Source organism: Staurois parvus, unplaced genomic scaffold, assembly GCF_062004578.1.
Source record: "Staurois parvus isolate SC_StPar_1 unplaced genomic scaffold, SC_StPar_1.0 ptg000439l, whole genome shotgun sequence".
In the NCBI taxonomy this organism is placed as follows: domain Eukaryota; kingdom Metazoa; phylum Chordata; class Amphibia; order Anura; family Ranidae; genus Staurois; species Staurois parvus.
The window spans coordinates 7,865,787-8,009,965 of NW_028318235.1; the positions used below are offsets into that span (position 1 = coordinate 7,865,787).

The 144,179-nt window shown below is 42.5% G+C and overlaps 2 protein-coding genes across 3 annotated transcripts; both read left to right on the top strand.

Moving 5' to 3' along the window:
• The first annotated feature begins 19,260 nt into the window (after positions 1-19,260).
• On the top strand, positions 19,261-29,052 carry UBA52 (ubiquitin A-52 residue ribosomal protein fusion product 1). The gene is made up of 5 exons (XM_089687914.1): positions 19,261-19,364; positions 23,609-23,731; positions 24,685-24,771; positions 24,849-24,951; positions 28,905-29,052. Exons 2-5 carry the CDS (start codon positions 23,629-23,631, stop codon positions 28,996-28,998), a joined length of 387 nt encoding a protein of 128 aa, XP_089544040.1. The 5' UTR covers positions 19,261-19,364; positions 23,609-23,628; the 3' UTR covers positions 28,999-29,052.
• A 16,980-nt stretch (positions 29,053-46,032) lies between these two features.
• On the top strand, positions 46,033-98,512 carry REX1BD (required for excision 1-B domain containing). Of its 2 annotated transcripts, none has more exons than XM_089687915.1 (5): positions 46,033-46,125; positions 59,260-59,342; positions 86,362-86,566; positions 86,681-86,769; positions 98,198-98,512. In XM_089687915.1, exons 1-5 carry the CDS (start codon positions 46,123-46,125, stop codon positions 98,268-98,270), a joined length of 453 nt encoding a protein of 150 aa, XP_089544041.1. In that variant the 5' UTR covers positions 46,033-46,122; the 3' UTR covers positions 98,271-98,512. The 2 variants fall into 2 exon arrangements, with proteins under 2 accessions (XP_089544041.1, XP_089544042.1); XM_089687916.1 differs by lacking the exon at positions 46,033-46,125 and adding an exon at positions 83,334-83,436.
• Positions 98,513-144,179: the final 45,667 nt, after the last annotated feature.

The following is a 144,179-nucleotide window of genomic DNA, read 5'->3' on the forward strand; positions in this document are numbered from 1 at the left end:
AAGAGAAGAGGTGATTTCTCTTCACAGGAAGGGCAATGGCTATAAGAAGATTGCAAAGATGTTAAACATACCAAGAGACACCTTAGGAAGCATCATTCGCAAATTCAAGGCAAAGGGCACTGTTGAAACGCTACCTGGTCGTGGCAGAAAGAAGATGCTGACTTCGACTGCTGTGCGCTACCTGAAGCGTAGAGTGGAGAGAAGTCCCCGTGTGACTGCTGAGGAACTGAGAAAAGATTTGTCAGATGTGGGTACAGAAGTTTCAGCCCAGACAATAAGACGCACACTGCGTAATGAAGGCCTCCGTGCCAGAACTCCCAGGCGTACCCCCTTGCTGTCTCCAAAGAATAAGAAGAGTCGACTGCAGTATGCCAAAAGCCATGTGGACAAACCACAAAAGTTGTGGGATAGTGTTCTGTGGACTGATGAAACAAAATTAGAACTGTTTGGGCCCATGGATCAACGCTATGTTTGGAGGAGGAAGAACAAGGCCTATGATGAAAAGAACACCTTGCCTACTGTGAAGCATGGTGGAGGGTCAATCATGCTTTGGGGCTGTTTTGCTTCTGCAGGTACAGGGAAGCTTCAGCGTGTGCAAGGTACCATGAATTCTCTTCAGTACCAGGAGATATTGGATGGAAACGTGATGCAGTCCGTCACACACCTGAGGCTTGGGAGACGTTGGACCTTTCAACAGGACAATGATCCCAAGCATACCTCCAAGTCCACTAGAGCATGGTTGCAGAGGAAAGGCTGGAACATTTTGGAGTGGCCATCGCAGTCACCAGACTTAAATCCGATTGAGAACCTCTGGTGGGACTTAAAGAAAGCAGTTGCAGTGCGCAAGCCTAAGAATGTGACTGAACTGGAGGCCTTTGCCCATGAAGAATGGGCGAAGATACCCGTAGATCGCTGCAAGACACTTGTGTCAAGCTATGCTTCACGTTTAAAAGCTGTTATAACTGTAAAAGGATGCTGTACTAAGTACTAAGATTGAATGTCACTTGGGGGTTGAATAAAACTGATAATGCTGTGAGCACAGAAAAGACATTTGTGGTTATTTCATTATAACTGTTATGTTATATTTGTCTGACCTACAAGTGCCTCTTTAATGTAAATGTAAGCAAGATGACTGAATGATCAAAAGCAATGTCAAACTGGCCAAAACACTCAATTTCAGTGGGGGTTGAATAATTTTGGACACAACTGTAACTTTCATGCATACCAATCAATATACACTTATTGGGACTTTTTTTTATTACCAAAGACGTAGTAGAATAAATTTTTTTTAATGGGATATGTTTTATGGAAGAAAGTTAAATATATTGTTTTTTTTGTTTTTTTCAAAATTCTCAGTCTTTCCTTGTTTATATAGTACATAAAATAGAAAAAGCCAGTGGTGATCAAATACCACCAAAACAAAGCTCTTTTTGTATAAACAAAAAAATGATATAAATTTAGTTTGGGTACAGCATTGCATGACTGCAAAATAACCAGTTAAAGTAGTGTAGTGATTCCCAGCCATGTGATGTTTGTCATCATACTGATTTGTACCGTGCATATGTTCAATTAAGAGCACTCCTGGTTAAGAAAGAAAAAAATTAAGTAAAAAAAGTAGCTTGGTGCAAAATAGCAAAAGATGGCCTAGTAATGAAGGGGGAAAAACCTTACAGAGCTAAAGTGGTTAAAAGTTGGCAGCTACAGTATTTTGTAGCTGCTGACTTTTAGATGTCTTTTTACAGGGTGAAAATACTCTTTAAAGAATGTTTTAAAAAAGCACTTAAAAATTGTGTTTGATGTTACCATTCATTTTTGAAATGCATTTCATTTCCCAAACAAAAACCACATTCACTATTTGAAATTCATTAGTTCAATAAAAATTTACCATCCTACTCCTTTCAGTTTTCTCATCACTGCGGTCAAAAACGAACATTGATTTGACCCCAGCAATGATTATAAAATGGAATGAACATTCTTGAAACAGAAATTTTCAAATAAATTTCTACTAGTGTTTGGCCAGCTTTAAAGCAGAACTTCACCTAAAGTCGGAAGTTCCATTTTATGTCCTCCTCTTTCCACTTTTGGAACAAATTTTCTTTGGGGGGGGGGGAAGGGGGGGATTAGGTGTTTAGTTTTGTCAGCTATCCAATCCCACTTCCACTGGAATCGCTTACCACCTGTGACATGTCACAGGTCTCAGAAGGCTGTGGATCCATTTACAAATTGCAGCACGACTCATACATATGCAGTGGGGGGCTGGCTGTGAAGCCACAAGGAGTCACAGTCGCTTCCCACAATAACCACGTCAGCCCTGGACTCAAAGACAGGCAAAAAATCGGCTTGGGTGAAGACGATGCTGGATCCCTAGACAGGTGAGTGTCCTTTTATTAAAAGTTCACAGCTACGGTATTTTCTAGATGCTGATTTTTGTATTTCAATGGTTTTTATTAATTTTAAACAGTATAAAACAGAGGCAACAAAACACACCCACACAGGGTCTATCAATTGCACCAATAAAAAAGGCATAATAGAGCAGACAACGCTCTAATTCCAATAAGGCAAAACGTATGCCCACGCAGGGGCTATCAATGAGACATAGGTTACAATAACATCAGTGAGACTCTGACTATCGCAACTAAAGACAGCTGTCCACTGTCACATCAAAACAAACAGAAAAGGAGAGAAGAAGAAGAGCAGAGAAGAAAGGGAAAAAAAAAAAAAAAAACACACCAAAGAGCAGGGGTCCACGAGCGCCAATACCAAACTCCATCACCTCCCCACACTGGCCGGGGGGAGCGTGGGAAAGGCGTATTGCAACCACGGCTCCCATATTTTTAAAAATTTATGTTGAGAGTCGTTGCATATACTCGACATCTGTTCGTTGAGCATCATAGTAGTCATACGATCCCACACCCCCTGGAAAAGTACAAACGGACTCTTCCAGGCCTGAGCAATTGTCCTAGTGGCCGATAAAAACAAATAGGAAGCCAACCGCTGCTGACGAGCCAAGAGGCCCGGTATGGGGCAATGAAGCAAAGCATACCGAGCATCCCGGCGTATGGAGAGATGGAACAAAGTGAAAAGGAGGCCAAACACACGAGACCAAAACGAACCAACCTCGGGCATGACCACCAGATATGCAGTACATCGCCACGATGGCCACAACCCCGAAAACATCGATCACTACAGGCAGGGTTAGCCTGGGCCAGACGAGCCGGAACCCAGTACCAACGGAACAATACCTTGTAGGCTGCTTCCAGCGTGGTCGTATTAAATGAACATTTAGCTATGAGTGACCAGGCTTTATTCCAGTCCTCCAGATCCACAGCCACTCCCAGGTCGCGTTCCCACTGAACAACATATGAAAGAGAAGTGTGCGACGAGCGTCTGTTCTAGATGCTGATTTTTAATTGTTTTGAAATTACTGAAAAACCTCTTTCAGTATACACCTGTGGAAGGGGAGAGTGGGATTTTTAGGTTGGGGCAAATGGGTATTTTGTCTGAAAGTCCACTTATTCTGTAAAGCAAAGTGTGTTAAAATTGTTGGTCAGACCCTTATGCTGAATGTACAAGGCAGTCCATACTGTCCATTATAAATAGCCTGCCGAAGCACTGCAATTAAAAAAATGCACCTGTTTTTTTTTTTTAGGACCCTAAGGGTCACAAAAACCTCTTTGTTTCAGGGCACTGCATAGATGCACACCAGAAAGGTCTAGGAGACAGACATGCACCATTTTTAGCAATGCAATGCACCACAATGTGCAGTAGTGCTTTGTTGTAGTGCACTGCAATGCAACACTAGATATGCTGAGGTGCCACTGAAAATAATGTCACTGAAGTGTACGTGTGCACATGTGCTATCAACTGACATCTGTGAACAATGCACCAAAGCAGGCAAATAGGAATTTAGAAATGCAGTAGTTTTTTGTTGGAAAAAAGACCCACTTTTATTGACCATAGATTTAAGAGATTTAATTTTAAGCTCCTTATTTAAAAATGAACCTTTGAAATTAACAAATGATTAGGATTTTTGGTTTGCCTGTAAAATCATTTGCTTGTAGTTATTAGTTACGTTATGTTGCCACCTTCAGGTGAATGGATACTGGCCAAAAAAGTCAGGAATCATCTCTCAGGCATAACTTCTCCCAGGTCCACTAAGCCTTAGGCAAGTAAATAAAAAAATTCTAATTTCTTAAGTGCACATCACTGGACACAAAGGAGTTAATATTCATGACTACTTAGCATGTCCCAAGCACTAAGCATGAAGGGTGGTGTCAGGGCTCCCGGGTATGACCAGAGGTGTGTGACTGATGCAGGGAAACGCAGACTTCAGATAAGTTATAAACAATTTATTAACACTAACAATACAAACATAAATGCAGTGCAATACTAAAACATAACACAGTGCAAACAAACCAAACCAAACCACCCACAGATAACAGTACATACAGTGCCAGCGTCGTCAGGCAGGCCGGGTCAATATCAATCGGGCAGGTAGGTACAGGGGGAGCAAGCAGAGAATAGTCAGGTCACGAGCAGGGTACAGCAACTAACAGGCAGGTAGGTACAGGGGGTCAGGCAGAGAATGGTCGGGGTCACAAGCCAGGGATCAGAACAGGAGAAGTCAGCAGAGGTCAGAATCAAGCCGGGTCAGCAACAAGACAGGAACAGGAGCAGGATGCAGGAACAAGATACAGGGCCCAGGAAAAACACAACACCAAGGCAGAGTCTGCAGGTCTGAATGTCCCTTAAATACACCAGTAGAATTAGTTCCAGGTGTTTGACTGGCTGCAAGGTTGAGTCTCTGATTGCTGGGAGCACCCGCTGGCCAGCCCTGGTACTGCAGCTCAAAAGGCAGGTGAGTCCCACTATTGCTGGCCAGTCCATTCCTGACAGTACCCCCCCCTCAAGGAGCGGCCTCAGGACGCTCCAAACAGTCCTAGCTGGGCAAAAAGTTCCACCGCCCGGGTCTGGTAACTGGCGGGATATCAAAGACTGGCACACCGGGCAGGACTCCGGGCAGGGGCACACCGGGCAGAGGCACACCGGGCAGAGGCACATCGGGCTGGACTCCGGGCAGAGGCACATCGGGCTGGACTCCGGGCAGAGGCACATCGGGCTGGACTCCGGGCAGAGGCACATCGGGCTGGACTCCGGGCAGAGGCACATCGGGCTGGACTCCGGGCAGAGGCACATCGGGCTGGACTCCGGGCAGAGGCACATCGGGAGATTACCAGGTGAAGCAGCACCGGGCCCCCAGGCGGGGCGACAGGCATCGGGCCCCCAAGCGGAGCGGCGGGCCCCCAGGAGGGGCGACAGGCATCGGGCCCCCAGGCGGGGCGACAGGCATCGGGCCCCCAAGCGGAGGGGCGACAGGCATCGGGCCCCCAAGCGGAGGGGCGACAGGCATCGGGCCCCCAAGCGGAGGGGCGACAGGCATCGGGCCCCCAAGCGGAGGGGCGACAGGCATCGGGCCCCCAGGCGGGGCGACAGGCAACGGGTCCCCAGGAGGGGCGACAGGCATCGGGCCCCCAGGCAGAGCGGCGGGCCCCCAGGCGGAGCGGCGGGCGCCGGGCCCCCAGGCGGAGCGGCGGGCGCCGGACCCCCAGGCGGAGCGACAGGTCTCGGGCCCCCAGGCGGAGCGGCGGGCGCCGGGCCCCCAGGCGGAGCGGCGGGCGCCGGACCCCCAGGCGGAGCGACAGGTCTCGGGCCCCCAGGCGGAGCGGCGGGCGCCGGACCCCCAGGCGGAGCGACAGGTCTCGAGCCCCCAGGCGGAGCGGCGGGCGCCGGACCCCCAGGCGGAGCGGCGGGCACCGAGTCACCAGGCACGACAGTGGGCTCCGAGTCAACTGGCAAGACTGCGGGCACCGAGCCAACTGGCGGAGCAGCGGGCTTCGAGTCGTCTGGCAAGACTGCGGGCACCGAGTCGTCTGGCAAGACTGCGGGCATCGAGTCGTCTGGCAAGACTGCGGGCACCGAGTCAACTGGCGGAACAGCGGGCATCGAGTCAACTGGCGGAACAGCGGGCACCGAGTCGTCTGGCAAGACTGCGGGCACCGAGTCGTCTGGCAAGACTGCGGGCACCGAGTCAACTGGCGGAACAGCGGGCATCGAGTCAACTGGCGGAACAGCGGGCACCGAGTCGTCTGGCAAGACTGCGGGCACCGAGTCGTCTGGCAAGACTACGGGCACCGAGTCAACGGGCGGAACTGCGGGCACCGAGTCGTCTGGCAAGACTGCGGGCACCGAGTCGTCTGGCAAGACTGCGGGCACCGAGTCGTCTGGCAAGACTGCGGGCACCGAGTCGTCTGGCAAGACTGCGGGCACCGAGTCAACTGGCGGAACAGCGGGCACCGAGTCGTCTGGCAAGACTGCGGGCACCGAGTCGTCTGGCAAGACTGCGGGCACCGAGTCGTCTGGCGGAACAGCGGGCATCGAGTCAACTGGCGGAACAGCGGGCACCGAGTCGTCTGGCAAGACTGCGGGCACCGAGTCGTCTGGCAAGACTGCGGGCACCGAGTCGTCTGGCGGAACAGCGGGCATCGAGTCAACTGGCGGAACAGCGGGCACCGAGCAGTCTGGCAAGACTGCGGGCACCCAGTCGTCTGGCAAGGCTGCGGGCACCGTGTCGTCTGGCAAGACTGCGGGCACCGAGTCGTCTGGCAAGACTGCGGGCACCGAGTCGTCTGGCAAGACTGCGGGCACCGAGTCGTCTGGCGGAACAGCGGGCATCGAGTCAACTGGCGGAACAGCGGGCACCGAGTCGTCTGGCAAGACTGCGGGCACCGAGTCGTCTGGCAAGACTGCGGGCACCGAGTCGTCTGGCGGAACAGCGGGCATCGAGTCAACTGGCGGAACAGCGGGCACCGAGTCGTCTGGCAAGACTGCGGGCACCGAGTCGTCTGGCAAGACTGCGGGCACCGAGTCGTCTGGCGGAACAGCGGGCATCGAGTCAACTGGCGGAACAGCGGGCACCGAGCAGTCTGGCAAGACTGCGGGCACCCAGTCGTCTGGCAAGGCTGCGGGCACCGTGTCGTCTGGCAAGACTGCGGGCACCGAGTCGTCTGGCAAGACTGCGGGCACCGAGTCGTCTGGCGGAACAGCGGGCATCGAGTCAACTGGCGGAACAGCGGGCATCGAGTCAACTGGCGGAACAGCGGGCATAGAGTCAACTGGCGGAACAGCGGGCACCGAGTCATCTGGCATTGGATTGTCTGGCTCGACAGCGGGCATCGGGCCACCAGGTATGACAGCGGGCACTGGGTCACCAGGCATCAGGTTATTTGGCTCGCCAGCGGGCACCGCGTCATCTGGCAAGGCAGTGGGCACCGAGTCACCAGGTACGACAGCGGGCTCTGAGTCAATTGGCACGACAGCGGGCACCGGATCAGGTACCGGATCATCTGGATCAACAGCGGGCATCGAGTCAACTGGCCTAATAGGATCATCAGGCTGGATCAGTTCATTATGCTGGGTAGAAGCATCCGGCTGAGTAGAGGCTTCAGGCTGAGTAGAGGCTTCAGGCTGAAGAGAGGCATCAGGCTGAAGAGAGGCATCCGGCTGAAGAGAGGCATCCGGCTGAAGAGAGGCTTCCGGCTGAGTAGAGGCTTCCGGCTGAGTAGAGGCTTCCGGCTGAGTAGAGGCTTCCGGCTGAGTAGAGGCTTCAGGCTGAGTAGAGGCTTCAGGCTGAGTACAGGCATCAGGCTGAGTAGAGGCATCAGGCTGAAGAGAGGCATCAGGCTGAACCACGGAAGGCAGGTTTTCAGACGGTAGGCTCACCGGTTTGGATACTGGCAGGATGGTACTGGTTGGAAAGAATTTTCGCTTTTTTCTGGTTTTAACTACTGGGGCACTGCAAGTAAACGCAGGTCTGCAAATGAATGGAGCAGCTGGAGACAGAGAAGAGCTGGAGGATGGAACAGGGGAGGGAACAGTTGCTACAGAGAGCTTCTTTACAGGGTTAAAGGCAGGATAGGTGCAGCGAGTGGGAACAGGGTACTGACATGCGGTAGATAGCCAAGTATACTGGGCTGTAACTGGAGGTGCTGTTGGGAATACAGGAGTAGAGCTTTGAGGAAATAGATTAGAAGCAGGACTGGGTTTTTGTAAGCTGACTGAGGCTGGGTGTAACAAATCTGTCCATGTCTGCAGTATGGGTTGAACAAAGCTGAGCTTACACAAAGCCTGTCTGACCAAAGACTGCACTGCGTTTATACAATCTCTTAGTGTCTGTGGTGAACATGTGGAATAACGCTCCAGAAAGTAACCCACATCATCCTCTAATAACCATACCAGGGACTCTACCTGGTCGGCACTAAATGGCGGCAAAAATTCATCCCTGCATTCGGGGGTACCAGATGAAACCAACTCAGCACAAACCTCAATCAATGGGTGCACCTCAGAGAACTCTGTGCCCTGATCTACTAGAACATGAGCGAGCCGTATACATTCTAGCAGTTCATCCCGGGTATACTCCTTCAGAGTTTGATAAGCATACTCCCTGTCATCAAACACTAGCAGATATAAATACGCAACCTCATCCAGATCCATCCTTCCCATCAACAAACCAAGATGGCTTCCCTGTGCAGCCACTTCTGGTCAGGATTGGCCTTGGTGTAATGTCAGGGCTCCCGGGTATGACCAGAGGTGTGTGACTGACGCAGGGAAACGCAGACTTCAGATAAGTTATAAACAATTTATTAACACTAACAATACAAACATAAACGCAGTGCAATACTAAAACATAACACAGTGCAAACAAACCAAACCACCCACAGATAACAGTACATACAGTGCAAGCGTCGTCAGGCAGGCCGGGTCAATATCAATCGGGCAGGTAGGTACAGGGGGAGCAAGCAGAGAATAGTCAGGTCACGAGCAGGGTACAGCAACTAACAGGCAGGTAGGTACAGGGGGTCAGGCAGAGAATGGTCGGGGTCACAAGCCAGGGATCAGAACAGGAGAAGTCAGCAGAGGTCAGAATGAAGCCGGGTCAGCAACAAGACAGGAACAGGAGCAGGATGCAGGAACAAGATACAGGGCCCAGGAAAAACACAACACCAAGGCAGAGTCTGCAGGTCTGAATGTCCCTTAAATACACCAGTAGAATTAGTTCCAGGTGTTTGACTGGCTGCAAGGTTGAGTCTCTGATTGCTGGGAGCACCCGCTGGCCAGCCCTGGTACTGCAGCTCAAAAGGCAGGTGAGTCCCACTATTGCTGGCCAGTCCATTCCTGACAGGTGGGCAACAAGGTCAGCATGCCCAAAACCCAAAACGAGGCGTTTTGAGACCCTGTGAACTGAGGTATTGGCAACCCATAAGACCTCCTTGCATGTAAGGAGTGACAAGGGAACAAAGAGGGGGCTGCATCTGCAGAACAATCCTTGTGACACTTTGAAAAAAAGGCTTTGAATGAAATGCCATAGGTATCTGGAAAAGAACTGCCATGGCTGATATCTGTCCTTAATGATACCTAAAGCCAGAGACATATCCACACTAGACTGAACAAAGGCCAAAATGTGCCCCATGACATACTGTTGGGAATTAAACTTACCAGGCAATGTAACCTATCCATGTATGATGGTACACCTTTCTGGCAGTTGACTTCCTAGTCTCGAGGAGGGTAGGAATCACAGAATCAGAAAAAAAACCCTGTCTCTCAGGACATGGGCTTCAAGAGCTATGCGGTTATCGCAAGCGAACATACAATAGCCATATACCACACTCTTTTTGGTCAGATGCAATTAAAATCATGAACATGCCCTCCACCTTTATCCTGCTCAACAGGCAAGAAAACAGATCCCAAAGAGTCATCAGGGCATCTACCACAAAGTTTCAGTCCAAGTGTGTCTGAATATGTCAAAAGGTCCATATTTGGTGTCCCCCATCTCAGACAAATTTCTGCAAACAGAGAAAAGCCCATGCTTCTAGACTCAGCTGCTGATGGCTGAGAAAATCAGCTTGCAAATTTTCCATGCTGGAAATGTGCATGATGGATAGGGCATGAAACGTCTTTTCCTGCTTAAGTGATTGGTTTATTGATTTTCCCAGAAGTTTGTACTTAGATATACAGTGCTCAGCATAAATGAGTACACCCCAACAGATTTGTCAGAAAACCTTTACTTTCCTTTCAGAATCAACATTTTCTATGGGACACTATACTACAAAATACTCCCACAAATGTGGGCCATTGACTGCAAACAAGATTTGTTAATTTGAACACACAAAAAAGTATTTTTCCTAACAAATTCATTCAAGACCATGTTGCAAAAATGACTACACCCCAATGGAAGTCTTAGGAGCAAAGCCAAAATTTTAGACAAAAAAATCCTAATAAACAAGAATTCTACTACAGGTGAGTCTAATTATTCATTAAACAGGTGTCCAGCAGACAGTTGATTATAAAAGGGCGTTACTTAGCAAAGAAAACCCCTTCCCATTTCATGCTGTCAGCAATGACACATGACCAAGACCTGTGAAAAAAAATAATTTATTTACACAAGAAAGATGAAGGCTACAAGAAGATCAGCAAAGCTTTACTTATCAGGCAGAATACTGTAGCAAAAGTGATGCAAAAACTTAACAAAGATGGAACTGCAACCATCTCACAGAGATGTCCAAGCTGTCCACGGAAGTTAACACATCGACAAAAGCGTCTTCTGATGAGAAGGGTTGAAGAAAATTGCCATGCAAATTCACTGCAGTTAGCTAAAGAAGTAGCCAAACTGGGGTGGTTGTTTCCTGTGACACTATATGACATACACTGCAGAGGAATGGCATGCACGCGTGTCATCCACGAAGGAAGCCTATCCACGCACAAAAAAATCCCACCTAGAATTTGCCAGGACCCATGCTGAAAAAGAAGACTACTGGGACTCTGTAATCTGGAGTGATGAGACCAAGACAAAAATGTTTGGAACTGATGGCTTCAAAACTGTATGGCTTCACAAAGGTGAGAAGTACAAAGAAACATGCATGGTGCCTACAGTGAAACATGGTGGTGGCAGTGTCCTTCTGTGGGACTGCATGAGTGCTGCTGGAGTCGAAGAGCTGCATTTCATTGATGGTATCATGAATTCACAGATGCAATGCTCTATATTGAAAGAGAAGATGTTACCATCACTCTGTGCCCTTGGTCGTCGTGCACTTTCCAACATGACAATGATCCATAACCAGGGGCGGACTGACCATTTGGAAACTCGGGCACTGCCTGAGGGTCTGGGGTCAGTAGGGGGCCCTATGAGATGCCCCTGGTACCTTTTTCATAGGCTTTTTTGAGTTTGGGCAAGGACACAAGGGCCCCATGATACCCTATTGCCCGGGGACCCCATGAGTTGTCAGTCCGCCCCTGCACAACACACATCTAAGGCCACTGTTGCATTTCTGAAGAACAGGGCGAAAGTGATTCAGTGGCCAAGTATGTCTCCTGATCTGAACCCAATTGAAAACCTATGGGGAATTCTGAAGAAACAAGTTGAGAATCACTCTTCAACCAGCATCCAGGCTCTAAAAGAGGTCGTTCTTGAAGAATGGAAAAAGGTAGATGTTGCAATATGTCTCCAACTTGTTCATTCCATGCCTAGAAGACTTGGTGCTGTCCTTAAAAATTATGGAGTTCATACAAAATACTAGATGTAGTTTTTGTTGTGTGGTGTATTCATGTTTGCATCAACTAATTTGAGTAAAACTGAAGATTTTGTAATTTAAGTTATATTATTAACCTTACTTTCATGTAATGAGCTAAACAAATGTTCTATAAAACTCAGTTTTGTCAAAAGTTTGGAAATTGTCCTTGTGTTCATTGAGATATTGTTCAAAATCTTACTTTTCAAAAGGGGTGTACTCATTGATGCTGAGCACTATAAGTGACCTAGGCCAGTGGTGGGCAACCTTTTTTTTCAACTGAGCCAAATCTCGCCAAAACCACGATTGAAATTTATTTTGAGAGCCACATTTTTAAAACTGAAAATACATCCCCCATATAGTAATTCATCCCCCATAGTAATTCATCCCCCATATAATAATTCATCCCCCATAGTAATTCATCCCCCATATAGTAATTCATCCCCCATATAGTAATTCATCCCCCATAGTAATTCATCCCCCATAGTAATTCATCCCCCATATAGTAATTCATCCCCCGTATAGTAATTCATCCCCCGTATAGTAATTCATCCCCCATAGTAATTCATCCCCCATATAGTAATTCATCCCCCATAGTAATTCATCCCCCATATAGTAATTCATCCCCCATATAGTAATTCATCCCCCATAGTAATTCATCCCCCATATAGTAATTCATCCCCCATATAGTAATTCATCCCCCATAGTAATTCATCCCCCCTATAGTAATTCATTCCCCATATTGTGTCAATTCACTTACCTTTGCTCCGCGCGTTCTTCTCGCCGTGTTCCCGCGCTGTTCTGGTCTTCAGGGCGGACTGCGAGAGGAGTTCGTCACGCTGCCCCGCCTACATCCTGGCTGCCCCGCCTACATCCTGACAGCTGCAGAGTCCTGACTTTTGGGGCGGCCGCCCGAGAGGAGGGAGGGGAGCGGGCGCCCGGCACACAGAAGAGCCGCATTTAAGTTTGTAAAGAGCCGCATGTGGCTCGCGAGCCGCGGCTTGCCGACCACTGACCTAGGCGATCCACGCAGAAGTGGGAGTGCTCACCTGTGAAATACCACGTACCTGCTCCCCCACTCCCACGAAAAGTGTGTCCAAAGGAGGGGGGAAGAGGTGTAAAAGCTGAATTTCCCCTCTTAGGTGAAGTTCAACTTTAAAGTGAAACTATCCTTTACAGCTAAGTGAGCTGCCTGTTTAGCCTCTCTTTGGTTTGCAGTTGCCATGGTGCGATATATGTTATCAGTTATGACACCAGCCATTTGATGGCTTGACAGTTTGATTGAAAGTGCAAGAAACTGTAACAGTTAGTAATAACAACATGCCTGGAATGTAACTGGGAAACCGTTAAATCAATGGGTTTAATTTCGCTTTGAATTCACAGAAACACTAGAATTCATATCCTTATTTTCAAAAAATTGACAGTTACTTTCAGTTGAGTCCAATGAAATGTATAAAACTACAGTAACATGACTGAAAATAGACCCTAGAATTAATCAAGAATGTTGTAGAATTGTAGACACTCTTTAGATTTCTTTTGTGCCTCCACATGACAAATATTGGTACTTGCAACAGATTAATTTGAATTTGTTTTCAGAGCCATGGTGGGGACTGGTGTTTATGATGGACTCTTGGTCCTTGGTGCAGCTCAGTAACTCTGGCTCAGCATTGCTCCTTGTCCACCTGTCACATAGGTAGGCACAGCTGCAAGGAGTTGAGCTATTGGGTGGACAGAGCCTGATGGGTATTCTAAAAAAATGATTTCCCGATCAGGTCCACTCCCTTGTGAGTGACAGTGAACAGCAGTGGGGGGAGTCCATAACTGCTAGTGGACTGTGTAGTGATTATGGAATCTGCCTACTGCTGCTATGAATCACAAGGGAGACAAAACCAGATGATGAACTAGTCTCTCATAATCCCCATCTGGCTCCACCACCTGTCAGCTACTACATACTACAATAATGTAGTATAGGGCTCATGCACATAAGCGTTTGCAGGTGGAAATGCAATCTAGGTTGAAATGCGCAAAATTTTTTCACGCTCAGGGTGAAGTAGGTAGCTCATACAGCCAGCCATAGAAGTAAATGATTGGAGGTAGGCAGGGCTTTTTTTTCTCATAAAATAGGTGCAGGTACTCCCCCTTTCCAAGTCTCCCCTTGTCTCTGTCCCCTACCCACCACTGAGCTTGTCCCTTGGTTCTATCCCCTACCTACCTCCCAGTACCGCCCCTTTTAGAAACACATATCAATTTGTGGTGGTATTTTATTTATTCATTTATTACAGGTACTTATATAGCGCTGTCAACTTTATATATCTATAAATGTTGAGCTCCTATTATCCAGCTATATAAAATGTGTGAAATATACTATTATATATACAAACTGACAAAAAATTTTCAATATATCATTAAAGTGATCATAATAAAAAACAAAAATAAATCTGTTTATCCAAAAAAAGTCCAAATTTGTGATAAAGTGATTAAAACATAATACAGTGACTTTCTGTGAAACCTTCAGTGAAATTAAATGTGCGCTCACCTCCTTCTAAGCCTATTATACAGGCTTAATAAACGTTTGGTTCACATATCCTGGAACCTACTAGAATTGCTTCAGTATATGATGGATGTTGGGAACTTCTTGCAAACACCTTTCCCCTTTAAACTCTGTATATCCCTGCAGGGATTTCTCCCTCCTTCAGCAAGTTGATGAGTTTGGGAGCAATTACAAAATACAGGTGTGTGTAACTTGCAAGCCAAACAAAAAAACCTTAGGGATCACTAACAATTAACACATACTCCAACTGTGCAATTTAAACCATATATCTATAAATGTTGCGCTCCTATTATCCAACTATATAAAGTGTGAGAAATATACTATTATATATACAAACTGACAAAAAATTTTCAATATTTCAATAAAGTGATCATAATAAAAAACAAAAAAATAAATCCATTATCCAAAAAAAGGTCCAAATTTGTGATAAAGTGATTAAAACATAATACAGTGACTTTCCGTGAATCCTTCAGTGAAAATAGATGTGCGCTCACCTCCTTCTAAGCCTATTATAGAGCCTTAATAAGCTTTTGGTTCACATATCCTGGAACCTACTAGGATTGCTGCAGTATATGATGGATGTTGGGTACTTCTTGCAAACACCTTTCCCCTTTAAAAGCTGTATATCTCTGCAATGATTTCTCCCTCCTTCAGCTGCTTTGAATCACTAGCACAATCCTCCTTATACGTTCCTCAGTGTGAAAAGAGACAATAGGAACATAGTGCTTTATCCTTAAAACAGACTTTATTTTATTCCACAAATCTTAATAAATGCACTCACATTGTTAAAATCAAAAAAACGCTTTCAGTGATAAATGCCTGTATCAGCCGTTGGCATATGTACTTGACGCTTGTTCTCTCTGAAACCGAGTGACTTCATAGCCCCACCCCTACGCGTTACGCCATAGGACACATGGCTTCATCAGGGGGTTATGATGGTTATGGTAACATGCAGACTGCAGGCAGGCAGTGCCATGGTTGGGATGTGAACCAATGACCCTGGTGCTGCCAGGTACAAATGCTAACCACTAATTCCCCCAGCAGCAATAGGCTCCTTGCAAAAAAATACCCACCCTCAGCCACAGCAGATCCACTCCTGCACTCAACATCAACTCCAAGATCCCTCCCAGCAAAAATAGATCCCCCACCAGGAAAAATAGACCTTTCCAGCAACAAGAGTTTTGCAAGAGTACAGATATCAGCAGGGAGGAGAGAGCAGGGAGGAGGTGTGGGCTTTGCTCTCTCCTTTTTCTCTTTATGCCAGAGTTAACACAGGATTGCTCTCAGATCCAAATGTACAGGGGTTGATTACTGCGCCCTCTTTCTTCCCCACACTGCTCCTGTCCTGGCAGCAGACATTGTGGGTGGGGGTAATCAAACCCTGTACAATCTGATCTGAGAGTAATAGGGTTTCGCTAGGAGTGGGGACACAGAAGGAAGGGAAGAGGTTGTACTATGAGGGGGGATGGGGAGGATGTTGTGCTAGTGGGGGGGGGGGATTTTGGAGTGAAGGGTTGTGTTAGGAAGGGGGGATTTGGGGGGGGGGGGTTTGTGCTAGGAGGGAGGACTTGAGCTAAGAGTGGTGATGGGGTTGTACTAGAAGGGGGTATTTGCGGGGGAGGGGATTTACAATCTGCAGACCCCTTAAAGTTTTACTAAACCCACAACAGTTAAATCAGTCTGTAAATGCAGTAATGCATGCTTGTTATACTCACCGTGGAACCTAAGGGGTTAATTCTCTGCATTGTGTAAAAAGGCTGTTTGATCCTGTCTTCTGACTTCTTCTACTGTCCCTGGTCCATCTGCTGGTAGTACAAAGCCCTAGGTGGCACTCTGCACATGCTCCGTTTAGTTTGTATTGCTAGAGAATTTTTATTTTCTTTGGGAGGGTGCATGAGATTGACACAGGGCCAATCAGCGCTGTCCAGTTAGAGGGTCAGGGGTTATGCAGCCTCATAGGACAGTAAGAGGAGAATGAAAACTCCTCCTACAAGCTTTAACCAGTGCTCTGCTGGACACTGATAGAAGTCACAAGACTGCTCTAACTGCTGATGAGAAAAGGTATTTAGCAGTTTATATTTACTAAAATAATTGCATTTTTATGTTCTGTGTATTGTGGGAGACCAGATATAGTGAATGCAGGGTCCTGGGTTTAGTAACACTTTAACTCTGCACAGACTACATTTCAGGGCTTGTTCACACAAGATGCAGTGTGGTAACATGAAAAAAATTGCATGAATAGACTCCCTCAAGAGTTGGTTCTGGCCAGCTCAGTGGATTGCCTTAAAAAAAAGGCCTGGATTCTTTCCTAGCCACTTTACCACTGCCCTATAGCAGGAATACTGCTACAGGGAGGCAGGGGTGCGCAAAAGCACATGTATATATATGTGAGTTTGCACGTTCGGGTAGGGGGAGCGTGAGAGCCATACAAAGCAGTGTGCTTACAGTGAAATAGACCCACAGCAGACATAGTAAAACAACACACAGTTAACCCTTTGATCTGCCCTAATGTTTACCTCTTCCTGCCCAGTACCATTAGTACAGTGTCAGTGCTTTTTATTAGCACTGATCACTGTATTGGTGTCACTGGGGATGTCAGTGACACCAAGTCAGTTCCCCCCAGTGTCAGAATGCCTGCTGCAGTCCAGCAATAAATTGCTGATCGCCACCATTACAAGTAGAAAAAAAAATTCCAGTATCTATAAATGTAAACATTAACTTTCACGTAAACCAGGATGACTGTGCAATTGCCAGTTAAAGTAACGCAGCACTGTAACGCAAAAAATGGCCTGGTTAGAAAGGGGGGTAAATCTTCTGGAGGGCAAGTGGCTAGATACACAGAATATAACTGGATACTAACATTTATAGGTAAAGTTGATCCAGGGAATATCCAGTTGCCTCTTGGGGGATCAGGAAGGAATTTTTTTCCCCAGCAGGAGCAAATTGGATCATACTTTGCTGGGGGTTTTTTGCCTTCCTCTGGGTCAACTCTGGGTATAGGATTATAACTTTTTTTTTTACGGTTGAAACTGGATGGACTTTTGTCTTTTTCAGCCAGACTATGTAACAAATGTGCTACCCTTTGCAGAGGTCAGTTCCTAATGGCATCCCTACACATCTAGCATATGTGTTTTGGTGCTGTATAATTGTATAAATCATTCTGGCACCTTTTATATATATAGAAAGCATTATAAAATGCCCGTGCCCAGAGGATGCACCTCCTGGTGTGAACAAGCCCTCAGACTAGCGTACCCCAAAATTGTACACAATTCTAAATGGTGCCTTTACTGATAAAAGTTGAGAAACACTGCTCTAGATCAGGGGTCTCCAAACTTTCTAAACAAAGGGCTAGTTTACTGTCATTCAGACTTCAGGAGGGCCGAACTGTAGTCTTTGGGAGTAGAAAATGTCCTGACGTCAGTGAGAATAGACAATGCCCCATCTTTGGTGTCAGTGGGAGGGATAGTGACCCATTTTTGGTCTCAGTGGGAAGAATTGTGACCCATTGTTTTCGTCAGTGGGAGGAACTGTGCCCCATCCTTGGTGCTATGGGGAGGAATTGTGCCCACTGGTTGATACTATGGAGAGGAATTGAGTCCTGTCGTTGGTGCTATGGAAAGGAATTGTGCCCCATCGTTAGTGCTATGGAGAGGAATTGTGCCCCGTCGTTGGTGCTATGGAGAGGAATTGTGCCCCGTCGTTGGTGCTATGCAGAGGAATTGTGCCCCGTCGTTGGTGCCACGGAGAGGAATTGTGCCCCGTCGTTGGTGCTACGGAGAGGAATTGTGCCCCGTCGGTGCCACGGAGAGGAATTGTGCCCCGTCGTCGGTGCTACGGAGAGGAATTGTGCCCCGTCGTTGGTGCTACGGAGAGGAATTGTGCCCCGTCGTTGGTGCTATGCAGAGGAATTGTCCCCCGTCGTTGATGCTACGGAGAGGAATTGTGCCCCTTTGTTGGTGCTACGGAGAGGAATTGTGCCCCGTCGCTGGTGCTACGGAGAGGAATTGAGCCCCGTCGTCGGTGCTACGGAGAGGAATTGTGCCCCGCCGTCGGTGCTACGGAGAGGAATTGTGCCCCGCCGTCGGTGCTACGGAGAGGAATTGTGCCCCGTCGTCGGTGCTACGGAGAGGAATTGTGCCCCGCCGTCGGTGCTACGGAGAGGAATTGTGCCCCGTCGTCAGTGCTACGGAGAGGAATTGAGCCCCGTCGTCGGTGCTACGGAAAGGAATTGAGCCCCGTCGTCGGTGCTACGGAAAGGAATTGAGCCCTGTCGTCGGTGCTACGGAAAGGAATTGAGCCCCGTCGTAGGTGCTACGGAGAGGAATTGAGCCCCGTCGTCGGTGCTACGGAGAGGAATTGTGCCCCGTCGTCGGTGCTACGGAGAGGAATTGTGCCCCGTCGTCGGTGCTACGGGGAGGAATTGAGCCCCGTCGTCGGTGCTACGGAGAGGAATTGAGCCCCGTCGTCTGTGCTACGGAGAGGAATTGTGCCCCGTCGTCGGTGCTACGGAGAGGAATTGAGCCCCGTCGTCGGTGCTACGGAGAGGAATTGAGCCCCGTCGTCGGTGCTACGGAGAGGAATTGTGCGTCGTTGGTGCTACGGAGAAGAATTGTGCGTCGTTGGTGCTATGGAGAAGAATTGTGCCCCACTGGTGCTATGGAGGGGAATTGTGCACCATCGTTGGTGTCATTGGAAGGAATTGTGCACCGTCTTTGGTGTCATTGGGAGGAATTGTGCCCCGGAGTTGGTGTCATTGGAATTGTGCCCTTTAGTTGGTGTCAGTGGGGGGAATTATGCTTCATTGTTAGTATCAGTGGAAGAAATAGTGCCCTGAAGGCAGGTAATAAGCAACGGACCGCAGTTTGGACACCACTGCTCTCGAAGGGCTGGTGCTATAGCTGTCTGAATTGAGCCTTTTCTATACAGGTGTACTTCACCCTTATAGAGTCCCTCTGGGAAAAACAGGGTTATTGCATTAGTCAGGACGATACAGAAAGTGATATAGGGACAAATATCAGAAGAGACCGCTAGTTGAAAGTGATGGCTACAGTCCCTTTTGCCCATATCAAACATGGCCGATGAGGAGTTGGCGTCACAGCTCTCACTCCAATGACCCGCCCTAAGAAGCTGGTGTGATAACGTCAGCGCACTTCCGCTCCGTCCTTTCCTCTTTTACTCCGGCTGCCGTGCGGGTAGGTGTGAGGAGAGCGGGTGTCGGAGCGGGGATCGCGGGCTCTGAGCTCCCTGTGCTGAGTGGGTTGACCGGCTTGGCTGCTTATTAGAGTCCGGGGGAGGTGAGAGCTCCGGAGAGGAGGCCGGTCTACTTCCAGCACTGGGGGCACCCAGGGCCTCATCCCCGCACATGGCGCCGGCCTTCTTCCCAGTCATTGACGGACACAGGGATCACTATATATAGATACTACACTGGTCTTTACTATACGGGCCATTACAATCAGGGTGACTAGTACCATTCCAACTGTGCTAGGACTGTATTATATCTGATGGCACTGATCCTCCTTGCTGACACAGATGGCAGCACATGGATCTGTTATTACCACTTTGCTTTCCCTGTTTTGTCAGTGTTGAAAAGTGATTGTGCAGAATGGGGGTTTGTGAGCTTTACTTTGTCATGGCTGACCGTTATTAACCCCTTGCTCTCCAGAGGATTTACCCGTCTTCCTGACCAGGCCATTTGTTTGCGTTACATTAACTGACAATTGCGCGGTCATTTAACGCTGCACCCAAGTGAAATCCCGTGACTAGAGCTTTCTTTCAGTGGTATTTTATCACCTGTGCGGTTTTTAATTTTTTGCATTATTAAAAAAAAAAAACTGACCATTTTGAGAAAATAAATTATTTTTAAATTTTTGCTATTAAACATGTCCAGTAAAAAAAATCAAAATTTCATCATAAATTTACACAAATGTATTCCTCTACATGGCTTTGCTAAAAAAAAATCCCAATACGTGTAAATTAATTTGTTTGCGTGAAACTTAGTGTTTACAAATGGTGTATATACTGGAATTTTTTAGTGTCACTGACATCCCCAGTGACACCAATACAGTGATTATTATAATACAGGATTTATATAGCGCCAACAGTTTGCTCAGCGCTTTACAATATAACGGGAGACAATACAGCAACAATACAGTTCAATTCAAGAGGGATAGGAGGGCTCTGCTCCTTGGAGCTTATCAGTGCTAATAAAAAAAAAAAAAAGCACTGACCTTGTAATGGCACTGGGCAGGAAGGGGTTAACATGAGGGGCAATCAAAGGGTTAACTGTGTGCAGGGAGTGTTTTACTAGGGGACCGTGTCACTGTAAGCAGACTGCATTGGATAGCCATCCAGAGCAGTGTGCCTGAGCTGATAGGGAGGAGAACTGTTAGTAAACAAAACAGTCCTCTTCTCCGTCGGAGATGCTCGGTAATCACCGGGCGCCAGCGGGTAATCCCAACCCGGGACCCCGTGATTGACAGCCTGCGGCCACGAATGGTGGCACAGGTAGGGCGCGCCCCCTACTTGGAAATGCAAAATCACATATACATACATGATTTTGCGCACCCGTGCTGCCCTGTAGCAGTATTTCTGCTATAGGGCAGGCCGGAAGTGGTTAATATTCAATAGTGAATATTGATGACCAGCTGGACAGTGCACATGTAGAACAAAGAATGGAGGTGACGAGGGGGCACTGCCTGTCAGACTTGTTCACACCAGTCTAAGGGACCATGCCACCACCTCCAGACTAAAGCTTGGCTCATGCCTGCAGTGTGATCTGTTCAGAACAAGACATTTCAGGAGGTAGTAATAGTATCATTGTGGGTTGCTTTTCAGAGACTGCCTCCTCTGAACCAGGCTGCAATATATTTGTTGGTGCTAAGAAGCTGTATGGATGCAAAGAATAAGTAATAAAATACATTACAGCAATACAACAAAAAGTGTGTGTGTATATATAACGCACATAGCTTGATCAGCCATAACATGACCACCAACCTAACATTGAGTAGGCCTCTCTTCTGTCACTAAAACAGCCCTGACCCATCACGGCATGCACACCACTAGACCTCTGAAGGTACGCTGTAATATCTGGCACCAAGCCATCAGTAGCAGATCTTTTAAAGCTAGGTTCACCCCTATGCAGTTTGCGTTGGATCTATTTCTGCATTGAGTTTTGTGGTACGTTCTGCATTTTTGCACATGCATTTTTAATGCGTTTTGCATTTTTTTTGTTTTCTTATTGCTAGGCAGATTTAAAATGCACTACATGCTTTCTGCAACATTTCTATTGGGGTGTATAGAACCAAAAACGCAACTTTTGCATTCAAAAAGGTCCCTGACACCTTCCAAAAAATGCACCGGGTGAAAATGCGGAGACGTGAGCGGGTCACTTAGGAAAAACACTGGAGAAAACACTTAGGTGTGAACCTAGGCTAAGTCCCGTGAGTTGTGAGGGTTTGGTTTTTGCAGAACATCCTACGGATGCTCAGTTGTATTAAAGTGTTACTAAACCCAGGACCCTGCATTCACTATATCTGATCTCCCACAGTACACAGAACATGGAAATACAATTATTTTAGTAAATGTAAACTGCTAAATACCTTTTCTCATCAGCAGTTAGAACAGTCTTGTGACTTCTATCAGTGTCCAGCAGAGCACTGGTTAAAGCTTGTAAGAGTTTTCATTCTCCTTACTGTCCTATGAGGCTGCATAACCTCTGACCTTTGTCTGGACAGTGCTGATTGGCCCTGTGCTGATCATACACCTTCCCAAAGACGAAAAAAAACTCTAGCAATACACACTAAACTGAGCATGTGCAGAGTGACTCCTAGGGCTCTACTATTAGCAGATGGATGGACAGTAGAAGGGGAGGATCAGGGAAGCCAGGATTAAACAGCCTTTTTACACAATGCAGAAGATTACCCCTTAGGTTCCATAATCAGCATAGCAAGCATGCTTGACTGCATATACAGACTAATTTTACTGTTGTGGGTTTAGTAACACTTTAAGATATGGGGATTTTGATGGCCAAGTCAACATGTTAAAACCACCTTCGGGTTGGTACATGGTCTAGTTCTGATACAAGCCCATTGCAGGTGCTTTTGGCTGTCGACACAGTTCAGAATGGGCACCCAGCCTCATACACAACAAACTGCGATGCACTGTGTGTTCTGGCACCTTTATGGTGGAACCAGCAAGGACTTTTTCAGCAATTTGAGCTGCAGTAGCTCACCTATTGGAGCGGGTCTACACAGTTCAAGTCCATTTTTTTCTGCTTTCATCACATCAACTTTAGAGACGACAGGTTTACTTTCTGACAGACACACACTTTTTTCTATGTTAGGCAGCCCATTCAATTGACCAGGTTGCCTTAATACAATGCAGAGCAGTGCAGGCTGTGTGCAGAAGGGAAGCTGCTCGGGACAGGAATTGGAAAATTGCAGCTATTATGCTAGTAACTCCAGCTACTACTTTGATGTTTTCTTCCGCAGCTGCCCCTCGGTTATAAAATATGCATACTTGCATTGATCCAAGCCAGACCCGTGTAAGTGTGCAATTGAAACGGAACATAGGCGCAGTTCACACTAGTGTGGGTGAAAGCTGCTGCCAGACCTGCACTGCGTCCCGCAGCTGCAACCACCCGCACACAAAATGCGGGACCCATTAATCTTAATGGCACGCTGCCTGCACTGGGAACTGTAATGCAGATGCCACTGCTGGCTGCGATTTCTGGAAAGGTGCAGGGAGCTTTTTCCTGCGTTTGCGAGGCACAGCAGCCCATTCAAGTGAATGCGCTGCTGTGCTGTGTCCAACAAAACTGCACTAGGGTGAACTGAGCGCGCACTCGCTCAAACTTTATATATATATATATATATATATATATATATATATATATATATATATATATATATAAAATCTCCTGTCCCCATTTTTACTTACAGAAAAGCATTTTTTTTTTTTTTATGCCATTTTGTATCTATGCTGCAAAACACTTTAGGGATTTTGACCTTGGTTGGACCCCACTTCCTCCTTGGACAGCAGTGTCACAGCTGTCCCAGGTAGCAGTGTGTTACTAAACTGCAACTGTCTGGTTTTGGTGCGCATGCAGAAGGAACGCAGCTGGGAGGTATGCTGGCAGCCTGCCAGAAGTTGACAGTGTATGTGTGCTCATGTGCATATGCCTTGCTGGTCTCTGCCAGGTCCTAGATACCAGAGGCACATATGTGCCCATGCTGGAATTTTAAAGATGATGGGGCATAAAGGGGGCTGGGAGAAGGCAGTTTGTCAAGCAGTTTTATTTCTACTTTTAAGATCATGCCTGAAATTCAGCTTTAATATGAAGGAAAACTTTTTACAATTATAGCCCAATATTGCAATGCAGTTTAAGTGGTCCTGAGTCGTCAATGTGCCATATTTTTTATTTTTTTTTTTTAAACAGGAAAGCAAGAAGGCGCCAACATGCAGATATTTGTGAAAACCCTTACTGGGAAAACAATCACACTAGAGGTTGAACCCAGCGATACTATTGAAAATGTTAAGGCCAAAATCCAGGACAAGGAAGGTAAGCAGCATGACTGAAATACTAACTTATGTTCATAGTTGTAGTTTTAGTCTTTAATGTTCTTTAACAGTACTTTGAACTGCTAAGTGGGATGAGAACGCTTGCTCTTGGCTTGTTTACACTTGCATTGCCCCCTGAAAAGTGGTCCATGATGGATCACTTTTCAGAAAGCATTTGCGATGGGTGTTTTAACCCTGTGAAATTACCACCACCATGCCACATCAAGTGCATTTACTTGAATGGGTTACGTTCAGCAGCAGTACTGCCAGCCGAATGTGGCAGGACATATAATTTTGCCACAAAGCATCAGAATGGCATGTGTACAATTCCCTCCAGCTTAAGTGTTAGATTAAGGGGGGGGGGGGCAGTATTATGCCCCTAGGCTTAGACATTTATTTTATAATTGGTTAACTCTCCATTGATCCAAGAACAATAGTTTTTCCTCCCCATGATCATCTTCCACTCTGCTTTCTCTGTCTTGTCCACTGTTTGCTCATGGATTTTCCTCCTTTTTGTTCCCACCCAGCATCCCAATCTATGATTGCCATCTGCTTTTTTTTTTTTTCCCAATAGTATACAGTTCCACTGTTTTATTCTCCCTGTAGTACATTATCCATTTCGCCTTCGCTTCTTCCTCCATTGTCCGTAATCACTTTCAGTCTTTAAGTTAGGTTCAGTGGCCAGCTGCCTGTTCTCCCTCTCATTCACCTGCACCTATATATTCTCAGTTTTATTAGCTCCCCCCTACCCATGCCTCGCTTCCCCATGATCCATCCACGCATCTTCAATTCCAATTTTCAACATTAGTTAAGCAGGTCTGATATTTGGGCATGTGTGTGTGGAAACCCATTTCTGCATGGCCACTAAACTTAAGATCATTACATGTTCCTTTTTAGATGCCCCGCTGTTTGAAAGTAAGGAAGAAATAAATTGAAATCTGGTTTATTTTTCAGGTATTCCTCCTGACCAGCAGCGTCTGATCTTTGCTGGCAAACAGCTTGAAGATGGACGTACACTGTCGGACTACAACATCCAGAAGGGTGAGAATGAGATTTACACTGACCTATATTTAGGTTTATCACAACATATTGCTGATCTATATGTGTTAACATTTTAGAGTCCACCTTGCATTTGGTGTTGCGTCTTCGTGGTGGTATCATTGAGCCTTCCCTCAGACAACTTGCCCAGAAGTACAACTGTGACAAGATGATTTGCCGCAAGTAAGTGCTTTTCTATACCTATTCAGGTTAATGTAGATTAAACTGCACTGTTGAAGGAGGCGTGTTTATGGAACAAAAAAAGTTGAAATGTGTATGACTTCTGTTAATAAAATGGTTTGTCCAATAAATGACCTTTTAATATGTAGAATTGTCAGGAGGATTATTTTAGTTTTGAATGTGATCAGTACAGCTGTTGCTTTATTAGATGTGGCTATTTGAAATTTTGGCAGTAAAATTCAGGCACCCGAAAAAGAAAAGTCCTTTTCTATCCCCACATGCATGCACGGGTTAAATGCTAATTAAGTCTTAAGGGTTTCAGACCAAACCGGCTAAGGGTTCAGAGAAGGGTTGTCTGCAGCAGACAGTAGCCAAGAAGTCTGAACAAACAAAATGTACCAAAAAGTCAGCGTGGAGAAACTGTACCCTAAAGGCCTACTTGAGTCCTTATGCAATAAAAATTGGTAGTGATAATATTCACAATGACTAGATCACAGTCCTATACAAATCATCAGATAAGATCTGTCAGAGGTAGACTGCAGCCAATCTGACTTTGGGATCTGCAGCCAATCTGACTTTGGGATCTGCAGCCAATCTGACTTTGGGATCTGCAGCCAATCTGACTTTGGGATCTGCAGCCAATCTGACTTTGGGATCTGCAGCCAATCTGACTTTGGGATCTGCAGCCAATCTGACTTTGGGATCTGCAGCCAATCTGACTTTGGGATCTGCAGCCAATCTGACTTTGGGATCTGCAGCCAATCTGACTTTGGGATCTGCAGCCAATCTGACTTTGGGATCTGCAGCCAATCTGACTTTGGGATCTGCAGCCAATCTGACTTTGGGATCTGCAGCCAATCTGACTTTGGGATCTGCAGCCAATCTGACTTTGGGATCTGCAGCCAATCTGACTTTGGGATCTGCAGCCAATCTGACTTTGGGATCTGCAGCCAATCTGACTTTGGGATCTGCAGCCAATCTGACTTTGGGATCTGCAGCCAATCTGACTTTGGGATCTGCAGCCAATCTGACTTTGGGATCTGCAGCCAATCTGACTTTGGGATGAGTGTAATCCCTAGTCTGTATAACAGCTATGCCTCAGCTTGCTGGATATCAATGACAGGTAAGGTAAAGGAAATGAAAGTAACTTTATTTGGAAAACAGTGTATCCTCTTCAAAAACAAACACAATGTATCCATGTCCAGATAAAGCAAACAACCAACCAGTCATCTAAAAAAAAATTAGGGAGTCCTGGATGGATAGGTCACACAACCACCTCTTGGCTAGGGAGGAGGAAGGGAGCTGGGACTGTCAGGCAAGAGAAGGAACCAGCTCAATGGAAGCAACTGATAATAATTCCCAATGACAGATGGACAAGGTGGTGTGGGTGGCTTTTTCGGCTTCCCCTTGTGTCTTTTACAGTTTGCTGGCATGTCAGTCTAATGCTGTGAGGAGGGAATGGGGGATTCAACCAAGCCCACACGTGTACCCCCATAGCAGGCAGCTTGCTATGGCGGCAGACAGTTGAAGCCAAAATCGCCGACGAAGGACCCCCAAAGAAGGTTTAGGGCACCTCTCTGCATTAGTACAGAGCAGGTAAGTATAGTATGTTTATTTTAATAAAAAAAAATGTGCCCTATAGAAATGCTGAAGCAGAACGCAGTGGTTATCAATTTTAAACTACATTTTATTACCCTTTTACCTCTAGAAACTTTAAAATATCTGGTACATACCTTGGTATTGGAGCGCATGTAACCTCCTATTCTTTCTATATTGCAGTGCTTCTGGGGAAGATCATTAGCATTAACCTGTACTAAAAAAATTACTAGCTGTGGCAATTAACCTGTGTGAAAATTTTAGCAGTGTAGATGATTCTTGCCTCAGTAATTTGACTCATTTTCCTGCACTAAAGTAGGCAATGAAAATAGAAGTGTTGTTGATCAGTGCAGATCAATGGACCACAAAGCAAGTGTCGGAACGGCCTGGCAGTGTGCTTAACCATTAGCCGCCCGGCCAATGGCCGTTTGGCGGCTTCAGATGTGCTCCTCCATTCCGGGTGCATGCCATTTGGCGTGCTCCTGCACATGCGCCGTTTGCGCTAGTGCAGAGCGGCGCAGCAGTGCGATCTGTCGGCGGCCGTGCACCTCGGACATGGCCGATGACAGATCCGAGTACCGGCTCCCGTTGCTGGTACCATGTGACCTGCTGTGACCAATCACAGCAGGTCACATGACAGTTCTATACATGGATGGCTTCATTCATGATGCCATCCATTGTATACTAGTGCCTAGCTGTGAATGGTCACAGCTAATCACATGCATATGTCATGTGATTAGCTGTGACCAAATCACAGCTAAGCACAAAAAAAAAAAAAAAAAGCTGAATGAATCGATTTCATTCAGGTAAATGCTTGCTTATAGCAAAGTAATTCTTTGCTATAAGCAAATTGTGTAAAAAAAAAAAAAAAAAAAAAAAAAAAAAAATACTGATCACTTCCCCAAAGTAGTACAATGTTACTATGGTAACATTGTACTATTTTGGTCATAGTAAAATATGAAAAAAAATCTTAAAAAAAATAAATGTAATAAAAAATTAAATATAATAAAAAAAATATATATATATATATATTTTTTTTTTTCATACTGTCACCAGTCAGTGTCCCTGTTCACCGCCATGCCAGTTATATGATGACGCTGTACTGCACTGGTGACAGTATGTAAAAAAAAAAAAATAGTGAAAATAATTTTTTTCATTTTTCATTTTCGGAAAAATTATGACAAAAAAATACAATTTCAAAAAACTCGCCATGCCTCTTATGAAGTACGTCGGACTGTCTACTCTGCAAAAAGGGGTCATTTGGGGATATCTGTACTATTCTGACATTCTTGGACCTCATGAAATTAGATTGGCTGTCAATACTTCAGGATTGATCAATATTCAGATCTATACCATAGTTTGTGAACTCTATAACTTTCCTACAAACTAAAAAATACATCCTAATTTGGGTTATTTTCACCAAAGACATGTAGCAGAATACATCTCGGCCTAAATTTATGAAGAACAATTATTTATTTGTAAACTTTTATAACAGAAACAAAGAAAAACGTGTTTTTTTCAAAATTTTTGGTCTTTTTTTGTTAATTTAGCAAAAAATAAAAACCCCAGCGGTGATTAAATACCACCAAAAGAAAGCTCTAGTTGTGTGAAGAAAATGATAAAATTTTAGTTTGGGTACAGTGTTGTATGACTGCGCAATTGTCATTCAAAGTGTGAGAGCGCTGAAACCTGAAAAATGGCCTGGGCAGGAAGGTGTAAAATTGCACGGTATTGAAACAGTTAAACCACCTTCTCATGTACACTGCACTTTGCCTTTTTTTCATCACATTGGAATCTTTTTATCACATTGAAATAAATCTGTATCTGAATGACTGAACAGTGGGTTGGTGCTTCAATTTCAGATTCTTTTAGGTGAGCATGACAGGCATTTTCTGAAGTCCACAATGGCAGCATATTTCGGTGCAGTTGTCACATTACATTTGTTTCTGCATTTGCCTGCTATAAAGCATAAAAGCAGGCTAACAAATAGCCCCCTTTTTTTGTTTTTTCTGTTACGGTTATTTGATTTATGAAGTCTTGGTAGGTTTCAGTATGCTATTAGAAAGTCATAATTGCATCACGCACTGACCCTGCCGCATGCAGTATTACATAAATCATTCAGCTGCTCCTAGAGTACACAGTAATATAATCTATTGGAGACAGGTGGTCCCTTGTGTACAAGCTGGCATTGGTGAGCACCCTGGTGGCTCCTAGTAGTGGTGGTAGTAGTAATTATGCACTAATCTTTAATGTTTGTATTTTTTATTTTCATTTGCATATTTATAACATTTGCTTCTGTGTTTTGATCTGATGTACATTTTATTTGATGGTATGTTTTGGTTTTTTTTGTTTTTTTTTAGATGCTATGCTAGGCTCCATCCTCGTGCTGTAAACTGTCGCAAGAAGAAGTGTGGACACACAAACAACCTGCGTCCCAAGAAGAAGCTCAAATAAACAAATGATCAACTAGTATTGATTTTTTGAGAAATAAAAATATTAACTTTGAAAGGCTCTAGTTGTGTTCAGTAAAATGAAGACTGTGCAAACATCTAACATAATGCAGTTCAGGAGGTTAGAGTGACAAAAAAAAAGCCAGTTAGGAATGGGCCTTTGTAACAATTTGAATCTACTCTTTTAACAGTCAAGGCTTGCAGCTTGAAGATAGATGTGTGAAGTTCTATGAGGTGTGGAATTCTTCAGGGGAAAAAATGAGTGCAAAAATGTATATCAAATGTTTAGAAGGCATTCCCAGCATGATGTTGACATATATGGGATCAAAAAATCCTGGACATCGATTTATTAAATCTGGAGAGTGCAACATCTGATGCAGCTGTGCATTGTAGCCAATCCGCTTCTAACTTTAGCTTGTTAAATTCAACTTTGACAAAAAACTTGGAAGCTGGTTGGTTTCTAGGCAGAGCTCTCCAGTATTGGTAAATCACCTCCATGTACTCTTTTTGGGCATACACCCAACTGCAGAGCTCAATCTAAGTTCCCTGATGACTGAGGTTGAGCTCTGCAGTCACTTTTGCAGCAGTTGTTTTCTTATTCCATGTCACTGTCCTGCACAATGTCCTTTTTGTCTTTTTCGGTCAGTTGACCATGTTGACCGTGCTTATGCTTATTTGTTTTCCAGGAAACTGTATATGTCATCATAACCTTTAATGCTGTACCTTGTGACATGGCAAATAAATTTGCAATTGGGTTCAATTAGCTCTGACATGACTCCGTTTTGCTAGCAGTGAATGACGGAATGACCTCTTAGCTAGGTGTTACATTACCTCCGCTTTCAACATGAAACGTCGTCACTTTTCATACCTGCATTGAAGTGTTTCCTTTTTTTTTTTTTTTTTTTGTCCAACCTCTGTATTAGCTTTCTTGCCCTTATCTCCGTACAGCCCGCCGTCCCTTAGAAAGCTGTCAATGAACTATAAGGGTGCTGATCTGATGACAAATTCCTGAGAATGAATGACTTGGTGATTTGGAAATGTGACAGTGAGTACAGGGATAGGGACCACTACTGTCACAGGTAAAGGGGGCGTGTGTGGGGGGGTTGTCGTAACAAAATGTGTGGGGACAGGAACTGGAGCATGTTACCCTAAATATGGGTGTAATGTGTAAACTGCTCAAAAAAGTGAAGTTCACCTTTTAGGTACAAGCTAAAGTAAGTCTTATTTTTTTTTTTTTGTCTGTGTAAGCGCATGTTTTTGATCCCATAAACGTTAATAGAAATGCCTGTAAACGCATGGTACACAAGTTTTCATGTCTGTAGAAATCCCTCCTTGCCCAGCCCAGGAAACGGGTCTGAAGCATAACTTCTGTCCATGTAAAATGCCTTTTAATATGCCTGAAAAATGCTTTAAAATCACGCAGAGCATGAAGGCAGGCTAAGGTATTTGTGCCATCTTATGTACCAAATGTTACATAAATATTCCTTTCTCTCAGTCATTCCTTGGAAGACCCACCTTTTGGCTGCAGGTTACCACCCATTTTTTACTTACAGACTGTTTAATGTATGGTCAGCCTACAGCTCACTATACATGTTACAATCTGACTACAATTTCTGTATAGTTCCTTCTGATCTACCAAACTATGTAATACGAGGACCTAGCTAAACTATACAATTCATTTGTATCCAATCAGGCTTGCGTATTGGTACATCCAAAGGGTCACCACACACCAAGGGTGCTCAGTCTGTGGCCCGCAGAACCCTCTGATGTGGCCCTTCACCTCTAACTGAATGCTGGAGGTTTTGGTGCACTTTCAAAAAGTGTACCACACCCACAAGATGTAACAGAAGTCTATGGCAAAGAGCAGCTAACCTACAGGAAAGCCACAGGTGCACTGCGCAGCACATCTTATATGGGGGCTCAGAACAGTAAGGACTTGTTTACATTTGCTGTTTGGGTGGTTGTAAATACCCATAGGTTTTTGTTTTTTTTTTAACGACCCTCCCAAAACCGTTTGTGTAGCGTCAGGGGTCACATTGGCGACCCCTCCTCATGCTCCAGGGGGCCCACGCAGTCTCCCTGTCACATTCTGTTTTTCACTTGGACAAGAAGGGTGACATACACAGGAACTAAACCTCTTTGTTTTCCTCCTGCGACCGCTGAAAGCCAGCCTCTCTCCCTCCAATCAACATTCAGGGACTGCAGTCGGAAAATGTGTTTTCTGTTCAAATGAAACAAATTTAAATCCGGAACCACTTAATTTCATTGTGGCCCATAACTGGTTACAAAATCATTAAAGTGGCCCTGGCTCTTCAAAAGGTTGAGCACCAAGGTCATACACGTTACAACCTGACCATACAATTAACTTTAGATTTGCTAAAACGATGTAATATGAACATCTACCTAAACTACCCAATCCATTTTATATGTAATCAGACAGGCCCTTGCACTACATAGTTTGTAAATCTAAATGAGATTGTACAGGTTGTAATGTGTGTAATGGGCTTTAGGGAGATTGTACAATCAGAATGTATGGTGTATGGCCAGCTTTACTTTCTACCTGTACAGTATGGTTAGCTCTAAAACTTAAGAGTTGTATATAGAGTACAGAGATCAGAGCACATAACGTGCCTTATCTCAAGTGTTGATACGACAAAGTCACTCAAAATGTATAATCAATGTCCAATCTCCAACAAATCATGCACTGTGTAATGATGCATTGAAGTGAATACTCAATCTTCCAAAAAAAAAAAAAATCTCCAAAAGTACATCTTTGTGCAGTGCTCAACGAAAAACTCTGTTACTTCACTGAGCAGAAAGTGCAAAAGACAGCACCTTCACCATCCTCCCCCTTTGTGGGTACACTATCTCATTTTGTAAAACTGTCTACACTACTAGGGGTCAAACTTCACTTGGGGGGGAAGCATGGTGTCCAAACACGGCCCAGCCAGTACCATCAACAATCAAAGACGAATTGATCTTGTGCAGCCCATTAGCTGTTTGTCTAGTCGCTATCTGACAAGTGGACATCTCTAAATAAACCTGATGTTTGCTCTTTTGTTGTGCTATAACCAAAACCATGTGAAAGTTCAATGCGTTTTTGAGCATTGAACTTTCACACCACTAAACCATTGCTGAATCTTGACTAATCAAGAGGGGAAGCTGTTTGGGAGTGCAGAGTCTGGTCCACCTGGGTTGATCTGGATGATATTTATCAAAGCACAGTTTGATCTCTACTATGGGGGTTAGATTTACAAGGTGAGAGTATGCCCAAAAGGAGAGGTTGGTGGGTGTGTCGTATTTTACACTAGTCACTGAAGTAACAGTATTTTTTGTGGAGTGCTTTTAATTTTTGAGATGTTTATTTGGAGGATTCCTGGAGTATTCAAGTATATGAAAACCCTCACCTTGTAAAATAACCCCTTCAGTTTAAAATAGACATGAAAGGGAACATATCTGTGTATAGATATGTAAAATATAAACACCCCCCCCCCTTTTGTTTGTGGTTTTTTTTTTTTAAGTGATCACAGCTGTATAAGAGCTGGGGTAGGAGAAAAAGCAGCACACTGATCTTCAGTGAATGGCTCTGCAAGGGGTGTCAGAAAAGTCTGATCATTGGAAGAGAACACACTCAGTTCTCAGCACAGCTAGAGAACTAACCATGCTTTACTCTCATGCATAGTGTGGTCAGTTTTTAATAGGTACTGGCAGGAACACCAGGGATTTCACACAAAGGAAGCAATACCTGTACAAAGACATGTACACTCTCCAGCCACCTTATTAGGTACACCTGTTCAATTGCTTGGTACCACAAATTGCTAATCAGCCAATCACATGGCAGCAACTGAATGCATTTAGGCATCTAGATGTGGTAAAGACAACTTAATGACGTTCAAAACCGAGTATCAGAATGGGGAAGAAAGGGGATTTAGGTGATTTCAAACGTGGTATGGTTGTTAGTGCCAGATGGGCTGTTCTCAGTATTTAAAAAAACTGCTGATCTACTGGGATTTTCATGCACAACCATTTCTAAGGTTTACAGAGAATGGTCCGAAAAAGAGAAAAGATCCAGTGAGCTGCAGTTGTGTGGATGAAAATACCTTGTTGAGGTCAGAGGAGAATGGGCAGACAGATTCGAGATGATAGAAAGGCAACAGTAACTCAAATAACTACTTGTTACAACCAAGGTATGCAGAATACCATCACCAAAATTGGACAATAGAAAGTTGGGAAAACATTGCCTAGTCTGATGAGTCTCGATTTTCTTAGAGATGATTGTGTAAGAAAATGCCAGTAGATAGCAGTTTTTTTAAATACTCAGACCAGCCCGTCTGGCACCAGCAACCATGCTATGTTCAAAGTCACTTAAAGCCCCTTTCTTCCCCATTCTGATGCTTGGTTTGAACTTCAGCAAGTTGTCTTCACCACGTCTAAATGCATTGAGTTGCTGCCATGTGATTGGCCAGTGAGTGTATATGGTACAGCAGGCACATCAGGAATATGAAAGGGTGGGTTTACATACTCTCACTTTGATGCATCATCACTCTGCATGTTTTGTTGGAGATTGGACCTTGATACATTTTGAGACTTTGTTGGTGTATAAATAATTGGGATAAGTCATAGGTCACATAGTTTTGTTTTAGTTTATTCTGCTAACAGCTTAACCACTTCAATACCGGGCACTCTTACCCCCTTCCTGCCCAGGCCAATTTTCAGAGCTGTTGCACTTTGAATGACAATCGTGTGGTCATGCAACACTGTACCCATATGACATTTTTATCATTTTTTCACACAAATAGAGCTTTCTTTTGGTGGTATTTAATCAACACTGTGTTTTTTTTTATTTGTTGCTAAATAAAATTAAATTAAAAAAACCTGAAACTTTTGAGAAATAATGCATTTTCTTAGTTTTTGTTTTAAAATTTTTTAAATAAATAACATTTCTTCATAAATTTAGGTCAAAATGTATTCTGCTACATTTCTTTAGTGAAAATACCCAAAAATAGTGTATATTATTTAGTCTGTAGGAAAGTTATCCACTTAAGGACTGCCATATAGCAGATATACTGCTACAGGGCGGCACCTGAGTGCAAAATCACGTATATATATTTGCGGTCGGTAATTACCTGCCAGCACCCAGTGATTACTGAGCATCTCCGACGTGGAGGAAGATTGTTTTGTTTTTGTTTTGTTTGTCAGTTTGAGCACACTGCTTGGGATGTCTCCCAGCACGCAGTTAACCTTTTGATCACTCCTCAGAATAATCCCTTCATGCCCAGTGCCATTAGTACAGTCAGTGCTTTTTTTTTTTTTTTTTAGCACTGATCACTGTATTGGTGTCACTGGAGATGTCAGTGACACCAAGTTAGTTCCCCCACAGTGTCAGAATGTCCGCCGCAGTCCCGCTAAAAGTCGCTGATTGCTGCCATTACTAGTAGAAAAAAAATAATCCCATTATACCGCCATTTATAAACACTATAACTTAAATTCACATCAACCAATTAATTTACACGTATTGGGATTTTTTTTTATCAAAGACATGTAGCAGAATATATTTTGGCCTAAGTTTATGACAAAATTGGATTTTTAACATTTTTTTACTGGACATGTTTAATAGCAAAAAGTCTAAAATATTTTTTTTTTGTCTTTTTTTGCTTATAGTGCAAAAAATAAAAAACGCACAGGCGATCAAATACCCCCAAAAGAAAGCTCAATTCATGGGAAAAAAGGAAGCAAATTTCATTTCGGTGCAGCATTGCATGACCGTGCCGTAACGCAAAAAATGGCTTGGTCATGAAGGGGGTAAATCCTCAGGAGAGCAAGTGGTTAACCCTTTGAGGACCGTAAGATTTTGGAACGCCAAAAGAATCAATTTTTTTGTTTTTAAAGTTCGTACACTTCAGTTGCTGTAACTAAGCCATTTCATGAAATAATTGACAAAAAGCTAGATCCATTTGTTTGTTGATAAGAACTAATATTTTGACTCAAACCAAAAAAAAAAAAAGAGTTTTAAGTTCTTAATCAGATGATACATGCAATTAAAAACATGGGACAAATACGTCCCTTGGTCCTCAAAGGGTTAAAGAGTCCAAAAAACAAGGTATATATATTTGACAATTGATCAATCCTAATGTACTGACGACCCATCTAATTTCTTGAAGCCCGAAAACGCCAGGATAGTACAAATACCCCCCAAATCACCCATTTTGGGAAAATAGACAGTTCATGGTATTTAGTAAGAGGCATGGTGAGTTTTTTGGAGGTTGTTATTTTTTGTTAAAATGTTTCCGAAAATGTAGAAGTTGATAAAAAATAATCACTTTTTCAACATATTGTCACCAGTCCAGTACAGTGTTCTTATATATCTGGTGTGGTGGTGATCAGAGAAACTGACTGGTGACCGTATGTAATATAAAAAAAAAATTCATTTTTATTTAAAAAAATTTTATTATTGTTTTTATTTTTTATTACATTTTTTCTTTTTTTTACTATTTTTTTTTCAACACACTATTACCAAAGCAATACAATGTTACCATGGTAACATTGAACTACTCTGTGATCAGGATTTTATTTTAACACACTATGATTGCTAAGATCAATGTATTTCATTGATAATTGCAATCGTTACTGAATGAAACTGATTCCTTCAGTCTTTTGTTGTGATTAGTTGTGATTGGGAAAAGCTCATCACATGATACAGATGGGCTGTGATTGGCCCTGTCTGTATCATGTGACTTCTTTGACCAGTCACAGCTAACAACATAATTGTATGCAATAGATGGCATGACAGAAAGCAATTGGCATGTGATCTGCTGTGATTGGTCACAGTAGTCACATGACACTGGCAATGGACGGTGCCACTGACGGTGGAACGGTGTAGTGATATATCATCGGCTCTGTCTCGTCCGATCGTACTGCTAAGCGGCTCCTTTTGACAGTACGTCATATGACGCCCAGTCACAAGGAGGAATGTCCCACCCGGCCATCAGTTTGCTATAGGCCAGGTGGGAAGATGTTAAAGCAGGACTTGACCCATAACAACTTGATAAAAAAATAATATTCTTTAGCAAGGAACATACATTCCACAATTAATTATGCAACCAAAATTAGTGCTGTAAATTGCCTCCATCATTGCTCCTGTTTCTTCTTGCTGGAGGCTGCCATTTTGCTGAAGGCCAGAGCCCCTGAGCAGCAGTAAATCTTTACGCTGTCAGAAAATCGTCATTTAGATTTTTGGCCATGCCAAAAAAATAGAGAGCAACTGAGGATGTGCTGGGCACAGGGAGTCAGTGTCGGTTCACATTTATGCGGATTTCAGTGTATTTTCCAGTTTCCAGAAATGCACTACGGTCCATTTAACATGATATCCTATGGATCAGGGTGAGGGACTTTTTTTTTCCCACAGCAGATTGCGCTTTGCATGTTATAAACTTTAATGGAACTGCATCAAAAACCCATGCAAAATGCATGTACATGTGTTTTTGGTGCATTTCCTGCATGACAACAGACAACTCCTCCTAGCAACATTAAACACATCCCAAAAAAAAGTAAAACACATTAAAAAGATGTCACAATCGCATGAAAAAAATGCAAAACACATTGGGAAAACCCATCAATTTAACGATTTCAGAAAACAGTTACATTCTGGGCACGCTGGGAATGTAACTGTCCCAATTGCTTGTGCTCTCATCCAACCTGTAAAACCACCAAATGTCTGGTGTCATAACTGATCACATGTGCAGCACCATGGCCAGTGCCAGATTTATAAGGGGGCAAAAGGGGCAACTGACCTGGGCCCCCCTCTGTACAAAAGTTAAATAAAACAATATAAAAAATGACATAAAATAATAAACAATAAATATATATAAAGTACATGATAAAAAATTACTTTATTTTATTAAATGTACACTATATTTCCAAAAGTTTTGGGACGCCAGCCTTTATACACACATGAATGGCATCCCAGTCTTAGTCCATAGGGTTCAATATTGAGTTAGCCCACCCTTTGCAGCTATAACAGCTTTAACTCTTCTGGGAAGGCTGTCCACAAGGTTTAGGAGTGTGTCTATGGGAATTTTTGACCATTCTTCCAGAAGCGCATTTGTGAGGCCAGGCACGGATGTCAGATGAGAAGGCCTGGATCACAGTCTCCACTCTAATTCATCCCAAAGGTGTTCTGTTGGGTTGAGGTCAAGACTCAAGTTCAATCACCCCAAACTCGGTTATCCATGTCTTTATGGACTTTGCTTTATGCACTGGTGCGCAGTCATGTTGGAACAGGAAGGGGCCATCCCCAAACTGTTCCCACAAAGTTGGCAGCATGAAATTGTCCAAAATGTCTTAGTATGCTGATGCCTTAAGAGTTCCCTTCACTGGAACTAAGGGACCAAGCCCAACCCCTGAAAAAGAACCCCGCAACATAATCCCCCCTCCACCAAACTTTACACTTGGCACAATGCAGTCAGGCAAGTATCGTTCTACTGGCATCTGCCAAACCAAGACACGTCCACCAGATTGCCAGACAGAGAAGCGTGATTCATCAATCTAGAGAACATGTCTCCACTGCTCTAGAGTCCAGTGGCAGCGTGCTTTACACCACTGCATCCGATGCTTTGCATTGCACTTGGTGAAGTAAGACTTAGATACAGCTGCTTGGCTATGGAAACCCATTCCATGAAGCTCTCTATGCACTGTTGTTGTGCTAATCTTAAGGCCACATGAAGTTTGGAGGTCTTTAGCTATTGAAGACAGTTGGTGACTCCTGCGTGCTTCAGCATGTGCTGACCCTGCTCTGTGGCTGAGTTGCTGTTGTTCCCAGTGGCGTCCACTTTGTTATGATACCACTAACAGTTGACCGTGGAATATTTAGTAGCAAGGAAATTTCATGGATGGACTTATTACACAGGTGACAACCTATCACGGTACCATGCTTGAATTCTCTGAGCTCCTGAGAGTGACCCATTCTTTCACAAATGTTTGTAGAAGCAGTCTGCATTTCTAGGTGCTTGATTTTATAGCAGGATTTGGAGGGGTGTCCCAATACGTTTGGCAATATAGTGTATCTTGGTAGGTAATATTTTGTTGGTCATCATCTGTAAACATTTTTACTCTGGACTGGTATATTGTATCTGGCATATTTTTAAAAAGAACTTTTGGTGGCTCAAGCGAACCACATACAGTATATGACTGTGTTTGAGTGTGCATGTATGACCTCAGAATGATGTTGTGTCAGGGGCGGACTGACAACTCATGGGGCCCCCGGGCAATAGGGGATCATGGGGCCAATGTGTCCTTGCCCAAACTCAAAAAGCCTATGAAAAAGGTACCAGGGGCATCTCATGGGGCCTCCTACTGACCCCGGGCCCTCGGGCAGTGCCCAAGTTTCCAAATGGTCAGTCCGCCCCTGTGTTGTGTCATGCATTTTAAAAATGTGTGACTGATGCCTGCCTGCCGCCCCATCTGTGCTGTCATTCGCTATAAATCGGTCATCAGGTCCTGGCCAATGATTTATGGTCAGGACCTGCTGATCAGCTTAGCGAATGGCAGTTCAGAGTTCTGTGTTTAGTAAGAAAATAGGTTTCTGTACACAGGAGCTGCAATGTATCTGTTTTTTTCCCTGCAAAGTAGGGAGAAAAAACAAACACATTTAGTTGTAAAAGCAGCACATATTACACAGTTACAAATAGGCATGCAGTTAACCCTTTGATTGCCCCTGGATGTTAACCCCTTCCCAGTCAGTGTCATTAGTACAGCAAAAGTGTATAGTATTAGCATTGATCAATATATTAGTGTCACTGGTAATGTCAGTGCAGTTAGTTCCCACTCAGTGTCAGTTGATGTCAGATTGCCTGCCGCACTATTAGTGTGCCACTATACGTCGCTGATCACCGTCATTACTAGTAATAAATAAAACTTCCAGTATATACAGTATACCATCATTTGTAGGTGGTATAACTTTTACACAAACCAATCAATATACACTTGTTGAGTTTTTTTTTTTTTTTTACCAAAAATGTAGCAGAATATATTTTAGCTGAAATTTATGAAGAAATTTGATGTGTTTTTTTATTGGATATATTTTATAGCAGAAAGTAAAAAATATTGTTTTTTTTTTCAAAATGTTTGTTTATATAATAAAAAAAACTGTGGTGATCAAATACCACCAAAAGAAAGCTCTATCTGTGTGTGAAAAAAATTATATAAAATTAATTTGCATACATTGTTGCACAATCGCATAATTGCCAGTTAAAGTAAAGCAGTGCTGAATAGCAAAATAATGCCCTGGTCATGAAGTGGGTAATATCTTCCAGAGCTTAAAGTGGAACTTCATTTTCTCAGTCAAGATTGACTATTTTTAATGCCTACTCTGCTATCATTAATAATTACAGTATATAGCAATGTATATCATTTTTACTTGTTTTAAACTATTGTTTTACATTTCTCCAGTAACTTCCTGGCTTCTTGCCTAGTCAAATGATGTCATACACTTCAAAACTCTTCAGGAAGTGAAAAGGGGTTTTCTTAGCTAAGTACACCCCCCTGCTTGTATGCTTGAACTAAAGGCAGTTGGATTCCAAGAAGTCAATGCTACATGAATCATCTGCTCTTACTCAAGATGGCAACGGCCATAAATGTTTTTCAAAATGATTTCTCAGCAAAACAAAGTATGGAGACATGGATGGATGGGGGAGTTTGCTTTGAATATTAAAAATGAATGAACAAGTGTTTTTTCTTTCTGGTGCTCAGATGCAGTGTAGTGCTCTTTTAAGTAGTATAGTTTTTACCTGCGTTTAATGAAGGCTTTCTCACGGAGACTGGAGCGCAGGTGGCTCTGTTCTGGCCTGTCTGTTCATTATCAGATTTGGAAGGACCATTTGTGTGTCTATAAGGGTCAAATTGAGACTGCTAGAGCAAACTATTTCTCCTATGCCATTGAAAAAAACCTTAGCAACCCTAGACAGCTCTTCTGCACCATTGACAGATTATTAAAACCTCACTGTCCCTCCACAGTGCCAGCTTCAACACAGCTCTGTAACACATTCTTAGATTTTTTTCTCCTCAAAAACTGACAAAATAAGGCATACAATTCTTACTAGATCACATGTTTCTTCCACATCACTTCCTGACCCTCCCAGTTTTGGTGGTTCTTCTGTCTCCTACTTCTCTCTACTTGAATGTGCATCTCTGATTAAATTGGTCTCTAATATGAAATGTTCCACCTGCATACTTGATCCTATTCCCACCCATTATTTTTAAATCCTGCTTTAGTTCTCTGTGCCCCATTATTCCCAATATCATAAAGGACTCCTTTAGCACCGGTCTTGTACCAACAATCCTCAAAACTGCTGCCATCACCTTGGTGCCTATAAAACCCAACATGACTCTGGACAACTTAAACAACTTTTGCCCCATATCTAACTTACCTTTCCTTGCCAAGATCCTTAAGTGGGCTGTGATATCTTAGTTACATAATCACCTGACTTTAAATACCCTTTTTGAACCCCTCCAATCTGTTTTTTGGCAACTGCACAGCTCAGAAACCACCTTGGACAAAATCACGAACAACCTTCTGTTAGCTTCTGATTCCCGCTCACTGACTATTCTTATTCTACTGGATCTTAGTTCTGCTTTTGATATTGTAGACCACAATCTTTTACTCTCTCATCTTGAAACCATATTTGGAGTCTCAGAATTGGCTCTGAAATAGATTGTCCTATCTTACTGATTGCTGTCACTTTGTTTCTATTGGTGGATTCCAGTCTGAAGTCGGTCCAGTCAAGTTTATAGTTCCTCATTCTTGGGTCCCTTACTTTTTAGCATTTACATGTTTCCACCTGGCCAACTGTTTAGATCACATGGGTTCAATGATCCCTTCTATGCTGACGACACTCAGATTTACATTCACACTAAACGGGGTTCTACTTTGCCTGTTTCTTTCCTATTTAACTGTATTTGTGATATAAAAGCGTGGATGGCCCGCAATTTTCAAATAAACTGTGACAAGACTAAAGTCATGCTTATTGGCAATCCCCCATTAATTATGTAAGGCAAATCCTGATAGTCTATCTATCAATGGCACTGTACTTCAGCTCCACTCTAAATTGAAAAATCTAGGGGTGATATTTGATGCTAGTTTAACCTTTGATCCACATGTACAAAATATTGTTTTTCCACATTACTCAGATGCTATCATACACTGTAGCTGAAAATCAGATCCATACATTTGTGTTCTTCCGACTTTACTACTGCAATGCTCTACATGCTGGTGTACCTAAATCCACAATCAATCGACTTCAATATGTACACAATTCTGCATACAGAATCCTGACAATATTACCCCTATCCTGGAGTCCTGGCTACCCATCAGATTTCGCATATACTTTAAAATCCTCTTGCCCACCTATAAGGCTCTTCATGGCTTGGCACCAGGGCCAGATCTAGACAGTCTGATGTAGGGGTGCAGTAAAAAATCTCAGGGGGGGCAGAGGATGTGAGGTCAGTAGGGCAGTGTACAGGGGGCCAGCAGGGTAGAGGATAGGGTCAGCAGTTGATAGGGCAGTCTACAGAGGTCATTAGTTTGTAGGACAGTGTACAGAGGGTTATCAGAGCAGAGGACAGTGTGCAGGGGGTCAGCAGGGAAGTGTACAAGAGGCAGTGTACAGAGGATCAGCAGAACAGAGGACAAGGGTCAGAAGGGTGGAGAAAAGGGGTTCTCAGGTCAGCAGTGCAGAGGACAGGAGTCAGCAGGGCATAAGACATTGGTCAGCAGAGAAGAGGACAGGGTCACTGCTGGCAGAGCACTTAGCTGGTCTCCTCCTCCCTTCCCCACACTGCAAACAGCCTGGGTACTCAGATCTCCTCCACCCCACACAGCACAAAGCCGAGATCAGATTCCCTTACAGACACAGCATCCATCTGCACGGTGTGTAGCTGGCTACAGATTGAGGCTGTGTCTGTAAGGTAATCAGATCTCAGCTATGTGATGTGAGAAGAGGGGATATATTGAGTGCCCTCATTTCATGTCTCAGCATAAATCTCTCCTTCAAAAAAACAAAAACAAAACAGCAGTGATCAGAACACTCACGCCCCAAAGCATAAATTCCGTCTGCAAGCCAACAACACAATTGAATAATTCCCTCTTCTCTGAGTCCAAATCCCTCCTCTCAACAGAAATCTTTACCACTTAATCCCACCTCCCAGCTCAAATCTTCAATTCCCCTGCAAAAATCTCCCCTACCCAAAAATATCCCCCCTCTAGCACACATCTTCTTTTCCTCAAATTTCTCATCATAGCATCCCATCCTATTACCCTTCCCAGCACAAATCCTTCCTTCTCACCCAAACCCCCCAAATTCCCCTTCCTATCACAAATCTTCCCCAGCCCTCTCCTCTTAACCTAAATTCCCCCCTCTCATCCTAGCACAACACCCTCCCCAATCCCCCTCTCAGCCCAAATCCCCCACCCCCTCTCAGCAAAAACTCCTACCCTCAATCCCCCCTCCTAGCACATATTCCCCCAATCCCCTCTCCTTGCACATACCCCCCCCAATCTCCCCTCCTAGCACACATTCCCCAATCCCCCTCCTAGCACATATTCCCTCAATCCCCCCTTCTAGCAAATATTCCCCCAAACCCCCCTCCTAGCACATATCTCCCCCAATCCCCTCTCCTTGCACATACCCCACTCCTAGCACATATTCCCCAATCCCCTCTCATAGCAAATAACCCCCTCTTTTCACCTCCTAACACATATCCTTCCACTTCCCATCCTAACACATATCCTCCCCAATTCCCCCTTCATAGCACATACCGCTCAATTCCACCTTAAAGCACATTCCCCCCCCAATCCCCCTCCTAGCGCATACCTGTATTCCCCCAAATCCCTCCTCCTTGCACATATCCCCCCCAATCCTTCCTCCGTGCACATATCCTCCCTTATCCTTCCTCCTTGTACATATCCCCCCTAATCCTTTCTCCTTGTACATATCCCTCCTCCTTGCACATATCCCCCCAATCCCTTCTCCTCGCACATAACCCCCCAATCCCTCCTCCTCACACATATTCCCCCCAGTCCCTCCTCCCCGCAAATATCCCCCCCTTATCCTTCCTCCTTGCACATACCCCCCCCATCCCTACTCCTTGTACATATCCCCCCCCTAATTCCTCCTCTTTGTACATATCCCCCCTAATTCCTCCTCCTCGCACATATCCCTCCTAATTCCTCCTCTTTACACAACCCCCCCCAACCCCCCTCCTAAGACATATCCCCCTCCTAGCAGATATTCCCCTCCAATCCCCCCTCCTAGCAAATATCCCTCCCTAGTGCAAATAGTCGCTAATCCCTCTACCTCTAATCTCAAACACAAATTATTTACACCCCCTCCCTCCACACACACACATAGGATCGCTAGTTCGGACTGCACACAGGTTAATTACCTGCACCCTGCACACATTACCTCCTGCAGGGACTTGGTGGAGGCAGGGTGCAGGTAATTAAACTGTGCATTCCAAACTAGCGATCCTGTATGTTGGTGTAGGAGAGCTCCACTAGGGTACAGCACAACCTCTCCCCTGTCAATCGCGGCCACTGTCTGCCCTTAGCTGAACACAGATTACTGCACCAGTCTGCGCACTCTTGTCCTGGTCCGGCCTTGGCGAAGGCGCTATATAAAATAACGTTTATTATTGTTTTTATTATGATTTAGTGTGCAACTGTTGTGCACAATTATTTAACTACTTCCCCTCAGGTGCACAAAATCATGTATATATACGTGATTTTGCAATTCCAGGTAGTGGCTGCGCCCTTCTGGCACCCCCATTCACAGCCTCAGCTGTCAATCACCGGGTCCAGGCCGGTGATTACTGAGTATCTCCGATGGGGGAGAGACCTGTATGTAAACAATACAGATCACTCCCCTGTCAGTTCCTGCACACTGTTTTGTATGGCCCTGCATAGCAGTCATACAGAGCAGTGTGCTTACAGTGAAGCACACACACAGCCCCCATAGTGAAACAGCACACAGTTAATGCTTTGATCACCCAAGATGTTAACCCCTTCCTGCCCAGTGCCATTAGTACAGTGTCAGTGCTTTTTATTAGCACTGATCACTGTATTGGTGTCACTGGGGATGTCAGTGACACCAAATCAGTCCCCCCCAGTGTCAGAATGCCTACCGCAGTCCCGCAGTCACGCTATAAGTCGCTGATTAGGAAACAATATCTAAAAGAATGTGGTGCTACTCATGAATCCCCAAAACACTATAATAAAATAAAGTAAAAATAAAAAGTGCCACTCTAAATAAACCTTGATAAAAAGTAATTAATATATACAATAGGCCACGTGAATCAATAATATATATAATAATCAAGTGGTCATGGTGATCAAAATAAAACTAATACATATATACCATGACATAAAATAGTGCATAAACTCAGTGTATTGACAATTTTATATTATACCAAAAAAATGTGAATACTTCTCAACGATATAACCAACACATGAATACGGTTTAAAATAAATGGTAATAATGATGAAAAACTGTGGTAACACGTGCAAATACAGTGCAAATACCACACTAAAAAACAACTAAATAAATATAATGTGTAAAAAATGTCCGATAAGTGGGTGACACCACTACTGCAATTCCAAACACGCGTGACCATACAGTGAAGTGACTCCAGGTGCAGAAACTCCAACAAACGGCTAGATTAGCCTCTCACCTCCAGGCTTTGACCCGTAAGTGTCAAAGCGTATAGTGGGATCAAACCCTCAGATCCTTTCAGCATATACTGGTGTCCACTGGTCCGCTCTCCCCATACACTGATCTCTTTCTCTAGGAGACCGCTGATCGCTCAGATGTTCATCACTCTTTTTTAGTGTGGTATTTGCACTGTATTTGCACGTGTTACCACAGTTTTTCATCATTATTACCATTTATTTTAAACCGTATTCATGTGTTGGTTATATCGTTGAGAAGTATTCACATTTTTTTGGTATAATATAAAATTGTCAATACACTGAGTTTATGCACTATTTTATGTCATGGTATATATGTATTAGTTTTATTTTGATCACCATGACCACTTGATTATTATATATATTATTGATTCACGTGGCCTATTGTATATATTATTTACTTTTTATCAAGGTTTATTTAGAGTGGCACTTTTTATTTTTACTTTATTTTATTATAGTGTTTTGGGGATTTATGAGTAGCGCCACATTCTTTTAGATATTGTTTCCTATTCAGATCATGGGTATATGATTTAATGTTGGCAGCTTCTCTCTTTAGTTTATTTAATATATTTTTTGGTGTATAGTAGAGTGAGAGGTTCACACCATCTTGGTTAGTTTCTATTTTAGTTTATTATTTTTTGTTGTATAGTAGCGCGGGAGGTTCACACCATCCTTATAAGTCGCTGATTGCTGCCATTATTAGTAAAAAAAATTCCAATATATATACCGCCATTTTTAAACGCTATAACTTTCATGAAAACCAATTAATTTACACATATTGGTAGGATTTTTTTTAGCAAACATAGCAGAATACATTTTGCCCTAAATTTATGACGAAATTTGATTTTGACATTTTTTTTACTGGATATGTTTAATAGCAAAAGTCAAGAATTTTGTTTTAATTCTCAAAATTGTCTTTTTCAGTTTATAGCACAATAAATAAACCAACAGGCAATCAAACCGAAAGAAAAAAGGCGATAAATTTAATTTGGGTGCAACGTTGCATGACCACACAATTGTCAGTTAAAGTATCACAAAAATGGCCTGGTCAGGAAAGAGAGGTAAATCCTCTGGAGGTCAAGTGGTTAATAATTATTTTAATATTCGAATATTTAGAAATATTTAAATGTGATCTGTTGATTTTAATTAATTTCTTTAGGTATGAAACATTTTGGGTATGAAGCATCATGATGGTTTCAATCTCCGGGGGAAGGTTTTGTACAGAATGTCGTTAGAGGTTTATTTCGTGTGTAAGCTGTTTGGTTGATACAAGTCCTCCGAGACAGTAGGGGGAGCTGGTGAGCCATAGCAGAGTATGAGGAAGGTTTCCTTGTCTTGGTCCGTTGTGTAGTGAGGGCGGAAGCAGCGCTGGCTGCAGATGTGTAGCTTAGAATGGTGAGTGTTATGTGTGTGCTGTCATTACACAGCCTCCCCCGGCAGGACCTGCACTGTGTTTGCCTGCCCATAGATTACACGAAGCTGTTATCTGTATAATAAGGAGCGGGATTTCTTGTGCTAACACTGAATAGCAGCCTCTTGGAACAGCCAACTAGAGAAGTATATGGCTGTATACATGTAGAGAAGTGCTGATAATAAAACAATGGCCAGGGTTAGTACACTAAACCTCTATTGTTCTAGGAAAGAGCAAGGATGGAATCAGCAGATTGGCTGTAAAGCAAACGTTTACATTTTCTACACACATAAAAATCTGCATATTTGGCTGTAAAATTACTTAAACCCCCCAGACCGTGATATATTTTCTGAAAGCAGAAGCCCTGTAGAATAAAAAAAAGATGAGAGTTGCACATTTGTATGTCACGTGATATCTGCGCAACTGTTTTTGTTAACCACTTGCCCTCCTGAGGATTTACCCCCCCCCCTTCCTTACCAGGCCATTTTTTCGTTGCGTTACATTAACTGACAATTGTGCGGTCATGCAATGCTGCACCCAAATGAAATTTACATCCTTTTTTCTCCCCCACAAATTGAGCTTTCTTTCGGTGGTATTTGATCGCCTGTGCGTTTTTTATTTTTTGCGCTATAATAAAAAAATAAAACCTACAATTTTGAGAAAAAAAACAATATTTTTGACTTTTGCTATTAAACATGTCCAATAAAAATGTTAAAAAATCAAATTTCTTAATAAATTTACACCAAAAAGTATTCTGCAACATGTCTTTGCTAAAAAAAAAAATCCCAATACGTGTAAATTAATTGGTTTACGTGAAAGTTATAGCGTTTAGAAATGGCGGTATATATACTGGGATTGGTAAAACATTTTTACTAGTAATGGCGGTGATCAGCGACTTATAGCGGGACTGCGGTGGGCATTCTGACACTGGGGGGAGCTGTATATAAACTATTATTCCTGCGCCAACAGATTCCCACAGGTTCTATACTGCTGCTGTGCACTGTGCAAAAAAACACAAACCACAATAAATAATAAACCAGCGCAAACATAGACCTCTACACACCATCAATACATAAAGTGCATCATAATAATTAAAATTAATAGTGAAAGTCCACAGAAAACACCCAAAAGGATTTTTTTGTCCTTGATATATATATATCAAGTGAAACAATTAGAAAAAAAATGTTTTTTTTTTTTGTAAAAATTTTTTTTAGTGAAAAAATGATTAATATTAATCAAGTGAAATTCTTCTTTCCCAAAGAATCTTCAAATACACCAAAAGAACTTCCACCTTCCACTGGGGGGAACTGACTTGGTGTCACTGACATCCCCAGTGACACCAATATAGTGATCAGTACTAAAAAATGTACTGACACTGTACTAATGGCACTGGGTAGGAAGTGGGGGCAATCAAAGGGTTAACTGTGTTTAAGGACTGTTTTACTAATGGGCTGTGTCTGTGTGCTTCACTGTAATCACACTGCTCTGGATGGCTGTGCTGTGCACAGCCATCCTGATCTGTGTTTCCGAGCTGACAGGGAGGAGAACTGTTAGTAAACAAAACAGTCCTCCCTGTCGGAGATCTTCGGAAGTCACCGGGCGCCGGCAAGTAATTACCGCCCTCGACCCAGTGATTGACAGTCACGAATGGCGGCGTGGGTAGCTACCCGTAAATGCAAAATCATGTATATATATATGTGTAAATATATCGTAAAGTTGATTCATGGAATATCAGATTGCCTCTCGGGGGATCAGGAAGGAATTTTTTCCCCTGCAGGAGAAAATTGGATCATGCTTTGCTGGGTTTTTTTTTACCTTCCTCTGGATCAACTGTGGTTATAGAATTGTTTTTTTTTTTTTTTTTAATGGTTGAACTGGATGGACTTTTGTCTTTTTTCAGCCAGACTAACTATGTAACTATATACGTGATTTTGCGCACCCGTGCTGCCCTGTAGCAGTATGTCTGCTATAGGGCGGATGAGAAGCAGTTAAGCACTGTTTTTCTGGAAAAAATATAATAAACGCACAATATACTACCTGTTTTTTTTTATAAAAGATGAGGTTGCATCACATAAATAGATACTAAACATGCCAAGTTTTAAAATTGCATGCGCCCTTGATATCACGTAAAAAAAATACAGCACCCAAAAATCTCCATAGGTGACGTTTTAAAAGCTGTTACAGTTAATCAGTTTAGAGTTAAAGGGGAGTTCCACCCAAAAGTGGAAGCTCTGCTTATCTGCCTCCCCCCAATCCGCTGCCACATTTGGCATGTTTTGGAGGGGAGTGGGTACCTGGTTTTCATAGGTACCCTCTCCCACTTCCAGCTCAGTTTGCCGCTGCGAAGTGAGCTGGAAGTTTAGCTCCCCTCCTTCCTCCCGCAGTTCTCTGGGTCCCAGAAGACTGCAGCCCATTCACGCGTGCTTCGCACATGTGCAGTAGGAAACCGGCTGTTAAGCCGCAATGCTTCAAGATGGCGGCACCAGCACCTGATAGCCAATTGAAGAATTGGGTCGGGGTGAGGACAGCACTGGATCCCTGGACAGGTAAGCACCATAATATTAAAAGTCAGTAGCTAGAGTATTTGTAGCTGCTGACTTTTAATTTCTTTTTTTTTGGGGTAGGTTGGTCGCGGAACTCTGCTATAAGGACCAGTTCACACCACAAAAACACACTCTGGATACGTTTTTGCTTACATTTCACACCACACTCTGTTTCAGTGCATTTGTTATGTGTTTTGCTATGTTCCAGTACAGTTCTGTGCGGAAAAAAATGCAGCATGTTTTTCTTTTCTGCACCAGAAACTGACTGCACTGGTGTGAACTACGCCCATTGGAATACATGGAAAACATTGTGCATGTATTTTTGATGCAAAAAAAAATACTGGATTGCATCTGGTGTGAACAAGCCCTCAAGTATTACTAAAGGCAAAACTTTTTTTTTTTTGTTTACCGTTGGATAGCGTGGAGAGAAATTTTATTGCTGTCTGTGTCTCCATTAAGGAGATTCACCCTCTCTGTTTGTCCTGTTTACCATTATCATGAAAGTAATCGAAAATCCCAAATTCTGGGTTGTCCCCAGAAAAGTAATAGAGGGGAAATCTCCTGATGGGGACACTGGGGGACCCAAAGAAATTTCCCTAATTTGCAGGGAATTCCTCTCACTTCCTGTGTGGCTATGAGACAGGAAGTGAAGGAAAATCTCTGCAATGGGACACAGATACCGAGAAAAAAAAATCTGAGAGGGGCTCTAACCATCCCTTACTTTATCCAATATGAAAAAGTTTTTCCCATAGTTCTACTTTAAGCAGGAGCTCATGTGCTAGAATTATTGCTCTCACTGTGACGTCATGTGACACGTGGTGCAACCACAGTTTACATATGTGTGTGCACCCTGGGCAAATTTTTTTTTGTATACATTTTACTATAATTTAAAAAAAATATTATTTTATTATTTTTTACTTGATTGCTATCATAAGGGATTAATAAACACCAATGTGATAGCATTGGGCAGATACTCTTTTTGGAGACATTGGCTGTCTAATAAACTGCAATGTCTTTTCTGTCCATCTAACTGAGCACAGATCAGCTCAGTTAGACGTGTCCCCTGGCTGTACCAGCCAGGAAATGGTGAATCTGAAACCAGAAGTGACATTGCTTCCGGTTTCTTTGTTTACATATGAGCTGGAGGCATGGATATGCATCACTCTCACAATGCCAGTGGTTGTGGTCCCGGTAAGAGCAGAAGAACCTGAGGGGGAGGCTGGGGGGGTTCACTGCAGAGCCCGCTTTATGAAAATGATCAGTGGCTATAGAGCCACCACATCATTTTCAGTGTAAAGCTGGGAGCCAGCTGAACAAACAAGCTGATGGCTTGTGTTTAACAGTTCACTCTTTGGACATATGTAGTAATCCCAAAGAGCTGAACTAGTTAAGGCGGCACTAAAGGCAAAACATTTTTTTTTTAATTTTGGATAGGGCAGGGCTTTTTTTTTTCTTAATTTAAACGTGTGGTTGGGGGGTAAAAAAACATGTAGCTTTGATTTTATCGCCCCCCCCCCTTTCCTAACATCTCCTCAGGGGTGCACACATGTTGAACCTGCAAAGGTTATCCACTCCATCGTGCTTGGCGGGCAGTACTGCCCTCCAAATGTGACCCATTCACTTGAATGCGGCTGCACCACAAACACCTGCAGTGCACAAGGATGCTGCGTGGTGATATGGGTTTTTGAAGGTTAAAACAGGAGGTGGCATGAATACCTCCTCATTGCCTGTCAAATACCCTCTGAAGAAAAATTGACCATGGATTACTTTTCAACAGGGCTTACGCTCGTGTAGTTAAGTCCTAAGGGAGGGATATGACCCCTGTCAGGTTTTTATGCCCTCAGAGTTCCCATTGGGTAGATTTCACTTCCTGTCCCATAGCACCCAACAGGAAGTGAGAGGAAATCCTTCCAAAGTGAGGGAATCCCTAGTTGTCACCAGAACTAGTGTCCTCATTGAAAGATTTCCCCCTCTATTCTTGTTCTGGTGATCACTTAAAATGTGATATTCTTCAACTTTCTTCGATAACAGGACTCAAGTGAATCTCTCTAACGGTGGCACAGACAGTGCAGTTACCTGTGTTTTTCAGCACTGGATTATTACTAGGACATATCCCTTGTTCACATTGCAATGCAGCCGGGAAGTGTGGTGAGCTGCGGTAAAACACAGCCATGTACCATTCTACCACAGCATATTGAAGACGCCGCGTGTCATCGCAGCTCACCATGGTTTACACAGCGTAGACAAGAATGGAGTGTTTTTTTGTCCCTATTCAAATAAACTTAAAAACAATTAAACACAGTTTAGTGATCTGAAACATGCATCATGCTGCTCTCCCACCACAGCGCACCACAAGGAAAATCTGCCCGATGCCTGAGTGCTAAAGTGGGGCAGGTAGTGTAAGATTAAATCCACACAAAAATAATAAATGCACTCTTATTGGTGAAATAAAAACGTGTTTTATTAAAGAATATGTCACCTGAACATTTCATATTCCTGATATGTGCCTGCTGTACCATGTTCTTCTATTTAAAAGTATCCTGTTCTCTTTGTATCACTTCCTTTGTGTGAAATTCCTAGTGTTCCCATCAGTGTGCTCTTCTTCAATGACGCCCCCCCCCTTTCTGCACAGTCATTCACTGGGAAGGTCAGTTTAGTATATAACCAGAAGACATAAGGTTGTTTTTCAGACCACAGATCTCATAGAACCTCTGTATCTTGTCAAGCTTCAATCCCTTGGGTGAGACTCCAAATTTTAACACATTCTATAATTGAGCAGAGGTGGATGAAGACAATAGGACATTCATTAGATATATTATTTTAAAACCCTACAGCCTCAATGAGTTAACTAGAGGTTGTAATACATGTTGTTTCTGTAGACTATTTTAAAATATATGTGAACCCTCAGCTTGTAAAACAACCCATTCAGTTTAAAATAGAAATGAAAGGCAAATCATTTGTGTATAGATATAAAAAACATTATAAATACCTTTTGTTCCTTTTTTATAAGTGATCACATACCCTCTGTTCTAAGCTGCATAAGGAGCTCAGAGAGGTGAGGGAGGAGAAACAGAAGCAAACAGATCTTCCCAGTGAATGTATGTGAAGTGGGGAAGTGTCAGCAGAAGCCTGATCATTGGAGGAGAGCGGGCTGAATTGTCAGCACAGCTAGAGAACTGACCACGCTGTGCACTCCTTCCTAGTGTGGTCACTTTTTAATAAGAGATGAGGGGGGCTGGCAGGAACACCAGGGATTCTAAACACCTAAAGGAGGAAAGTGATGCAAAGAGATCAGGACACTTTTTCATACAAATACATGGTACAGCAGTCATACAGTGGGGCAAAAATGTATTTAGTCAGCCATCAATTGTGCAAGTTATCCCACTTAAGAAGATGAGAGAGGCCTGTAATTGGCATCATAGGTAGACCTCAACTATGAGAGACAAAATGAGAAAAAAAATCCAGACAATCACATTGGCTGACTTGAAAAGAATTTATTTGCAAATTATGGTGGAAAATAAGTATTTGGTCAATATCAAAAGTTCATCTCAATACTTTGTTATATATCCTTTGTTGGCAATGACAGAGGTCAAACGTTTCCTATAAGTTTTCACAAGGTTGGCACACACTGTTGCTGGTATGTTGGCCCATTCCTCCATGCAGATCTCCTCTAGAGCAGTGATGTTTTGGGGCTGTCGCTGGGCAACACAGACTTTCAACTCCCTCCAAAGGTTTTCTATGGGGTTGAGATCTGGAGACTGGCTAGGCCACTCCAGTACCTTGAAATGCTTCTTACGAAGCCACTCCTTCGTTGCCCAGGCGGTTTGTTTGGGATCATTGTCATGTTGGAAGACCCAGCCACGTTTCATCTTCAATGCCCTTGCTGATGGAAGGAGGTTTGCACTCAAAATCTCACGATACATGGCCCCATTCATTCTGTCCTGTACATGGATCAGTCGTCCTGGTCCCTTTGCGGAGAAACAGCCCCAAAGCATGATGTTGCCACCCCCATGCTTCACAGTAGGTATGGTGTTCTTTGGATGCAACTCAGCATTCTCTCTCCTCCAAACATGACGAGTTGTGTTTCTACCAAACAGTTCTATTTTGGTTTCATCTGACCATATGACATTCTCCCAGTCCTCTTCTGGATCATCCAAATGCTCTCTAGCAAACTACAGACGGGCCCGGACATGTACTGGCTTAAGCAGGGGGACACGTCTGGCATTCCAGGATCTGAGTCCCTGGCGGCGTAGTGTGTTACTGATGGTAGCCTTTGTTAAGTTGGTCCCAGCTCTCTGCAGGTCATTCACTAGGTCCCCCTTGTGGTCCTGGGATTTTTGCTCACCGTTCTTGTGAGCATTTTGACCCCACGTGGTGAGATCTTGCGTGGAGCCCCAGATCGAGGGAGATTATCAGTGGTTTTGTATGTCTTCCATTTTCTAATTATTGCTCCCACAGTTGATTTGTTCACACCAAGCTGCTTGCCTATTGTAGATTCAGTCTTCCCAGCCTGGTGCAGGTCTACAATTTTGTTTCTGGTGTCCTTCGACAGCTCTTTGGTCTTCACCATAGTGGAGTTTGGAGTGTGACTGTTTGAGGTTGTGGACAGGTGTCTTTTATACTGATCACAAGTTCAAACAGGTGCCATTGATACAGGGAATGAGTGCAGGACAGAGGAGCCTCTTAAAGAAGAAGGTAATCTTGCTTGTTTGTAGGTGACCAAATACTTATTTTCCGCCATAATTTGCAAATAAATTCTTTCCAAATCAGCCAATGTGATTGTCTGGATTTTTTTTCTCATTTTGTCTCTCATAGTTGAAGTCTACCTATGATGCCAATTACAGGCCTCTCTCATCTTTTTAAGTGGGAGAACTTGCACAATTGGTGGCTGGCTAAATACTTTTTTGCCCCACTGTATATCAGTAATATGAAATGTTGGGTTTACATATTCTTTAATTTATTGTTGATTTCGTTGTACAGTTCTTTCCCAAATTGCTGTATTTGTGAGCGACAGCCCAGTATTATTACAATGTATCCTTGTTTATCTCATTGCTGTGTGTGCCAGCCTTGTACTGTATGTTCAATTAAGCCATCCGATCAAAAGTCAGCCGGTTCAGTAGTGAACAAAAGAAAATGACTTGTGTATGACAAGCCTTAGGCTACTCATGGAGTTTAGAACAGTTGTGCTCATGTTGAAAAGCATAGAGGGCCTCAGGAGCAGCCCTTGATGTTTCAGGGAACCGCACAGTGGCTTCACATTTTTGTTGGTACAGCGTGATTCTCCTTTGCTCTCGGTCTGCTAGATGGTAAAACGCCAAAAGTCCTCACTTCTCTGACTACACACAAAGTATAACAGCTTCTTTCTACACAAAATCAACTGGGTGTCTCTTCACACAACGGACAAGCCAAGCCTTATTTGGCAAAAATTGTTAGGCAGGGGCTCAGCATCATACACTGATTGCATTCCTGAGGGAGGGGGAATGAGGGGATACATAAAGACTTCTTAATACAGGGAGAGCTGTGCCTGGCTCTTGTATGCACGACTGTGACATGCAGCACTGTAGTTTTCTGTAAAATGCAATGCACTATGGCAACCTGGATACATTCTGGATACAGTTGATGTATGGAACGCCCCCCAGAAATGTCATTTCCTGCTTGTGTGATTAGCTTACTGAAGTCTGCACTATAGTACAAGTCAGTTTTTGGGCATCCCCTGCAACAAAAATGTCATTATGTTTGCTAAAAGGTTGCAGATCCTGCTACTTTTCTTATTAGAAACCTGCAAGTTCAGCAGCTAATTGATAATTATAAAGTCATTCACTTTGCACATGGGCAAAGACAAACAACTACAGTGAAGGAAATAAGTGTTTGATCCCCTGCTGATTTTGAATGTTTGCCCACTCACAAAGAAATTATCAGTCTAAAATGGTAGGTGTATTGTAACACTGAGAGACAGAATAGCAACAAAAAATTCAAAAGAAATGCATGTCTAACAAATTATTCACTGATTTGCATGTTCATGAGGGAAATAAGTATTTGATCCCCTTCACAAAACATGACTTAGTACTTGATGGCAAATTCCTTGTTGGCAAACACAGAGGTCAGACATTTCCTGTAGTTGGCCACCAGGTTTGCACACATCTCAGGAGGGATTTTGGCCCACTCCTCTTGGCAGATCCTCTCCAAGTCATTAAGGTTTGGTTGCTGACGTTTGGCAACTCAAACTTTGAGCTCCCTGCACAGATTTTCAATCAGATTAAGGTCTGGAGACTGGATAGGCCACTCCAGGACCTTAATGTGCTTATTCTTGAGCCACTCATTTGTTGCCTTGGCCATGTGTTTTAGGTCATTGTCATGCTGGAACACCCTTCCATGACCCATTTTCAATGCCCTGGCTGAGGGAAGAAGGTTTTCACCCAATATTTGACGTTACATTTCCCCGCCCATCATCCCTTTGATGCGGTGCAGTTGTCCTGTCCCCTTAGCAGAAAAACACCCCCAAAGCAGAATGTTTCCACCACTATGTTTGACAGTTGGGATGGTGTTCTTGAGGTCATAGGCAGCATTCCTCGTCCTCCAAACATGGCGAGTTGAGTTGATGCCAAAAAGCTCAATTTTGGTCTCATCTGACTATAACACTTTCAACCAGTCCTCCTCTGCATCATTCAGATGTTCAGTGGCAAACTTTAGACAAGCCTGGACATGTGCTTTCTTGAGCAGAGGAACCTTGTGGGCACTGCAGGATTTCAATCCCCTGTGTAGTGTGTTACCAATTGTTTTCTTGGTGACTGTGGTCCCAGCTGCCTGGAGATCATTGACAAGATCCTCACGTGTAGTTCTGGGATGATTCCTCACTGTTCTCATGATCATTGACACTCCATGAGGTGAGATCTTGCATGGTGCACCAGACCTACGGAGACTGACAGTTGTTTTGTGTTTCTTCCATTTGCGAATGATTGCACCATCTGTTGTCACCTTCTCACCAAGCTGCTTGGCGATAGTTTTGTAGCCCAGTCCAGGCTTGTGTAGGTCTACAATCTTGTCCCTGACATCCTTGGACAGCTCTTTGGTCTTTGCCATGGTGGAGAGTTTGGAATCTGATTGATTGCTCCTGTGGACAGGTGTCTTTTATACAGGTAACAAAATGAGATTAGCAGCACTCTCTTTAAGAGACTGCTTCTAATCTCAGCTTGTTACCTGTTTGAAAGACACCTGGTAGCAAGAAATCCTGCTGAATGAAAGGGGATCAAATACTTATTTCCCTCATGAACATGCAAATCAGTGCATCATTTGTTAGACATGCATTTCTTTTGAATTTTTTGTTGCTACTCTGTCTCTCAGTGTTACAATACACCTACCATTCGATTTTTCTTTGTGAGTGGGCAAACATTCAAAATCAGCAGGGGATCAAATACTTATTTCCTTCAATGTATCTCTTCAGAAAAACAAAAAGGAAGATAAGAATCTGCAACAAAGTTTGTTAAAAATCCTGGCACTGTACATAGGTCACCCAGGGGGTATATTTTTCCTCAACACAAGTGAAGTTACTCTTTAAGTCTCATTGACATAGTCTAAGAGGGTAAATTAGGGGTTATAATTATTTTCTCCTAGCAGGATTTGGGAATTAGCAGGTGTTTCAAATACAAGGGGTGCATATTGTGCTATTGTCTGATTTGCTTTTCCACAGATTCTCCTGCTAGTCATACATTGGAAGAGCAGCCACAATCACTGTTTCGCTAGCATCTAATAGCCGTCTTATGACCTCCATATGCCTATTTCTTGCCTGTTTGTTCAGGAAATCACATGGCAATTTAGAATTACAACTGCTGTGAAATCAATTTAATCAGCTCTAATACTGTAATACTCTAATAATAGTAGAAATATGCTGTAAACAAATTAAAATACACTTTATAGTTTGCGAGAAATACCCTTAAATTGACACACTTTGCAGATTTACTGACCCAGCTAATGCTTTTACCTGAAAAAAACCCTGCAAATTATGGCAAAACTTGTGCCATTCTGTCAATCGTTTTGTGAAAAGTTGAACTTTAGACTGGCCGTAGGAATGTAATCAAACAATTGAATGAAAGTGTAGCATGATACTTCACTGATCCTGCCTCCTGAGCTCCCCCCTTTATTCCTGATGGTCAGTGAAACCCCCTATGACAATAAAAAAATAGCGAGGTTTGGGAGGCAGGAGGTGATGGGTTCAAGCCCTAACCGTTTCACTAAAAGTTATTATTTGGTCTTAGCCTTTACTCTTTATCGGTCTGTATTTCCAGATCTACTCTTGGGTTTAAAACGAGGTATTACCTGAAAACAACTTCTGCTAATGCATCAAATGCTGTACTTGGATTTATCAGGTTGAGCAATAAATACAGGATTTTGACACTACTGAATTGTAACAAGACAGTAAGAGGGAGATGTACTAAAACTGGTGCACTGAGAATCTGGTGCAGCTGTGCATAGTAGTCAATCGCCTTCTAACTTCAGCTTGTTCTGGCAATAAAACCCGGAAGCTGATTGGTTTCTATGCAGAGCTGCACCAGATCTATATTTTTGTTTGAATTTTAAAAAATGATGCGTGAAAAGGATTATATCTGTAGCACACCAGTAGATGGTGATGCAGGTTTTTCTTTATATTGCTAGTTTAGCTTGGACACCAGTCCTTATTGTGTGATTCATCTTCTCCAAATGATGTGATCTTAAATCTAAATGAGGGTTTTACCGAACATAATATCTAGAAAAAAAAAAAAGAGCAGCTCCAAGTACTCCAGTAAACACAACACAGACAGTGATGATTCATTTGCACAGTAATACAAATAACTGTTCCATATTATTATTTCATGTTTTTCTCTTTTTTGGGTGTTTTATTGTTTTAGGGCAAAACATGTTTTCACCAGTGAAAGTGTCATAAATTCCATACAAATTAATGGAAAAGAACGCATCCAAAAAACAAAATGTCACACACAAAAAAAAAATATTACATTTATATATAATCATATGAACTTTATTATTTTTTTCACTTTTAGCTATGTAGAAGTTCCACAACACCAAATGGGCTCCTAGGGATGATGAAAGTTATTGATCCCATTGCATTAACCTCCAATGCCCTTGAATGAGCCACACAATTTGAGTACATTTTTAGTAAACACAAGCATTGCATATTTTATGATATTTTATTTTACAAAGATTCCTAAAAATATTTGCTCTGTTCTTTTGAAGTCAAAAGTCAAGTTCATCTTAGGGCAACACAGTAGTTGCTAAATGGTTAGCACTTACGCCTGGCAGTACTAGGGTCGTTGGTTTTAATCCCAGCCACGGCACCACGTGCCTGGAGTTTGCATGTTCTCCCTCTTCCTGTGTGGGTTTCCTCCGGGTACTCCGGTTTCCTCCCACACTCCAAAGACATGCTCGTAGGTTAATTGGAGCCGGTCTAAATTGTCCCTAGTATGTGTATGTATGAATGTGAGCTAGGGACCTTAGATTGTACACCTCTTGAGGGTTAGGGACTGATGTGAATGTACAATATATATGTAAAGCGCTGCGTAAATTGATGGCGCTATACAAATACCTGAAATAAATAATTCAGAAGCTGCAATTGTGAGATAAAGAGAGCATATATTGAGTACCATAGACAACTTGCTGAGGTTGTAGAACAGGCTTTAATTGCATCGTATTTGTGGTTCAGTGATTTGCACAGTTCTCTGTGTTTGCTGGAGTGCAAAGGGTCAGGACGCTGCAGTTTGCAATGATAATGTTAGGCATAGGGAAAGGGATCACTTTCACCATTTTCTTTTGTCGGTGATTTGGTGCACAGTGACTGGAAGCTTTCCCTCTGGCTCTGGAAGATCACGCTCTGAATGACACAAATCCACATGGAAAGCCAGAATTACTCACTGTTGAACTAGATATTGGCAAGTGACATGCTGCTTAGTGACTGCACATAGTTGGGATTTTTTTTTTTTTTTTAAGCCAAAACTCCACCATCTTGTGCATGTTAGCTAGTGAATACTGCAACCTTTTATTTCCCTTTTTAATTCTCATTATTACTATTCCATTTCAATCAATATACACTCATTGGGATTTTTTTTTTTACCAAAGACATATAGCAGAATACATTTTGGCCAAAATTTATGAAAAATTTTAATTTATTTTTTTATGGGATATGTTTTACGTATAACAGAATGTAAAAAATATTGTGGGTTTTTTTTCAAAATTTTGGGCTTTTTTTGTTTATATCGCAAAACCTAAAAACCCAGTGGTGATCAAATACCCCAAGAAGAAAGCTCCATTTGTGTGAAAAAATAGATATACATTTTGTTTGGGTACAGCATTACATGACCATGTGATTACCAGTTAATGTAGTGCAGTGCTAAATAGGAAAAAATGGCCTGGTCATGAAGGGGGTAAAACTTTCCGGAGCTCAAGTGGTTAATATTGTACTGTGTATGGTGAGCATTAGATGAGATGTCTGTAAACCCCTACTCTATTGCAGCGATATAACAATCAGTAAGGGTTGATGGCATGCAAATAACATTATTTAACTTATTCTTTGTTGCTTTTTTTTTTTAGACCGACAATGATTTCAATCTCCTTTTAAAAAGGTTTTATGAATTACAAGCTGAACGTGTGGAGACATACCGTCTTTTTGATGAGTGAGTCCCTTAATATTTGTTAAATATATTGATTTTATTGCCTAAGCTGACTGAAATCTGCTTGTCAAACATTCTTCAAAGGACTAATGTTACTTTTTCTTGTCTGAAATTTAATTTATCATATGTTCAGTTAAAGGGTAGTTCTCTTTTCTTATAGGTAATGAAGCTATTGAATAGGTTGCAGTAGACAATATTTGCCATGCTGGAAATTTTATGCTGCTGATATTATACTTTGTGCCCGTTGCTCCATTGCTTTATATTGCAGATTTACTTATAGTGATATTACAGGAGAGTCCAATTTACGTTGCTGTGCAGAAGTCATTGTAGGAATGATTTATGCATTTGTACGAGGGGAATTCAAGTCAAACCAGGACATTTGAGTTTATATAATAAAAGAACAAATTTCATAAAGTGGAAACTGCATTACATACTCCCCTGCTACATTTATACGCTTATTGCAGCGTTTAACTAATGCCTGGAAAACTTCAGCATAGAAAGATTTGCCCATACACCTGAACCATCCTAGGACAGCTTGCTGTCCTTGGATGGCAGAGAAGCAGAGAGAGATTAGTTTATTGTGCAATTTCATGACAGGTTTTGCGTCGATTATCCAGGACCACACGCTGAATGTTCACAGGAATGACTGCTATGGGCTGGGAACCACCACGGCCTGGGATCATCACTGACGGATGTACAGCCATCTTTGAAACGTTTACACCATTCAAATGTCTTCCTGTGGCTAAGCGTCTTATCACCATACTGTGCTTGAAATTTTCTGTAGGGTTTTATGCCTTCGTTTACAAGATACTTCATCAGCGCATGCACTAACACTTTTGTCTGCCATCTTGATTAACTGTCTCTAGACTGGCCTGCGACATGTGCGCTGCCTATCAGTAATAGGACACATTTTCCACTTACTACTGCATGTAGTACCACCATTCTAGCATTCCTTTTATACCTATAAAATTAAAAGTCCCGGTTTGACTTGAACGGCCCCTGTATATATAAAGTTTAGTGTTAAATATATCAAACCTAGCTATCCTTAATAAATATCACCATAATAAAACCAGTGACTAATATTCCATTGATTGTGTAATATAAGCCAGATCATAAAGTGCAATACACAAATGAAATATTAATAATAAAGTACAAAATAGTGCATAATCAATGTTTAAATGATAAATCAAGTGATCAGTCAGTGTAATTGTCTTTCTCCAACTCGATATTCCCATATTCCCACTGTGCAGAATCTACCAAAAGTACTTTTAATGTGAAACTGTTCTAGTAGTGTCCTTAAAACGAATTCTCAACACATTTATCAATAGCAGCAAAATATTAGTGAATCCATTGATGATTCTCACTTTCTCACCAGGATTAGCACTCACCTTCCAATATAGACCCCAACTAAAATATATTAGGTCAACCAAGTTTATAACCCTTTAAGGACTCAAAGGGACATCTGGTCTGTACAACATAAACTTTCATTCTGGTATTTCAGAGACACTCCGTAAGAATAAAGCATGCAAATATGAGAATATTTTAAAACCGTAACACCATAATCTTTTATTAGAGCAACCAGATAAAATCACACTTACAAACACGGTGTGCTATACTCCATGCACATGAGACAGCGCTTAAAATAATCCTCACCTGTAAACTGCTGCAGTCCTAGCCACATAACACTTTTTCCTTATACCAGGTCTTGGCTAATTTGCTTTGAATCTAGGAGCCAGCTAAAAGAGTTAGGAGCCAGTTTTTTTTTTAGCATAGTGTGGGTTGTCAGCACCCGGGGCAAGGAAACTTTTGGACGTCAAGCTTCAGGCAATGTGATTTGCTGCGAGACAATCACAGCAAAACTGCACCACATTTTAGGTGCCATTGAAAATAATGGCACGCAAAACTGTGTTTTGCGATCACAGCGATTCTATGAATGGAGCCGCCCTGGTTCACACATACAGTGGGGCAAAAAAGTATTTAGTCAGCCACTAATTGTGCAAGTTCTCCCACTTAAAAAGATAAGAGAGGCCTGTAATTGGCATCATAGGTAGACCTCAACTATGAGAGACAAAATGAGAAAAAAAATCCAGACAATCACATTGGCTGATTTGGAAAGAATTTCTTTGCAAATTATGGTGGAAAATAAGTATTTGGTCAATATCAAAAGTTCATCTCAATACTTTGTTATATATCCTTTGTTGGCAATTACAGGTCAAACATTTCCTGTAAGTCTTCACAAGGTTGGCACACACTGTTGCTGGTATGTTGGCCCATTCCTCCATGCAGATCTCCTCTAGAGCAGTGATGTTTTGGGGCTGTCGCTGGGCAACACGGACTTTCAACTCCCTCCAAAGGTTTTCTATGGGGTTGAGATCTGGAGACTGGCTAGGCAACTCCAGGACCTTGAAATGCTTCTTACGAAGCCACTCCTTCGTTGCCCGAGCGGTATGTTTGGGATCATTGTCATGACGGAAGACCCAGCCACGTTTCATCTTCAATGCCCTTGCTGATGGAAGGAGGTTTGCACTCAAAATCTCACGATACATGGCCCCATTCATTCTGTCCTGTACATGGATCAGTCGTCCTGGTCCCTTTGCGGAGAAACAGCCCCAAAGCATGATGTTGCCACCCCCATGATTCACAGTAGGTATGGTGTTCTTTGGATGCAACTCAGCATTCTCTCTCCTCCAAACACGACGAGTTGTGTTTCTACCAAACAGTTCTATTTTGGTTTCATCTGACCATATGACATTCTCCCAATCCTCTTCTGGATCATCCAAATGCTCTCTAGCAAACTTCAGACGGGCCCGGACATGTACTGGCTTAAGCAGGGGGACACGTCTGGCACTGCAGGATCTGAGTCTCTGGCGGCGTAGTGTGTTACTGATGGTAGCCTTTGTTACGTTGGTCCCAACTCTCTGCAGGTCTTTCACTAGGTCCTCCTGTGTGGTCCTGGGACTTTTGCTCACTGTTCTTGTGATCATTTTGACCCCACGGGGTGAGATCTTGCGTGGAGCCCCAGATCGAGGGAGATTATCAGTGGTCTTGTATGTCTTCCATTTTCTAATTATTGCTCCCACAGTTGATTTGTTCACACCAAGCTGCTTGCCTATTGCAGATTCAGTCTTCCCAGCCTGGTGCAGGTCTACAATTTTGTTTCTAGTGTCTTTCGACAGCTCTTTGGTCTTCACCATAGTGTAGTTTGGAGTGTGACTGTTTGAGGTTGTGGACAGGAGTCTTTTATACTGATAACAAGTTCAAACAGGTGCTATTGATACAGGTAATGAGTGCAGGACAGATGAGCCTCTTAAAGAAGAAGGTAAAGGTCTGTGAGAGCCAGAAATCTTGCTTGTTTGTAGGTGACCAAATACTTATTTTCCACCATAATTTGCAAATAAATTCTTTCCAAATCAGCCAATGTGATTGTCTGAATTTTTTTTCTCATTTTGTCTCTCATAGTTGAGGTCTACCTATGATGCCAATTACAGGCCTCTCTCATCTTTTTAAGTGGGAGAACTTGCACAATTGGTGGCTGACTAAATACTTTTTTGCCCCACTGTATGTGATTCTAGATGTGTTATCAAACTCAGGTTCACATGACAGGCTAGATATTATGTGTTCCTATTGAGGTAGTTCACACAGATGTAATTGACATGCGGTGTGTTTTGAGTGCCCTTACAAAGAGTAATATAGTGATGTGTTACAGATTTGCACATGATAGAGCAGAGTGGCATGTGGAGATAAGTGTTCACATAGTATTGCTATTGACAAGAGTTTTCGTATCGAAGTCTATGGGAAGCAATTTTGCATTGAAGGCTGTGGAAGGTATTTTCGCATTGAAGGCTGTGGGAGGAGTTTTTGCATTGAAGCCTGTGGGAGGCGTTTTTGCATTGAAGTCTATGGGAGGGCTTTTTGCATTGCAGTCTATGGGAGGCATTTTTGCACTGCAGGCTATGGGAGGCGTTTTTTAATTGCAGTCAATGGGAGGCAGTGTGTGAACCCAGTTTCTAATCGGCCTGTTGACCTGGCACCTGGGATTTGTTGAGCCCTGCCCTATTCAGCCAGTCCTAGCCAGTGCGTCCCTTCCAGGTTCCAGTTTTGTCAGTCTCCACATATGTATTACATCATCAAGACTTCATCAGAGACATAAAGACTGATTACGCACTCACCCATTTGCAATCCACCTGGTTTAAAAGTGGTCCAGGCAACAATCCCACACTAAATATTGAGGCCACCTCTTTTGCTGTTCTTATACCAGTGCTAAATAACAAGAACCATTTGTCTACCTGACACCTATCAAAATATCTACATTTTCTCAGTATAATTAAAGCTATTGTAAATGCTCACTTTTTTTTTATGCAATGTCATACCTGTTGTGCCATGGTTATGCACAGAGCAGCCCCGATTTTCCTTTTCTGTGGGACCCCTGCTTCAGGCTCCTCTCTCCGCGGAGTGCTCCCACTCTTGGTCCCCTCCACCCCCACCGAGTGCCCCCCATAGCAAGCCGTTTGGGGGCACTAATGTGGGCTTGCTACTGAGATGGCTCTGTGTGTCCATTGACACATAGAGCCAGCTTGGCCCTCCCCCTCCCCACTGGCTGTGATTGACAGCAGCAGAAGCCAGTGGCTCCCGCTGCTGCCTCTCTGTCCAATGAGGAGAGAGAGACAGCCAAGAGAGCTGCTGCTCTCATGCACAGTTCTGAATTGAGATCGGGCTCAGGTAAGTATAATGGGGGCTGTGGGAGGGAAGCAGCACACTGAAGGGTTTTTACCTTAATGCAGAGAAAGCATAGGTAAAAAAAACCTTACAATGTCAGTGCCTCCCAGCATCCCACTTAAACACTCACCTGAGGCAGGATCATTCAAGGAATTGTTCAGGGAGCTGTCAGGCATTCCAGGTGGCTCAACAAGAACATCGCCAGACACAGAACAGGTTGCAGGTTCAGACCTGGGTCCTGACCTCCTGTGACCTCGGAATAGGGTCAGGGCTGAGCCATGCTGTGTGTGTGTGTGTGTGTGTGTGTGTGTGTGTGTGTATGTGTATGGATGCACAGAACCAGGCTTGGAAAGGGAGCTCACCACATATCTGCTCACATAGCATGTAGCTTGCTATGAGGGGGAAGATACAGAGGATGAACTGACTGCGCTAGCGGGGGACACCAGAAGAGATTTGGGTTTGCTCTGTGCAGTATCATTGCACAGAGCAGGTACGTCTAACATGTTTGTTATTTTAAAGTGTTACTAAACCCAGGAGCCTGCATTCACTATATCTGGTCTGCCACAGTACACAGAACATGGAAATGCAACTATTTTAGTAAATATAAACTTTTCTCATCAGCAGTTAGAGCAGTCTTGTGACTTCTATCCGTGTCCAGCACAGCACTGGTTAAAGCTTGTAGGATGGGTTTTCATTTTCCCCTGATTGTCCTATGAGGCTTCATAACTCCTGACCCTCTGTCTGAACAGTGCTGATTGGCTCTGTGCTGATCACGTGCACTCTCCCAAGAGAAAAAAAAAAAATCTACAGCAATACACACCAAACTAAGCATGTGCAGCTTGCCCCCAAGGCTCTTTTCTATCAGCAGATGATTTGGGGACAGTAAAAAGAAGAGGAGGATCAGAGAAGACATGATCAGTGAGTATAACAAGCATGCTTTACTGCATATACAGATTGATTTTACTGCTGTGGGTTTAGTAACACTTTAAGAAAAAAAAATACAAGCTTCTGTTAGCCACATGTATGTACAACCAGAGGCAAAGGAATCGTGGTATTTGTAGTTTTACCACAGCTGGAATGTGGAGGTTGCCAACCCTTGCTTTAGAGTGTGAAAAGGCCTATAAATATCTGTACCTCATACTTAGAAAAAATGTGTGTATCTATGCCTTCTTCTGAGAGCACTGTCGAATTTAGGAGAAACTTTTCTCAGTTGCTTAATTACAACCATGAAAGCAAGCATGAGAACAATAAAGTATTTTGTGATTTTTGGTTTTGCCCCCTATATCTGTTTAATGTCTACAGTGTTTGTGCCAACTTTCAATTTCCTGGTGTTATCTATAAAGAAATGTTACCTATTGAAATTTGGTCATGCAGAGATCATTAGCATTGCACTCCTCCTGACATGAGTGAGTCTGGAATAGTGTATACAATTTGATTATAACTTGGATACATTTACATGTGTCTTTCTTTGAAATCAAATACATGTTGTTTCATTTTTTCAGTGTTCAACTCATCTGGTGTTCATCAACAATCTAACATAATGCTTTACTTCTTGTTACGGCTATTTAAACTTCTTTTTTTCCACTTTTGTAAAGAATAACATAACTAAAGAACTCCTGATTTTAATTCCAGTTGCTTACCGCAAGCTTGTTCTTTCTAGTGTACCAATAGCACGCATAGACTGCAAACTGTGTATTTGTGTGTGTGTGTATGTATATATATATATATGTATATATATGTATATGAATATATACAGTTGCAAGAAAAAGTATATGAACCCCTTGGGATTACGTGGAGTTTTGCATGAATTGGGCATAAAATGTGCTCTGAACGTCATCTAAGTCACAACAATAGAAGAACACAGGCTGCTGAACATAATACTACACAAACATTAGATGTTGCCATGGTTTAATTGCACATAACATGTAAACATTCACAGTGCAGGGAGGAAAAATTATGTGAACCTTTGGACTTAATAACTGGTTGACCCTCCTTTGGCAGCAATAACCTAAAGCAAACGTTTCCTGTAGTTGCAGATCAGACCTGCACAATGATCTGGAGTAATTTTGGACCACTCCTCTTCACAAAACTGTTTCAGTGTAGCAATATTCTTGGGATGTCTGGTGTGAATTGCTCTCTTAAGGTCATGCCACAGCATTTCAATCGGGTTGAGGTCAGGACTCTGACTGGGCCACTCCAGAAGGCGTATTCTGTGCTGTTGCAGCCATTGTTTTGTTGAATTACTTGTATGCTTTGGGTCATTGTCCTGTTGCATCACCCATCCTCTGCGGAGCTTCAGTTGGCGGACAGATGGTCGTACGTTTTCAGGCAAAATGTCGATAAACTCTGGAATTCATTTTCCCATCAATGACAACAATCCGTCCAGGCCCTGAGGCAGAAAAGCAGCCCCAAACCATGATGCTCTCTCCGCCATGTTTTACAGTGGGGATGAGGATTTGATGTTGGTGTGCTGTGCCTTTTTTTCTCCACACATAGTGTTGTGTGTTCTTCCCAAACAACTCAATCTTGGTTTCATCTTTCCACAGTATATTTTTCCAGTAGTGCTGTGGAACATCCAGGTGCTCTTTTGCAAACTTCAAACGTGCTGCAATATTCTTTTTGGACAGCAATGGCTTCCTCCGTGGTGTCCTCCCGTGTACTCCATTCTTGTTTAATGTTTTCCTTATTGTAGATGTGTCAACAAAAATGTTAGCATGTGCCAGAGATTTCTGTAGGTCTTTAGCTGACACTCTGGGATTCTTCTTTACCTCATGCAGCATTCTGCGCTGTGCTCTTGCAGTCATTTTTACAGGACCACCGCGCCTAGGGAGAGTAGCAACAGTGCTAAACTTTCTCCATTTGTAGACAGTCTGTCTTACCGTGGACACATGAACATCAAGGCTTTTGGAGATACTTTTGTAACCCTTTCCAGCTTCATGCAAGTCAACAATTCTTGATCGTAGGTCTTCCGAGAGCTCTTTTCTGCGAGGTATGGTTCACATCAGACAGTGCTTCTTTTAACCAGTAAACCCAAAACAGGTGTGTGTTTTTTAAGGGCAGGACAGCTGTCAGCAACACATCCAATATCATCACACTGATTGGAGTCAAGGTTGGCTCACTCCTGGCTCCAATTAGCTCTGGGAGAAGTCATTAAGCTAGGGCCTCACATACTTTTTCCTCCCTGCACTGTGAATGTTTACATGTTATATGCAAATAAACCATGGCAACATCTAATGTTTGTGTAGTATTATGTTCAGCAGACTGTGTTCTTCTATTGTTGTGACTTAGATGACGTTCAGAGCACATTTTATGCCCAATTCATGCAAAACTCCACGTAATCCTAAGGGGTTCACATACTTTTTCTTGCAACTGTATGTGTGTGTGTTTGCTTATATTCATACACACACCTTGTTAGGCACACTCTGTGCTGGCACAAGGTCATTTAGTGCTGAGGGCAAAGATGGTGTTTACTCCACATTGGACAAATGTGAACCTAGCCTAAGAGAGGGAGGAGGTTAAGGGGGTTTGGGAAGTATAGGGGAGGTCTGGGAATGAGTTTCCCTTCCCCCCTCGTACTCACAGATCACACAGCAACACACAGTGCTTGCCTGGAATGTGGACAGCTTTTCCTTCTTATCTTCTCATGTGATATGTCACATGACAAAGTGTTCTCATTCTCAGTGTCAGCTCTCTTCCATCCACAGTAGGCTAAAGGGGAGGAGATAGTAGACGATTCATGGTCAGTGATCAGGCTTGGAGGCAAATGGCTGTAGCAGTAGAGAGGTTTATGAGCAGTCAGCTGGAAATATACAAGCAGATCTCCCCTAGTGGATGATGCGGGCTCACCTGAGGCACAGAGTCTAAGCACTAGCCTGTCTTCACAAGAAGACCCTGATGGTGAAGATGGGTTTCACCTGCATTTCTGGTAGAATAAGAAGAGCCGCAGCCAGAGATTGCAGAGATCTCAGGTTCAGATCCGGATACTGACAAGACTCCTCTTTCAACAGCTATCGGCTCCTGCTCCTTCTGACAGGAGTGATGTTGCAGTCACACCTGTCAGAAGTGGGACAAGCTGCCAGATAGCTCAGCTTGTCCTAATCAAAACAGCACATGGGGCACGTCCCCCTTCTGCCCTTTTCTTTTCCCAGCCCTGGGTACATATACAGTGCCTTAAAAAAGGATTTGCCCCCTTCCTGAATTTTTTATTTTTTTTGTTTATTTGGCGCACATAAATGATTCAGATCATCAAACAAATGTTATTTTTACACAAAGATAACCCTAGTGAATAAAAAATTTAATTTTAAATGATTTAATTTATTATGGAAAAAAAACTGTCCAAGTCTGCCTGGCCCTATGTGAAAAAGTAATTGCCCCCCACCCCCGCAAAATCAGGAATGAACTGCGATTAACCACATTTTTTGGAAAGCTGAGGTAAATTTCACTTACCACACCCAGGCCTGATTACTGCCAGACTTGTTGAATCAAGGAATCACTTAAATAGAAGCTGTCTAACAAAGTGAAGCAACACATTAGGCGCAATCTAAAGCAATTCATGAACAGATGAGAAACAAAGTAATTGGCATGTATCAGTCTGGAAAAGGTTACAAAGCCATTTCTAAGGCTTTGGGACTCCAGCGAACCAGAGTGAGAGTCATTATCCACAAAAGGAGAAAACTTGGAACAGTGCTGAAACTTCCCAGTGAAGTGTTAAACTCAGCTGGCTAGAACTAGCTCCTGAGGAAGACTATTATACACAATTTACAGCATTTACTGTGAAGAAGTGTTGCTGATTGCAGAGATTTAAGAAGTTAGCCTCCAGATGCAAAGCATGCCCCTTGTCCTTTGCAATGATCTTAAGGTGAGCAAGTTTACTATATAAAACATTTATGTAATATAAATGGAGATCATATTTGCCCTAAAATGCCTCATCTCAAAGGAGAATAAGTTCAGTTCAGTCTATCTTTCCTCACGGCTAAGAAGTCTCCATGCTTCTGATCAATTAAATCGCCCTTCTCTGCACTTTCCAGTTCCGCAACATTCTTTTCTGAACTGTTGCCAAAAACTGAACTGCGTATTTCAGATAAGGTATAACTAATGCTTGGCACAGGGGAAAAATTATATCTCTGTCTTTCTTTCTGAAGTCTATACTTCTTTTGATACAAAAGGTATTTAGCTCACTTTATAAAAGCTTGGCTTTGTGTAATGTTGTTAAATCTATGCTCTGAGAGAACACCCAGAGCCTTCTCAATCATTAAAGTGGTAATAAACTCAAAAGTAAACATTTTAATATATTGCAGCTTACCAATTCTTTGAGGTACTGGTTTTCACCTGGTGATCTGACCAGTAAGTCTGTTGTTTTCAAAAGAACAAGCTGTCCAGCAGAATGGATCAGTTACAGGGATGAGATGAACCATATAACACTGACAGCCAGCTTTTATTTATGTAAAACCTGTATCCTAAAAGGAAAAAAACTATATGCTGTAACTGCTTAAGTGTTAGCTGGAGTTTGGCTTCAATTTGTTAGTATAAATAAATCTGCTAACATTCCTCTTTCCTGACAATGCTGCTGTCCATAGGTGTCCCCTGTGCTCCTTCTTCCAGAGTGGAGACACTCTAATGTAGGAGGTGTGTTACCAGTTGGAAATAGAAGGAAAAAAAGCTTAAAAAAGAAAACTAATGCAACCACCACATCAATTGATTAGTAATCTGCAATATATTACATTTTTAGATTTGGGGTAATACTGCTTTAACTCACCATTTTACACCTACTAGAATATACATAAATTGGACAAAAAAATGGAAGCACTACATGCTTTGCAGGTGTGAAAGTGATGAAATGTTTCACCTTAAAAGCAAAAGTGATTTAACACTCTGTTGCTTCCTCTGTGTGATGAGACACTTAGCTAACACCTGGGAAGCCTCATTTTCGTCATTCACTGCATGCGCCTTTAGTAATACGGAGTCATGTCGGAGTTTATTGAGCTTCAAAGAGGGCAAATTGTTGGTGCCCGGCTAGCTGGCGCCTCTGTGACTGAAGTTGCTAATTATTTGTGGCATCACAAGGTACAGTATCAGAGGTTATGACGGCATATACAGTTTCCAGGAAAACATTGTCTGATAAGCATGATCAACATGGTCAACTGACTGGAAAAGACTAAAGGACATTGTGCAGGATTGTGACTCTGTAATAGAAAAACAACTGCTGCAAAAGTGACTGCAGAGCTCAATCTCAGTCCAGTGAAGAAATAAAATATAAAATGAAAGCAATCTCTATGAAGTAAGACATCTCTATTAAGACAGTTCCAAGGTAGATTTTTGGATTATTACACATGGCAAGAGGTTTTCTTTTATTTTTTTTTCTATAACCTGAATAAATCTAGAATAATAGGAGAGTATGTTAGCCTGTCCAGCAATATACCAGCTCACAGTCTATTTCTGGTGATTCTAGGACTCCTTTGCTGTGCCATGCAATTGATTTGGCAAATCAGTAATCTGTTTTGAAGGATAAGTTCACCTTTTAAAAAAAAATAATAAATGCACATCTTTTTGCAGGTAAAGAAATGTGCGCTTATTTTTTTTATTATTGGGAGCCTGTAAAGCATTGCTACCTGCATCAGGAGATCACGGTTGCAATGCAGTGCCCTTGCAGACTTTCAGTGCAAGCTGTCCGCTCGTACCTCATGCGAACAGGCAGTTACAAGACAGGAAAAATCAATGAGCTACCTAGCACTCTAGTAGTTCATTGAGAACTACAAGCCGTCAGCCGCAAAGGCTGACAGTAGTTGTAGATTCCCATTCACAAAACACTGTGATTGAATGATACAGCAAGTGGGTGGAGCTCCTCTTTGCCTTGTTTTTTTTAAAATTGTGACGTTAGGCCAGGGCTTGTAAAAGCCGCTCACCAAATGCGAAGAGAAATTCCTCTGTGGCGAGCAGTGAGCACAGATGAAGCATGGAGCGACTGCACCTGCACTCCAAGCCTCATTGTGAAGCTGCGTTCCGGTTTACAACTTCCGGTTTCCGGCTTCTTCGGCTCCGCTGAGAGGAGACACGCTCTCCACCGCCGTGGGGGACTCGGAGTGAATATGGAGTGAGTACTGTATACGACATGTAACTATAATGGAGTACAGGGGAGCTGGGATATACATTACTCAGTAATGTATATCCCAGCTCCCCTGTACTCCATTATAGTGATATGAATTGTATACAGTAATGTATATCCCAGATCCCCTGTACTCCATTATAGTGATATGACATGTATACAGTAATGTATATCCCAGCTCCCCTGTACTCCATTATAGTGATATGACATGTATACAGTAATGTATATCCCAGCTCCCCTGTACTCCATTATAGTGATGACATGTATACAGTAATGTATATCCCAGCTCCCCTGTACTCCATTATAGTGATATGACATGTATACAGTAATGTATATCCCAGCTCCCCTGTACTCCATTATAGTGATGACATGTATACAGTAATGATTACTGTATACATGTCATATCACTATAATGGAGTACAGGGGAGCTGGGATATACATTACTGTGTACAGTTTTATATTTTGGACTCTTTATTCTAAAGAAAAATTTAATTTCATAAGCTTTAAGGTGGCGTGGTTGGGGGTGGGCCGGGGGTGGAGTTGGGGGCGGACCTGGGCAAGGTTGGGTGGGGCAACTGGTGGAGAGTAAGTTTTGTGACCGGCTAGTAGTTCTGGACTCAAAATTTTAACCCCTACATTGGGCGCAGGGAGAAGATCCCTGGCCTGCTGTCACAGCAGAGACGTGGGGTGGGGGGCAGCTGCAGCAGTAACATGGTACACACTGAATACAGGTGTCACACGTAACATGTTTTAAAAAGGGAACTTTTAATTCAGACCATGTCAAATTAATAATTTGGAAAATGCATGGAAGAAATAATAGAAATATCTATATAAAGTATTAATATAGCTATATATAAGAAGCTTGATACTCCATCCAGTATAATACTTATCAAATGTTATCTGGTGCTTAATGGAAAATAAGTACAAAAAATTAATTACTAAAATAATGTAAAGTAAGTGTCAGGGCTCCCAGGTATGACCAGAGGTGTGTGACTGAAGCAGGGAAACGCAGACCTCAGATATGTTATAAACAATATAATTTATTAACACTAACAGTACAAACATAAACGCAGTGCAATACTAAAACATAATACAGTGCAAACAAACCAAACCAAACCACCCACAGATAACAGTATATACAAGCAAGCGTCGTCAGGCAGGCCGGGTCAATATCAATTGGGCAGGTAGGTACAGGGGGAGCAAGCGGAGAATGGTCGGGGTCACAGGCCAGGTTCAGCAGGTAGCAAGCAGCATAGTACAGAGGGTCAGACAGAGGGATGGTCCGGGTCACAAGCCAGGGATCAGAACAGGTAGCAAGCAGCGTAGTACAGAGGGTCAGACAGAGGAATGGTCAGGGTCACAAGCCAGGATCAGAGCAGGAGAAGTCAGCAAAGGAACAGAAACAGGATGCAGGACAGATACAGGGCCCAGGACAAACACAACACCAAGGCAGAGTCTGCAAGTCTGGCCATCCCTTAAATACCCCAGCATCATCAGTTCCAGGTGTTAGCTGGCTGAAAGGTTGAGTCTCTGATTGCTGGGAGCACCCGCTGGCCAGCCCTGGTACTGCAGATCAAAAGGCAGGTGAGTCCCACCATTGCTGGCCAGTCCATTCCTAACAGTACCCCCCCCTCAAGGAGCGGCCTCAGGACGCTCCAAACAGTCCTAGCTGGGCAAAATGTTCCACCGCCCGGGTCTGGCAACTGGCGGGATATCAAAGACTGGCACACCGGGCAGGACTCCGGGCAGCGGCACACCGGGCTGGACTCCGGGCAGAGGCACATCGAGCAGAGGCACATCGAGCAGAGGCACACCGGGCAGAGGCACATCGGGCAGGACTCCGGGCAGAGGCACATCGGGCAGGACTCCGGGCAGAGGCACATCGGGCAGGACTCCGGGCAGAGGCACATCGGGCAGGACTCCGGGCAGAGGCACATCGGGCAGGACTCCGGGCAGAGGCACATCGGGCAGGACTCCGGGCAGAGGCACATCGGATTACCAGGCGAAGCGGCAGGCAGCGGGCCACCAGGCGGAGCGGCAGGCACCGGGCCCCCGGGCGGGGCGGCAGGCACCGGGCCCCCGGGCGGGGCGGCAGGCACCGGGCCCCCGGGCGGGGCGGCAGGCACCGGGCCCCCGGGCGGGGCGGCAGGCACCGGGCCCCCGGGCGGAGCGGCAGGCACCGGGCCCCCGGGCGGAGCGGCAGGCACCGGGCCCCCGGGCGGAGCGGCAGGCACCGGGCCCCCGGGCGGAGCGGCAGGCACCGGGCCCCCGGGCGGAGCGGCAGGCACCGGGCCCCCGGGCGGAGCGGCAGGCACCGGGCCCCCGGGCGGGGCGACAGGCACCGGGCCCCCGGGCGGGGCGACAGGCCTCGTGCCCCCGGGCGGGGCGACAGGCCTCGTGCCCCCAGGCGGGGCGACAGGCATCGGGCCCCCAGGCGGGGCGACAGGCATCGTGCCCCCAGGCGGGGCGACAGGCATCGTGCCCCCAGGCGGAGCGACAGGTCTCGGGCCCCCAGGCGGAGCGACAGGCCTCGGGCCCCCAGGCGGGGCGACAGGCCTCGGGCCCCCAGGCGGGGCGACAGGCATCGGGCCCCCAGGCGGAGCGGCGGGCGCCGGACCCCCAGGCGGAGCGACAGGTCTCGGGCCCTCAGGCGGAGCGGCGGGCGCCGGACCTCCAGATGGAGTGATAGGTCTCGGGCCCTCAGGCGGAGCGGCGGGCGCCGGACCCCCAGATGGAGCGACAGGTCTCGGGCCCTTAGGCGGAACGACAGGTCTCGGGCCCCCAGGCGGGGCGGCGGGCACCGAGTCACCAGGCACAACAGTGGGCTCCGAGTCAACTGGGATGACCGCTGGCACTGGGTCAGACATTGGATCGTCTGGCTGGACAGCGGGCATCGGGTCACCAGGCATCAGGTCATTTGGCTCGACAGCGGGCACCGCGTCATCTGGCAAGGCAGTGGGCTCCGAGTCAACTGGTATGACCGCGGGCACTGGGTCAGACATTGGATCGTCTGACTGGACAGCGGGCACTGGGTCACCAGGCATCAGGTCATTTGGCTCGACAGCGGGCACCGCGTCATCTGGCAAGGCCGTGGGCTCCGAGTCAACTGATATGACCGCGGGCACTGGGTCAGACATTGGATCGTCTGACTGGACAGCGGGCACTGGGTCACCAGGCATCAGGTCATTTGGCTCGACAGCGGGCACCGCGTCATCTGGCAAGGCAGTGGGCTCCGAGTCAACAGGCACGACAGTGAGCACCGGGGCATCAGGTACCGGATTGTCTGGCTCGACAGCGGGCATCGGGTCACCAGGTATGACAGCGGGCACTGGGTCACCAGGCATCAGGTAATTTGGCTTGTCAGCGGGCACCGCGTCATCTGGCAAGGCAGTGGGCTCCGAGTCAACTGGTATGACCGCGGGCACTGGGTCAGACATTGGATCGTCTGACTGGACAGCGGGCACTGGGTCACCAGGCATCAGGTCATTTGGCTCGACAGCGGGCACCGCGTCATCTGGCAAGGCAGTGGGCTCCGAGTCAACAGGCACGACAGTGAGCACCGGGGCATCAGGTACCGGATTGTCTGGCTCGACAGCGGGCATCGGGTCACCAGGTATGACAGCGGGCACTGGGTCACCAGGCATCAGGTCATCTGGCAAGGCAGTGGGCACCGCGTCACCAGGCATTGGATCGTCTGGCTCGACAGCGGGCATCGGGTCACCAGGTATGACAGCGGGCACTGGGTCACCAGGCATCAGGTCATTTGGCTTGCCAGCGGGCACCGCGTCATCTGGCAAGGCAGTGGGCACCGGGTCACCAGGTATGACAGCGGGCTCTGAGTCAATTGGCACGACAGCGGGCACTGGATCAGGTACCGGATCATCTGGATCAACAGCGGGCATCGAGTCAACTGGCCTAATAGGATCGTCGGGCTGGATCAGTTCATCCTGCTGAGTAGCGGCATCAGGCTGAATGCAGGCATCAGGCTGAGGAGAGGCTTCAGGCTGAGGAGAGGCATCAGGCTGAAGAGAGGCATCAGGCTGAAGAGAGGCATCCGGCTGAAGAGAGGCATCCGGCTGAAGAGAGGCATCCGGCTGAAGAGAGGCATCCGGCTGAAGAGAGGCTTCAGGCTGAGTAGAGGCTTCAGGCTGGTTCACCGGTTTGGATACTGGCAGGATGGTATTGGTTGGAAAGAATTTTCGCTTTTTTCTGGTTTTAATTACTGGAGCACTGCAAGTAAACGCAGGTCTGCAAACGAATGGAGCAGCTGGAGACAGAGAAAAACTGGAGGATGGAACAGGAGAGGGAGCAGTTGCTACAGAGGGCTTTTTTACAGGGTTAAAGGCAGGATAGGTGCAGCGAGTGGGAATAGGGTACTGACATGCGGTAGATAGCCAAGTATACTGGGCTGTAACTGGAGGAGCTGGTGGGAATACAGGAGTAGAGTTAGAAACAGGACTGGGTTTTTGTAAGCTGACTGAGGCTGGGTGCAACAAGTCTGTCCATGTCTGCAGTAGGGGTTGAACAAAGCTGAGCTTACACAAAGTCTGTCTGGTCAATGACTGCACTGCGTTTATACAATCTTGCAGTGTCTGTGGTGAACATGTGGAATAACGCTCCAGAAAGTAACCCACATCATCCTCTAATAACCACACCAGGGACTCTACCTGGTCTGCACTAAATGGTGGCAAAAATTCATCCCTGCATTCGGGGGAACCAGATGAAACCAACTCTGCACAAACCTCAATCAATGGCTGCACCTCAGAGAACACTGTGCCCTGATCTACTAGAACATGAGCGAGCCGTATACATTCTAGCAATTCATCCCGGGTATACTCCTTCAGAGTTTGATAAGCATACTCCCTGTCATCAAACACTAGCAGATATAAATACTCAACCTCATCAAGATCCATCCTTCCCATCAACAAGCCAAGATGGCTTCCCTGTGCAGCCACTTCTGGTCAGGATTGGCCTTGGTGTAATGTCAGGGCTCCCAGGTATGACCAGAGGTGTGTGACTGAAGCAGGGAAACGCAGACCTCAGATATGTTATAAACAATATAATTTATTAACACTAACAGTACAAACATAAACGCAGTGCAATACTAAAACATAATACAGTGCAAACAAACCAAACCAAACCACCCACAGATAACAGTATATACAAGCAAGCGTCGTCAGGCAGGCCGGGTCAATATCAATTGGGCAGGTAGGTACAGGGGGAGCAAGCGGAGAATGGTCGGGGTCACAGGCCAGGTTCAGCAGGTAGCAAGCAGCATAGTACAGAGGGTCAGACAGAGGGATGGTCCGGGTCACAAGCCAGGGATCAGAACAGGTAGCAAGCAGCGTAGTACAGAGGGTCAGACAGAGGAATGGTCAGGGTCACAAGCCAGGATCAGAGCAGGAGAAGTCAGCAAAGGAACAGAAACAGGATGCAGGACAGATACAGGGCCCAGGACAAACACAACACCAAGGCAGAGTCTGCAAGTCTGGCCATCCCTTAAATACCCCAGCATCATCAGTTCCAGGTGTTAGCTGGCTGAAAGGTTGAGTCTCTGATTGCTGGGAGCACCCGCTGGCCAGCCCTGGTACTGCAGATCAAAAGACAGGTGAGTCCCACCATTGCTGGCCAGTCCATTCCTAACAGTAAGATAGTGGAGGACATTGTATCCCTTATTTGCTTCAAACCCTCTACTGCTACCAGCACTAGGTTCACGATTGTCCAAAGTTTAACATGGTACCATGAGCTTCACTTTTTCTGCCTTGTTGTGCAACATGTATGATCCCAGACACTCTGGTAGCAGTCCCACTGACATTGACAGCCTGGAATGTTGTCCCCTGCTTGAGTCCTCAAAGTCTTCCTTAGCTCTGTTAGCATGGCCCCCTCCTTGGTTCTCTCCTGGAATTATCTTACTGCAGTAATGTAGGATTTCATGAGACAAATGTGCAACCCTGATTGCTGACCACGGGAGCTATAACGTACCAGCACACTTTCCTCTGCAAAATCTCTATCTGATGTGCCTGAGGCTTTGGGGGTCTCTGAACCTTGTGTTTCTTAGGCTCTGTCTGATGAAGAGTCTCAGAATTCCTTAATCGATGATGATGATGACATTTTCCCCGTGGTTTCTTAGGCATCTGCTTTTCCCTTCAGGCTTAGATAGTCAATATCTGCTGTTATTAATGCTGTGCGCACCACTTTGAAATTTTAGGAGCAGTATGCAGCTTCTACCAGTGCTGTTGCCTGTTATGGATCACTCAGAGGCCCTAAGTGTAAGACCTACTAGCTCCAGACATATTTTTTTGAGAACAGGAGACTCCTGATAAACTGTTCACACCTCCCGATTGTTTGGCGACCCTAAACCTCATTTGAAGTGTTTTTTTTATTAAGAAGTGGGTTGTTCCTGCTGTGGACCTGGAGGTGTCCCATATTATTAAAGCACTAATGATCCATGTAGAAGAATGTGTCTATTTTTAGGGATTCTATTGATAAACATTTAGAGAGCCTTTCCAAAACCTTGTTTTCACTGGCTGACCCTGCAGTGCATGCTACCTAGAATGTGACGCTAGTCTGTCAAACTTTAGAAGGCTGGACCAGAGCCATAAAAAGAGATCCTGTTTTCTCCCAAATAACCCCGTTTGTTGAGCGTTTTGAGCTCATGACAGCACCCACAAGCTATTTCGTTGATGGGTTATTAAATATCATTCATCTTATTTCCTGTATGTCTCCTTTCCGTGAACATATGGAGGAGTTTTTTGGTTGAAATGCTGAGCTGTAGAACAGGCATGCAGAACCTAGTCTCTTCAGGGATTAGGTCACCCCACCTGCCTTAGACACCCTCTTCAAAGTTGTCACAGGGTGTAAAAGTATTCATATGCCTCAGTAGAATAAGTCTTTTGCCTCAGGGCAGAAATACCCCGTTCTCAGGCAAAGAAAAATTCCTCCTGTACTCCCAGGCTTCAGCCTCCAATATCAGACAAAAGCCAGGTGACCATGTCAACCACAAACCTTGAGATTTCAAATCTCTCAACAACTAAAAAGATGTTTGTGAAGGGCATTAGCACCCTAAACATATGCAGGTGCAAAAACGGGGGGGGCACTACAGCAACTGCCAAAAATAAAAAACCATGATAGGGAAGGAATGATAAACGAATAAAAGGAGTCTTTTTTTGTCCTTGAGAAAAGTCCATAAAGAAAACAAAAACAAACAAAAAAAATTAGTAGCATTACGTTCATGAAGCTCCCACCAGCAAACCATGTATACACACAAAAAAAAGAGAAAAGCACCACTACCGAAGTGTAGCATTTATTAAAACATATTGGTGAAATGAAAAAAAATAAATATGCACTCACATTTAAAAGACATCAATAAGTCTTAAGCAAGTGGCAACCTTTCAGGTGGTCAGTGGTGAGCAACCCCCTCTGCATGTATGTGGTGTAAGGTGCTAGGGACCAGGAAGCTGACCAGACGAAAAGCAGGACGAGCCAGCAGAAGCAGCAGACGAAGAGTGCATATAATATGGATGAGAACTGTGGACAGCAGGGAAGTGTTGCAGGCCCACAAAAGGGCCGTGATAATGTCATGTGTAATGTTGATGGGCGTGGATATGCATTTCATGAGCTGGCCTAGTTTGTCAAACGGAGCAGGCCAGCATCAATTACTACAGGACTATGGGAAAATGACACAGCTGCTGGATATGGAGAGCATGCTCGTGATCCTCATAGTTTCAGACTGCCCAGGTCAGTGGTGCTCCAACTTGATTTGAGGCAACTGTATTCTAGATTTGCTATGTTGCCACCTGTTCTTCTGTTCACACACTCTCAAATTTCTACCAGGTAGATGTTCAAGCCTCATTTGATGCCAACCTTGGGTGCAAAGTTGGGTGAGCTACAGGAATCCCCCCAGTTCTGTTATTTTGTTAGCCTGTTAGTGTTTTGTTACAGTTGAACATCTTTAATTGGACTGCTTTTGAAAGTCCCAGTCATCTCAGAATCCTGTGTCGCTCCATGAATGAGGAAGAAAGTTGCATGTGTGTATTTACTGTAAAATCCATTTCTTGAAGTTCTTTGCGGGATAGAAGTCTTACCCCTCTGTGTACATGATCTTGATACTAGTATTACTTTTCTATAAAACTGAGGACTGCTGAGCTTGGGAAGGGTATACTGGGCTGGTCACTGTTTTATGTTTGCCAGTGTCCAAATCCTACTGTGGGCAACAGTATAATCCAATAGTCTCTGAATCCCATGTCCCTCAATAAACTCCAAGAAATAGATTTTACTTTATGTAAAAAAGCAGAAATGCTTTTGGTGAACTAATCCTTTAACTTTTGTTGCCGAATTTACTTTCAGTGTGATGTTGTTATTACTGTGTGTAGCACTGTTGTTTGCTTCTGTTGCAAATATAAATTATTATATTTCACGAGGTTTAAAACTGAGTCTTTTCACTTTTGAACTCTGAGAAGTGAAGGTAGAAACCCTGCCAGATATGTAACTTATGTGTCCAGATATGTAATATATGTTATCTATCTCAGCTGTATCTAATACAATATGCAATCCAGATTTTTCATCTTTTTAGCTGTAAAACTTGAATATTATTATTTCATACATCTATCCAAAAGCATCTGCAACTTTGTCCTTTCATTTAAACAGCTCTTTATGAATGTATACTAGATTTTAAAGGTTAATCTTTCAAGGTCAATCTGCAAGTTAGTTTTACAAAGACAAAAACGGTGTCTGTTCCAATTTTAACACTTCTGTCTCATATCATTGGCTTATTTAAATACATTTTTATAAAACTGGAACGTTTATTTGAAAAAATAATAAAATAAAAAAAAAGTATATAATAAAAAGTTAAACTTTCCCAGATGACAGGATATTGCAGATTGTTGATATAAAGACATCTGCTAGCTCTGTGTCCTTTATCTATAAGAAATATACAACGTTTTCTGCAATGTGTTAATCATATTTGTGTTACTGAGGATTAACAAACACACTCATAAAGTCAGTGTAGAAATTGTGTGTTTTATTGCCTTTAATACTTTGAGAATATTAACCTCTAGGATGGGTTTCAAATACAAATGAATCTTCGGTAAAGTGAATTTGATGGAAAATTAAGTCCCTTTTATGGTGTTGTCAGTGTATTCAGTGTTTTACTGTTCTGATTTAATTTTTCACATCAATTTGGAGGAAAAAGGACTAATGCGTATTTTAGCTGTGCTGTTGTGATCGATGCCATTTAAAGGGAACAATTTTTTTGTATATATAATGTAAATAGTCTTTATGTGTAATTAAATAACTTTTTGGTAGTTTGCAATTAAATATGTATATTGGAGCACATATATTTGTCCATTAAAGAGTAAGTTCACCTTTGGGAACATGTTACATATTCCACCCGTTTTTAGGGTCATTATAGTAGCTAAGTTACTTTACTTTTCCTCTAGTGGATAATGCTAGAAATGTCCACATTTAATACAATAATAAGACAATAAAATACAATTAACATTACAGTAAGCACTGCAAAATACAGTACAGACAAAATATATTTTCTTTCGAAGATTTAGAATAACAAACATTAGTTGAACTATGCCTTCAGTTTATTTCCTGGATTGGATGCCTAAGTAAAGGACCCATGTAATTATATAGGAGTTGGAACTATTTGACTAGTAATATACTGTAAACTTACATTTGTGGATTTAGCTTATATAGAATATTTCTGTATTATTTAAAATTGCTTTTGTGGGTGTATTTTAACCATTCCAGTCCATTGCAATGTATAAAGCATACAGTTTGGTAACCAAGAACTGCAATGGTTAAAGTCTAGACCAAAACCAAAACTCGCCATTCATATTGCAGGTCCCATGTTATGGTGAAAAAAATGGTGCACCTGATTACCTATGTTAACAGCATGTCAGGTAACTTGTCAATGAATCTCTGGATAGTGGAGTTGATTTACTAAAGGCAAATAGACTGTGCACTTTGCATAGTGCAGTTGCACACTGCAAGTACAGTTGCTTCAGAGCTTAGTAAATGAGGTAAAGCTTCACTTTGCAAAGAGTACCCGATCACATGCAACGAAAATTTAAAAAAAAAACGCATTTCTCCTATCCGCTTCTAGTACGGCACACCTGAGAGATGACAGGCTCCTCCTTACAGAAAACACAATCAATGTACAGCTGTTATAAGTCCCCTCCCTTCCCCTTGCCCTCCAGTATTGATTGTGTTTCTCCCTACAACAGAACGTTTGTTGTTTTTGTGACCTGAATACCGGGGAGGGTCGGATGGTACTCCTGTGAGGTAGGCATAGGGAGGCTGGGGAGGGCTGAACTAATCTGCAGACTCGTTCCTTCTCACAGGTCACACCCCCAGTTGGCACCAGTGCTCCAGTCTCAGGGGAGTGTGACTGTCGCTGTAGTGTGTTGAAACACTTCCCAGGTGCTGTCTATTCTCCCACATGGTTCTAGCAACATGGATTGCAAGAAGCAAGAAGAAGGAGGGTGTGCACTCCAAGCCTTGTTCTGGCATCAGCAGCATCTTTTGGCCATGTGACTGGGTGGGGGTAGCAACACAGCGCTGCCCACAAGAGGGATGAGAGATGCCAGAGGATGGCTGGGTGTGAGGAGGACAGCAGGGTGGCTCTCAGCGGTTGTCTGACAGTCCAGGACTGTACATCTGGCATCTGCAGTGGAGACGGGGCCGAGCCGCCTCAAGAAGGATGAGGAAGGGATGTCAGCAACGGTGCCTGTGGGCAAGTCCAAGTCGGGGCTCGGTGAGTGCCTTTCTTGAGTGGGAGTGCTAGGAGGGGAGAGGGGGCCCAGATGGACCAGGACGGGTCAGACCGGGTAGGTACCCCATTCGCTCTCCCCGCCCCTAGTTAACCATATGTTAAAGCCCGGCAGCCGGAGGGGGATAGGAAGAGAGACAGAGAGACTAAGAAATTGGTGTTCCTCTTCTCTTTTTCAGAATCCCCAAGCGGAAATCAGGAGCCCCCAGATAGACTGACCTTCTGTACCCACTGATTCTAGCTCCTCTAGGAAATGTGGGTATTGTGGGGAGAAGCTAGCTATGTCTCATCCTAAACCATTTTGCTATAGATGCAGTAACAAGCTGGCAGGGAAAGAAGCTTCAGACTTGATGAAAGATTTTCTAGCATCTATGCAAGCGGAGATGGTAGCCACCATCCAGTCTTTTCGAACCTCGGTGGCACAGCCTCAGGGTCCAGAACTAGAGTTGCTAACCCCGAAGGAAGGGCCATCCTCATAGGAAATCTTTAATTGCAGAGGGGCCCTAGTTTCTTCCTCCAGCCCAAGCCAGGGATGAGGAGGAGAGTAAGGGGGAGCTGGATAGTAAGCCTAAATAAGACCACAGCTCAGGGGAGTAGGTGGACCTAGATCTGGGTAGTGAGGCAGGTAAGGAGATTAAACCTGGAACTCGCCTCTTTCTGCTGGAGGACTTGCAGGGCCTCCTTCAGGTGGTTTACACCACTGAAGAAATCCCAGAAAACCCCAGCGAGACCTCAGCGCAGGACTAAATGTATAGGGGCCTAGGTAAGGCCCATGCTAGGGTGCTCCCCTTCCACCAATCCCTAAAGGATTTAATCCTACAAGAATGGAAAGATCCTGATAGGAGAATAGCCTGACCTAGACTTGGAAAATAAGGTTCCTCTTTAAAGAAGAGGAGTAAGATAGATTTTTTTTGTGTGTGTTTTTTTTAGTGTTTTTTCAGGCACCAAATCACAGGGTATTGCAATACCCTGCGATTTGGTGCAGTGCATTTTTTAAAAGTAGTGCATGCACTACTTTCTCCTGCATTATGATGCATGTTCAGTTCAAATGAATTGTTTAATTACTGTCTTTTTATAGCTGGTCTTATCCTTTTAATTTTCAGTATTTTTAATATGTTGATGTAGGATTATTTATTCTTTTATATTTTGATATTTGGCTATCTTTCAGTTTAACATTGTTAGGTTCTTGTATATGAGGGCCCTTCCGGTGTTTGGAATGCAGTAAGCATCCTATTTGGCCCATGGTAACTTTGGTTAAATCTACTTCCCATCGGAGATAGCGTTTCCTGTCAATGGAGTGCATCCCAATGAGGGGAAGTGTCCTTTTGAGTCCTATTTAAACCATGCGATGCGTTGCGCTGGCCACGCCCCTGATTATGTGTTTTGATTAAACTCATAGGGTGGAGCCACGCCGTATGATGTCATCGTGCTCCACAAGGACAGTGGCCATCTTGTTGGTTTGAAACACACTATTCTGTTATGCTGTTTTTGATGATGCCTATGTAAGTGCAATTTTAATAAATCTTCTGGTTGAACTTATATACTACACTATGAGGTGGCATTTTTTCTTTATATGGTGTTGTCACCCGATGGGAAGTTTGATACTCAAGAGTATCTATTACCTAGAGAAGTGTCTGTGATTATATAGGGAGCAGTCTACACTGAGGACCTTGTGCTGTATCAATTAGATATACTTTATTGCGTGTTTTGGCCAATCCTTGGGGCGGTCAAACCTTCTGGTAAGAGGCCAATTCTTTTGGGTGGAAGGTGATGGTCTTTCTGGATCGGGCTTTTTTCTTTATGTAACAGCTTCTGCCTGAATATATGGATCCCATAAGGACTTTGCTGCCACTTATGTGCAATTATTATTAATGTTTTTTTTTTGCTATACCATTAAGATGCATGTATAGATAGTACTACAATTTTTTTGCTGTTATTTAAGTTTTTTGCCTGTTGAATGTGCAAGCTGCTTATCATTTTGATTATTTAGATTCTAAGCGCAAGTTTTATTTACACAATTCAAATGAATGGGCTGCAGAATCACACTGCAGAAGAACGTGCAGGGATGTGTGCCGCATTCCTGTGCAATCTGGGTGTCATTCAGCTCTTGCTCTTACTGAAGAAGTCAAATTTGCTTTGCACATTGCAAGTGAAAAAAATCTTTATGGAAATGGATAATACTGCAAGTAAGCATTTAAAATATTAGATTTTTCAGTGTCTTTTCATGCAATTTTTTAATGTGACAACGGCTTTTCAAATAAATTTAAAGTTCTTACAGTGGTGATCGCAGGACCTTATTAGTTTGTGCTTGCTTTACCCCTTCACTCCTAAGGGTAAGCCAAATTTTAACACCTAAACACAATCTTGCAATTTGTAGTTCCTACACCGTTCACCTGATTTGGATGTAAATACCCTCAAATTAAAGCTGACAGTCTGCAGTTAAAGCATATCTTGTTTGTTTCATTTCAAATCCATTGTGGTGGTGTATAGAGCCAAAAATGTTAGAATTGTGTCGATGTCCCAATATTTATGGACCTGACTGTATGTGTATGTTATTTGTTGTTTGTACCCACAGTACAGCCCAATAGTGTGCATTTTGTTTTTTCTTCTTTTTTACCTAAAACACACTGACACTAACTGACACTGATACCAATTAAAAAAAAAAATCCCGAGCTTTGACCTTGACCCAAGCACTAACCCTGACCCTGAACTTGATCAAACCTTGATCTAGGTATTTTTTCTTTACTTTTTATTTATTTATCTTTTTTTTAACAAACTGTTTTTTTTCCATCTATGCGAGGAGAGAGAGAGAGAGATGCAATGTATCTCTCTCCTCCATTCATAGAGAAAAAAAAAACAAGGGGGCGGGCTGTACAGTGACTGATCACTGTGATAGCCAATCAGAGGCTATCACAGCAATCATGTGACCTGGAATCAGGAGTCCCAGGTCCCGATCATTAGAACGGGACCCAGGGCTCTCAGTGACAACCTGTTTTTTGTGTGGCACGCTCCCAGCACAAAGGCAGGTACGCAAATATGTGACCCCCGCCGAAAAAAGCCTATTTCTTTGAGGCTGCATATTTGTGTTAAGTCGGTATGAAGGGGTTAAAGTGGATTGGTGTTGATGTCAAGGACCACTGCAGTCTGAGGAACAGTAAGGCACTATATAAATCCTGTATAATAATAATAATAAAGGGACTAAAATTGTTACCCTGTGAACTGCATAGAGCTTCTATACCTTTTACATTGGAGAATCTGGTGATTGCTGTGTTTCACCAACTTTGGTGTGGAATTACTTATTAAGGGCTTGTTTACACTTGCATTGCCTCCTCACTACCAGTTTTCACTGCTATAAACTGACATCAGTGTGCCACAACTGTGTGCATTGCAGTTAGGTCAGGTTCTGTGGGCGGTACTGCACCCAAGCGCTGTGATGGTAGTAAATTTTGCCACACCATGATGCAAAGCATTGTGGCCATGGTATAGGTAGGCGCCCCGATCAGTTGCCTTTGCAGTTTAATGGGGAGCAGTTGGGGCTGTGGTAAAAACATGTCACAGATGTGTAATTTTACTCCCCCCCCAAACCACAGGCAATATTTCAACAGCACATCAGATATATCAAAATTTTAGATATTTATTATCCTATACCAAAAAAGTGAAATTTCAGGGCTGCTGAGGACCCCTTCCTGCTGTCCGAGGTAGGAGTTCTTAGCAGTTCCAAAACCATGCTTTTTTTTTTTTAATTAAAGCCTCCTCTGTCTGTCACCTTCACACACATTTTTGCTGAAGGTTTCTTGGCAAGTAATGCACTGGATATTAGTGATAATATGGCTTTGTCCCATACGACAAGGAGCCTGAGCAGTTACATGAGCAATGCTTCTGTTCATAGTTCTACCCAAACCTGGCCCACAGGAGAACACCCATTCTCAGCTACATGAAATATACCAGACCTTGCTTTTCATGCCACTCTCCTGGCTATTCCAATCGTTCACCAATCCTGCGTTCCCCCATGTTCCTGTTATCATAGGTGATGTGATCTACTTCCTCCAATAGATGTGTGCTCTAATGGAAATCGAAAACTGTTTCTCCTTGTGCAAAAAAACACAACAAACAACTTTATTTAAATACACTCTCATTCCTGAGATATTGGCTTAGCTATATACTACAGTGTCATGGTGCTAGAGGTCAGCGTTCTGTTTATCATGCAGACACCTTCAGTCATCAGCATTAGTTTCGTTCACCCTTCTACTCAGTTGGTTTGGACTTTTGCCAGGAGAGGATGCATATCAAGTGACCCTAACTTAAAGTTTTGTAATTAAACTGTATTTTCAATCATTTATTTCTACTCGTTTTTCTAGTACACTGATGCCTATAAACTGTGCCTTTTTTAAGGATCCTAGAAGTAGCTTTATTCATTTTTATTTCAGGGGGCATCAGGCATATATGAAATCTGGTCCACACTATGACTTTATGCAATACCGGATGTTGGTGCATGAGATCACTCAGGCTTTCAGTGGCATCAGCAAAGAGATTATCCAGATGAAGGATAGGTTTCGGGAAGTGTATGATCGGTCAGATCTCTCAGAACACCTAGAAAAGATTCAGGAGCTGGAGAAGGAAAAATTATCATTGGTAAAGTATATATACTATTTTTAAATATTGACATGCTGGGTTTTCTTTTCTTGTCTTTCCTTTGTGCAAAGTAGAGCTAATACTGTACTTACCAGGCCAATCTCATTTTATCAGACAGCTAGGCTGCAGTTAGCCAAACAGAATGCCCAAGACCATCCTAGTGAGGAGTCCTACAGAGAGGAGGTGCAGCAACTAAAACAGAAGTAAGTAACCTTAATTCATTGCTAAACTTGCATGTGGTTTAAGACCTTAAGACCCCAAAAGTTAAAATATTTACAAGCAGCTATATTTGAACACTAAACCAGCATCTATGCCATCTATGTACTTCTATGTCACCCAGTGAAGTATTTGAAAAAAATATTTCCTTGATTTCCTGAAGAGTAGTAAATACTTTCACATACATGCTAGGAGTCTTCAGGAGGGGTTTTCTTAGCTAAGTACACTCTCCTGCCTGCATGCCTGAGCTGAGGGCAGATGGATTCCAGGAAGTAAATGCTACATGAATCATCTGTCCTTAAGATGGTCACTGCCAGAAATGCTAAGGGCTGTTTTTTCCTCAGCAAAATAAAGCATGGAGACATGGATGGATGGGTGGATTTAATATTAAAAATTTAATAAATAGCGTTTTTGGTTTGTGGTGCTCAAATACAGTGTAGTTCCACTTTAATGTATTAATCTGTAGGGTAGGTGCTGGAAATTTAAGCTGTCATTGACAGCCCTAGTCAAGAGCTAGGCTCCTCCACTTCTGCTCCATTTAGGATATCTTGGTGTAGGGAAAATGCTGCTAAGTCTCTGTAAACACCTGAGTCCATGCTGAAGGTGAGTCAACTTTATAGGAAGACATTTCTGTAATCGGTATCTGTTTCTTGCTAACAGTGGTCTATACCAGTGTTTCTCAACTTTTTTTCAGTCAAGGCACCCTTTACAATTCTGCACAATTTTGAGGCACCCCATTCTAAAATATAATAAACTAATAGATTTACATCAGCAACATTCACCCATGTAGGACACCCAAAATTAGAGGTCACTTATTTTCCCAAAGCAAATATACCTTTACACGCCGATATTGACTAGTATTTCAATGTTTCTCTTGTCTCTCAGTTTCTTGTCACTCAGTTTCCTCAGCTAATGTGACCCCAGTTCTGATGGAGAGGCGCAAACACGGATGCTGTGCAGGCAACCAACGTCCTCCTTATCAACCGATGATATCATTGGTTGTTAGGACACTGGCGGCTAGAAGGTTGTAATGGTGAACCATTAAAAACCTTTGCCAAGGCATCCCTAAATTCACCTGAAAGCACCCCAGGGTGCCTGGGCACACTGGTTGAAAAAGGTTGATCTATACAAACGGTCTGTTTCTTCAGAGGAACATGAGATGCTGGATCAGATCATGGATAGCCTGCTCCATCTACTTTATGCACAATGAAAATGGGGGAAAAAAGGCAAAAGAAAAACCTTTTTGCAAATGTAGCATATGCTCGAGAAGGCTACTGGTTGATGATGATGATTAAAACAGTCACTAGACTCCTGATAACAGCACAGATAATGAGAATGACCAGAGTTCTCTATCAATAGTGCAGGGACTGCCAGCACATACGGATCACAGTTCAGGCACACTTACACAGAAAGCAGTTTAGGGGATGTCTTTTTTTGTGATTTTATTGTTGAATAACTTGGATGGGGTGTATGTGGTACTCCAGAACCACTAACAGAAACAAGAGCACACACTTCTTTATGTTGCAAACATCAGGAAAATCTTCTTCTCAGCTCAGAATATATTCCTCTTGTGAGAGACTAGTAGAGACCAAAGATATGTACCCACAGGAGGGGAACTATTTGAATTCCAGTTCAGAGGATAGCCCTTCCATAAAAGATTATAGGAGACTAATTGTATGAACCTTTCAAGAGAGGAACTACTTAGCCCAAACTTAGTGTAAAGTCTTTTCCTGAAAATAAAGGGGACAAGTCGGTATGTACTTATCAGGAGAGTAACTATGTGGCCCAGCAATCCCAATAGTACACAGTCACCTGGATATTGCAGTAAAGCAGTACTCAAGAGGCCAAGGTAGCAGCCCTTCCAGCTTCCTCAGGTGCTTTCCAGTGAGGCTATGCGGACTAGGTGAAGTGAAAGGTGCTTTGGACAGCAGCATTGTCAGTCTTGGGGGGAGGGGGGGGTGTTGTGTTAGATGTACTAGCAGATTTAGATACACTAACAAATTGAAGTTAAACTCCAGCTTCCACTTTTTAAGCAGTAACAACCACAGTGTTGTTCATTTTGCAATAAAGGTTTTACATAAATACAAAAAAAAAATAATCTTGTAAGCACACCTGTCAGTGGTATATGGCTTGTGTCAACCCTTTAATTGCTACATCAATAGTGGTGGTGGTGGGGGGAGGGGGGTTCCCTGTATCCTGTGTAGAAAGTCAGTCTATGGTCATACATGTAGAAAAGTCTGAGATCTTAGATATTTTAGAAATCATTTAGAAGCAGTTTCTAGGATGTGCTACTACAGATGACTTTAATTTGCTGCAAATGTTGCTGGAATAATCTTGCAGAGAGTAGCATGAAAAATTCCCAGCATCCCTATGAGAGGATCATAGCAGAGTATGCTTAGAGTACTATGCTGTATCTATGAAAACTCTGAAATCAATAAATCTGAATCTGATGGCTACCATTTTGAGAGCATTTTATTGTAATAAACTACTGTAAAGTCGCCATAGCAAAGAGTATTGCACTTCCTTCTTTGGAGCTATCAAAAATATAACATTTAAAAAGGTTGCATAAAAAAAGGAACATATATAAACTGCTTTGGGTATCATTAATTTACCAGCTGTAGCATATCAATTATATATAAAATCTATAGAGGTGTAGAGGGTTTTAAGAATCCCTTACTTCATTTTAATATATTCTTGCACCAATTTGAATTGGTTATGATCGTGTCCTAAGCTGTATGCACATAAATAAGATGGAAATTATATTCCGATTTGTAATTGGATTTCCATATTTTGTTTTGGCTCACATATCGCCACTCATTTCCCACTAATTCACACTTCCCCTTGTCTGCTCTTCTTGTTTACTCTCTGACAACCCCACATATCAGATCTGGTTTAGGTAACTGCTCTTGTTTTAACATTCATTTTCAAGCTTGCATTGCATACATTAATAATAATAATGATGATGATGATAATAATCACATATCCTTTATCTTCAATGATACCCTGATGTGTCCATAAAATGCAGCTGTGCTACAGTGCACCACAAGAGTTATGTATTGTGGTGAAAGATTTCCTGTGTTATGGAGCTTTCAAAATGTTTGGGCTGAAGAAACTCAGCACACCACAGTGCACACATAAGCATGTTGCAGGACATGTTAACAGCAATGCACCATTGTGTGATGACATTTGGTTTGATAAAGCACTGTGCATTAGATGCCATGGGAATTTTTTATATGTCCTAAGAATGTTCTGCTGAGATGTTTTCGAACACATGACTGTATGAAATTCTACCTCTGTGTGGTCAGCTTAAGCCAGCCATAGATGGCTCGAATCTCGAAGCTTAAGCTGCCCATACACATATAGATTTTTGGTTCAAGAATATTTGTTTGATTTTATAATGGTTAGTGGGGTCAAATCGATGTTCGTTATCAACAGCAGTGACTGGAAAATTCAAAGGGGCAGGAAGGAAAACTTTTCTTGATGAAATCAATTTTTGGCCAGTGTATGTTGTTATCGTTCATAAATTATATCCATTTTAAAATCGAATGTTAAAAGCAAAAGACAATTTTAGAATGACATTCATTGAATGTTCAAAGAATTTTCGTACAACTTTTCTTACGAATATTCTCGTCCAAAAATCTACTTGATTATGGCCATCTTTAAGGTAATTTTATCCATTATTTCAGATTTGATTTTTGTACAGAGCCCCTAGAGGTAATCTAAAAAAATGGAATCATGTGAAAAAGATAAAATGAGCTTCACCTGTTTGTTTTTTGTTTTGTTTATGGCTATAATACATATACCTTTCTTTTGTACTTCGCACTTTTTTTTTAAATACCAAATTCAATAATTTAGAGGTTGGGTGAGAGCACTTTTAGTAATTTAATAATGCATGACTATGAACATTAGGGGTCTGTTCACACCAGGCTCTGGTAATGCACAGAATTGTGCTGTACATGTGTTGGGGTGCTGCAGTGTACTTCACTTTGAATGCCACCCAACATGTCTGTGCTGCAACACAAATATGCATCCTGCTCTAAACTAGCATGCAGTAGATCTACGATTGTGAACCCAGTTTCTACACTGGCTGTTATGAAACAACCTGATCTCCACTTGGCTGTTATTCTCATCATTTATTATTTATGATGTGCAGCTTGAATATCTCTGACAGTGTCCGGCTCATATTTTCCCAGTCACCCAATCTCTCCCTCTCATTTCTGACACCTCCCTTTTTGTAACGTCCCTTTCCCTTTTCTGCCACTTACTGTACCCTTCTTTCCCCTTACCTTCTTGCCACATACAGCCTACATGTGTATTTTCTCCAATGCACTTATGTATGAGTTTATCTTCATATAACCACTGAAACAACACTCTGTACCACCACCTGCACTATTTATTATTGCATTGATGCTGATTTATGTACTTTTGTGTGTTTTGTACCCTTTGTATATTTTCTTAGTTTTGAAAATTTATTAAAATAATCATGGTACAGTTTCATGCTTTAGGGTATGTTGCAGGCCAATATTTTTGAATGTGCTGCTTAACACAGGATGTTGCAACTCGCCTCGTTGCAGGTAGTTATGTGCATTGAGGTGCATGGGGTTGTAGTGTGAACTGGCCCAAACGTATTTACGTATTCTTAACATGTAGTAAAAAGTTAGAACAAGCTATCGCTGACTTCCCTAGCTCAATGTTTTGTGAAGGGATTTATCCTCAGAGATTCTCAAAGTTAACAAAGACAGATTTCAGTGGGTTTCCTACCAGCTTGCATGCAGCTAGTGAACAAAGGGTTCTCTTTATTGTACCCACAGGACGCAGGCTATAATCTGGGTTATGTGCCACCTTTAGGTGAATAGACACTGGCAGACCAAAAACAGACAGCAAGTTCTCCCCTATAAAAGCCCTCCCATACAGGAAGTCCCTCATTTTTTTCGTCCGTGTCTTGAAGGTAATGATCACTGAAGTTCATCTCTCTGTGAAAATGCTGGTGGTCCCAAAATGGTTCTAATAGGAATCAAGGGACTTGAAAATCGTCTGGGATTGCTTGTAATGCTGCCTTTTGGTTCAGGACTCTGCATTATGGAACTCTGGGCAGTCAGCACTGACCAAGGAAGCTTCCGGTAGTGTGCCATACAGGTCCAAGGCAGTGGACCTCGGAGCAGAAAAGGGGGACTGAGTTCTTAAAGGTCCTGAGTGACTGAGCCCACCATGGTGAGTGAAGATTGGATCTGCCAGTGGGGTTTGTAAGTTCTAGTAGCAGGGTAACTAAAAAAACTTTTTTTAGTGCTGCCAGGGGTCCTTCTCCTTGTCAGCAACTAGGGGTAGTAGGTGTGCTTACATTATGGATTGTGCCTCATCAAACTCACTGCCCTTGTGAGCTCTGGTTTGGGAAGCTATGCCCACCTGGTGCACATGGGACCAGCTACCATCTTGGTTACATATTGAACTCTTTGTTTACATGGCCATGTTTAAAGAGGCATACGCTGGCAGTTCAACAGCCAGGAAGAACACAGGGGTCATAAGCAGGTGTGAGTGCTATCAAGGGGACTGGAATCTGGCAGCCACAGGTGGCCCTGCATTACTGCTAATTGTTCTGCCTTTCTACCACATTGCTGACTTGGCTGTGGCATTGACAGGCCTGGAATTTCTAAAGTGATAGCTTTTGGGCACAGCAGATGCTAGTACAGTTCCTTTCTGCATGGTACGCTCTTACTTTAGGTTGCTTCTGGCAGAAACCTTAGGACATATGTTATATGGGGGAGAAATTTCTAAAGGAGGGCAGTATGCCCACAGTGGATGCAGTGATCTCCTGTCTTAGTAAACATCTAACTTGCGACAGGAGGCTGGAATCTATTCCAAAAGCTTTTTTTTTTACTTTGCTGGCTCTGCTCTGCAACCCTCTGTGATAGCCATTGGCATTTGCCAAGGCCTGGAAAAAAAAAAGAACCTAGTGCATGTAGAGGAATTTATGGAATGACCTCAGGCTGTGTGGTTAGTGGCTCTAGCCAGCAGATTTTGCATTGGGCTCTGTTGTCAGTTCATTGATGCAGGGTTCTTTGTTTAAAAAGCTGGCCTGTAAAAAAGTGGTTTGTGAGATTTCCTTTTCATGGAGAACGCTTGTTTGTGAGGATTGGACTAATACATCTAAGAGATCTCTGGGGAAAGAGTTCCCTCTTTTGCCACTTACAGAGAAGGGCAGGCATCTGGTTTATTGAGGAATGATTGCTTGGCCAACTGGTACCATGTCATCTAGGCAGTCTTTTTTGGCTCCCACAGGCATCTGGACCTAGAGGGAAAGCACAGGGGCAGTGGACTGGCCACGCCTCCAGAAATAGGCCTGTCTCTGAAAAATCAGGTTTTGGCAGCTAAAATAGATGAAGGCTCCCTTCACTATGTCTTTTTCATGAGCATGCTGGGAATGATGGTGTTCAAGGCCGTTCCATATGCTGTTTCACTTCAGGCTATTACAAAGGAATATCTTGTCCATATGAAGGTTCAGTGTCTGGATTGCCATAGGTCTCTAGCTCCCATTGTGTCATGGGCATTAGACTGGTGGATGGTTCCTCAGAACCTGAACAGGGGGGAGTCTTCCCTTCCAGTAGTCTGGTGAATAATGTCTATCAATGCCAGCCAGTCGGGTTGGGGAGCCATTTGGGTACCTGCCTCAGTATAGGGATCTTGGTCTCCTTAGGAAATGCGTTTTGACCACTAATATTTTGGATTTTCGGGCTGTTCGGTTTGCACTGGATCACTGGACAAACTGGTTGCAGGTTTTTTCAGTTAATCTTCATTCCAACAATGTCACGGCGGTGGCATGTATCAATAAGAAGGGCCGCACTAGAGTCAGGCTGCCCAAGAGAAGGTGAGTAATTTCCTGACATCCACGACAAGGTGGACTTAGTGAAGTTGGCGGCTGACGGCACTTGAGCAATGACGGCCTGGCTATTGAAGCCCAGGTGCTGAAAGATTGGGTGTCTCTGGACTGGTTATCTCTACTCTGTTGAAGGAAAACGGCATCCAGGAGGAGTTACTATATAACTTGGAAGTCTTATGTGTCCCGGTGTGAAGCCAGGAAGTGGCATCCTTGGAAGATTTGATTGAATTGTGGCCTTTTCTATACAAGAGTAGAGATAAATATACCTTTAAGTTCAGTTAAAGGCCAGTTATCTGCTCAATCTGTTTTTCCAGAGGCCGATTGCTTTTCATTTGTTGTTTAATTCCTTCCTTAAGGGGTGTCAAACATGGTTCTGCCTGTTAAACATCCTTGGAATTTGAATTTGGTTTTGGCTGTTTTGCAGGAACCTGCTTTTGATCTAGTTTTTGATATTCTGTTAGTCTTATTGACTCAGAAGGTGGTTTTTACTTTATTTTTGATTGTGATCACTTTGATAAGGGAATGAGAGCTGGCATCTCTTTTGTGTAAGTAGCCATTTATTTTGGGTCCTTCATAATGATAAAGGGGTGTTTTTGGCCTCATCCATCTCTTTCCTGAAGGTGGTTTCAAGTTTTCTTTTGGAAGAACGGTCTGGATAAAAGCGCACAGATGTGTCCCAAAGGAAATAAGTGAATGGTGTATGTCACCTGTGATTAGTGGGGAAAAAACTCACTGCTGCCATGGTAAAAACACTTTGGTTTGTAGAAAGTATGAACAGGAGCCAAGCGCTATGTAGTTTTGTGATAAAAGTAATACACCTTATATGGAGGTGTGCCTTTCATAATTCATATGGTAAAAATAGATAAACAGCCTGTGGCTTTAAGAAGCCAGGTTCCAAGATGGACGGCCCGTCCGCTCAGAGGGAAGCAGTGGAGAGTAGAATGCCTGTCAGTGCAGGGACCATGTGTATCCGACGTCTCGGGTGACATCACCACAATGTGGACAGATGGAGGGGGGGAACTCTCGCTGGAGCCACAGCTTTAGAAGGAAGAGGCTAGTTGCCGGGACAACATGTTTCGCACGCATGCGCTTTATCAAGTCTCATACTCTCCACTGCTTCCCTCTGAGTGGACGGGCCGTCTATCTTGGAACCTGGCTTCTTAAGGCCACAGGCTGGTTATCTATTTTATACCATATGAATTATTAAAGGTACACCTCCATATAAGGTGTATTACTTTTATCATAAAACTACACAGCGCCTGGCTCCTGTTCAAGTTTTCTTTTGAATCAGAACATTATCTGACCCTTTTTTTCTGCAGTTACCAGGAGAGGAAGCTCTTCAAATTTTGGATGTGGCTCTGGCTGTCACAATTTATTTAAGGTTATATGCACAGATCAGGCAGTCAGACTTGATTGTTTTTTCTACCAGAAGGGTCAGGCGGCATCTAAGGCAGCTAATTCGCAGTCGATACACCAGTTAATCACTCAAGTGCCTTGCTTGAAGGATATGATTCCCCTTTTGGGTAAAAATGCACTCTACCAGGAGCGTGGGAGCACCTTGTCTTAGTCGTCATCAAGCGTCAGTGGCTCAGGTCTGCAAGGTCGCTACATGGTCTTTGGTACATGCCTTTGCCAGGTTTTACCAAGTGGATGTGGGATACTGCTTTTGACAGCAACGTGTTGCGGACAGAAGTGTATGTTCCTTAGGATTGTTGATGTTTTTTTTGTCTATGTCTCCCTCCCCTCAAGTGCATTGCTTTGGAACATACCAGATAGTAATGATTATAGCCTGCTCTATGTCCCATGATGTACGATAAAGAAAACTGGATTTTGTTCTATTTATCTGTAAAATCCATTTCTTGGAGTACATCACAGGACACAGAGGTCCCTCCCCACTTTCTGGGAGTTCATTGCTTGCTACAAAACTAGGGACTTCCTGTATGGGAGGGTTATATAGCGGAACACTTCCTGTCTGCTTTTGGTCTGCCAGTGTCCATTCACCTATAGGAGGTTCATAACCCAGATAGTAATGATTATAGCCTGCTCAGTGTCCCATGATGTACTCCAAGAAATATGTAGATTCTTAAATGTGCACGGTCTGGGATTAGGTTCTCTTTTAAAGTAGAACTAAAGCCTAAAAAAAATGCAAACAGAGACATGCATTGTTCTGCAATTAAAAAAACAGCTGCCTGCTTGCAATCCTATGCACAGCTCTGCTTACATTCTAGTATACTGCCTGTGTGCAAGGATGACTGTACTCCTGCGACTGATTTTCCAAGACCAAACATCGGCACCTGGAAAAAATTGGGAAGAAAATGCAGTCACCGGCGATGTCCATTTGGTCTATGAGCATCCTATATTGTCTTGAAAGAGTATTCATACTCCTTGAAATTTTCCACATTTTGTCATGTTACAACCAAAATTTAAATGTATGTGATAGACCAACACAAAGTGGCACATAATTGTGAAGTGGAAGGAAAATAATAAATGGTTTTCAAAATTTTTTGCAAATATCGGAAAAGTGTGGCGTGCATTTGTATTCAGCTCCTTTTACTCTGATACCCCTAACTAAAATCTAATGAAACTAATTACCTTCAGAAGTCACTTAATTAGTAGAGTCCACTTGTGTGTAATTTAATTTCAGTATAAATACAGCTGTTCTGTGAATCCCTCAGAGGTTTGTTAGAAAACATTAGTGAACAAACAGCATCATGAAGGCCAAGGAACACACCAGACAGGTCAGGGATAAAATTGTGCGGAAGTTTAAAGCAGGGTTAGGTTATAAAAAAATATCCCAAGCTTTGAACATCTCACAGAGTACTGTTCAATCCATCATCTGAAAATGGAAAGAGTATGGCACAACTGCAAACCCACCAATTCATGGCTGTCCACCTAAACTGACAGGCTGGGCAAGAAGAGCATTAATCAGAGAAGGCGCCAAGAGGCAAATGGTAACTGGAGGAGCTGCAGAGATCCACAGCACAGGATAACTGTTAATCGTGCACTCCACAAATCTGGCCTTTATGGAAGAGTGGCAAGAAGAAAGCCATTGTTGAAAGAAAGCCATAAGAAGTCCTGTTTGCAGTTTGTGAGAAGCCATGTGGGGGACACAGCAAACATGTGGAAGAAGGTGCTCTGGTCAAGACCAAAATGTAACTTTCTGGCTTAAAGAAAGTCTGCCAAAGACTTGAGACTGGGGCTTAGGTTCACCTTCCAGCAGGACAACAACCCTAAACATGCAGCCAGAGCTACAATGGAATTGTTTACTTCAAAGCATATTCATGTGTTAGAATGGCCCAGTCAAAGTGCAGATCTAAATCTAATTGAGAATCTGTGGCAAGACATGAAAATTAATGTTCACAGATGCCCTCCATCCAGTCTGACAGAGCATGAGCTATTTTGCAAAGAATGGGCAAAAATTTTGCTCTTTAGATGTGCAAAGCTGGTAGAGACATACCCAAAAAGATTTGTAGCTGTAATTGCAGCGAAAGGTGGTTCTACAAAGTATTGACTCAGGGGGGGCTGAATACCAAACGCACGCCACATTTTTCAGATATTTATTTGTAAAAAATCTTGAAAACCATTTTATCATTTTCCTTCCACTTCACAATTATGTGCCACTTTGTGTTGGTTTATCACATAAAATCCCAATAAAATAAATTTACATTTTTGGTTATAACATGACAAAATGTGGAAAATTTCAAGGGGTATGAATACTTTTTCGAGGCACTGTATCTTCATCGCTTTACCCTAAAACTGGACATACTGTACATGGACCCAATTTCTTCTAGTTTATCAGAAACTTTCTTTCAGTGGGTGGCCCTGATGGCTGTCTCCTACCTGACATCCTTTGATTGAAAAATGGAAGGAGGCAGGCAGAAAATTATTAGCTGAACAATGCTTGCATCCAATGAAATGCAGTCGCTGTTTGGTTATTTTGATATCTGGCTGGGCCAGCTGTCAAAATACAATAGCTGCTGTGGGTGATTTACCCATCTGCACTGTTCAGTGTCATTTGCGGAATCTTTTAGATGAAATCTATGTGTACGGCCAAGTTTAGGAATGTTGGTAAGACCCAAAAAGGGCCAAAAAGTTGGACATTCACCATATAAAGAAAGAGGTTGAGTCATTGGTTAATTTCTATATTTCCTCAGTTCAAGGCACAAATTTATTTGCTACATAACAATGACGACATTGTGATAGTAAGAAACCACTTCACAGTTAGAAATGTCCTGTGTGACATCAATGTTATGCACAAAAAAAAGCTCTAAATGGCTGCAAAAAAAAAATACACTCATGCTGTATTATTTTACCAAGTGGCATGCTGAATTAAAAAAGTTAAAGTAAATGAGTGATAATGGTTATTTTCATTATTATCATGACTGATATATATCACTATGACAACACTTTTCAAGCACCTCAGCTCTAAACAAGCACTGCGGCTGTTATCCTGGGTGTTTCATAAACACTACCTAAACTTCTATATTGTGTGTAATGTAAGCCAGATGTATATTATTTATAGCTCCCATCCGTTCCCTTAGGATAATTAAAACCGTGGAAGCAATCAGTGAAGTACTGCAAGATTTCAAGTACGACTGTGAAGAAATACAATGACGTCTCCCTGTTTGGAAGGCACAAAGAGAAAATGGGGCCCAGTCTGGACCGCTTCTTTGAATCTGCACTACAACAGAGCCATTTCATCTGCTGCCCTCTGGGATGACATTCTGGTTGTTTATTAATAGGTGCTTCTGCTTTCCAGCCATGGCAGGGAATGCCTTTTATTGCACAGCATCTTCAATCCATTTGCGCTTGGGTCTTAATCTGCAGTTCTTTTCAATAAATGTTTTTATAGAGTATGTGTAAAATGCCTTATGATCTGTTTCCAGTGAGACAAACTTTTATTTTTCTCTACATTGCCAAAAAATAAGCCTGCTGCCACAGTTCTGTTGTTTTTGTACACTTCAAGGAAACTTGCAGTATGAGGCATGTACAGGCTGCCATTACTGACCACCTTCTGAAAGGCTAGTTTTTGTTTTTGACTGTCATTCTGATCCTTTACTTCTAATTCTGATTTTCTGAAATTTCTCATCATGAATTCAATAAAATCAGAATGATGACAGAACTCCTGAGCCTGCATACTTGTTCTTGGTCAGTGAGTCAAAAATGTATTGCCACTGGAGTAGCTTGACAGCCAGGCAACTAGCTTTGCAGAAGTAAAAGTGACCAATGGTAGCTTTTATCCTTTCTCCTATATTTTTTCAGCTTAATTACATTTTTCCTTTGCATGTATTGATTGACCTGCAGTGGTAGAGTTGTAAATGTTTTTTTGTGGTCAGATTTGCATCGATATGGACTTCAACACCTACAGTCATGGCCGAAATTGTTGGCACCCTTGATATTTTTCCTGAAAATCAAGTATTTCACACAAAAAAGGTATTGCATTAACACATGTTTTGCTATACACATGTTTATTCCCTTTGTATGTATTGGAACAAATATAAAACAGAGGCAGAAAAGCAAATATGACATAATGTCACACAAAACCCCAAAAATGGGCTGGACAAAAGTATTGGCACCCTTAACTTAATATTTGGTTGCACACCCTTTGGAAAACATAACTGAAATCAGTCGCTTCCTATAACCATCAATAAGCTTCTGACACCTCTCACCCGGAATTTTGGACCACTCTTCCTTTGCAAACAGCTCCAGGTCTCTCTTATTGGAAGGACACCTTTTCCCAACAGCAATTTTAAGATCTCTCCACAGGTGTTCAATGGGATTTAGATCTGGGCTCATTGCTGGCCACTTCAGAACTCTCCAGCGCTTCTTTGCCATCCATTTCTGAGTGCTTTTTGACGTATGTTTGGGGTCATTGTCCTGCTGGAAGACCCAGGATCTTGGACGCAAACCCAGCTTTCTGACACTGGGCCCTACAGTGCGACCCAAAATCCTTTGGTAATCCTCAGATTTCATGATGCCTTGCACACAGTCAAGGCACCCAGTGCCAGAGGCAGCAAAACAACCCCAAAACATCATTGAACCTCCACCATATTTTACCGTAGGTACTGTGTTTTGTTCTTTGTAGGCCTCATTCCGTTTTCGGTAAACAGTAGAATGATGTGCTTTACCGAAAAGCTCTATCTTGGTCTCATCTGTCCACAAGACGTTTTCCCAGAAGGCTTTTGGCTTACTCAAGTACATTTTGGCAAACTGTAGTCTTGCTTTTTTATGTCTCTGTGTCAGCAGTGGGGTCCTCCTGGGTCTCCTGCCATAGCGTTTCATTTCATTTAAATGTCGACGGATAGTTCGCGCTGACACTGATGCTCCCTGAGCCTGCAGGACAGCTTGAATGTCTTTGGAACATGTTTGGGGCTGCTTATCCACCATCCGGACTATTCTGCGTTGCAATCTTTCATCAATTTTCCTCATCCGTCCACGACCAGGGAGATTAGCTACAGTGCCATGGGTTGCAAACTTCTTGATAATGTTGCGCACTGTGGACAAAGGCAAATCTAGTTCTCTGGAGATGGACTTGTAACCTTGAGATTGTTGATATTTTGCCACAATTTTGGTTCTCAGGTCCTCAGACAGTTCTCGTCTCCTCTTTCTGTTGTCCATGCTTAGTGTGGCACAGACAGACACACAATGCAAAGGTTAAGTGAACGTCTCTCCTTTTTATCTGCTTTCAGGTGTGATTTCTATATTGCCCACACCTGTTACTTGCCCCAGGTGAGTTTACAGGAGCATCACATGCTTGTAACATTCTTATTTATCCGCAGTTGTGAAAGGGTGCCAATACTTTTGTCCAGCCCATTTTTGGAGGTTTGTGTGACATTATGTCGAATTTGCTTTCTTTCCTCCCTTTTTTTGTTTTGTCCCAATACACACAAAGGGAATAAACATGTGTATAGCAAAACATGTGTTAATGCAATACGTTTCGTGAGAAATACATGATTTCCTGGAGAAATATCAAGGGTGCCAACAATTTCGGCCATGACTGTATGTGTTTGTATATTAGAATAAGTAAAAACTACAGCAAATACATCATTGGTTACTTTGTGTTATTTCATGTTCTTATATTTTTTTTGTGGTTCCGGATGCAACTAAGGGAGTCAATGATGGAGAAGGATCTGGTGTCCTGGTAGATAAGTCTTAAAGTGTAACTATTGGCAATTTATTTTTTCTGCAAACAAGGGGCACTTTTGCGTTTTATTGATTTCCTCGTTTGGTGCTAGTGTCACTCAGAAAAGCCAGCAGCACATCTCATAGTGCCTCTTCTTTTTGGTAAGTAACCTTCTTTACCATATACCATTTTAGCTCCATTGAGCACCAATGAATTAGGGCACCTCGCCACAGGCCACCAATGTGACAGATGGAGAAGGGCACTTCACCACCAACCACCAGTGTGATGAAGGGGCTTGGGGGGACATTACAACTAGTGATCAATGTAACAGGGGAGGTGTACATCACCAATAGCCAACAATGTAACAAAGAAAGAGGACAAATCACAACTAATAATTTAAGGGGGGGGGGCACTGCAATTTTCACTAAGTTTCTTTTCTAAGCATTATTTTTGTTTCATTTAAATTATTTTTGAGTGTATAGTGTGTGGAGGAAATGTTAGATCTTTATTCAAACCCTGCCCACAGATAAAGGTGATAAAATGGAATATAAAGGTAAGAAAACATTCCTTTTCATTAATTTTTTTTAAACATTTCAATAGATCTAAAGATGAACTGTAAAAAAGGTAGTACAGACTTGGCATCAAAAGTTGTCACTGACCCCTCTAGGCATTGTATATGACTGCCCACCAGTCTCTGTCATCGACTGTTATCAACTCAATGAAATTTTTCTGACCAATTGCAAAATTACATCAAATGGAGGATGTTTATGTGTTTCCTTGTATAAACTGCTAGTTTCCAATTCCCCCCACAAAATGCAAATGGGAATCAAATCAGGACATTTCATAGCTCTCTATTTCTTATTTTTTGAGCCACTTCTTGGTGGATTTGCTATGGTGCTTCATATCATTATTGTTTTGAAGGACTCATTGCAGCTCAGCTTTTGGACAGTGAAATTATTGATTTCAAACCATTCTCCATGTTTTTGAATCCTTTTCCTGACTGGTTTGTTTCCACAGCTTTATGCTCTTTTGATTCTGGCATGTTGACACCACACATGTTAATAGCCAGCAAAGCACCAGACCTTGAGATTTAAATAAGACCAGTTCTACATGCATACTCCCTAAGGAGGTTCTAATTGACACCTAAACTGAATTCAGATTTCTTGGATTTGTAGTGGTAATAAATGTAGGGGTGCAGTTTTTCCATATCACATATCTGCATTTTGAGTAAGATCACTGAATACACCATGTCAATTTTTATGTGTAATTTGTTCAAGTATATTACATTTTTCTGTAAGCACTATTTGAATCAAATTTAATATTCACATGTTACAAATCAAAAATTTCCATGGAGTGTACTTACATTATTATTATTATACAGGATTTATAAAGTGCCAACAGTTTGCTCAGCGCTTTACAATATGAAGGGAGACAATACAGCAACGATACAGTTCAATACTGGAGGGTTAGGAGGGCCCTGCTCCTTGGAGCTTACAATCTAAGAAGGAGGGGGTGGTGGTACAAAAGAGTAATTTATCATACCACATTTACGTACAATCAATATATATATATAATAATTTACCTAGTTTGTTGAATACATGGAGATTTTGGGATCTGCACATTGAAGGGAAACTATAACTCTTTTTCTTCCATGGCAATGCATTTTTTTTTACTGTTGTGTCCCTGTTTGCTTAAACTGTTATTTCATTATAAACCAGTGTATTGAGCCAACTCTGGAAATCTTTGTCTGGAAAGTTTGATCATTCACCATCACTGAAGTGGAAAGAGCAGGCCACAAACGCCTGGAGTGCACATAGTTATGTAGAAAAACACCATTGGAAGAAAACGCAGCTTATTTTTTCATGTTGATCTGTCATTGGGAAAAAAAAAACCTTCCATATATTTTTCTTCTTTTTAGATTTTTTTTTGCTTATATTAAAATGTCAGAATCTGGTGTAACTGAAAACACAAACCATATATCTTCAGGGTGTTAACCTCTTCCACTCTGAAAAGGCTTATATAGAGCACACACGGGTGTAATTATGCACAATTCTGGTTTAGTGGGGGAAATCCAACACCTTTTTCCAGAGAGAATCAAGTAGTGATTACCAATGAGGGCGAATGTCTGTCAGAGAGGGATTAAGAGGTTTCTACCACATTTCCTTATTGAAAGATGGATTGCATGTCATGGCTTGCATACATGTGTGTACAATGAGACTAAAATTGTGGACAAAATCAGAGCCTGTTCACTGCATGTATTTGGAATTTACTGGCAAAAAAACAGCTGACTTATGGATCTCGCCATCTTTTACATTTCTAGTCTAGTTATACAGCAAACTTGGTCTGAAATCGTAGGATAGACAATTAAGGTTTTTGCCTATAAGAGCTAGTCAGATCCTAGTTTTAATTTTATTTATTTTTCATTGTGCTGTTAATATTTTACAGCCATTTTCAAATTGGTGCTTTTAATTTAGCCACCCCATGGGTAGAAGTGGATGTATAGCTTTTAAAGCTTATATGGTCTCATTTGGGAGTTTTTTTCTGATTTCCTGTAAGAGACAGAAGGTAAAGAGATATCCCTGTGATGGCAAGACAATTTTTTACATTTAGATTTTAATTATCTGTGCTCTCCCCAGTTCTACAACATCTTTTTTGTCAATTGGTGCCTAAAGCAAGCTTAATTTTCAAGTTAAGAGCTGACTAATGCTTTGGATAGGAGTGGTCTCCCAAGTCTTATTGTGGACTTTGCACTAGACACACAAGGTCTGCTCGTTCAGTGTGGCTCCCTTCTTTAAACACTGCATATACTGTAAGTGTAAAAAAAGAACCGGTGGGGGGAAGAATAATTAGATAATATGCTCACCTTTTCCTGAGTTCTGTAGAATAGGGGGTGACATCATTCTCCTGCCAGCAAGATTTTGGGGAATGTGGGGTAGCGCAAATCTATGTTGCAGCACAATGCAGTGTAGGTTTTTAAAATAGAAAGGATCTCTCTCTTGCTCTATGATCTGTGGATTAGTTTTGCATGCTAATAAAAAAGAAGTAGGGGTTTGCATTTTTCCCCCTAAGTATACTTATCTAGGTGGATGCAGCATTGGTCCAATGCATCTGTCAGCTCTAAGTGTGAGAACTCAGCGTTCACATGACCGCTGATCATTGAGTTCTCACAGCAGCTCTGAGCAGAGAGCCATGACTGTTCACTGGAGCACTGGGCTGTAGAGGGGGAGAGAGCAGCTGTCTCAGGCTCTCAGCGCCTGGCTGAGAGACTGAGCCAGGTGCAGCTCCAGTCTCTGAGGTGGATCCCGACTTTAAAGTCGTGATCTTCTCATAGCCAGGAATGGCTGAGTGACATCAGCTGACAGTGGGCTTCAACCCGCTGTTGGTTGAAAATGGGTCACAGGAGTGCAGAACGAACTGCACTCCTGTGATCCACAGAAGTACAGCCACAGGAGCTTTGGCTGTACTTCTCTTTTAAAGTATAACTAAAAGCTAAACTTTTCTTTTGAGTTTTGGATAGAGTTAAGAAGGATTAAAACACTTGTCAGTTTTTATTGCTGTCTGTACCTCTGTTAGGGAGATTCACTCTATTTGCCCTGTTTACCGTTCTCATTGAAAGTAAAAGAAAATCCCAAATTTTGGGTTGCCATCAGAACACTAATAGAGGAGAAATCTTCCAAAGAGGGCAGTAGTTCAAGTGACACACTAGGATTCCTGCATTCTGGAGGTATTTCCTCTCACTTTCTGTTTTGGCTATGGGACAGGAAGTGAAGGGAAATATCCCCAAAGGGATGCAGATGTCAAAAAAATTGGGGGTTATAACCCTTCCTTACTCTATCCAAAATAAAAAAATAAATTGTCAATAGTTACACTTTAAGACTATTCTCTACCAGGACACCAGATCCTTCTCCACCATTGACTCCTTCAGTTGCATCCCCCCTAGATTGTATGAACTCAACTACCATCCCATTTCCCAATCAAATAGTGCATCAAGGTCAGTTTGTAAGTTAGGGCCATATCGACAGGCATTTCTATGCATTCAACGTGTGTTTGAAATGCACACAAAGCACAGATCAGCAAAATCCTATCGACCATAACAGAGCAGTACATATATGGCAGTTCAGAGGCTGTGTTTGATCTGCTTTGCATTGTGTTTTGCTGGGGGTTTTTTTCAACACAACCTGTCCCATTAAGGAGCAGGAGAAGAAGGTCAAATATTTTAATTCTTCATTATTCATGTACTTCATTCCCGTACATAGTTTAGTGTCACCTGCAAACACAGAAATGGTGCTTTAAATCCCAAACTGTATATAATTTTTAATCCGGCTAAAAAGTGATGGTTCATGGGCTTTAGGATACAACTACCAAACTTGGACCATTCAGGTTATAAATTATTAATCACTATTCTCTGAATGTGAATTTTAAATCAGTTGATTTGTCCATTTACTGTTTTCTATCCATGTTTTTATATCAATTAAACCTTAACTAACAGCTGTGTGTGGGGAATTTTGTTTAAAGTGATTCTAAAGGCAAACAATTTCATTTTATAGAAATAACGAACATGTCGTATGTACCTCTTATGTGCAATGGTTTTGCACATGGCAGCCATGATCCTTCTCTGTTTGGGTCCCCAGCCAGTACGCCTGCCAAGTGCCCTTCTTCTTAGGTCCCCTGCTGAGTGCCCCCAAAGCAAGACCATGCCCCCCGCTCTCTGTCAGTGGCTCTCTGACAGCAGCAGGAGCCACTGACTCCCGCTGCTGCTTCTGTCCAAAGAGGAGAGAGAGACACACATGAGAGCTGCTGCTTTTATGCGCACTGCTGGATCGAGATCAGTAAGTATTTAGGGGGCTAGGGGGAGGGGGGAGCTACATGCAGAATATTTTTTTCACCTTAATGCATAGAATGCATTAAAGTAAAACTCCTGCTTTTAGAACCACTTTACCCATTTAGCAAAGCCAAATATTCCAAATCCACAGCCTACCCCTCTGGGATGCACCTCACCCCTACCCCCCCAATAAATGCTGGCATAAAAAAGCCCTTTATTTAAATGGCCATTTTATTCAATTAAATATGCAATCATGTGAAGTTCCCATCTTGAGCATTTTCTATTCTGTGCTGAGGAAGTGGGTGCCTTTGGGTTTTCATGTTACCACCTGTGTGATGTGGACACTTCCTAATGGATGTCTGCTGCCAGAGTTTTCTCAGGATCCAGACAAGAGTCTGCTGGTGATGCTGTCAAGGAGGGGACAGTTTGAGACCATCCATCATGAATAGATCTGCAGTGCTGGCTTACTGGTCCCCCCACACTCACAGTGCTTGGCATAAATAATAAAGTACACCCCAACATATTTCTCAGAAAACCTTTATTTTCCTTTCAGAATCAGCATTTTCTATGGGACACTATACTACCAAATACTCCCATAAATGGGTCATTGATTGCATACAAGATTTGTTAATTTGCATACACAAAAAAGTATTTTTCCTCATAAATTCATTCAAGACCACAATGAAAGTCTTAGGAGCAAAGCTAACTTTTAGAAAACAAAATCCTAATTAACAAGAATTGAGCTACAGGTGAGTCTAATTATTCATTAATCAGGTGTCCAGCAGACAGTTGATTATAAAAGGGAGTTACTTAACAAAGAAAACCCCTTCCCATTTCATGCTGTCAGCATTGGCACCACATGGAAGAAAAATGTCACGGCCTGAGAAAGAAAATCATTTCTTTACACAAGAAAAGTGAAGGCTACAAGAAGATCGGCTTTACTTATCAGTCAGAAGTCATACAAAAATGTAACAAAGATGGAACTGCAGTCATCTCACAGAGATGTCAACAGGAGAGTCTTCTGATGAGAAGGGCTGAAGAAAATTGCCATGCAAGTTTACTGCAGTTAGCTAAAGAAGTAGCCAAAACTGGGGTGATTGTTTCCAGTGACACAATACAGCTTACACTGCAGAGGAATGGCATGCATTAGTGTCGTCTACAAAGGAAGCCTCTCCTAATGCTCATGCACTAAAAAGTCCACCTCAAATTTTTCCAGGGCCCATGCTGAAGAAGACTACTGGGACTCTGTATTCTGGAGTGATGAGACCAAGAAAAATGTTTTGGGAACTGATGGCTTCAAAACTGTATGGCGTTGCAAAGGTGAGGAGTACAAAGAATAACGCATGGTGTCTACAGTGAAATATGGTGGTGGCAGTGTCCTTCTGTGAGGCTGCATGAGTGCTGTTGGTGTCGGGAAGCTGCATTTCAGTGATAGTATCATGAATTCACAGATGTACTGCTCTATATTGAAAAAGAAGATGCTACCATCACTCTGTGCCTTTGGCACTCATGCACTTTTCCAACATGACAACGTTCCAAAACACACATCTAAGGTCACTGTTGCATTTCTGAAGAAGAACAGGGTGAAAGTGATTCAGTGGCCAAATATATCTCCTACTCTGAACCCAATCGAACACCTATGGGGAATTCTGAAGCGACAATTTGAGCATCATTGTGCATCTAGCATCCAGGTTCTAAAAGTGGTCGTTCTTGAAGAATGGAAAAAGATAGTTGTTGCAATATGTTGCCAATTTGTTCATTCCATGCCTAGAAGACTTGGTGCTGTCTTTACAAATCATGAAGGTCATACAAAATACTAGATGTAGTAGTTTTTGTTGTGGGATGTATTCGTTTTGGCATCAACTAATTTGAGTAAAACTGAAGATTTTGTAATCTAAGTTATATATTTTTAACCTTGCCTTCATGTAATGAGCTAAACAAATATTCTATAAAACTCAGTTTTGTCAAAAGTTTGGAAATTGTTCTTGTGTTCATTGAGATATTGATTAAAATCTTACTTTTCAAAAGGGGTGTACTCATTTATGCTGAGCACTGTAGAAGCTGCCCTGCGAGGGTCCCAGTTGTGGACTTTGGTGCACTGCAAATTATTAAAAATGTGCTGAGTAGGTTAGTTTTGAACTGCAATGTGCTTTAAAGGATTTTAGTTTTGGATAGAGTATGGAAGTGTTTCACCCCCTGTCAGGTTTTTGCTTCCACTAGGTAACTGCACCCCTGATATTTGTGCTGGGGGCCAATTTCACCAAGATAAAAAGTGAAGGGAATGCCAAAATATTTTGAAAAGAGGTGAGGGTGAATCTTTTAATGTGAGGAATTCTCCTTACTTTGTAAAGGTTGCCTTTCACTTCTTGTCGTGTCTCTGCGGCAGAACACAGCAAAGAATAAACCAATTATTTTTTACCGTTGCTCACTATATCCAAAACTAAAAACATAGTTCCAGCTATACATACACTTTAAACACACAGATTTAATCCCTTTTTAAATATGGACACAGCAATTTAGCCAGAACTTTAGCTCGGGAAAAAAATAATCAGTATGTAATTTATGAAAACAGGCAGGGATCTGGAATTAAGGAGATTCCTTAATTGTCATAAATGAACTGATGACCCAAGCTCTTTATTTGCGATAATTTGACGATGAAATAAAAAGCAATAATATGCAAATATATATATTTTAATAATACAAATCCGTGCAAAATGGTAAGTAAAATATAATTAGTGATGATAAATAATAATCAAAGCAATTTGGCAGTTCAATTATCTAATCAAAAATAATGGTTACAAATTCAAGCCAGCAAATATTATCAAATATTAATAAGATAGGACCAACTGTCTAAAAAAAAAAACAAAACTAAAAAAAATGCATCGTATGAAACTTTTAGTAACTCAGCAGAATATGCGAAAGAATATGCAAATTGACCATGTGATCTCTCCCTGCAACCAGATATTCAAAGCTCAAAGTTTTCACTGCGCATGAACTAATTTAGAATACCATAGACAGGACTATTTAATAATCTTAGATTTCCTCCTATGTTGTCTATTTTGTTATATATTGTCAACGAAACCATCGACTAGAAGCTGATCAGCTTTGGGGATATTCCAGAGAGAATCCCCCCCCCCCCCGATAATTTATACTCCCCCGAAATGCTGATAATTTATACTGCAGTTAAAACTATCTCAAATTGACTCTGGTGCTTACCATATCCGTTATCAGACTAAGCGTTTTAGCTAGAGATATAAGCTGTGCATAAATTGCCTGCAGAAAAATTAAAGTTATACGTTCACCAATATAGATTCTATAGTATCTGTGATGTCAGCTCACTTCTGTCTGTGTGTCCATCTGTTGTCCCCTGTCTTTGTCCTCCTTTGTCCGTCGCCCTGTTCCAACTATCTCCTAACTTTTATCACACAAAAAACCTAGATGGGCAAAGCTTATCTTGCCTAAAAATGATGTCACTCAAGGTGTCCATTTTTTTTTAGTAAATGATCCCAATTACACAAAGGGGGCAATAAAGGATTAGGAATAATGTTGCATTTTTCCTAAAAACTCCTGTGCCATGTCAGGAGTTGATCTCTAACACCTTCTTAGAAGGCTATAAACTTAAGAGGTAGGTAGTCACTCTTTTGACAGAACTGGCTAGATAAACTGGGCCGTGTCACTTAAAAATAATGTATTACCTAAGTGAAAAAAAATTCTATCTATACTTACAGACATTTTCTGAGGTCATTTGTACTGAGATTTCTTAATTATCTAAATTTTTCAATTGCATACAGACATTGTAACATAATAACTCAAAATGATTTATAATGTTGAAAACATAATATCCAACGTATCCATAATATATACCAATATGTATTAATTGCTGAAACCAATTAATATAGATTAAAAAAAAATTATATATATATAGATAGAGAGAGAGAGACAGAGACTTCATGCAATAATAATAATACTATTGACATTTTTGATTAAAATAATCCTGTCAATCAATAATAACACCATATACAAGGTAAATTTTAATATGAACTTTTCAAGTTGTTGATGGGGGAAAAAAAAATCATCATGAACATTTCTTCGTCCTTTGTTATATCCAAGACATGACCTCCTTAATTAATCTTGCAAATTGGTACCATGATCAATCCTTGTCTCGTGACTGTCTGCTACAACCATACCCCCCAAATTTACAACCTGGGAAAGTATGCTGTAAGAAACTGAGAATGTCTGATGTTAGAGTCTTTGTGCAGAAACCATGAACTTAGATTACTTATAGAATATAAAGAACAAAATGGCTTCCAGCCTGTCCATCTTACATTATGTAGAGATGATAAGTTCAGGCCTCATAGTTTAATTCTGTGAGCACAGAATAGTTCCGGCAGTTTCAATAATTATGGTGCATCAAAACTTTCTACTTATTTCATAGCAAACTTTTTTATGTTATTATGGTTTACTGATTCCCCATGCCTGGACAGCCAACAGCCAGTGTATAGTCTTCATACCCTGGCATTCCTATGAGGCCTGTTAAGTGTGATGCATGTGTGCAATGCATGGAAACTCTGTGCCTGTGAAAGAGGTTGTGTAGGCATGCAGGCAGCAGATTTGAAACAGAGTGCTCAGCTTTAGATCTTGGCTGCTTGCTACCCAAGCCTCAGGGAGTGCAGCCTGAGCTCTGCAAGGGCCATAATTGGTGAGTGAGCGTTCTGTGCCCTAAACACTCTATGTCCCCCCTTTATAAAAAATTTTAGTTTTCACAAACTTTTAATAGAAAAAAGTTTTTGGGGGGTTGGCAACACTGGCGGCGGCAAGGGAAGAGGAACAGGGTGTATGGTCTATGCAAGAAGTGCTTAGCTTAAAGCGGATCTTCACCCTCCTCTCCACCACCCCTCCTCTCCTCTGCTACCAGAATAGGGCTCTTTTTTTTTTCTTTTCATAAATGAAAGCTCTCCCTTGCATGCCATTCATTTAGGCAATTGACTTGCATTATCTTCCCTTTGCCTCCTGGGAAATGCACATCACATATCCCAGAAGGAAAAGCACCTTTTTCAGAAAGGAGGAAGCAGGGGCGTTGCATTATCAGGAGGTGCGCTGGCTGAACCAGGAAGAGTCAGTGGGCTTCTTGATGATGTAATCACCAATATGGCGGCGGAATTGAGAAGTGGCTGAGAACAAGGGGATCTCAATGGGACAATGCTGGATCTTCTGGGTGGGTGAGTATCCAAAACCTACACAACAGACCACCTGGTAAGTGGGGCGATGGCGGGAAAAAAAGGGGGGTTGGCAGGGAGGGATCCTCTTGAAGCTCTTTCGGGAGCACACAACATACCCAAAGTGGTTGTAAAGGTAAATGGTATTTTACCTTAATGAATTCTCTACATTACGGTAAAAAACCTTTTACATGATGCTCCCCCCAAAGCTCCCCCTAAATACTCAACTGAAACAGGTCCAGTGCTGTGCATTTCTGCAGCTGCTGTTCTCGCCTCTCCTGGCTCTCACAGGCTTGGCTGAGTGCAGTGGAAGCCATTAGCTCCTGCTGCTCTCAGTCAAAACCTGTAAACAGACAGCAGGGGGAAGGACCGAGCCTGCACTCATGACCACCATAGAAAGCAGCTTCCTTTTATGGGCGGAGGGCAAGAGCCAGGAGCGCCATTGGGGGACCTGAGAAGGTAAGGATCTGGGCCGTTCTATATAAAACCGTTGCACAGACCAGGTACTGTAACCTTTAGTATCTCTTTAAAGTATTGCTTTATTGTAGCTGCTAAGACATGTATATTTTTGTACAAGTTTTGCTGCAACAATTATTTTTACATACTGACCTATGTTATTTAAATATAAGACAATTACTTTACAATGCATTTAAGTGAATGTAAACCCTTACAAAGCTGCTCTCTAAAGGCTGGTTCACACCAGAACACTAGGCGTGAAACCTGTGTTTCTGTATGATTACTGGTAGGAACTGGCCCTTATTTGTTTTTTTTCTCTGATAAATAGACCACTGAAAGTATTTTAATATTTCTGTTCATTTAGTGCAAACAAATCTGTATTGATCCTGACAGAAATCCAGTTCTGTCCTGTGCTATTTGCAGGGATAGCTTAAACAATATTGTCAGTTCACTTCCCCTTACTACAGAATATCTCCTCCCTTTTGTTATGGAGATGAGGAAGGAGGATGCTATGTAGTCCTGGCACATTTCCTATAAACGGGTGAGAATTCTGCATCTTTATACATACAGTACAGTAAATGAGTGTTTAGGACACTCTAGGACAGGAAGTATGTAGCTGTAGAGTCACCAGGTTAAAATATAGAAGAAAAGTTTTTTTCAAAAATCTAACCCCACCACATCTAAGGACTGGTAAGTTGTAATATACCCAATGTTTGTTCTTTACATTATTTACATTTTAAGAGGAGCTGTTCAGAATCTGGACAGCTCCAATTCTGGAATTTCATTTTAATTTTGGCTTTTAGCTCACTGGTGAGTCCCTAGTTTTATGTAAGCTAAGACTCCAGCGACTTGCAGCTTACACAGAGATCCAAACCCCCCTGACACCACCTGCAGCCCCACAGCTAGCACAGAAACTGTGTGCAGCTGATTGGGCCTTTTCGAGGGAGGAGCCTGAACATGGTGGTGAGGGAGAGTGCACGATGTGAGTGCTCTCCGCAAGTCAGCCACCTGCCCCTCATGGTGTCCTGTGGCCACCGGAGAAGCTTGCAAAAACTGTAAAATCCTACCTGTGTGAGGGGGGAACTTGTCGGAGAGTTGAGAGCATGAGGAGACGAGAGGAGGACAGAGCGTCTGGGATCTGCTACAGTGGGACAGCTGAGGTTCTCCGTCTGGGGAAGTGGGTGGATTGGAGTCCGGAGGACGCGAAGCGGTCACATGACCTCCCGCAAGGGAGTACTGGAGGAGGAGAATCCAGCTGGCATTCCCAGGCAGAGGGAGACACCGGCTTTCCCAGGGACAACTCGGAGTGTAAACATCCAGGAACGGGACCCAGCAGGGGAATCTCCCCCTAAAATACAAAGTAAAAAGCGCAATACAAACGGATGGGCTGGTGAGAAGCACAGCTCACATCCCACAGAAGGAAGAACTTGAAGTCACCTCAGATAAAAGAGAAGACGGCAGGAGGGTGCGTGTGAGAGCTGAGGTGTAATGTATTGTATTGCGTGAAATGAACTATACCTAAAGTGAAAGTAAAGGGGGAGATTACCCAGGGGGAGTAGAAGAAAGGAAGATAAAGTAAATCCACAGGTTCCCAGAAGATATAGAGTCTGGTGGAGGAGAATTTAAATGGATATACAAGGCTGTAAAATAACTAACCCACCCACAGAGTTTGGATAAGGAATCAAATCTTTGATGGCATGAAAAATAAAATAGCCAAAGGAGGTGGGCCCAAGAGTTCCCAAACAGGTAAAATTAAAAAATATATACCCTCACAGGGGAATCTGACCCCAGAGAGACAACAAGGACTAAGTGAAAGGAGTGTGTTGGAGATTACTATGGAAGACAGTCCTAGACTACCCTGGAATCGGCTAATAGTAGTCAAAAAAGGAGAGAGAGAGTGGAGGCGGCAGAACAAGAAAAGGAACTACAAATGCCAAACAAAAGAGAAATAGCAGAAATGTTTCAAAGCCTTGAAATATCAATAAAACAAGAGATGGCGATAATACAGAAAGATCTGGGGCAAATGATAGCAAGAGTGGAAGAAACAGAGGGGAAAAGTGGAAGAACAGACCCAAACTATTTTGAAACTAGAAAAGCGGACGATAGAAATGAGAAAAGAACAAAGAAAGCTGCTATATAGGTTAGAGGATCAAGAAAATAGGGATAGGAGATGTAATCTAAGGATAAGAGGAGTACCAGAGATGTCACACGGTGAAGACCTAATGGGAATAATATGTAAAATCTTGAATACTATAATGGATAGATCGATATCAGAGATGCTTATATTGGACAGTGTGTATAGAATAGGAAAGCTCCAGCAAGAAAGGGGTAAAGAAAAATCGAGATATAATTGTGCAATTCCATAATTTTGGGGATAAAGAAGATATATGGAAGAAAATAAAAGGAAGAGCATCGATTAAATATGGAGAAATAAATATTCAGATTTTTGCAGACCTAGCTGTAGAAACACTGACAAGAAGGAGATCTCTGAAACCATTATTGGAGCAGATGAAGAAGCAAGGTTTGCAATACAGATGGGGCTTCCCGCGTGTTTGATTGGATGGAAAAACGGACGTACAGCAAGACTAAGATTTCCCGAAGATATGAGAGACTTTTGTGAGAGACTTGAATTAGTGAAAATGGTGAGACCTGGGTGGGAAGAGGAGGAAGGAGAGATAGGGGCTACGGGAAAAGAAAATTGGCAGGTAGTTCGAAGGAGGAATAGAGAATAGAGAGGAGGAGGAGGGGAGAGGGTTTTTTTTTCTCTCCCTCCTCTTTCTTTTACTCCAGTCCTTCCATATAGATGGATCATCGAAGACGCAGTAGATATGAGTGAGCGACAGGGCATGGAGGAGGATAGGTGGCTGGCGAACCATTCGTGGTTGGAGCACCACCTTAAACTTGAATCAAGGGTGGTATAGGGACCACAAATGATTTGTAGGCAAAAAGGTAGCCTAAGGGATGGGGAGGGTGGTGGGAGGAGAGGGAAGGAAAATTGAGGGTGGGGAGGGGGGGGGGGTAAAGTGATAAGGGTGATACTCAGCAAAAAGAAAGGAGATAAGAAAGGAGATACTCAGCAAAAAGAAAGGGGGAAAGAAAGAATGGAAAACATATATAGTAATGGAGGAGGTTAACTTTATGACTTACAATGTTAAAGGGCTAAATAGTTGGGAGAAAAGATTTAAAATACTTAGAGAAAAAAGATACAGTGGGGATCGAAAGTTTGGGCACCCCAGCTAAAAATTTCTATTAATGTGCATAAAGAAGCCAAGGAAAGATGGAACATTTTTTAAAAGGCATCAAATTACAGATTAGACATTCTTATAATATGTCAACAAAAGTTAGATTTTATTTCCATCATTTACACTTTCAAAATAACAGAAAACAAAAAAATGGCGTCTGCAAAAGTTTGGGCACCGTGCAGAATTTATAGCATGCACTGCCCCATTTGCAAAGCTGAGACCTGCCAGTGTCATGGATTGTTCTCAATCATCGTCTGGGAAGTCCAGGTTATGTCAATCTCAAATGTTTTAAATGCCCAGACTCATCTGACCTTGCCCCAACAATCAGCACCATGGGTTCTTCTAAGCAGTTGTCTAGAAAACTGAAACTGAAAATAGTTGACGCTCACAAAGCTGGAGAAGGCTATAAGAAGATAGCAAAGCATTTTCAGATGTCAATATCCTCTGTTCGGAATGTAATTAAGAAATGGCAGTCATCAGGAACAGTGGAAGTTAAAGCAAGATCTGGAAGACCAAGAAAAATATCAGACAGAACAGCTCGCAGGATTGTGAGAAAAACAATTCAAAACTCACGTTTGACTGCACGATCCCTCCAGAAAGATCTGGCAGACACTGGAGTTGTGGTACACTATTCCACTATAAAGAGATACTTGTACAAATATGGTCTTCATGGAAGAGTCATCAGAAGAAAACCTCTTCTATGTCCTCACCACAAAAATCATCGTTTGAACTTTGCAAATGAACATATAGACAAGCCTGATGCATTTTGGAAACAAGTTCTGTGGACCGATGAGGTTAAAATTGAACTTTTTGGCCGGAATGAGCAAAGGTACGTTTGGAGAAGAAGGGGCACAGAATTTAATGAAAAGAACCTCTGTCCAACTGTTAAGCATGGGGTTGGATCAATCATGCTTTGGGGTTGTGTTGTAGCCAGTGGCACAAGGAACATCTCACGAGTAGAAGGAAAAATGGATTCAATAAAATTTCAGCAAATTTTGGATGGTAACTTGATGCCATCTGTGAAAAAGCTGAAGTTAAAGAGAGCATGGCTTCTACAAATGAATAATGATCCTAAAAAAACACCTCGAAATCCACGGGGGATTACATCAAGAGGCGTAAACTGAAGGTTTTGCCATGGCCTTCACAATCTCCTGACCTCAACATAATTGAAAATCTATGGATAGACCTTAAAAGAGCAGTGCGTGACAGACAGCCCAGAAATCTCAAAGAACTGGAAGACTTTTGTAAGGAAGAATGGGCAAAGATACCTCAAACAAGAATTGAAAGACTCTTGGCTGGCTACAAAAAGCGTTTACAAGCTGTGATACTTGCCAAAGGGGGCAGTACAAGATATTAACTCTGCAGGGTGCCCAAACTTTTGCAGACGCCATTTTTTTGTTTTCTGTTATTTTGAAAGTGTAAATGATGGAAATAAAATCTAACTTTTGTTGACATATTATAAGAATATCTAATCTGTAATTTGATGCCTTTTGGAGATTTTTCCATCTTTCCTTGGCTTCTTTATGCACATTAATACAAATTTTTAGCTGGGGTGCCCAAACTTTCGATCCCCACTGTATATTGAGGTAGTGTTTATACAGGAAACTCCTCTAATACAAGAAACAAATGTGAAATTACATTCTAAGCACTACCCATTATGGTACTATGCAGACTCCCCAATTAAACGTGCTAAGGGGGTGGCAATTGGGTTTGCGAAAAATGTAAGGTTTTTTTTGGAAGATAAACTGGAGGATCCAGAGGGGAGATTTTTATTTTTAAAGGGGAAATTGCAAGAGGTAGAATGTACACTGGCAAATATATATTGCCCCAATAAAAAAATCAGAGGCCTACCTAAAGAACATACTGAAGAAGCTATTAGATTTTAAAAAAGGTAAACTAATTGTGGCAGGAGATCTTAACTGTTGCATGGAACCACAGCTTGACTCGATGTCTCATGTGTTGAGAGAGGGTAACAAACATTTGAAAGAATTAAAGAAAACAATACAATATTGTCAGTTGGTGGACAGCTGGAGAATTAAAAATCCAAGGGATAGAGATTATACATTCTATTCTCATTCACAGGAGAGACCTATTCAAGATTGGATTATATATTGCTAGATCATAGACATATAGAGTCTTTGGTAAAAGCAAAGATAGAAACTATAACACTTTCGATCATGCACCTGTCACAAGGTTAAAATGGGGAAGAGAACAAAAAAAGGTAAATACGTGGAGATTAAATGAGACACTTCTTCAGGATCAGGAAATGGAACAGATGATTAAAAGAGAAATAGAACTATATTTTGAAAGAAATGAGACTGAGGAGGCGTCAGTGGCAACTGTATGGGTAGCCCACAAGGTATATATTAGAGGAATCTTAATACCGATTGGGGTAAAAAAGAAAAAAGAAAGAAAAGAGAGAATAAACGCACTTCATAGAGAACTATTTGAATTAGAACAGGTGCATAAAAAGAATATAATAAAACAGAATAAGCAAAAGGTATTGGAAAAACGAGAAGAACTAAATAAATTAATGAGAAAGAAAAAAGGAGAGTGTTTAATAAGATGAGTAGTGAAAGATATCGGTGGGGAGATAGACCAGGAAAATTCCTAATGAAAGCTCAAAGAAAAAATATCGCAAAAGTGTTTAAAGATTATTATAGTAAATTATATAATATCAATCCCCAACAGTCCATAAGAGATGAGGAAGAAATAAGTAAAAAAAAGACAGACATACCTAAAAGAGGCGGGGTTACCGAAATTGAGAGAAGAGCAGTTAATATCCCTAGAGAGATCAATAACAGAAGAAGAAATCGATAGTGCATTGAAGAGTACTATGGCAGGGAAAAGTCCAGGACCGGATGGGTATACTGTGAGATACTATAAGAAATTTAAAGATCAATTGATACCTAAATTAACTACATATATGAACGCATTGGGAGGGGAGATGGAAATGAGGGAGCAATCCCTCCAGGCTCATATCACAATAATACCAAAAGAAGGGAAAGATAGTACACAGTGTTTTAGTTATAGGCTGATATCCCTAATAAACATAGATACCAAACTGTACACAAAAGTGCTGGCAAGTAGGCTGCAGGAGTTAATGCTGGAGTGGATCCATATGGATCAAGTGGGGTTTGTCCCTGGGAGAGAGGGTCGGGATAATGGATTAAGATCAATAATGCTCATACAAAAAAGTAAAAGAGAAAAATTCCCTGTATTGTTACTGTCGGTAGACGCTGAAAAAGCAGAGTAGACGGGGTATACAGTACACTGAAAGTCCTGGGGATGGGTCCTAGAATGAGAATATGGATAGGGAAATTGTACAGTCAACCATCAGCAACAATAAAGGTTACCAGAGAAATATCAGAGAGTTTTAGGATGTATAATGGGATACGTCAGGGATGCCCTCTGTCACCGCTGCTGTTTGTCCTGTCCTTAGAATCCCTTTTGGAGAAAATAAGGAAAAATACAGATATCAGGGAATTAGGATAGGAGAGACGGAGCATAAAGTTGCGGCGTATGCTGACGGCATGCTCTTCTATGTAGGTAACCCAAGGATAACATTACCTAATTTAATGAAAACACTGAAGGAATATGGGGAGTTGTCTAACTTAAAAATTAACCCAACTAAAACAGAAATCTTGAATATAAATCTTCCAAGAGGAGAGAGAAAGGCTTTGGAAAGGGAATTCTCTTTCTCTTGGAAGGAAAAAGAACTAAAATACTTAGGAATAAATTTAGCTGTCTCCTTGAAGAATCTATACAAAGTAAATTATATTCCATTATTAAACGAAATTAAAGATGAAATGAGAAAATTTGGGATAGGTGGTATATCGTGGATAGGACAAATACATTTAAGTAAAATGGTAATCGTTCCAAAAATTCTATATAAATTCCAGATGATCCTAAAAAAGCTGCCTGGGTTGTATTTTAGGATAAAAAAAAAAATTATGCTAAAGTTTATATGGAGAAATAAAAAACCTAGAATAAGTTATGAAGTTCTAACTAGAGACAAAGAAAATGGGGGTTTAGGTGTACCTGATTTCAGAAGATATTATAATGCAGTCTTGATAGCACAAATGTTTGATTGGACACATAACTCACAGGGGAAAAGTTGGATAAATATAGAAAACACTTTAAGTAAAACACATTTGGATAGGATAATATAGTTGCCACCTCACTTTCGTGGAGTGATAGAAAGTACAAGTGTATTCACAAGAATTGTTTTGAGAGTTTGGGACAGAATTCACAAACAGATGGAATGGGAATTTAATTCTATGTTGATGCCTATTGTAAACACAGTTTTTTTTTCCTCCGGGGAATGAAAAGATTGCAGAGAGATGGATAAGGAAGGGAGATGCTCAATTAAGAGATTTAATGAAAGGTGAGGAAATTTGCCCCTTAGTAGAATTGAAGAAGAAGAGGGAGTTGTTCATTAAAGTAAATGAGTGGCGGTATCTACAAATAAAACATTTCCTAGGCCCCTAAGGAAGAAAGAACAATGGAACCCATTTGAAAATCTGTTTAGTACATGGGAGATGGGAAATATGGAACTTCGAAAATATATAAAATTCTCACTAAGTTAACAACAATACGGTACCGGTATATATGGAGAGATGGGAGAGGGAATTAGGAATAAAAATAGAGGAGGATAAACAAAAAAAGATTCACAAGTTAACACACGGTAATGTGAGCATGAAAGAGGTAGAGATGAATTATAAATGTTTGGCGAGGTGGTATATGACAACAAATATAGTACACAAACAAAATAGGGATAAATCACCTTTATGTTGGAGGGGTTGTGGGGAACAGGGCACAGTAGGTCACATTTGGTGGGAGTGTCACAAAATTAAAAAATATTGGGAAGAAATACTGCTCTTGACACAAGATATAACTGGGATAAAAATATTAAAGGAGCCAGGGGTATGTCTATTTCACGGAACAGAGTTAACGTTTGAAAGGTATAAAAATTCTGGGTTATTGCACTATATTAATGCAACAAAGGGTTTGATTACTAAATTCTGGATGGAACAGGAAGCACCAGAAATATTGGACTGGATTAAAAAGGTAGACCAAAGATATAGGATGGAATAACTATACCATATAGATGAAGATAAAATGGAGTGTTTTCGTGAGAAATGGAAAAATTGGGAGGAGTTCAAGAAGGTTAAATCAACTAACATTGTATAAGATAGAAGAATATATGAATACCCTACGACTCCAAAAGAGAGAGAAATGGTGCTGAGAAGTGGGGGTGGGGGGGCAGGGAGGGGAAGGCAAGGTGTGGGATAGGGAGGGGGGAAGGGGGAGTTTGTATTTTTTTGTATGTTGGGTGAAAATAATGGAATAAAATATGTTGAAATTTTAATTGATGGAAGAGATAAAATGTAAAACTTAATAAAATATTAAAAAAAAACAAAACTGTGTGCACACCGGAACTGCTGCAGCTGCCGTTTCTGTCACCCATCGGAACTCAGACACAAGCTACAGCAATTAAGAGAGAGGGAGGCTTTCAGTAGTTCCTCGGTAAGAGATACCAAAAGCAGGTATCCAGCAAGGGTGACCAGATCAGTGGGCTGCACCTTAAGAAATTGGGAATCAGACTGAAGGAAGTTGAATGAAGTTTATTAAGACAAATAATACAGTACCAACACCAGTAAACCAATATAGAGTGACAAATAACCATGAAAGTGCAGCAACCCAAATAACCTCACTGACAATGTACAAATGGAGGAAGCATACATAAGCAGGGCAAGACTTGAGCTGGGAGCAAAGTACTGGAAGCAGTTCTCAGGCGCAGGTACAAGAACAAGGATGACGATTAGGCAGGGACTTGGCTTGCAGGAAGAATATTGAAGTCCTAAACTTCAGTTATTGGTGGGCTTAAATACCTCCCACTGATGGCCACTGGAGCTGCGCCCTTTGACTCTGGGAAACAACAGTGTCACCAGCAGGTGACCCAGGTAATGACACAAGTCCTGGCATCTTCTTTGTCTCCTGTGAAACGACACAGCCATCTTCATCTCATTGAGCTCACCTGGTGAGTGGATTTCATGCAGAGAGGAGAGCTGAACTGGGAGAGGGATAGGGAGTTCTGTACTGGGTGGAGAGATCTCTAGTAGGGGACAGGGGCTGTGTTTAAGAGAGATATGTGTAATCTGTAGTGGTGGGGGTAGAGCTGTACTAGGGGAGTAGGGGAGCTGTACTGGTATAGGGGATATCTGTACTGGGGGAGAGCTGCGCTAGTGGAGTGTTCTGTACCAAGGGAGCTGTGCTGGTGGGGAAGAGATTTGTACTGGTTAGAGCTGTACTGGTGGGGTGAGTCCTGTACTAGGGGAGGGTCTGTAAGAAAGAGGGCTGTACTGATGGCGAGATTTAGGCTTAATTTTTGTTGTATTCTGTCTACTGACCCTTGTGCATTATATACTTCTGACTCTTGTGCATTATACACTGCTGACTTCTGTTAGACCCTGGATTGTGGCATAGTAATTATTTATTTATTTTTTTAGGTACATGAACTGTGACATGTTACCATGTACAGTAGCCATGTTACCATGTACAAGTCCTCCAACTAGTGAAATACTTCCATTGGCCAGGGAGCATCAAAGTGGCAGAGTTTGAGACACATGCAGTAGGAAAGGTAAGTAGATGGTCTTTTTCTGCAGGTATGTTATTGTATTGAAGTCACTCTGTGCTGACAGGCTCACTTTATCCCCTTTCTCTCTGGCTGTTCTCTCTGAGGGCAAGAGACCATTTTAAAATAGCCTCCCTTTTGACGGCTTGTCAAGGTGTTTTCGGGCATATTGTAGCCAGGTTTTTTGTGGCATTGTCACAGTAATGGCTTCTTTCTGGCAATTTGACCACGCAGCTCATTTTTGTTCAAGTATTGTTGTATTGTACTCCTTAAAATAACCACACCATCTTTTTAACTTTGTATCCCAAACAATAATTCTGCCAGATGTGGCTGTAATTTTACTTTCGTCTACCTGACCATGGCTTGGTATCAATAGATCCCCAAATGTTCCTCTTCTTAATAAGTGATTGAACAATACTGACTGGCATATTCAAGGCTTTGGATTTTTTTGTATATCCTTTTCCATCATTATAAAGTTCCATTACCTTGTTGCGCGTTTCTTTTGACAATTCTTTTCTGCTCCCCATAGCTCAGTATCCAGCCTGCTCAATGCATCCACGTGACCCTCAGATGTGGCAAAAATGAACATTTAATTGTCATTTTAACCGGTGTGTCACCTTGTGTGTCCGTACCAAGGCCAAACATTCCAGGGTATGTAAACTTTTGATCAGGGCCATTTGGGCGATTTCTGTTATTATGATAACTAATCCTAAATTAAAGACACTTTTTTGCCATGATCAGTCATATTTTCAATAATAATGCCAAGATTTTAAGATTTTTGCCAGAGTATGAAAACTTTTTAGCACAACTGTATACTCTGCTGCTTAATGTGGGTACCTCTTCTTGTTACAAATAAATTGTAAAAACTGTTTTACACTATAAAGTCTGTTATTTGTTTTCTTTTAAAAAATCTTGACACTCCTCCATGAGTGGAGGCACTGGCTTCAGCTGAATCCCTTTGATCTCTGCTGGTGTGCCATGTCATGTCCCAATCATCCCAAGGAATTTACATTGTGTGTGACCTGACCTCTGAAGCTTTGAGGTCTGTTCATCTGGTAAGAGGCTGTCATTTTACATTTTGTTCCTGGAGTCACTAGGGATTTTGTAGAAGCTTTCATATCACTGGATCACGATTATATTGGATGTGTTGGACTTTTATACACATTTTTTGCACCTAAGGGTGTTATGTTTTATTATCTTAAATGTATAGCACAACAGTTTTTGCTTCAGGGTGTATTTACAACCTTGCCTGGTTGAGCTGTCCAATCACCTATTACCTAATTGGTGTGTGTTTTACCCTTCTTTTAACTATTACCTGAAGTGTGTGCCTTTTGACCTTCCTATAACTTGGGAGTCAATCATATTGGTTAGTGTTATTCTCATAGGTGGTGGTTTCACTTAGTGTGGAGCGCCGAATGATATCTGAAAGAGGAAGAACATATCACTGCACGTGGTGTTTATTGAATATTTTCAATACATTTTTGAACAATTGCATGTTTATTTTATCTGCTTATTAGGCTTGTTATTTTAGCACCTGGTAAGAAGTTAAAAATAGCAGACTAACTGGCCAGAACACCACGTTTAAATAAAGGAAGAAAGCCAAATTTAAGAAAACTAATGCAACCACCATTTTTAAGAAGTGGTAATTTGAATTGTTAACTTTTGGGTTTAATATCACTTCAAACTTGTATTTTGTTTTGTTTTTTTTCTTACATTATTGATATAGCACAAACAATTTGCACAGCGCTTTACGTATACCGTACATTCACATCAGACAACCCTGACCTCAAGGTACTTACAATCTAATGCACCTACCTCTCATGCATACATACACATACTAGGCACAATTTTAGAGAGGAGTTAATTAACCTACCAGCATGTCTTTGGAGTGTGAGAGGAAACCAGTTTACCCCGAGGAAACCCACGCAAGCACTGTGAGAACAAGCAAACTCTATGTAGGTAGTGTCATGGTTCGGATTTGAACCAATGACCCTAGTGTTTGGAGAGAGATTTTTGGATAGAACCCCATATACACTTTTACTATACAGTAATAGTAATTATACTTTCCTAAGTTGTGGTTAGCAGCTGTGTAAATGAAACAATCCAGTTCTTGCTGAGAATAGTTTGTCAGCAACTGATGTGGAAGTTTGTTAAAATTTTCCTTAATTAGACTAGCTTTCATCCCCCCTGTTGTCTAATTCAGTATCCAGCAGAGATGAGACAATTGATTTGGTAACTTATTCTTTCATAACCTATTCTACAATTACATATGTGCTATGAGATATTCAGAAAACCGTCCTCACTATGATTTATTATTATTTATGCTGGCATCAAACCAATATATATATTTCCATTTTCATGGCCTCAGCTTTTCTTTTGCGGAAATCTGTTCAAGGTAATGGGCTCACAGAAGCGCAATGCAATTGGATTTACCAGCTGGGTTGTGTTTACAGCTTGGGGAATGATGTTCCGGAAAAAGTATTTAAAATATGTCATCTTTTTTATTCTTTCTGGCTTGGGACAGAGAGAAAGAGAGAAAGCTGCTAACAGATTAGATTTTACATGGCTGAATTATTGTTTTGTGGTCCCAGGTGAAATGAGATTAAGAATTTATAATTTATGTTGACAGCTCTTTAGGATCTGTCTCTCTTGGCTGTAGATCTGTAGCTCCTTTTAAGGATTTTGCTGGATATTTAACTGTTTCTTGATTTGGCAGAGCAGAAATGAAACAAATCCTAACCAGTTCATAGTAGAAGAGATGTCAGAAAGATCGTGTACATGTCCGTGTCCGAAGATATGTGCATGTGAATGAATGTGCATGTAAAGCATTTGTATTTTGGTACCCAGTGGCCTATTTAAAGTATTACAGAATTAAGGAGAGCTACTGCAGCTTCAGTAATCTGTGACCAGACCTGCTTCTTCTGTGCTTTGACCCGGCTTGTCTCCTGACTCTGATTCTGATCTCCTGTTATTGACCTTGGCTTGTGCTTTCACTCAGTTCTCTGCTTGCTGATTTTGTACTGCTTCTGCCAGTCTGATATTGACCTCAGCCTGGCTTCTGACCCTGCTTGTCATCTGAATCTGTGCTTAGTTGTTGCAGACTCTGGCTCGTTTGACTGCTGATCTGACTCTTACATCTGTGAGCTCCTGTGCTGCCTGTTTGTGACATCCCACATGAGTTCCAGTCCTGCATCCATAGCATCTCAGCCTTACCAAACTGTCATCTGACCATGATCTACCACAGGCACCTATGCCACTCCTCGTCCTTCAACCATCTTCAAGGGAAGCGGAACAGAAGGTGTAAAGGAAGCTCTCTCGTCAGCTTGTCCCTTATCAGGTACATGACAGTACCACTCAACTATGTCTGAGGTCAAAATAGGTGCTTCCCCACTGGACACTTTGGGGTTTATTTACTAAAGCTGGAGAGTGCAAAATCAGGCTTACTTCTGCATAGAAACCACATCTAACATCAGCTTGTTCAATTAAACTTTGGCAAAAAAACCTGGAAGCTGATTGTTTTTCTTTATATAAATTTTCATTTTCATCCAGGTTGTCAAGAATTTACAAGATGGGTATTGCCTGTAGGAGGGTCACAGCCAGTCACTCATTATTGCATATCTATCTGAACCCGCTATGGTGGAACATTCATTTCTGCACCTACAGTGGTGCCACTCCCAGAACCTCAAGTTCCTACTCCTGAGTGCTTTTCAAGAGATCAAAGTAAGTTCCAGGCATTCAGAAATGCTTGTCATTTTTACTTTGCACTTCAAGTCAGGAACTTTTTCTCTAGAAGCAAGAAAAGGATTTGTCTTTTCCTTGCTGTTGGAAAAACCACAATCCTAGGCTCTTCATCTGCTCAAGCTAGATAGCCCTGTATTGAACACATTATTGTCTTTCTTTGAAGCCATGGCCCAGGTATACAGTTGCAAGAAAAAGTATGTGAACCCCTTGGGATTACGTGGAGTTTTGAATGAATTGGGCATAAAATGTGCTCTGAAAGTCACAACAATAGAAGAACACAGTCTGCTGAACATAATACTACACAAACATTAGATGTTGCCATGGTTTAATTGCACATAACATGTAAACATTCACAGTGCAGGGAGAAAAAAGTATGTGAACCTTTGGACTTAATAACTGGTTGACCCTCCTTTGGCAGCAATAACCTCAACCAAACATTTCCTGTAGTTGCAGATCAGACCTGCACAACGATCTGGAGTAATTTTGGACCACTCCTCTTCACAAAACTCTTTCAGTGTAGCAATATTCTTGGGATGTCTGGTGTGAATCGCTCTCTTAAGGTCATGCCACAGCATTTCAATCGGGTTGAGGTCAGGACTCTGACTGGGCCACTCCAGAAGGCGTATTCTGTGCTGTTGCAGCCATTGTTGAATTACTTGTATGCTTTGGGTCATTGTCCTGTTGCATCACCCATCCTCTGCGGAGCTTCAGTTGGCAGACAGATAGTCGTATGTTTTCCTGCAAAATGTCTTGATAAACTCTGAAATTCATTTTCCCATCAATGACAACAATCCATCCAGGCCCTGAGGCAGCAAAGCAGCCCCAAACCATGATGCTCCCTCCGCCATGTTTTACAGTGGGGATGAGGTTTTGATGTTGGTGTGCTGTGTCTTTTTTTCTCCACACATAGTGTTGTGTGTTCTTCCCAAACAACTCAATCTTGGTTTCATCTGTCCACAGTATATTTTGCCAGTAGTGCTGTGGAACATCCAGGTGCTCTTTTGCAAATTTCAAACGTGCTGCAATATTCTTTTTGGACAGCAATGGCTTCCTCCGTGGTGTCCTCCCATGTACTCCATTCTTGTTTAATGTTTTCCTTATTGTAGATGTGTCAACAAAAATGTTAGCATGTGCCAGAGATTTCTGTAGGTCTTTAGCTGACACTCTGGGATTCTTCTTTACCTCATGCAGCATTCTGCGCTGTGCTCTTGCAGTCATTTTTACAGGATGACTACGCCTAGGGAGAGTAGCAACAGTGCTAAACTTTCTCCATTTGTAGACAGTCTGTCTTACCGTGGGCACATGAACATCAAGGCTTTTGGAGATACTTTTGTAACCCTTTCCAGCTTCATGCAAGTCAACAATTTTTGATCGTAGGTCTTCTGAGAGCTCTTTTCTGCGAGGCATGGTTCACATCAGACAGTGCTTCTTGAAACCATTAAACCCAAAACAGGTGTGTGTTTTTTAAGGGCAGGACAGCTGTCAGCAACACATCCAATATCATCACACTGATTGGAGTCAAGGTTGGCTCACTCCTGGCTCCAATTAGCTCTGGGAGAAGTCATTAAGCTAGGGCCTCACATACTTTTTCCTCCCTGCACTGTGAATGTTTACATGTTATGTGCAATTAAACCATGGCAACATCTAATGTTTGTGTAGTATTATGTTCAGCAGACTGTGTTCTTCTATTTTTGTGACTTAGATGACGTTCAGAGCACATTTTATGCCCAATTCATGCAAAACTCCACGTAATCCCAAGGGGTTCACATACTTTTTCTTGCAACTGTATGATGACCCCCAGCAGGCTGTCATGGCCAAGGCCGTTCTTCGTTCCCTACAGGCACCCATGTCACTACTAATCCTGCTATACCCTGTTGCCAAATCTAGGGGGAGTGGGACAGGAGATATATGGGAAGCCTTCTTGTCAGCTCAGCCTCTATCAAGTACATGACTGGAGAGATTTTCTTTCTCGTTCATTAAAGCACCTAGGATTTAGTTATTCTGAGACAACTGGATTATATTACTGCCTTCATGAGGAATTTGCCCCCATGCAAACAAATACCTGTTGACCAGACAAGTATAACCCCCCACTACCATCATACTCGAGCTTTTTGGTAATGGCCCAGGGTGATTTTTTTTTTTTTTTTTTAGAAAAATTTAACCATTATGTCTAGTAATTTTCTCTTGTTTGATATAATTTTTCTTCAATAAGATTTCATCTACAGGCAACTGAGCTGGGTTCTTAATGCAGCTGTTCACTGGAATGAAGATTGTGGGGCTTGTCTGAAATGTGACCTGCTCTGCTTGTCGCTTTCCAAACCTGAGTGTACTGTTTTAGGTATCTGCAGAGTATTTCCCAGGTCCAGAGTCATGGCACAGCCTCTGGTGTGACCCAGTCTCTTAACACTCCCTATGAGTACCCCATGTGGGGTGAGCATTGGATACTACTATGTTTATTATTGTAGCTGGGCACAATCATTACATCCCTTGTGGGTTGGTTTTCATAGAAAGGTTTCATATGCTGAACAATTAAAGTAATACTGAAGCGGGGGCGTGCATGGAGACTGCTTTCCAACATGGCTGCTAAGCGAATGAGCTCTGCTCAGCTCTCCGGGAACCAGACATCTACAATTCATGCACCGGCTCCTCATCCACACCTCAGCATCCTCTACACCTGATTCTACTGGCAGTATGCCTAGACGCCGAAAGGAACCATTATCTCAACTAAAACTGACAGAATTGTACCCGGCCACAATGCAGAGACTACAAGAAAATGGTGGCTGGTCCCAAGTTCCAGCGGATGTTGCTGGTACTCTTGCACCTGTGGCTCCGAATCGTCCAGCCGCGGCTACATCCCCAAGGGCAGACATGTCGCCAACAAGCTCTGGGTCTTCAACTCCAGATGTCCGTACACTATGAAGTCTAGACCCGGGAAGGACATGGGACCTGTAGCCAATGGGGAAAACATGGATGTGGTGAATTCCGCACCTGGTCATTCTCAGTTGCACACTGCAATCTCTGACCCAATCGCTACATTTACCACCACAGGGCAACCTATATCTGATTCCACCCCAAAAGATATGTTACTTTCCGTGCAAGCATCTATATAATCTGATGTAATATCCAGTCTACAACATCATAGAGCAGAAGTTCATGAATTTGGTACTAGATTTACCCGTGGAAGACAAAATGAGTGAATTTGCAACTTCCTTTAATATATTAGTAAACACTACTATAAATCAAGCAGAGGATATAGCCTGTCTGAAAGCCAAGGTAGCAGATTTGGAAGATAGAACTAGGAGGAGCAATTTAAAAATCCGAGGTATCCCTGAATCTATCACCACCTCCCAGCTACCACATCATGTGCGAGACATCTACTTAACAGCTATCCCAAAGTTGCCCTCCATGGATCTTACTATTGATCGTATTTACAGAATGCCTAAGCACGCTCATATCTCTACAAATATTCTGCGTGATGTCCTTCTCAGGGTTAATTTCTTTCAGGTCAAGGAACAACTTCTCGCTGTATGCCTCCAAGCAGACTGCCTCCCAGAAAAGATAGCACATCTCTAACTGCTACCAGATTTCTCCAAATACACGCTTCAATTGAGGCAAAATCTACATTCGGTGACCAAAGCACTCAGGAATCATAAAATTATTTATCAATGGTGATACCCAGCTACACTTCTGATATCCCATCAGGGTACCACTAAAAAGGTATCTTCTCTGGATGAAGGCCTCCGCTTTTTGCGACAAACGCAAATTCTATCACAGCTTCCTACCTCACAAACCTTGACTACTCCATCCATATTGAAAGTTTCAGTGGAACCTGAATGGTGCACAGTTCAACGCAAACACAAAAGACGATCTGACAAAAATGTTATTGTTTCCAGCGCACTAACCTCATTACCTTAGTTCCCACAGGCTGAAGAAGTACAGGCCATCCACTGAAAGTTTCAGTGGAACCTGAATGGTGCACAGTTCAACGCAAACACAAAAGACAATCTGACAAAAATGTTATTGTTTCCAGCGCACTAACCTCATTACCTTAGTTCCCACAGGCTGAAGAAGTACAGGCCATCGTACCTCAGTACACCTGAACTATTGCAGTCATAACTGTTCTAGATCCTGATAGGATCTTCCTTTTTTAAGTTCCTACACTTGCTTTTGTCCCCGTTTGGATATGATTCTATTCCTTTTTGTCTATACAGTCTTATTATCCTATCAGAGATCCATTTTTTATTTATTTACTGCTGCTTCCTTAACGACCACAAATAGATGAGACTCCCTTGGAAGAATCTGACCCTTTTGTGTGTTCTCATAGTCCAGCCTCTATCATTCCTCTCCGAGCTTCCAATGACAATATCGATCTTCTAAGTCTTTCTAAATATGGGCTTTAAGTGCCTTCCAATTAATGCTCAGTCTTAATCATCCGGCCACACATCATTCCTTATAGTAAGAAGCTCTGCACCACAAGGCTGATGTCTTAGCAGTCCAGGAAACCCACTTCTATAAGGACTTTGCTTATAAATATTACCATAATTTTCCCCACATGTTCTTCTCTTCTACTACGGCAAAGAAATAAGGAGTACTTCTAACTATTAGAGAAACATTAACCTTTGCATCTAAAGAGTTGCTCTCCGACCATAATGGCAGGTTTCTCATCCTAACTTGCTACATCAATTCTAAACCCTATACTTTGCTATCTATATATGTACCAAATACACACCAATTGAGATTTAAACACAGATGAATGCAAATAATCTCAAAGATATTGTATGGCAACCTTATGAGAATATTTCAATGTGGTGCCTCATCCAGGGATGGACTCCTCCTCCTTGACAAGGGGTCACAGTCCCTCCCTGGGTGAATTCCTACACAAGGAAGAATTGTATGATGTTTGGCAATGTCACCACGCCATTGAGAAAGACTTTACTTTTCACTCTTCCAAATATAATACATATTCTCATATTGATCTTTTTCTTGTAGATAAATGAGTGCTTCAATGGGTGTCTTCTTCATCCATTCACAATATCACGTGGTCAAATCATGCTGCAATCTCAATCGTTTTGCACGAGAGGCACCCCTTCTCTTCTTTTTCTGTATGGCACTGTAGCAACTCTATTTTACAATTGAATTCCCACCAATCTACCATATCTCAACATCTGCAAAATTTTATTCAGGACAACAACTTACCAGACACGAAACCCTCAATACTGTGGAATAAGGCATTCATGAGAGGTATACTAATAAAATTGGGCTCCAGTGTAAAAAAAACAATATAACGTACGCCCCAATAAAATACTTACTGAAATATGCATCCTTGAGTCTCAGAATAAACGTACTCCCTCTGCATCTACAGCGGAGGCCTTATCTAAGCTTCGCACTGAAATTAGGGGGGAGTTGTTTGATCAATATGACCGATCTCTTAGGTCTCTTAAACTAAATTTCTATGCACACTACAACAAAGCAGGCACATTTTAGCCAATAGGGTTAAGTCACAAAGGGATAAAGTTTGAATCCAGTATATAATACATCTTTCCAATAAAAACAAACTTTTAAACCACTAGGCAATTGCTGATGCATTTGCGGATTACTATAATTCATTATATAATTTGAAAGAAGATGCCTCCACTCCTCAACCATTAGAAAAAGAAATACAAACCTTTCTAATAAATTTACAACTTCCCATCTTAACCACCACTCAGCATGAGTCACTCAGTTCCTCTTTCACAGTCCCTGAAGTTAAAAAAAATTACAGACTCACTTCCCTCTGGGAAATCACCAGGACCGGACAGATTTACTTACGAATACTACAAAATTTTCAAATGTATCCTCTCTCCACATTTGATAGCTTTGTTCAAGAGGTAGTGTCTGAGCAGTCGTTCCCCCAAGACATGCCAAAGGCATGTGTGGTCACCCTCCCAAAACCAGATACGGATAGCCTCATATAAAATGATAATTCTACCTTAAAATTTTCTATATGTTTCGAACTTTTCCGATTCCTCTTAAACCTGACATGCTGCTCTCCCTTTTGATAGTACTAAAAGGATTTGTCTGGCAATGCAAAGGAGAAAGATGTTCCTATTTGCACCTAATTAAATATAGAAAGGCAGGAGGTGTGGGCCTTGTACAGTGGATATAAAAAGTCTACACACCGGTGTTAAAATGTCAGGTTTCTGTGATGTAAAAGATAATTCATTTCAGAACTTTTTCCACCTTTAATGTGGCCTATAAACTGTACAACCCAATTGAAAAACAAACTGAAATCTTTTAGGGGGGGGAGTAAACATAAAACAACTAAAATAAAGTGGTTGCATAAGTGTGCACACCCTCTTATAACTAGGGAAGTAACTGTGTTCAGAATTAAGCAATCACATTCAATATCATGTTAAATAGGAATCAGTACACACCTGCCATCATTTAAAGTGCCTCTGATTAACCCCAAATAAAGTTCTTTCCTGACATTTTCTTAGTGCCATCCATCAGTGCCGCCTATCAGTGCCCATCATTGTTGCATATCAGTGCCCGACAGTACTGCCTATCAGTGCAGCCTCATCAACGCACATCAGTGAAGGAGAAAAATTACCTGTTTGCAAAATTTTATAATAGAAACAAAGAAAACCTTTTTTTTTTCAAAATTTTTGCTCTTTTTTTGTGTATAGCACAAAAAATAAAACACCCAGCGGCGAGTACATACCACCAAAAGCAAGCTCTATTTGTGTGAAAAAAATTATAAAAATTTCATATGGGTGCAGTGTTGCATAACCGCGCAATTGTCATTCAAATTTCGACAGCACTGAAAGCTGAAAATTGGCCTGGGCAGGAAGGGGGTATAAGTGCCTGATAGGCAAGTGGTTAAAGAGGTGGAGATCTACCTGAACAAAATGGGAGAATTCAAAGATCACTGGGTACAATATTGACCAGTGTCACCTCCTCACACTGGTTTAACCTCCAATTGCCATACTACTGTGTCCCAATTGCATGCTTTGCATGGCTAACATGGGTTTAAATTGCCTCCTCACCACCTGTCAAACACACTTGGACTGCTTTGCAGAGGAGCAGTAGTGTCTGCTGCATTTGTGAGTGAGCCCTTAATTGCATCCGGCAGCAGCACTCTTAGGGCTCATTCACATGTATAGTGGGTGGGTGGTAAAATCCTGCGTTCGAGTTTTGGTTTTACCGCCCCCAATCCCTACCTCCTTTAGCTGCTGAGGCAGCAGCCAAAGGTATACACATGCCGCAGCAGGAATTACACCCCCTGTGGTGAGTGCTACCGCCTGCCAGTCGAGACCCATTGAATTAAATGGGGCCACTCTGCAAGAGCCTCAGAATTGCATGCTTCTGCAGGGTCCAAGGGGTTAAAGCAGGTGGTGAAAAAGCAGCACACCGCTGCCTGTTTAATACCTTGTTTGCTGTATTGTACAAGGTATCAGGGCACTTGCAGAGTGAGTTGCTTGAATGAGTCATGCTTGGCAGGTGCTACACCCACCAACTATGACAGGGTGTAGGAGCAGCACTACAGAGACATCAACGTATGTGGCTCTTGCTCCCTACTACAGCTACAACTTTACAAGTAGTCCTTCTGCATTGCACTCTGTGATGCTCTGGGATGGTGGGTCAGCAAGCCCAGACTGAGATCTATCAGTCACCTGGCCAAGATCTACTGGTAGATCATGACCTATTGGTTGCTGATCCTCAGTTTACATCACAGCATATTCATGTGTTAGAATGGCCCAGTCACAGTCCAGACCTAAATCCAATTGAGAATCTGTGGCAAGACGTGAAAATTGCTGTTCAAAGACGCTCTCCATCCAATCTGACAGAGCTTGAGCTATTTTGCAAAGAAGAATGGGCAAAAATTTCACTCTCTACAGTAGATGTGCAAAGCTGGTAGAGACATACTCAAAAAGACTAGCAGCTATAATTTCAGTGAAAGGTGATTCTACAAAGTATTGAGTCAGGGAGCTGAATAAAAAATGCACGCCACACTTTTCAGATATTTATTTGTAAAAAATGTTGAAAACCATTTATCGGTTTCCTTCCACTTCACAGTTATGTGCCACTTTGTGTTGGTCTATCACATAAAATCCCAATAAATTACATTTACATGTTTGGTTGTAAGATGACAAAATCTTTTGTTTATACTACTTCTGTTACCAGTCGGAGATCCCCGAGAGGCCCCAAGTCTGTCAAAACGTTTTTGGTACACTCCTTACCTAACCCATTCTGTACCACTATAAAGCTTCTGGTAAACGATTTACTTCTCCCAAATTACATAGTTAGATAATCCTATACCAACAGTTGATCCAGAGAAGGGCAAAAAATCCCAGCAAAGCATGATCCAATTTGCTTTTTTAAAGCAGTCCACTGAGCTGGCCAGAACCAACTCTTGAGGGAGTCTATTCCATATTTCACAGCTCTTACTGTAAACCTTTCTGTAGTTGTAGATCAAATTTCTTTTCCTCCAGACGTAAATAGTTCCCCCTTGTCCTCTGTGATGACCTCAGGGTGAATAACTCTACACCGAGTTCACTATATGAACCACTGATGTATTTATACATGTTGATCATATCCCCCCTTAATCTCCTCTTCTCAAGAGAGAATACATTCAGTTCCTCTAATCTTTCCTCATAGCTGAGCTCCTCCATGCCTCTTATCAGTTTGGTTGCCCTTCTCTTTACATTCTCCAGTTCCCCAATGTACTTTTTGTGAATTGGTGCCTAAAACTGAACTGCATATTCCAGATGAGGTCTTACTAATGATTTGTACAGGGGTAATATGATATCTCTCTCTCTGGAGTCTATACCTCTTCTAATATAAGAGAGGATTTTGTTTGCTTTAGAAACCACAGCTTGACATTGCATTCCATTATTAACCACTTGCCCCCCAAAGGATTTACCCCCCTTCCTGACCAGGCCATTTATTGCGATATAGCACTGCATAACTTTAACTGACAATTGCGCTGTCATGCAACACTATGCATAAATTACATTTATGTCCTTTTTTCCCCATAAATATAGCTTTCTTTTAGTGGTATTCGATCACCTGTGTGGTTTTTATTTGTTGCGCTATAAACAAAAAAAACCCCGACAATTTTGAAGGAAAACACAATATTTTTGACTTTTTGCTATAAAACATATCCAGTAAAAAAATTTAAACAAATTTTGTCAAATTTAGGCCAAAATGTGTTCTGCTTACATGTCTTTGCTAAAAAAAATCCCAATACATGTAAATTAATTCTGGCACTGGGTGGGAACTAACTGCCACCGACATCCCCAGTGACACTAATACAGTGATCAGTGCTAATAAATAGCACTGACATTGTACTAATGACACTGAGCAGGAAGGGGTTAACTTTTGGGCGATCAAAGGGTTAACTGTGTGCTGTATTCTGTTTCACTACAGAGACATGCTGCTGTGTATTTCTCTGCGGTGCAGAGAAATACACAGAAGCATGTCCTTGCTGGCAGGAGAGAAACCTGTGTTGTTTACACAGGTCTCTCCCTTGTCAGTTCCAGACAGCGATCGCTGGGTGCCGGCGGGGAATCTCCGGCCAGGATCCGGTGATTGACATCCGTAGCCAACAATGGCGGTGTGGGTAGGGAAGCATGCGCCCCCTACCCAGAAATGCAAATCACATATATACATACGTTATTATGCGCAGCCCGTCTGCCCTGTAGCAGTAGTTCTACAGCAGGGCAGTGGTAAAGCAGTTAAGCTTATGACAATGTTCTGACTGACATGCTGATATGGACAGTCCAGAAAAAAAAGGTTTAGTTGAATCCTGAACCTTCAGAAATCAGCAATGGACTTAACACATTGTTTGGAATATCTCCAGGAACATTTTTTACTTTCCTCTCCCAGACTTGGACTCTAAAGTCCAGGAGGCAGGCCCGGATGGGACAAAAAATAGGCCTGGGCATTTTAGACTGAGCAGAGCCTTTCCTCGGAGTCCACTGGCGGAACGCCAGGGCCCAGTCACAAGAGCGACCTTTGCTACCCTGATAGTTCTGCCCTAGTGTCAGTAGTTTGTTTTTTTTTTATTATTATTATTATTATTATTATTATTATTATTTTTTACAATGTTACATTTTATTATTTTTTAAAATTTTTTAGGAGCCCCATTGGGGGGCTTTGGTGAGAGAGAAAGGAAGGAAGGAGAGAAGACACAAGACTGCTGAGGAGTGTGGGTGGGGCAGACACAGGAGGAGAGGGTGAAAGGAGAAGGGGCAGAACCAGCTTTCTCTCTCCTCTCCGTCTGTGGTGGGAGGGGAACTGCCAGCACTGGGGATAGTCTACCCTGACAGATCCTCTGCAGCAGCTGCAGGAAGTGGGAACCTGGTGGGAGTGCTGCGAGGGATGGGGCTGCTGCCGGGGAGCATGTAGGAGCCTAGGGCAGCAGGAGATGGATAAGAGGGGTGGCCAGATGGCACATAGTGGAACTGGACCATGCATTTCTCTCCTGCTGCCTCTGAATGCCTGCAGCAGGGAGAGGAGGAGAAGCGGGTATTCAGTGGTGGCAGGAGTGAAATGCATGGTCCAGTTCCTTTATGTGCCGCCCGGCCTCCCTTACTATCCAGGCAGCCCTGGCCTACCAGGCAAATTCCTGGTGTGCCCTATGGCCAGTCCGGGCCTGCCAGGAGACTTTCAACTCTGCAGTTTTGCATGAGAGTTCTGGGCATGATGGTAGCTTCTTTCAGTCTCACTTCAGACCTATGAAATGCAACATTCTGTCAATGTGGGAAAATTAGGTCCATCTCTATGCAAACCTACTCGTTTGGCACTACAGACCAGATCATCTCTAACCTAGTTGCTCAGGAATCCTGCTCTGGATGTTCTTCCCACTGTCTTGGAAGAATATCACAAAGGATATCAGACTAAAGGGTTGGGGAGGCGTCTTACACACCTTAACAGTGCACAAGACTTGGTTAACAAAGGAATCTAATCTCCAAATCAACAATATGTAACTCTGAACAAGTTGGTTGTCCTTACATCACTGGATACCTCATCTGGAGGTCATTCAATCAGGATCCAGTTGGACAATCAACCATCAAGGAGTAATCATACAACATGCAATGGCAAGAGAGGTAGCAGAACTTGTCTTGTGTTCACATTACAGAGATAATTGGCAGGCAGACTATCTCAGTCAAGATCATCTGAATGCAGGGGAATATTTCCTACACTGGAAGTGTTTCAGGAATGCTGTCATAGGTGGAGGGCTTCAATTGTGGACCCTCTGACCTCCAGGCTCAACAACAAAGTTTGTCTCCAGGTGCAGAGATCTTCTTGTGAATGACAATACAGCAACGATACAGTTCAAATACAAGAGGGTTGGGAGGGCGGCCCTGCTCCTTGGAGCTTGCAATCTAAGAGGTAGGGGCTGGTGGTACAAAAGTTAATAACTGTGGGGGATGAACTGATAGGAGAAAAAGATTTATTAGCTGAAGGCAGGATAGGCTTCATTGCCAAATCCTTCTGAAGAAGTGCGTGGCACGGAACGTGTCAAGGAGGAGCCAATACGCCGTGACGTCACGCCACCGGAGCCTCGTGAAGGTTCGGCGGCCATCTTACTTGGTGGACGGTTAGTCCCTCTCCACACTGCACTGATTTTATCTATTTACTTACCTGTTTACCACGTGGATTATTAATAAATCTTTTTATACAATACTACACTATGGGCAACTCTTTCTCTGGCTCTACACTGAGCTGATTGATTTACAGAGCCTATCTTGGAAGATTGCTGCAGTACTTCATAGGAACCAGAGGAGGGAGATTCCACTTCAGGCTGTAACACCCATCCCACCTTTAAGGTGACTTCTGGCAGGAATACACCTTTATATATTTGGAAGACACCCGCAGGGCTACATAGTATCCAGTGGAAGGAGATTGCGTATCTGGTTTGCTTCATCCATTCCACCTTTAAGGGGACCTCTAGCTATATAAATTACATGCGTATTTAAATTCGTGTCTGGTGAGTGCGTAGTTTTACCACACCTTATGGCACATCACTGAATAATCTGAATAATCAGCAGATTGCATAAGATTGATGAACACCTTAACACGGACTGTCACATTTATGGACACTTATTTATAATTATAATTTTTACTTATTTTATTTGACCTTGATTATTGGCACTATAGCACTTTGCAATATTGTATTTATCTACTTTGATTGATCGTTAGCGCTGCACTTTTAAGTTTATAGGATAGGCTTCCCTGATGAGGTAGGCTTTCAGAGATCGCCTAAAAGTGGGCAGAGTAGGAGATAGTCAGATAGACTGGGATAGAGAGTTCTAGAGGATGGGTAGGCGCTGGAGAAGTCCTGGAGATGAGCATTGGAGAAGGAGACAAGGGAGCTAGAGAGCAGGAGGTCGTGGGAGGAGCGGAGAGGACGATTTGGGTAATATTTGGAGACGAAATTGGAGATGTAATTTGGGGCAGAGTTATAAATGGCTTTATATGTTATGTTTTGAATTTTATTCGTTGGGCAATGGGAAGCCAGTGGAGGGATTGGCAGAGAGGAGTGGCAGATATGGAAAAATTATTAAGGTGGATGAGTCTGGGAGCAGCATTCATGATAGACTAAAGAGGGGATAACCTGTGATCAGGTAGGCCAATGAGGAGGGAGGTACAATTGTCAAGGCGAGAGATAACAAGGGAGTGAATAAGTTGCTTAGTGGTTTCAGTGGTTAAAAACGGGTGTATCTTGGAGATGTTGTGGAGGTGAAGTCTACAAGATTTGGACAGTGATTAGATTTGGGGCTGAAAGGACAGATAGGAGTCCAGGAATATACCTAGTACCCTGGCATGAGGGGAGGGACTGATGGTTGTATTATTGATCTTGATGGAGAAGTCAGGGGAGGGGGTACGGGCTGGAGGGAGTAGTATGAGCTCCGTTTTAGAAAGATTTAGTCTGAGGAAGTGGAGTGACATCCATGCTGATATGCCACTCAGTAGGTTAGTAATGCATGAGAAGACTGAAGAGGTGAGGAGAGGCGTAGAAAGATTTGTGTGTCATCAGCATAGAGATGGGACTTGAAGCCATGGGAGTTTATCAAGTGACCAAGGGAGGTGGTGTAGATGGAGAAGAGAAGGGGTCCAAGGACAGAACCTTGAGGGACACCTACAGAAAGAGGAAGTGGAGAGGAGGAGACAGAGTTATAGGTAACACTGAAGGAGCGTTGATAGGTAGGAGGAGAAACAGTAGAAAGTCTCAGAGGCCAAGAGAGTGGAGTTTTTTGAGGAGCAGGGGGTGGTCAACAGTATCAAAAGCCACAGACAGAGGTCGAGTAGTAAGAGTATGGAGTAGAGGACATTGATTTTAGCAGTTAGTAACTCATTAGTGAGTTTTAGTAGGGCAGTTTCAGTGGAGTGTAGTGAGTGAAAGCCAGACTGTAAAGGGTCAAGTAGGTTGTTGTCAGTGAGGTAGGAGCTCAGGCGATTGTAGACTAAGCGTTCTAAGAGCTTAGAGGCAAACAGGAGCAGGGAGATGGGTCTTAAGTTGTTCAGGTTGGTGAGGTCCACTGAGGGCTTTTAAAGTATGGGAGTGATCTGTGCATGCTTTAGAGGGGAGGGGAAGGTGCCAGTAGAGAGGGAGAGATTGAAGAAGATGTGAGTGAGGGAGCAAAGGATAGAAGAATAGCCCGTAGTAGTTGTGAGGGAACAGGATCCAGGGGGCAGGTGTTGAGATGGGCTTCTAAGAAAATTTTAGTGACCTCTTCATTAGTAGCAAGGTCAAAAGACAAAAAGTGTTGAGGGAGGTTTAGTATAAGGTATGCTAAGTGGGATAGATGTTAGTGTAGTGGAGATGCACCTACAAATTGCATCAATCTTGTTTTTGAAATGATTGGCAATCTCGTAAGCAGTGAATGAGATACTGGGTGGAGGCGGAGAAAGTAGAGAGTTAAAAGTAGAGAAGAGATGACGAGGACTGGATGACAAGCTATTGATGAGAGTGACAAAGTAGGCTTGTTTGGCAGCATGGAGGGAGGAATTGTATTTTAAGAAAGCATTTATATAAAATTTATATAGGGTGAAGGCTTGCTGGGGTTTGGTTTTACGCCACAATCACTCCAGTGCACGACTATGTCTCTTTAAGATTTCTGGTGTCGTCAGTCTGCCAAGGTTGTAATGATTGGGGTCTGATACTTCGTGTAGTTAGAGGAGCAAGTGAGTCTAGTGTGGATGAAAGTGAACTGTTGTTGACAGAAGTGGCCAGGTCAGGACAGGGGAGAGATTCTGTCATAGAGGTGGTCAGTTGCAGAGTACAAAAGAGAAGGGTTAAAGTTGTGAAGGTTTCTGCGGATAATTGTTTGTTGCTTGGAGGGATAGGTGTTTGAAGAAGAGAATACTGTGAGGGTGATGAGATTGTGATCAGAGAGAGGAAAGGGGGTGTTTGCGAGGTTGTGGAGGAGAGCATAGATGGGAGAAAACTAGGTCTAATGTATTCCTATCAGTAAGTGAAGGACTGTGTCCATTGTGTTAAGGTAAAAGATGAGGTTGGGATGTAGTTGGGTTGTTCACATTAATTATTACTCTTTTACTCTGCAGGATTGGGATGGAGGGTACTCCAGTGATCCTCATAGTTCTGAATTGGCCCAGGTGGATTTGGTTCTTCGACCTGAAAAACCTCTCAAAGACACCCTATGGACCCTTCCAGATCAACAAGATTTTATATCTCAAGGATCAGTTTACCATCTCACTTCACGGTCATTGGATTTAAGAGCATGTCTGTTAAAGCCTAGGTCTTGAGAAACAGGGGCCTCTCAAAATCAATGGTTTCCAGGCTGTTAAGAGATAGATCTAATTCTACCTCATGCAAGGTCCACCAGTACTCCAGACTCAGGCTCCTCAATGTCTCTCAAAATGAAAATCAAGGGACCATCCCATAGTTTAAAACCGGTTTAAAACTTTAAATATAAAAAGTGTACTCACATTCTCTTGAGGCTGATGGCAGCCATACAGCGCTTAATAGATAAACATACAGCATTCCTGGGGCCTACTTTAGGTCTGTCTGCTCCTCCAATATTTTACACTTAATGTTAACTTTTGCATGTTTATCTTTTTGACATATGTGAGTGTACAATAATTGTGATTATTTTCATTTTATGTTTTGGGGTTTAGCGCTGCACTTTTATATATTATTAGATATTCTGGGCTTAGTATCACAAACGTTTTCTTGGTGTCAGCTACTGCACTAGGGGTAGGGGGATCATACTTAAGTGCAGAGATTCTCTGTTTTATTTGTTTTTTCGGTTTATACTTGTCCTTTGCTGCTAAGGTATTATGGATGCTTTTGAATGTCTAAGTTAAATATCAGTTTGGATAGGGTTTTTGATAAGGCAAAACAATCTGAAGAGATCAGTGGCCTGTTTGTGAGGCTTAAACTTTTGATGGTGTCAGAACTCCACCTTAATGGGGACATGGCTTCTTTGAACCAATATATCAGAAAATGGATCCCAGACTTTTAGGGTGGATGGTAAACCCACAGAAAGATTAGGAAAAAAATGGTTTGCATATTTTAATAAGGCTGGCCTCAAATGTTTGCAATTTCTCATTGGCAGAAAACAACAAAAATTGGTGAAATTGTGTGAAGACATCAATAGTATTAAGGATAAACTTAACCCTTTTAAAGATAATGAGGTTTATAAATCCAGATCAGAGGGTTTGAGGAACATTTTGGAAAAGGAGGATATGGATCAAAGGAATAAGAAGAAAAGGAAATTTATCATGGGCGTAGTTGATTATAGTTCTGGCTTGGTTTTTAAATGGTAGTCTGAGAATGGTTCAAATCTCATTCCAAATCCACAGGGGGCAACACCTGAAGCCCACGGGGGTTTGAAAGAAGATGAGGGATACAGTGGCAGGAAGTTGGCACTGCCTAGGAATGTTGGTAATAACACACCTCAAAGGGGTAGGGGTTATGATTGCTCTCCAGTTTGTCAAGCCAGACCTCCTTGTAGGGATTGCTCCCCCAGGGGTTCTACCACTGGGTTGAGTGTCATTTATGATCCTCCAAGGGGGTCTGCTAGTGGTAGGGGGGGTTCTTGCCCCCCAATATTGTTCAGAGAGGAGATGGAGTAACAATGTCCCCAATATCGTTCAGAGAAGGGATGGGGGGACCATTAGTCCTCATGCACACTGGATGTTTTTACAGCTGCTGTTTTTGGCTTTTGGTGTTTTTTTTCTACAGCCAGTACATGCACACATAGGCTTTCAGCATTTTTTGGCAGGAGAATTTTTTGGCTGGAAAAAACACCCAAAACTAGTGAGTTTCTAGAGAACTTTTTTTAGCTGTAAAAACACTCCAACGCTGGTAAATGTGGCAAACTGGTGATTTTGGGCATTTTTTTTACCAAACCTTTTCTTTTCTGTAAAAAACATAAAAATGCAAATGAGGAAAAATATGGCTAAATTCTAATGCAAAAACGCTAATTTGGAAAAAACTTGCGCTTTTAATGCGACTTTGTACAGCTAATGCCACTGGCATTTTTAAAACGCCCAGTGTGCATGAGGACTTACTCTCTTGGTAGATTCCCTCAATATGGGCACCCTGTGCAGGCAAGTAACAGGTTTGCTCTTTTGGAAGATGCGGGGGGAGATCACTATGTGTATGAGCGAGTCTTATTCAGACACCCGATGCATACTCCACAAAAGGGGCAATTATGGTGCTTCCCGCGAGTATTATAACTGTCCTTCCAGGGATAGAAGAACACAGCATTGTTTTTTTCCAATGGGTAACAAGTATAAAAAGAGGACAAAAGGCAAGAGAGGCATCAGAGGGGGGAGGAGAATCCGGGCCAAAAAGAAAACAGCATTAAGTGATTCCGAGATCTTTAGTTTTACTAAGGCTGTTGATGAAGGTGAAGTTTTGATTTGTGGCCTTAAGTTTGCCCCACCTTAAAAACTAAATAAGTTTGAGATCTTTATTGATCAGAAGTTTGTCAGGCTGAATGTCAAATGTTATCTCATTTCAAATCCCACTAGGTCTCAATATCATAACTACCAAACAGTTTGGTGAGTGATACTCAAGGAACTTTGGGAGGGGATGGGGGGGAGGGATACATACATGGTTGGTGAATGCCTCATTGGTTAATCCTCAAGGGAATTTGGCCCCTTTAATTCAGGTATTTAAGGAAGTGGTATTGAAAGATCTGGATTCTTTAAAGATTAAGAGTGTTGACATTGGAAGTAGTTTCAATAAGGCAGTGAAAGATCTGTGTAGCAGAGGTAGGTTCGATAAGGCAGTGAAAGATCTGTGTGCACGGAAGGACATTATTATCCGCCTGGTTGATAAGGTGGGTGGGGACGGGGACGGGTGGTCCTTGATAAAGAGGATTATTTGGAGGAGATGAATAGGTTGCTCTCCTATAAGACCATATATCTGCAGGAGGGCTACAAGCAAAATATTCTGACTAAGAAGGAGAAGGCATATTTAGTTCTGACAGCCCCTAGGGTGCCTGTTATTTTTTAATTGCAGAACATCCACAAAAATGCCACCAGACCTCCCAGGTGTCCCATTATTAGTGAGTATTAATGGGATAGACTCTATGACAGCTAGAACTGGCAAACATATTGACGCATTTCTCCAATCTTTGGTTGTTGATGTTCCAGCTTACCTGAAAGACACTACTGAGGTAATTAATTTGCTGGGCGATTTGGTGTGGGGGGAGAATTTCATCCTAGCAACTGTGTCCTCCCTCTACACCATCATCTCTCACCATCATGGTAATGAGGTGGTTAAATACTACATAGATCAGGATGGTGGTTGGCAAAGGGCCTTTATTTCGTAATTGCTTACCTTTGCGATTTATCACAATTATTTCTGGTTTGGGGACAATTATTATTTGCAGGGCTCTGATGTAGCCATGAGCGTGATGTTCACACCCTGTATGGATAATCTTTTTGTGACCCGATGGGAGGAGGACACCATCTGGGGAGATCTGCCAGATCAACTGCGGCTATGGAAGAGATATATAAAGTTGTCCTCATTTAGTAAGGAGATATGGATTTCTTTACAATATGAAGCATGTCGTGAATCCATACATGTTTTGGATCTCATTATTCAAGTTAGGGGGAATAAGCTAATAACTACCACATTTTTTTAAGGAAACTGATAGAAATGGGCTTATACCTCTCAACAGTTGTCATCACCCTTCATGGTTGAAGGCTGCGGCAAAGGGCCAGTTTAAGAGGAGCAGCTGAAATTGCACTGATATTGGGGACTATCACATGCAGGCCCAAACTTTGAAAACCAGATTTGTTGAAAAAGGATATAATGTAGAAAACATCAATCAGGTTTTTAAGATGGATAGGACCAAATTGTTGAGGGGATGTAGACAGGAACAACAGGAGGTTTCTGGTAAGTTTGGATGGTCCTTGGTCCCTGAATTTTCTACCCAACATTCCTCAGTTGAAAAGATTATTAAGAAGCAATGGGGAGGTGGGGGGGGGGTTCTCCAAAATGATGAAGTTGTAGGACTGTTAATTCCTGAACGGCCAGTGGTCATTTTCAGAGGAGATCCTGTTCTCAAGCATAGATTTGCCCCCAATGTGGTGGGTCCTCCCAAGTCTTTCTTTTTCCCCATAACATGAAGGGCTTCTTCCCATGCCACAGGTGTATTGTTTGCCAGCTAAATTCTTTTAAGTGGAGGTGTATGTTCTGGAAATGAATACTGAAATTTTATTGATAGGCAACTCCTATCCTCATATTGATTAATGGTTCCAAGTTAATAATACCTACTGCAGTAGGGAGCAGACACAAAGAGATACACTCAGCATCTTTCCAAATAACTATTCTGTTTATTCGGTGCATTTGAAGTTTTTTGTACACATGATTACGTAGGTATCACATTATTATTACAATTACATTAGATTGTACTCTTATGGTACGTTACATAGGCAGGCTAATTTCTAGTCAGAACTTGAAGGAATGCAAACGTAATGAAAACAATATTAGTGCTGTGTGCACAAGGAGTGCAGTGTACAATACACCAGCAAAGCACACAAAATAGAATACAATTTTATACAGAATTTACAAATTTACTTTACAATCTCTTCTCTTATGTTCAATAGTTTACATTTTGCTCACCATTAATCATGTTGATTGATAAAAAATATTTACAGAGTACACTCAGATCCTATGGCCAGAATGGCCTTGTAGCTTAATTGTGGATATGCTGATTTATCAGTGTAGTTAAACATAGACAATTCTACATAAAATGGAAGACATATAAAAGGCAATATGACTTCAACATGGCTGAACTACTTTTTAAATCACATTA

Coding starts and splice junctions, on each gene's coding strand:
- REX1BD (XM_089687915.1), top strand. Junction 86,567..86,680: donor AGAAGGAAAAATTATCATTG/GTAAAGTATATA, acceptor TCATTTTATCAG/ACAGCTAGGCTGCAGTTAGC. Junction 86,770..98,197: donor GTGCAGCAACTAAAACAGAA/GTAAGTAACCTT, acceptor CCGTTCCCTTAG/GATAATTAAAACCGTGGAAG.
- UBA52 (XM_089687914.1), top strand. CDS start 23,629: ATGCAGATATTTGTGAAAACCCTTACTGGGAAAACAATCACACTAGAG. Junction 23,732..24,684: donor CAAAATCCAGGACAAGGAAG/GTAAGCAGCATG, acceptor TTTATTTTTCAG/GTATTCCTCCTGACCAGCAG. Junction 24,772..24,848: donor GGACTACAACATCCAGAAGG/GTGAGAATGAGA, acceptor TTAACATTTTAG/AGTCCACCTTGCATTTGGTG.